Source organism: Schistocerca americana, chromosome 11, assembly GCF_021461395.2.
Source record: "Schistocerca americana isolate TAMUIC-IGC-003095 chromosome 11, iqSchAmer2.1, whole genome shotgun sequence".
NCBI lineage: Eukaryota > Metazoa > Arthropoda > Insecta > Orthoptera > Acrididae > Schistocerca > Schistocerca americana.
Genome location: NC_060129.1, coordinates 20,305,961 through 20,450,139, shown reverse-complemented (window position 1 = coordinate 20,450,139; position 144,179 = coordinate 20,305,961). Strand labels below are relative to the sequence as shown.

Sequence of the window (144,179 nt, the reverse complement as noted above, 5' to 3'; positions counted from 1 at the left end):
TAGAGTTCATTTTCAGCCATCTCAACTTCACGGTGTCGGCCCAGCTACCGACACAACATTTATTGGCGACGAGCAAAAGAGTTTGTATTAATTCGTTTACAACATTGGCGACGATTTAAAGTGTTCTGATTGCTTACATTTAATTGTGTCATGGCTTCGCCACATTCTCCAGATGTACTGTCCGAATTTTATCGCTTGCAGAATCAGCAGACGCAGGCGTTACTGGATGCCCTTGGACAGCTCGTCCAGGGTCAACGTACCATTCAAACCGATGCGGCCGCCGCCGCTTCTTCGCTACCGCTGCCACTAAACGCTGTTGCACCTCCCTTTCGACCATACGTGGCAGCCGATGAGACGTGGCAAGAGTGGTCTCGCCAGTTCAACTTTCACCTCGCTGCCTACAGAATTCAAGGTAATGAGCGGCAGCCGTTTTTGCTTTCTTGTGTCGGTGTGTCCACATACCGTGTGATCGTGAAATTGTTTCCCCGACGCGACGTAGCAACTCTGTCCTACGAGGAAATTTTGTCTGCATTAGATGCCTATTTCAAAGAAACAGTTAATGTGGTTGCAAAACGGTATACGTTCTTTCGTACAAAACGTACGGCCGGTCAAACTAATAGGGAGTGGGTAGCAACATTGCAAGGACTTACTCGGGACTGTGCCTTTGAATGTGACTGTGGTCTTTCTTATTCAGATACAATGGTGCGTGATGCAATTGCACAGAACGTTTCTGATGTTCGCATACGGGAGCAAATTTTGAAACTAGTTAATCCCTCCCTTCAACAAGTGATAGACATATTGGATAGACAGGACACACTTGACTGTGCTCAGGAATCTTTTGAAACTTCGCCAGCAGTGTGTAACATTACCCGGCCCGCTGAACGCGCTGCGCGGCCCGGTGAACTGCCATCGCACAAACAAACGCAGCTGCCGCCGCGCGCTAAGCCACGTGTGCCGCGCCAGCCCACAACTGTAGTGAAATCATGCCCGCGGTGTGCTACTAGACATTCGCGTGAACATTGCCCGTCACGCCAAGCTATTTGCTTTTTCTGCAATAAGAAAGGACATGTTCAAAGTGTTTGCCAGAAAAAGCTCAGATCAGACAATCACAATCATTCCAGGCCCTTTGCTTCGCGCCGGAATCGAACCAAGGACACTCAGGCTCGTGGACCTTCGCCTATGGACATTCATGTCGTTAATTCCACTTCGTCCAGTGACACTTTCTCTAACAGTAACTGTGTTCGTCCCACAAAAACTGTGCGTCGACGTCGCCGGACATCACGTCAATTAGCAAGTGATTCTGTACCAGTGTCTGTTCCAATTGCACAAAACAGTCGCTCTTGTCGTCAGCAGGACAATAAACTTTTTGTGGACTTAGACTTTGAAGGCAAAGTGATACCATTCCAGCTCGATACCGGAGCTGCAGTTTCATTGCTCAATCATGACACGTACAAACAACTGGGCAAACCTCCGTTGCGTTCTGCAAATGTTAAGCTAACTACATATTCCGGACAGAAAATTCCTGTGTTAGGACAGTGCAGCCTTCTTGCAACATACAAGGGACAAACAAAACTTGTGTCATTTTACGTTCTTCGTTCTTCTTCTGCAGTGAACTTGTTTGGACTCGATTTATTTCAGTTGTTTAACATGTCTATTGTAAATCAGGTCCTATCCGTGAATCAGACTGTGCCTACAGACAGTGTTTCTCGGCTGTGTGACGAATTTGCAGACATTTTTGCACCGGGCTTAGGTTGCGCTAAAAACTATGAAGCACATTTAGAACGGAAGGTAAACGCGCAACCGAAATTTTTCAGAGCGCGCCATGTTCCCCACGCATTGCGTCAGGAGGTCGCAAGAACATTGCACAATGTGGAATCACAAGGTGTGAGTGAATGTGCGCAATGCCTCTTCTCTTTCAGCTCCGCTTCATCGCGTACGCCGTACAGGTGTTCCGTTCGTCTGGACGACGGAATGCGAACGCGCCTTTCGCCAGTTGAAATCGGCGTTGCTTTCTAATGCTTGCCTTACGCCATTCGATCCCCAGAAACCCCTTTTGTTGATGGTAGATGCATCGGATTTCGGGATCGGTGCTGTGCTTGCGCACAAAGTTGGCTCCCATGATCGCCCTATTGCCTTTGCGTCCAAATTGCTCTCGTCTGCGCAAAGAAATTATTCACAGATAGAGAAAGAAGCTTTGGCTCTCGTGTTTGGTGTTACTAAGTTCCATGATTTCTTGTATGGTCGTCACTTTACCATCATCACAGACCACAAACCTTTGACATCGCTTTTTCATCCGACCAAGCCTGTACCTCCGCGTACAGCGCAGAAATTCATTCGCTGGTCTATTTTCCTCTCGCAGTACCGCTACGATATCTTGTATCGGTCCACTGCTAAGCACGGAAACGCCGATGCGTTGTCCCGTTTGCCTGTTGCTGAGGATAAAGCATTCGATTCTTCCGAACTTGCTTGCATGTTCATTGATTCGGAAACCGATGAAGTGGTCGAATCGTTTCCGATTGATTTTCGTCGTGTCGCTACAGCCACAGCTGCTGACCCTGTCCTTGCTACTGTTTTACGTTTTGTTGCTACGCAATGGCCTTTGTCAAAGTCTCGGATCCAGACTTATCCGTTGGTTCGCCGATTTTTTGCTCACAAGGAGAGACTTTTTGTTCGACGTGGTGTTTTGTTGTTGCGTTCTGATAAGGATCAGTCCAGAGTCGTGGTCCCACGTTCGTTACAGTCCTCTGTTTTACGGCTTCTTCACCAAGGACATTGGGGTATAGTGCGAACGAAACAACTTGCTCGTCAGCACTGTACTTGGTTCGGAATCGATGCTGCGATTACGAATATGTGTTCTTCGTGCCCGGCGTGTGCCGAACAACAGTCCGCACCGCCGCGGAAAGTCTTTGCGTGGCCAAAAGCCACTTCCCCTTGGCAACGCGTGCACATTGATTTTGCTGGTCCATTCTGGAATGCTCGATGGTTGGTTCTGGTCGACGCCTTCAGTAATTTTCCTTTTGTTGTCAGGATGTCTTCCACGACGTCCTCCGACACCATCCAAGCGTTGTCTGCTATCTTTTGCATTGAAGGTCTTCCGCAGACTATTGTTTCCGACAATGGCCCACAATTCATGTCCGCGGAATTTCAGTCATTCTGCCAGGCCAATGGTATTCAACATCTGACATCCGCGCCGTTTTCGCCTCAGTCCAACGGTGCCGCTGAACGATTGGTCCGGACTTTCAAGTCACAGATGTTGAAATTGAAAGAGTCGCATTCTCGGGAGGACGCATTGTTGCTCTTTTTGTCTTCGTATCGCTCTCAGCCCCGAGATGGTCGCTCGCCGGCTGAGTTGCTCCACGGTCGTCCTCATCGCACCTTGATGTCTTTGCTGCATCCGCCGCATCAGGTTCCTGTGCAGCGGCAGACTCCTGCTTTTGCTCCAGGCGACGTTGTATTTTATCGCAACTATCGAGGTTCACGGCGTTGGCTCGCAGGGCGCATTCTTCGCTGCCTCGGCCGCGCGATGTATTTGGTTTTGGGGGCCTCTGGTGAGGTGCGTCGGCATCTCAATCAGCTGCGCCTCTGTCGTCGCTCGGGTTCTGCCGCTCCCCGTCTGCTTTCAGCGACGGTGCCGTCCGGTCAGCGCCCTGGGGACCCATCTACTGGCTCGCCTCATCCCCAGGTGTTACCGACGATGCCTTCCATTTTGCCCCATGGCGACTCGCCGCCGCCGCCGCAGCAGCAGCAGCCGCCGCCGCCGCCGCCGCTTGTTCTCCCGCCGGCGCCGCCCGCATTCGACGCTTCGTTGCAGCCGCAAAGCGCCTCCCAGGGTCACGCGCCGCCGATCGCTTCCCGTGACCAGCTGTCCTCCGCCATGGAACTCCCGACCGCTCCGGACCACATGACGTCATCGCGCGTCGGCTACCCCGACGCAATGGAGGTTGATCCTTCGGTCACTCCTGTCTCTTTACGGGCGCATACACCGCATGTTGACGTGCACCCTGGACTAGTTTTTCAGGCGTTTCCTAGCTCCCCTCGGACCGCATGGCCGGGTGCGGGTGGCACAGCCTCGCCTGTTGTTAGGCTCCCCACCTCATCGCATACGTCAACATGTGGTCCTCCCCACGGCGGGCGGAAGCCTTATCTCACGACCGTTCGCCGATTTGCGGGGGAGGAATGTGGTGTCACCGCCAGACACCACACTTGCTAGGTGGTAGCTTAAATCGGCCGCGGTCCATGTAGTACATGTCGGACCCGCGTGTCGCCACTGTGATCGCAGACCTAGCGCCACCACCAAGGCAGGTCTCGTGATACGAGAGAGCACTCGCCCCAGTTGTACGAGAACCTAGCTACCGCCCAGTTGTACGAGAACCTAGCTACCGACCAGATGTACGAAGCCTTTCTCTCTCATTAGCCGAGAGACAGAATAGCCATCAGCTAAGTTAATGGCTACGAACTAGCACGGCGCCATTTTTATCAGTGCCTATAGCTTACGAGTATTCAAGAGAGATGTATTCCAAGGACTAATAAAAAGATAAGTAATAAGCATCTACATACTTTTCTTCTTATTCATTTATAAGTTCTCATGTTCCAGACTTCACGCCCGTCTGCGTCCACCTTGCGTGCCCTATCGGCTACAGCGTTAGTCTAGAGTTCATTTTCAGCCATCTCAACTTCACGGTGTCGGCCCAGCTACCGACACAACACTACCCACCAGATGTGAGGGACTTCCCACTTTGTTCTTTGGTGTCTGCACCTCTTCAGTGACCTGCTGCTTCCACTGAGGAAGGTCTCGTGCCAAAGTTCACCTTATCTGTCCTAGCTCAGATAACACGGTGTCTCCCGATTTTCATGGTTCCGCTAAAAGATCACAAGTAACTTCCCTTACGACTTCGTTCAGTTCTGTCTTTACCTTTTTTTCTATCAGATGGTGTTTGGTTTTTATCCACTCTGTGTTGTGGTCGCATAACGCTTCGGCGTGAGCCTTTACCTTAACTTTTACCTGCTCCTCTATGTCAAGTGATTCTACTTGTTTCGTCAAACCATCTATCTCCTCTCCCATATTAGTGACAACCAGTTTCACGGCGCTGACCTCCTTTGACGTGGCATCACAATTACCCTTTAATGCTACAGTTTCGCTATGGTATGCTTCTATCGTGGCATTAATTTCACCCTTGGCAGCTCCTAGTGCTGCATCAAATTTACTAAATCTCAGCCTCAACCTGTTTACGGATCTCAGATTTTACTGCTTCGATTTGCCCACTTATTTCCGACTTGACCTCGCCCAATTGCGTATTCAGATCAGTTTTCAAGTCGGTAGTTATTTTAGTTTTTACCACTTCAAATTTTTCATTTACCGCATCAAATTGTTTATTTAAATCGGTAAAATCTCGCATTAGTTCTTTTTTGTTTTCTTCCTCTCTGTCAGCTCTCTCTCTTGCTTTTCGTTCCCTTTCTAACCGCAATTGTTCCTTTTTCCTATCATTATTTGTCATCCAATTGTGGATCTGAAGGAGCATTGCATTCGTATCCACAGTTGGGTTGCTACCCGCTGGAATCGTTTGAATTGTTTGGTGTGTGTCAATCATGTCACCGGCGTTAGCCTCCGCCTCCACTCGCATGCTAATAGCACGTGAGCGCAGCGAATATTGAGTGCTGTTCATATCGTCACTGCCACCTGCTGTCGGGATTAATTTCTGTTTACCCTTCGCCATCTCGCGGTGTCTGTTTGTCAACAGTACTACGTCAGCTACACGTGGTCTGCAACGCGGTCCGTCTGTCCTTTGCTTGTGACGTCAGGTCACGTGCTGTCTGTCAAGTATGAGAGTTGCACTCGCCTAACAAACGCCTGTGCACTGAAGCGGACACGACAAGATGGAAGACGGGCACACTAAACAACTGAATTAGCACACAGCGATAGCATTTTACATGTAACACGACGCCATATTTACACATTGAAATCAAGACTCAGCAATGAGATTTAGACTCTACGTTGCAAATCCTACTAAATTTTGACTAAAAAAGAATTTTAAGCTGATTTTTTAATTGTGCAGATGGAAATAAAAGGAAGAATGGTAATGTGGCTGGAAAGACAACTGTACTACTGAAGTGTCTCAACTGCATATGAAAACTTTTTCGTAACTTACGTCTGATATCTTGAAAGTAGGCAACTGAATGTAAAGTTTCTCCGTTTCCCGCCTTTGGCTCGTCTTTCCTCTCTGAAATTTTCCTCCACAATTTTTTTAAGCACGTAGCGCGCACATGAGAAATAAATTTATTGTTAAATACATCCATCTATATTAGCAGGTGGTCGCTGCTCAGCGACGATGTAAGAAAGTTTTACACAAATTGTATGGCTTTTATGAACCTGTATTTTTAGATTATCGAATGCAAGTTTATTTAAGCTATCGAAACAGATACTAGTAATAAAAACTCACCCTGACTGACTAGACACACACAAACAGATATAAAGGGAACAGAATGAACAGACTGGCCTTGCTGTTCTGGTACTGCCAACGGCTGAAAGCAAGGGCAAACTACAGCCGTAATTTTTCCCGAGGGCATGCAGCTTTACTGTATGATTAAATGATGATGGCATCCTCTTGGTTAAAACATTCCGGAGGTAAAATAGTCCCCCATTCGGATCTCCGGGCGGGGACTACTCAAGAGGACGTCGTTATCAGGAGAAAGAAAACTGGTGTTCTACGGATCGGAGCGTGGAATGTCAGATCCCTTAATCGGGCAGGTAGGTTAGAAAATTTAAAGAGCGAAATGGATAGGTTAAAGTTAGATATAGTGGGAATTAGTGAACTTCGGTGGCAGGAGGAACAAGACTTCTGGTCAGGTGAATACAGGGTTATAAATACAAAATCAAATAGGGGTAATGCAGGAGTAGGTTTAATAATGAATAAAAAAATAAGAGTATAGGTAAGCTACTACAAACAGCATAGTGAACGCATTATTGTGGCCAAGATAGACACGAAGCCCACGCCTGCTACAGTAGTACAAATTTATATGCCAACTAGCTCTGCAGATGATGAAGAAATTGATGAAATGTATGATGAGATAAAAGAAATTATTCAGGTAGTGAAGGGAGACGAAAATTAAATAGTCATGGGTGACTGGAATTAGAGAGTAGGAAAACGGAGAGAAGGAAACATAGTAGGTGAATATGGATTGGGGGAGAGAAATGAAAGAGGAAGCCGCCTGGTAGAACTTTGCGCAGAGCATAACTTAATCATAGCTAACACTTGGTTCAAGAATCATGAAAGAAGGTTGCATACATGGAAGAACCCTGGAGATACTAAAAGGTATCAGATAGATTACATAACGGTAAGACGGAGATTTAGGAACCAGGTTTTAAATTGTAAGACATTTCCAGGGGCAGATGTGGACTCTGACCACAATCTATTCGTTATGAACTGTAGATTTAAACTGAAGAAACTGCAAAAAGGTGGGAATTTAAGGAGATGGGACCCGGATAAACTGAAAGAACCAGAGGTTGTACAGAGTTTCAGGGAGAGCATAAGGGAACAATTGACAGGAATGGGGGAAAGAAATTCAGTAGAAGAAGAATGGGTAGCTTTGAGGGATGAAATAGTGAAGGCAGCAGAGGATCAAATAGGTAAAAAGACGAAGGCTGGTAGAAACCCTTGGGTAACAGAAGAAATATTGAATTTAATTGATGAAAGGAGAAAATATAAAAATGCAGTAAATGAAGCAGGCAAAAAGGAATACAAACGTCTCAAAAATATCGACAGGAAGTGTAAAATGGCTAAGCAGGGATGGCTAGAGGACAAATGTAAGGATGTAGAGGCTTATCTCACTAGGGGTAAGATAGATACTGCCTACAGGATAATTAAAGAGACCTTTGGAGAAAGGAGAACCACTTGCATGAATATCAAGAGCTTTGATGAAAACCCAGTTCCAAGCAAAGAAGGGAAAGCAGAAAGTTGGACTGAGTATATAGAGGGTCTATACAAAGGTGATGTACTTGAGGACAATATTATGGAAATGGAAGAGGATGTAGATGAAGATGAAATGGGAGACATGATACTGCGTGAAGAGTTTGACAGAGCACTGAAAGGCCTGAGTCGAAACAAGGTCCCCGGAGTAGGCAACAATCCATTAGAACTACTGACAGCCTTGGGAGAGCCAGTCCTGACAAAACTCTACCATCTGGTGAGCAAGATGTATGAGACAGGTGAAATACCCTCAGACTTCAAGAAGAATATAATAATTCCAATCCCAAAGAAAGCAGGTGTTGACAGATGCGAAAATTACCGAACTATCAGTTTAATAAGTCACAGCTGCAAAATACTAACGCGAATTCCTTACTGACGAATGGAAAAACTGGTAGAAGCCGACCTCGAGCATGATCAGTTTGGATTCCGTAGAAATGTTGGAACACGTGAGGCAATACTGACACTACGACTTATCTTAGAAGAAAGATTAAGGAAAGACAAACCTACGTTTCTTGCATTTGTAGACTTAGAGAAAGCTTTTGACAATGTTGACTGGAATACTCTCTTTCAAATTCTGAAGGTGGCAGGGGTTAAATACAGGGAGCGAAAGGCTATTTACAATATGTACAGAAAGCAGATTGCAGTCATAAGAGTCGAAGGGTATGAAAGGGAAGCAGCGGTTGGGAAGGGAGTGAGACAGGGTTGTAGCCTATCCCCAATGTCATTCAATCTGTATATTGAGCAAGCAATAAAGGAAACAAAAGAAAAGTTCGGAGTAGGTATTAGAATCCACGGGGAAGAAATAAAAACTTTGAGATTCGCTGATGACATTGTAATTCTGTCAGAGACAGCAAAGGACTTGGAAGAGCAGTTGAACGGAATGGACAGTGTCTTGACAGGAGGGTATAAGATGGACATCAACAAAAACAAAACGAAGATAATGGAATGTAGTCGAATTAAGTCGGGCGATGCTGAGGGAATTAGATTAGGAAATGAGACACTTAAAGTAGTATAGGAGTTTTGCTATTTGGGGAGCAAAATAACTGATGATGGTCGAAGTAGAGAGGATATAAAATGTAGATTGGCAATGGGATGGAAAGCGTTTGTGGAGAAGAAAAATTTGTTGACATCGAGTATAGATTTAAATGTCAGGAAGTCGTCTCTGAAAGTATTTGTATGGAGTGTAGCCATGTATGGAAGTGAAACATGGACGATAAATAGTTTAGACAAGAAGAGAATAGAAGCTTTAGAAATGTGGTGCTACAGAAGAATACTGAAGATTAGATGGGTAGATCACGTAACATAATGAGGAGGTATTGAACAGAATTGGGGAGAAGAGGGGCTTGTGGCACAACTTGACTAGAACAAGGGATCGGTTGGTAGGACATGTTCTGAGTCATCAAGGGAATACCAATTTAGTATTGGAGGGCAGCGTGGAGGGTAAGAATCGTAGAGGGAGACCAAGAGATGAATAGAGTAAGCAGATTAAGAAGGATGTAGGTTGCAGTAGGTACTGGGAGATGAAGCAGCTTGCACAGGATAGAGTAGCATGGAGAGCTGCATCAAACAAGTCTCAGGACTGAAGACCACAACAACAACAACAACTATTCCGCGTAGCCTAATTAATTTGCTGCGTTTTTATATTTTCTTCTGTCAAATTGAACAGATCATGTTGTTTCCAAGGTTTTCTACTGCACCTTTTTGCGATTTACATCCTCTGCTGCATTCGTCACTTCTCCTATCAAAGATATCCGTTCGTCCTGTAATGGATTGCTTCCTCTGTTTCAGTCAGTCGTTGCCTTATGGTACCTTTAAGATTATCGACAAACTCTGCGTCTTAACTTATTGACGTTCCACGTCCTTTATCTGCTACCGTTTACTGCCACTTTAGTCGCAAACTGCAGTTCGTAAACAATAAATTATCATTACGGTTTAAAATCTGGTTTCGAACACTCTGTTCCAAATATGTATTATTCTTTCATGGTTCTTGAGCGAAGCGTTGGGGACGGTTACGTTATGTTCTGTGCAACATTCTATGAGGTGGCTTCGCCTTTCATCCCTTCCCCCGAGCCTACAGTTTCTTTTTATTTTCTCTTCCTATACCAGCTACCGTATTCCTGTCTCTCGTCACATTTTAAAACTTTGTCTCGCTTAACTATTTGAGTAATCTCTTTTATCGTCCATTCTTTCAATCTGTTCATCACCTGTGGTGTAGGTACGCACGGAAACTTGTATGACTGTAGTGTTAGCTTTAACGTCGTGTCTCTCCTGGTAGTGATAATGTGAATGGCAGTTTAGTGATGGAGCTGAGTGATGTGACACTACTTCACTGGTAGCTTCAATAGCTGACACTCGCAGAGTGGTTAAAATACATGATCTCAACATAGCAAATATTGAGGATCAACTGTCAGGCATTTTTACTTATAAATAAACGACTATCAGATAAACACGTAATGTACTATCACTATAGTAAACTGCGTTTAGGTATTGCAATTTCGAGTACTGACAGCTGTTATTAAAGTAACATTAAGTTTGTGTTGTGGGGTGACCGCTTTTCTAAATGAGACAGCGGACAATCAGGGACGGTGGTCATGGTGTCTGTTTCTGGTGGAATAAGAGGACACGAATAATCAAATGTGTGGAAGGGAACACAGTAGTGAGAATAAAAAAATTGCCATGTCTTGATCGAAGTTCGCCTTTCCCTCGTGTAGGTTGGCGGCACAGTTAACGAGAGGCGCCGGCCGCTTCGGTGGGTCCCGCCCCGTGGCTCAGCGCCGGCCGCTTCCAGGGAGCCGCGGAGAAGCTTGCCGCTGCCGCTGCCGCTGCCTCGAGCCGAGCTGTGGTGGCGACCAGCCTTTAAGCTGCCGACGTTTCGTTGCGCCTGCGGCAACAGTCAGTCGCTGAGGCAGTGAGAAAGCCCTGTCGACTGTAGGAGGCGGAGAATTCGCGGAGAAATAAATCCGGCTTATCTAGTTATAGTATTTACACTTGTATTTCAGACATAATTATTTACAGCACTGTTACAACGCAAAACGATAAAGATTTCTTTGTATCATAAAACGGCTCTACGTTTTCTGTCATCAGAGAGGCCGCACAGATCAGATTTGGCAACAATAGTTTCAACTTGGACAGTGGCTGCTCTACACAGCAGTTCGCCGAATCATTTAGGCCCCGAAGCAGTATTGCCAATTTAGCGACTTTGTCGCTAGAAATGGCGACTTTTGCCTTCGTCTTAGCGACCAAAAAAAAAAACTTTCCAGCGATAAAAATTACTTAGCGATTTATCTGGCGACTTTTGGAGTACTGACGACTTTTGAAGTAAAATTCAAAACTATTTTTGGCCAGTATTTTCATTAACAAAACTAAGATTTTAGCTACAGAATGGGTACTACACTGACTTTGTTCTAGATTTACTGAGTTAAATAAAGTTCTTAACAGATCATGTAGCATTGTTCAGCATTTAGTAAGCCTGAATGTGGGAATTGGCTACAGAGTAAGAAAACCTTGACTATAGAACAGTTCATTATTCATTACCCACTAGCCTGTTATAGTCGATAGCGTATCGATCTATAATTCTTCAACTTTTGAACTCTCTTTATTTTTCGAATTGACAAAAAACATACGTAATATTAAGTATAATAAGACATTTCTGTCCACCAACCTCTAATTTTTCGAAATGTTATCTCGCAGTCAAATTATTACTACATGCACAGTGGTAACGCAAGAACAATTTCGGTGGGGGTATCTCAGACATTATTACGTTTTAAACAATGAACAATATGACTGATATCGAGTTACCGAGTGAGTAGATTGTTTCATGACCTCTAGTTCTCCTGAGTTTTAATGTATTTTCAGTGATTACAAACTCGTGAAACTTATGTTGTGGTGCCTGACATAATGGATTTACCGCAGAAGAAGAAGCAGTACGCTCAAAAATATCGGGATGCGTGGGAAGCAGAACCTGAATTCAGTGGGTGGCTGAAACCAGTCGCTGGAGACTTATCCAAGGCGAGATGTCAAGTACGTGCAACAGAGTTTTGTGATAAATTGTGTGATATTAGAAAGCATTCGAAAACTATTACCTGTAAAAATTCTTCCGAAAACTACAGTTAGAACAGCAGGCAGAGCTGAAGGCGCCCTTTCTTTATTTATTGCCTAACATTGTTCTATTTTAGCTCTAGATCATTTAGGAATACTGTGCAAGAAGGTGTTTTCCGGTGATGACATGCAATTACATGGTACAAAGTGGACTAACATTATAACTGAAGTTTTGGCTCCATATTTTACACAGTCATTGGTTGAAGATATAGGTAACCAAAAATACAGCGTACTAATAGACGAATCCACAGCTGTATCAATATCTAAAATGCTAGGTATCGTTATACGGTACTATAGTGAAAACAACAACCAAACCATTAGATCAGTATTTATCAAACTCGCTGTAGTAGAAACTGCAGATGCAAGAAATCTGGCTGCTGTTCTTGTGACTTCTTTGAAAGATCTCAAACTTCCAGTCGCTAATATGGTAGGAATTGGCACAGATAATGCTTCTGCAATGGTTCGAATAAACAATGGGCTTTTCGAATAACTCAAGAGAGAATATGATTTGAAGGGTTTGATATTGATCCATTGCATTTGTCACTCTCTTCAGCTTACAGTTTCGCACGCCTCAGTGAATACCATACCTAGAAACATAGAGTTTCTTGTACGGGAAACCTACAATTGATTGTCCATTTCACCAAAAAGACAAGAGGAATATGTCTGTGCAACACGTTGGCTTTTAATTGAACCAGCAATACGAAGAATTCTGGAGCAGTGGGAAGAACTAAAGCTACATTTTTCATTTGCCATGGTTCAAGACAATTTTTACACTGCCAATATTTTGTTCAAGATGTATTGTGACAACTCAAATCATCTTTACATGATTTATCTTAAACATGCTTTAAAAGACGTACAAATAGCAATAAAAGCTTTTGAAGATGAAGACAATAAACCCCACTAAATTATTAGACACGCTTGTATTTCTTATGCAGTCACTCGGACAAACATAGTTTTTCCAACTGTTCATTTGTTGACAACACCAGTTCCAAGTGAATGTATGTGCACAAGTCCGAAGCTTGGCTTTAAACAGAAATTGTCTGAGTCAAGTTTGTCTGAAGAAAATGAAGTTTATTTGAAGAAGAGATGCATTCAGTTTAGTCTGAAACTCATAAAAGAAATTCAACAAAGACTGCCGAGTAACGTCACGATCCTGAAAAAAAAAATGTCTATGCTGAATGTTGAAGAAACACTAAAAGTCAATAAAAATAATGCTGTAGCGGATGTAGCCAAATAATTGCGTTTTAGTGGCGATTTCACAGACGGTATGCTGCAAGAATGGCATAATACCAACTTCGTGAGGTGGAATAACACTACTAGCACTGCTCGATTTTGGAGTGAGGTTTTGCAGTATAAAAATAACGCAAGGGAGAATCCTTTTTCTTTGATTTCACAGCTAGCAATGACTGTTCTATGCCTACCGCATTCAAATGCAGAAGTGGAAAGAATATTCAGTTCTATGAACATTATAAAAACTAAACGACGTAACAGATTATCGTTAAAGACAATGCTTTGATCATATTAAGAGACCAGCTGAAGAAACAAAATAAAGATCGTGCATCTTTTGACATGTCGTCAGACGTATTGGAAATGTAAATAAAATAGCTAACATATGTACATATCCCAGGCCACTGATGATGCCTTGCAGAAAATAAAGGCGAAACGCGTATGGCACTAAAATTGTGTTTTATTCAGTTGCTGTCAGACGGTCCATAAGTAAAAATTATTAATATACCGTATTATTGGAGCTTATTGGAACGAACAAAAATTACTCTTTTGGGACAAAACCAGTCGAACTGCAACATCATCTTTTGAGCGACGTTCAACCCTCTACATCAACTACAGTTCTGTCAGAGCATGAAACAGAAGAGTTATTCGATCTTCCGAGTGACGACGATGAATAGCTCACATACCGGTATGTATATATTTTGTAACCTAATTTTGGTTCTTGCTTTCTTCTCTTACAAATATAGTTGTATATTTCTAGTTCTATTTGACTGCAGTGACTGAAAACAACAATTTATATGTTGCGTCAATTATGATAACATGTTTTATTAAACGTTAGCGTATTTTATATGTACGTTGTTGCAAGCGATGCGTCACTTAATTAAGACAATATAGCAATTACGTATGAGACGTATATTAATATTTTATTAACCCCCCCACTGGCTTATTGCACCATTCACAGCACGAAATTTTCAGTACACCCCTAGTAAAATAACTTTTAGCGACTTTCTAGCTAATTTTGATATTGAATCTAGCGAGGCAACACTGCCCCGGAGTGTGGACACGGCGTCGCAGAGATGGACATATTTCCTGGCAGCACGACGACAGTGATACGGTCCAGGAAGAAAAAGGCGATGGCCATTTTCAAAATAATCTTGAACTGTTACTAAACTCGGCGAGAAGACGGACAGCTTCTGCTGCAAGAATGCCGTCGCGAGCAACTCCGTTCCCAGATGTAACAGAATTTTCTGCCCACGGCTGTTTTCGTGGCAATTTATAAACACCGCCTCATCATAATTTATGAGATACTGAGTAATTGCGTTTACAATGGTGTGATGCAGGCCTTTTTGCAGCTGTAGCTTAATGAAAGAACGCAACATTTGTTATCGTGTTTTCTGTGGATTAGGGGAGACAACACAATGCAGTTTCAGTCTATTCTCCTAAGCAATCAAAGAAAAAAACAGAAGATTTACCCCGCGTTGGTCAAATCACTTCATTGCCTCGCTAGTAATGGTGACCTCATTTCACAGCGTCTCTGGTTTGGAAACGGAGATTCAGCTGTGGCCAAAAGTTTGCTACCGTCACTAACTACTTACTCACTTCCCAAAAGAAGCAGGTTTCTAGCCCTTCACTACTATCGACCGTCTCTCAGACCGCTGCTAATTTTTGTGCCGAGATATTTCTCACACCCCTGCAAAGCCAAATGGACCCTTCCACGTACCTTCCTATTGGCTGTCAAGCTACACGTGCCAGCATTCTTGCATTGTTGCTGCTCTTTGTTTCGTAATTATTAGCCTTGAGAGGTCTCACAGACGTACCGTAGTGTTTGCGTGCCGCGTTTTTATTGTATGCTACTGTTTCTCCATGGCGGGGAAAGCAGCGCTTTCTGTGCAACGTGTGTTATGTGAGACAGATGTCTTCACTTGCAAGATGAGCCTCAGACACTGAAAGAAGAATTCGAAAATCGAAAAACGTGCACCTTTTGCCCTCCTCGTCTGAAGAGGAAAACAAGGTATCCATGGCAACAGCGCGGTGTTCCGATTTGTTTGGAGTGTTCCAGGAAGGTCTGCGTGAAGTGTTTGCAGGTGGAAATTGACTAAAGTATGATTCAGTGGCACATGAAAACAAGTATTTAGTTTTTACTTGTAATTTTAGAAGTAAAGTGGTGGCAAAGTTTCTCCATTCATAGACTTATGGACTGAAATATTCGCTCTGCATTGCAAAGTGAGTCGTAAACTGAAAAGTTGACTTGACACACAATTCATCGTTAAGTCATGTCGGATTTTTCCACCTAGTTATATTGCCAGTTTGTAATATAATCCCTCTGATGAAAATCTAACTGTGAGTAGAGAGCTAACTATTTGCTGTTATTTTCAAAACTCATAAAATAAAAATACACTCCAGATTTCGCTTTGTGTTAATTGTCGAAGTGTTTAAAATACCGCAGTGTTTTTAAAAAATCAAATTTCTACAAAAGCCACCTCTAAGAAGTGTAATGAATGACTGGAAGTCAAGAAACTATATATATTCAGCAAAATTCTGGTTTGATGTATAAAATAGAAAAATGCGGTCTGTGAGACCCCTCCATAGTAATTGTGTTCCTGTGAATGACCATAGTAGTTAAGGGCTAGTATGGACTTTTCAGACAAGTCTGAGAGTGGACATCAAACTTTGTACGAGCACCTACTACTGATAAATTTCTTCCCTGTCGTCATCAAGGCAACTTTCATACTGATTTGATACGTGGCTTGAACGTGTAAGAAATCACAGCACTACTTTGCAGAGGACGCAAACTACAACGAAAACTCTTTGACAACAAAGGTTCCACGATTCGATTGTCGATGCAGAAAACAAAGCGATGGAAATTTGTGTGTTTCGCAAATGTAAGCCCCCGTGTTCCTAACGGTCTTTATATGTTTTGAGAGTACATTAAAGCTGTAGCTGAACAAAAAGTACACCACTTGACTGCTACAGCTTAGTAACCGAAGAAATCTTTTGGAATACTAAACGTATCGTCTTAGTAAGAAGACGGTAAGTCCAAGCTGTGTCGATGGTAGGGGCTGCATTGCATGCGTGGCGCTGCAGAGTCGGTCGTAATAAACAGGGCGAGGGTCTCCATGTTGCGATGACACGGTCGTGTGTGTCGGATCGAGTCCTGACGCGACGGGTACGGAATATGCGTAAATTTACAAAAGGACGCGTCTACATCTTGATACCTGTTTCCAGGGCTGGGTTGACGGAGGAGAATTGTCGGCGCTGCTTAAGATGCAAGTGCTTGCCGACCACCACAAGCACACGAGAAACAAGAGTCTTTACAGTTAGCCAGTAACAGAGCAGTGAGGAATGTTTGTACACCTTCTTCCAAAAATGAGAATTTTCAGCCAAATCACTGCACAAGCTACGCAGCGGACCTGTTTCAAAATCCTTGGATGAGTTGTGGAAGCTGCCAGTTAAATGATCTCCAGTCAACAAGAAGAGGAATTCATAGAATGAGTGTAAGTCTGTCGTTGGTGGATGTACGAAAGTGTCGGGACAGTGTTTAAACGTTTGCTGTCGTTCCACGTGGCCAGACGTAACAAGGATACTTATCGCAAGAGCAGTGCGAGCTTCGGGGAGATTAGGTTATCTGAATTATTACTACGTGTGTGACACTAATACAACAGGGAGACCAGTTGTTGAAACCAGAGCTTGGTTCCAGCTACAGATACTGTAACTGTCTAATCCACTCGGTTTCGAACCTTAACACGGCAAGAGTAGAGGCCTGTGCCGTCTATGTGTGTATCGTCATGGTGTAAGGTAAGTTTCACATACGCCAAAGAGCAGTGGATGCAGCGGTCGAGCACCGTAAAATAAAGTTTTGGTGGGCTTTGTTCTCGCGATCGGCCGTAGCCAGCTACGCGACAGAATAATATGGCTGACTTTTTTTTGCTCATATCACCTTTTCAGTAAATTAGTTGTTGGCTGAATGCGGTCCTCCTCCTCAAGTGTGCAGTGTAGGAATGCCATCCGTAGGAGCCGAAGGACAACACCTGCACACACTGCCACGAAGTATAACAGTTTCTCACCCTGCGATGATACTCCGTGTCGATACAAAACACACGATGCAGTCAGCTTTTTTGTTACATTTTAACAATCGGTGGGTGGTGTCAGCACATCTGCTCATTCAATGTACGTGATTAAGATATCGCCTTGAGCCGAGAGGAATTTTTCTAGCCATTATACGTCTTCAAAGCCACGAAGTGTAAATGCATTCCACCCCTTACCACTACGCATATTACGCACAACGCGTGTCATCCAGGTGAACATAATTACACAGAATCTCGTGCGTTAACTGGCTCGGACAAGAACGTTTTGACCGTATGTTTTGACGTGTTTTCCGGAAGATTTTCTCCCACGGCCTCCCCCTTCTGAGGAATGCAGGGTGACGCCTGCTGGAGGCTTGTGTGGCAGAAGGCCGTGCAGGGACGTGCCGAGTGCAGAACAACTCTGTCCGGATGCACTAAAATGGCGCAACTGGACAGCGGCTGGGAGTGTGATCCACACGTGGGGGGGGGGGGGGGGGGGGGGGGGGGGACACGCGGCTGGCATCTCGCGGCCTTCTGCTGTGGGTGGATTATAAAAATTAAGCCGTCGCGTCAAGTGGGAATTCACTCTCATTGCGACGATCAATACTGGGGTGTAAATTTCATTCACCTCAGAAAACCGCCACGACTCGCGGGAGCTTCAAACTGCCAACGTTCCGCGGCGCTATACTCTGTTCGTCATAAGAATAAACCTCATGTAAACATTACGCCATGCATTCTTCCGCGTTTGCTCGAATCTCATTGGATTTCGTTTCACGTGGAGCGGAAGCCAAGCTGTGTCCAGTACAGTCAAGTGCGATCACAAGGACACGTTTTATGCTGTGTTGCACACACACACAGACTGAGCTATGACGCGGTACAACAGCTTCAGCGGCGCATTAAACTCGGACAGCAGTGGCCAGCTAGCGGTCCAGCCAACCTGCACAGCTGAGACCAGCTGCAGTTGAGACGCAGAAAGAGACGGGCAAAGAAACAATTTAACTTCAAATGCCACTTAATTTTTAAAACGAATGAAATAATATTCGGCAAAAGTCCGGCACTGCCGCTCGCTTCTTAGGCGGCGAGACGCAAAGCGTAAAATGCTCTCGTTCTTACCTTACATAGGATTCTGATTACAAACTAGTGTGATGAAGATTCCCAACTTATACGCAGGGTAATTTTTCTGAGCGAGCTGTGTGTGACGCAAAAGCGTACTACAGAGATTTCACCGTAATGTTGAATACTGAAGCTAACGAAGGTGTTGATTGCAGTCAGTCGTCAGGTAGACTCTTAGCTCTCTTCCTCACCCGTATCCGAGAATTTCACTACTCTGACGAGTCGATCAACAACAGAATCCACGAAGCCAACCAGGCGCCGCACTTCTCCTCTTCTTTTCTGCCGTCCTGGATCCCTCCAGCGTTCGGCACTGACATGTGAAAAAGCTGCGTTTGTTAGTTCCAGTACGTCTGGCAGATTAACAGTGTTTTGTTATTTCTCGGGACAGATCCCTTAACTTGGCTCCAGATCAGCTCTGTTGGGTTCATACTGTAATGGCACAGTGGAAAATGTTAAAAGGCACCATTTGTATGGTGTGCTCGATGCTGTGAAAGTGATTGTTTTCCATGTTCCTACGATACTTATCTACATCTGTGGTATAAAACAATCCGGATAGTCCAAATAAAGAGTATTTGGCGTTTCATTTTTGCCTTAAAAATTACATTGTTATCATTTATTAACATTTATTAACAATGCTTCATAGAACATCGATAATTAATAATTTGTATTTGAAATGAAAACAGGAATTTCGTGTGTAATAATGTAATTAGAAAGAATAAGGCGTGCATTATTCATAAAAAATGATTATGAATTTTACAATTACGAGATATAGCTATTTCAAATTGAACGAGAAAAAAAAGTGACTTGGAAGAGGCTTGAACCCGTGGACCATGATATACAGAGAATAATAATTACTAATCTGCTAGGTTACCGATATTTTTTATCTCATTTTGATTTTTGTATTCGTTCGTGGCGGACGTTCCACGGCTCTTGTTCAAGTTCATCGTTTGTCCACTGACTCAGTTAATTTTATTATAGACGGCAGATATGACGCTGACCGAACACGCTTTTTTTTTAATCTCACTTTGTTCGTTTTTGTTCGTTGTATCTGCTCGGGTCGTACGTCGCAAGACACCCGTTTAAGTTCGTCGTTGATCCATTGACTCAGTGTTTTTATTACAGGGGGCAGCTAACCCTTTGACCGAACACGCAGAGTTACCGTGCCGGCAACACACTGAGCTACCATGCCGACATAGACGTCGACAAGGAGTGTGACTTTGAAACTGAACTGTATGTGTCTAATAGAGTCCCTTGGAAAACTTGGAAGCCGATTGTTGCTGTAAATTTACGAAGATCATTGAGAACAGCCTATTTCTCGGCACTTTTTAACTGTGTCCCACACGCGTGTTTCACCACAGAACAGAAAGCAGCCTCGGCCTCTAACAGCGCGGCAACCAGGGCTCACCAGTACAGAGGCAGTGACTGTACACGGCTTGCGGAGTAAAACCTACGTAGCTAACACATTGATGGCCGGTTAATGCATTTGAATATCTTGAAAGTTTGATTTAACGTAACTTCGTAATAAGATACCTGATACATAAGTAGGAGCCACTTCCAAGAGCGTAACAACACCAGTGTATGCGTGCTACGGCTTCTGAACAGTCATCCCGTTTGTGTTTGTTTACATCAGGTTTATTCTTATGGTGGGGTACAGCAGCAACAAAGCTCTGTGGGCTGCAGGAGAAGGAGAATTAACTGAAAGGAGTTCAGCTTCTACAACTATGTGCAAATGTGGTCAACGTCTAAATGTCCTCAAAATTAGTACAGTGCAATTATGCGGGTATGACGCTGGTTTCGTGGTTTTGAGTGTCGCGTGCTGGCGTTCCTGTGACGTGGCAGAATATAGTCGGCCGACCGGGTTGGCAGCCATTCAGTGACATACAGGATGAGTCAGGAGCAAAGGTACCTGCTTTGAGGGGTCATAGTATTAGTGATACTGAATACTACTCCGAATGGTTTCCGAGGTAGAACACACTGTTATTTATTTTCTGTAGTACCATACATTGTCACTGTTCACAATGTGCCACAGTAGTGTGGAGCAAGCTGAGGCGAACAGTTTGGTACGGGACACGTGTGGACTATCAGTCGGGAAACGGCCTCAAATTCGTCTACAAAAACTACATAAACTACAGCGCATGCGCGTCGAGCGAGTTTTCCAACGTTCTGGCGCTCTCTTCGCACAAACCATTAGTTCTAGACAAAAAAATGAATAGGACCTCTTTTGTAGGAAATTCAATATAGTTTAATTTTCTACTGCGACACGTTTTCGCTGGAGGGTGCGGTTTTCGCGTTATTCAGGAAAAACGTACAAAAGTGTTATTAAACGTGTTCTATCACGGTAACCATTCGGAATAGGGCATACGTCCGTATGAAGTTTTTTGTTGAGAATCACTAATACTGTCACACCTCAAAACATGAACCTCTCCTCCTGACTCACCCTGTCTGTGTAGCGTACGTAAAAAATGAGTAATTTAAGCACCGCTGGTTGAGCGAGGTTTGCAATCCAGCTTCGTTATACAGGTTGCGGAGAAGCAATTTGACCAGAAGTGTGCGGCGAAAAGGCAGCGTGAAACATAGGAATTTGAGTACAACAACTAGGGCGTCGCAACTGCGTGTTTTCGGCGCTACGGGGACGTAATTCAAATCTCACACACGGACGTCTTTGCTCTAAATGATTGGTAATTTACAGAAAATGTGTGCGTAAACAGGCTGTTTGGACTAACCAACCGCCACGATGACAACAATATAAACTTACGGCATTACTTACACGTGTATCGTACTAAGCTGACGTAACATCCAGCACTTCTTTAGAGACGAGGAGAATCAAATGTCCACGTTTCATGTTTGAACATGTCTTTAAGGGGTCAAAATGAGTGAAAAACGAGCCAACACTTGATTGACATAGGTATGTGTAGCAAATGTTCAGTATGGCCACCGTTTTCATGTTGGTATAGCGCCGTAAATATTCAGCTGCCACCTCAACTCGCAATGCCGAAACCCCTTTGCTTGATGCTCTCTTTCTGCCCTCCACTTTTGGTCGAGTTCTTTTTCCTCGCCCTGTATCCACCAGACGTGACACGACAGACTAATTGTCGAATTCTCAGAGGTGTAATACACTTCGTCTATGGTAGAAAGTGTCAAAAACAGCAAAATGACAGAATGTGTTGGTAGAGATTTATTACGTTAAAGTTCAGTAGACGGAAGCTATGTAAAAGGAAATGCGATACATTTAGCCAAGCCGCCGTGAAGTAAGGTGTAAAATACGTTTGTTGGTTACAAAAAGTCCTCTAGTAAAGAAGTGAGTGCCGTGACAAGGGTGAAGGTCCCGCTACGATGCGGCGACGTCTGAGAGCCTACAGCATCGGTGTTAATGAGAGGAAAGACTGCGCACCTTTGGTCAACTGTCTAAGCAGTGAAAATGAAGCGAAACTTTAATTGGGTTGATCACATCGCTCTATAATCCAGAGTACAGGTGAAATAATTTTATAGCGTCTGCGATGTGGAAGTGATGTCTGAGAGACTGACGGCTAGGCTGATATTAGCTGCTCTTTGTATCTCGTCATATACCTACGACACAGCAACCTATGGAACCAAGTAACCCTCATTTCTTCTCTTGACCGGAACCAATCCATAGTCCACTTATTTACCACTAGCATCAACATGAGTCCCGAGCTCCATGATTTTGGCTCGCATGGTCTCTGCAATGCAACTGTGCTTGACGAAGTGAACTCGCCAGTCTTTATGTAACACTAAGAGGAGACACAGACAGCTAATGCAGAGCACGAATTCCTTACGGACGCCAGAGAAATCGTGAGTTGGGGGAGTGTGGGGAGGAGGCTGGCCGTAGAGGGACGTTCAAAAGTCTCGCGCACGAGGTTTGGGGCGTTCATAGCCGCTTTATTAAGCGACCAGGATTACGCTGGTTGCGGAAAGAGGTGCTGGAAACATATTTCACAGAAAAACTTTAGGGGTGGCGACCAAACTTCTCATCGAGTAAAGACACATTCCCAGCTGAGTGCAGAATTGCCACTGGCAGATCGGTTTGCAGAGACTGCCCCCTGTACTCCCACTACTTGACCTTCACAGAAACTGAGGACCAGATACGCTTCCCTACGTACGTATATCACTGTAATCGGAAATTCGAATACTAGAGATCAATTGTATCATAGCAAATGTCTGGCAGATGTCTCGCACATGTCTTTCACTCATACTGAGAAATGGTTTCGAAACAGTATGTAAACATACTTGTCGTGCCGAATTGTGGAACAACTTTGCGAAGTATAGCACACTTTATAAGATGAAATAAATATGGTTACTATCGTTTTTCGTGGTCATCGAACAAATTTCGGAATTGTTTTATTATATAGCAAGAATGTGAAACACATTACTGTAGAACTTCGAGATGGAAGACGCCACAGAAATATAATTAGCATGTTGTGAAAAGAGGACACGTGATCCGTTTATCGAGGAGAAAAAAAAGGCATAAAAATTCCAAGTTTCTCGTCTGATGCCCGGTGAGCTACACACGATCGGACAGATATCGGCCATTTACACGCTTTCAAAGTGGATGAATAACTATACTGGAAAAAATGAGACGTATTAAATGGGAAAAAATTCTTCTCTTCAAAGAAGCACGGATCTTTTTAGGGTACTTATATTCTAGTAAGAAGAATGTAAGGCCAGGCTTTCTCCATTACAGGGGTAGCATTTGTGGCAGTGCAGAGCCGTTCGCAATGAATGAGATGCGAGTGTCGACGTTACGACGTCATCATAGTGTAGCAGCAAGAGACGCCTGCCGTGATCTTTAGTTAATCAGGCACTGTCGCAAAGAAACTGCAGAAATACGAAGGTCTTGATAATACGAGATAAAATAACTTTTTCATTTCCATTGTCAGCAAGACAATTATAACAGCCTATTAATATGTGGACGGAATATGTAAAGGGCCGCAGAACCACTTGCAATGGTAGAAGCCGTAGTAAGGAAAACATGCCAAGCAGTCAGCTTGTAAGACACAAACAAGGCGACAAAAATTATACGTAAGCCGCAGAGTTGCTAACGGTTATATATACACCACTGAGGTTTTGTTACAGTGTGTTAATGCTAGAGCCAAACAAAAAGTGCGCCCTTGAAATTACTTAACTTCCTAAAATGACGAAACTATTCGAGTGCTAAATGTATTTTCTTAGTGAGCCCAGTAACAGACCAAGCTCTGTCGGTTCTAAAATATACGTAAACTTTCATAAGTAGCTTTCTCCGTAAGCAAATTCGTCTCCGATGCTGGTTTGACGGCTATTGTCTTAGCGTTAACAGTCTACAGTCATTTCCAAGACTTGTTTACATTTCAAGCATGGTGGAAGCAGTGTCGCAGACGTCGACACCCTCTTTGGCAGCGCGGCTGCAGTCAGCTGGTCCAGAAAGAGACGGCTGAGAGTTTCGCCCGGATCTTGATTCGTTATTCACGTTTAACGCGGCAAGAACGCCAAAAGCGTGCGTCACAAGAATGTCGCTGCGAAATATTCCTTTTACAGTTTAACGGAATTTTGCGGCACAGTGCTGTTTTCGCGGCGTTTTATAAATTGCACGTCTTATTAATTGTTCGTTTATGCATTGCTAAAGAACTGAAAACCCTTGAACTGAGGAAAAATGTAATTGCATTGGAGATCTGACTTAACATTTAACTTTGCAGAGAGAAAAATTATTGTCGCTTACATCAGTAAGTATCATTTTCTAGTGACGAATAAGGCAGGTAGTTTCTGCTGGAATGAACGACGACTTTTGCGATACGCTTTCCACGTCTGCATACGAGCTCTAGCCGCTGTTTCACAATAATAAATCATTATCTCGGCATGTGAACAAACTGCTGGTCGACGCTCAAATAACACGTTTGAATACTGACGTGATAATTAAGAAGCCAGGAGATGACAAGTTTTTATATCCCGTCCATGGCTACTGCGAAAATAATGAACTGTTTTTATAGGCCGACAGATTGCGCAATACAGCACACAACTCTTTGCTGTAGGAAGGTGGGAGTGTTATGCAAACATGACGCCACAAGTGGTTAGTGGAACTCAGTGTCGTTTGTCAGTAAAGTATACAATACGTAACCTCATTTGGGAAGAAAGATAACTTTCCCGAATTTGTCTGTGGAGCCATACCTCTAAATGTGACCTTATGCAGCCTAATCACAATTTTGTGTGCCCCACCGTCGTAATTTATCGTTTACAAGTTTACTTGCTTATTACCATGCTGTATGTAAAGTCTCAATACTGTTTGCATCTTTATCATCATTTTTTCCTATTTTCATTTACTTCATAAAACGGCCATTGTTCCCGAGGAAGTTAAACCGTCGACATTCCGGAGCGCCAGCAGCAACAGTCAGTCGCTTGAGGCAGCGACAAAGCTCTGTGGGCTGCAGGGCAAGGAGAATTCACGCAAAAATAAATTCGTCTTCTTCGTTGCTAGATCTGCTAGTTCAGTTAAATGTGCTGGAATTCAAAACAATGTCATTACGTTTGTAAGTCATTCAGTGATGTACCTGCAACTTATATAATTTGAGCAGTGCTGGTTGAGCGAGGTTTTGCCATCCAGCACCGTTACACATGCCAGACGTGACGGGACAAAGGTGCTGACCGCATTCTCGGGAGTTACATACTTAATCTTTGATAAAATGAATGTGCTTAAAACGGTAAAATGATGGAATGCCGTCGTATTGATTTTTACCTTAAAAACACAGTAGGAAATTCGGCATCGGCAACCGCAATTCGAGATCCGATTTGATACTGTTTACAGGACGAACCAGAAGCGGTCGTGACACATGGGTTTATGAAGAGTGTGTTTATTAGCCGTATGTAGGACTGTTAAAAGTAGGTTTCATATTTTCTTTGGAGCAGTTAAAGTGAATATTAACATATCGTTCGTTTCCCAGAACGGGATGACAGACAAAAAATATTTTTACACTTCACATTTCTTTTCTGTTCTATATTTATAATTTTATACGAAAAGCTATTAAAAGTCCTATCGCCATTATAATGTACTTCATGGTTGTGTGACACAATGGAGACGTATTACTCTGTTTATTCTTTTTAGCGTCTCATTGTTACAGAAATTCCAGAGCCAGTGCTGCGTGTGCAGACCACAGCCCCCTGTGAGAGGTTGGCTGCAGTTGGTACATGCCGCCCTCTCAGCAGTTGGCAGCACTGGCAGCGTGGCAGTCCCTGCGCCTTCTGTTATCTGCCGCATTTGTAGCGAGCTGTTTCCAGTGTGAAGACGTGCGTCCGCATTTTGTGCTGCAGCTTCCGAGTTGATATCTACTTCTCCGTTAATAAGGTAAAGGTGACCATTTCCATTCGTTCCCGCTATGTTGAATTATTTACGTTTGTTTTTGAAAGGCCGTGGTAGTTGTGCGGTTTCTGTGTTCTCCATCGAGGCTATTGCGTATAAAGCAAACTATGAAGGTTACTATGTTCTCAAAATGCTAGCGAATTACGTATTAAAAATCTTGGTATTTTTAAGCGCTATCGAAATTCCAGTTAAATCTGCTGTTACACTGACTATAGGCAAGAATGAAAAGCACAGTCACGGACTAGATATTTTTGTCGTTTTCGCGCCATTTTCTTGAATTGTTTTCACGAAATATTGCGTTGTACTCGTTACGTCTGATGTATAAAAGAACTACCCTGCTTGTAGGTGGGGAATAACGTAACGGAATGGAGCTTGTTTCTCCCTGTCTTGTATTTGCAAACAGCAAGTTGATATTTTTACTTTTGTGGAGTAATGTTTTCGGCGACAATTCCGCCTCTTGGGTAGTCAGTTAGATAAGGTTGTGCCCCATTTCGTCTCTATTGTATTTGTGTAATTGCAGAAATCAATGAATTCTTACGTTGACCTCAAAATGTTTGCCGTTATGGGTTTAGTACTGCATACACGTAGGCTTATAATCGTATATCTTCAGACTGACTGGCTTATTCTTACCAAACTGCAATCCTTTTTCTAACAATGTAAGTATTTGAATGAGGAAAACAATACCGTACATTAAGCGCCTAAACTGAAACATTTTTTTGCTAAAACCAGTCGTCCTCAATGTATTTTCTGAAAAGTCTTAATCATTGGTCAGAACGATATAGAAATACGTGGTGTGACGATTACAGATGTTACTGCAGTAAACTATTATCCATATTCGTGATGGAGCAGTGCACAGGCGAACTTCTGGTTCACAGTATGTCCGTTGGACTCACCAAACTGGCAGTTCGCTCGTGGACTGATCGACACAGAAGGTTGTGAAGTGTCTCTTCCGGAGTAGTATATTTATTTAATTCTATTTTTCTCATTAGTTCGGAGTCTTCAAATAGACGCGCGAGTGTAATTCTGTGGCCCAAGATGCAAAACTTGTTGAATGCATTATTAGCTTCGGCGTATTTGTACTTTAAGAGCATGGACTCAAATATTGAAATCATTCTGGACCCACGCAACATGTTCAGGCTGTGGTAGTCAAATCCTGGCTCTCGGCGTAAGCTGGAAAGTAAAATCTCAAAACTAGTATTGCTCTCGTCTGCAGCTGACTGCTGTGAAAAAATTTGTTAAATGTTAAAGCGGGCTATCTGAGCTTCCGCATTATTTCGCATTATAGGGCGACGCGTAATGGCGTCTAAGCAGAGGCCGCTAAAATTATGGAGCTGTAAACGTCTTAAGAAAAATTAATTCGATGCGAGGAACATGATGGCTCACTGTACATCGAAATAACGCACATTTAAACTTTAACGTACAGTATTAGCAACATCTAACTTACGTGGTACAGTATGTCTTCTACCTATTACAACAATAATCAAGGAGCGTTATTCTCCCGTATTAATTGCGTAGAAGTTTACATTTAAGAAGTTTACTCCTTGATACGAAGAGTAAATTTAATATTTACTATAAAATTTTACGCCGTCTTTGCGGTCGGTGATACACGAGGTTCGTGTACATTTACTTCGTCGCGAGATAAATTTATCGTCCAAAGTTTTTTAAATGTATTTACGACACAATTGTCGCTTGGTAGAAACTGAGGCTTCACATATATATTCTTGTTACATAAAACCACAGGAGTTGAGTAACACTTCATTAGGTTAAGTAAAGAATTAATCAACTGCTGCTGCGGTTTTAACTAGAATACATTCTTATATCTGTAGTTGCCTACAATGTAAAGCGTATTATTACGTAGAGCAAGCAGTGCAGTTTATATCACAGCAAGCGTATCTCTTGATACTAATACGCAAAGAGTAATTTCAACGTCTTTTGTTGAAGTAAACGAAAAAATAGGAATGCGAACAGTAGACAAACGTCCAGGTACAAGGAGTGATATAACCTCCTCACTACGTCCCTGAAACCCTGGTTACGCTGATAGGTCAGTAGCACGGGTGTTCTAGGTTAGGTTGGAATAAGACGGTATGGTTGGAGACGGGTAATCCATTGGATGTGAATGGGCAACGGATTGCTATGCAGCATCGCCTGATGTCCACATTTGCACTGTAATTAAGGCACTTTGCCATATACAGGGGGAGTCAGGAGGAAAGGTACATGCTTTCATGTGCGGTAGTATAAGTGATACTGAACAAAGAACTTTATGTGGACGTTTGCCATATTGCGAATGGTTTCCGAGCGGGTATGTTTGTTATTACTTCTGTACGTTCTTCTTAATAACACCTCGTATTCCAAGGAGAACGTGTCTTAGTACACGATTAAACTAAATTTAATTTGCTACAAAAAGGTCCTATTTATTTTTTGTCTATGACTAACAATTTGCGCGGAGACATCGCGAGAATATTGAAAACCTGGCGCGTGCGCTGTAGCTTTTTGTAGGCCAGTTTGAGGCAGTTTTCCCACCTGATAGACCGAAAGCGTCCTGTACCAAAAAACTCGTCCCAACTTCATCTGTGTAAATGTGGTACATTCTAAAAAGACAATAATACAGAACGTAAATAGAAATGTGCCTTAAGTGTTCTATCTCGGAAACCATTATGAATAGGCCATATATCTACATCAAGTTTTTTGTTCAGAATAACTAATGCCATCACCCGTCAAAACATGTACGTTTCCTCCTGACTCACCCTGTGTATCATACCTTCCAAATTAAAACCTAAAATGCAAGGTAACTTCAGCAAACGTTAGAACGATAAAAGAATTCTCCCATGAGTGCCCTGCCGATGTCAGATATTTACTTTGACCTGTGTCGTAATTTCACGGGACGTCCTGCGTGCACAGACAGACCACATTTATTTTCCTCCTACATTCTTGCTTGAAAGGCACAGTGTGCTGAAACTTTTAAGTACCTTAGACTGAAAGGGAAGCTTTACTTGGCAAAGCATGTGAATGTCTTGTAAGGGGACTAAATTAGGTTTTGTTGTTATAGGTATTTCACGCATACTGCGTTTTGGGAGTGACTTTCCGGCGTTCTGGTGATTGGTCAAACTAGATGGGTAGTGGTACTAACAGGTACCACATTTCTGAATTGCTAGTGTAGACACACCTTGTAGAGTACTGCTGGTACGTTTTGTTTCACGAAATTCGTGCATCAATAATCATGTGCACTTTAATGTGTTTTCTGTCCAAGCCGGAGAACAATATCTTTACTAGTCGTTCCTTACATGTTTCTGACCGTAGGATCTTCGACTGCAAATGTGTAGTGTTATATGGAGGCCAGAATTTAGATGAGAACGTTCACTGATCAGTATGTAGATGAATAGACGGTAATAAATTTGTCGTCGGGATGGAAATTTCATTGTTGCCCACATAACGCACACGAAGTTGTACGGAGAATTTCCCCGTCATTAACAAATAGTGTGACGTCAGTGCCTCTTCTCGTGGCAACAGTTGTCCTGTGCTGTGATTGGCCGAAAACAGCAGCCGGAACAGAAGCCAGATTATATTCAATTTTCGCGAGGTTTAGGTGGCTTCTTTCGGAGTAATTGCTTATTAAATTGTACTCTACGAAATTAAGTTCGTGGTACGTTTTAATGGACATAGATACTGGAAAACGAAAACCACCTTCGCTTCCATGCACTCCAGGCACGCGATACGAGCATAAGACAGGGTTTCCAGTACGTGGAGCTGGAACAACGGTTCTGCTTACGTGGTCCTGTGTTGTGAAGACAAAAAAAATAAATAAATAAATAAGTAAAGGAAACCGCGGAAGAGAAGACTTGATGTGGCGTCAAGGCTGTTTAATAGAACGACCCGTTCAGTGACTTACCATTTCTTTGGGCAGGGGGAGGGGGTTCATGGAAACCCATTTGCTGATTTCGTCTTTTTGCAAAACCGTTAAGAAAACATAAATACCGACCGTGTGGGAAGGTGTTAGGTACTCACCGCTGTTCTACAGAAACAACTCGTTAAATAATATGGACCCAGTTTTAAGGTTCGTCCTCTGTAAAATTGTCTCGTTGCTTTAATTTTTAAAAATTAAAAAGACCTTGGTCCTACTTTCTTTAGACCATTTACGAAAAGGAATACCTATTTACTGTAGATTATGGATAACAATCGGGTAGAGAAACCTTTTATTATTATTATTTTATAAACACCGTGCATCACATCATAATGGAAGAAGAAAAACGTATTTTGAAATGGACATTTATTTTGTTTTTATTTAGACTAAAAATTTGTAGGTAAAATTTGCAAATGTAGTTTTCCTTTCTACGGTTCGGGAAACAAATTTTTTCATGAAATAGATAAGATTAATTATTCCAGTCGTGTCTTGATGAATATGGAAGAGGAGTAAAGGGGTGACTGGATTGAGTCAGCGTTCATCTGAGGCAAGTTTTAAATCGTATCAAAGCGCCGAATGACCTCTGAGGATGGTGACGGGCAGAACCAGAATGATGAGGCAAATAACTTCCTGGAGGAGTTCTTTAACCCTAACTGGTTCAGCGGTAAGTTTTCTTTCAGTATAGGGTACGTTACATGGTTGTATACCAGTCGTAATGGTTCACATCATTTCGAGCTGTGCAGAAAACCTGTCCAGGTTGAAGTCTGTTGTATTTACTCAAAGCAATTCTTCCAAACGTCTTGTAGACGGAGGACGTATTTGGGAGAACGTAATAACCACCGCTTAAAGATGGGATAGTCTCTTTAAATCCTCTTGGTTGCCCTTCGATCATTTTTTCAGATGGAGATCAAGAATTTCGAACGAATCCTTTCTAAAATTTCGTTCCGAAGACAATTTTTTGGATACATGGTGTTTCTGTGTGTTGCAGTTCAGTCGGGTTCGAGTAGTAGATTCTCCCGCTTCTGGCTACAGGAATGTGGCTGTTGGCTGTGCAGGCAGTCGCAGCAATCAGCTAGATGCTACCGGGAAAAGGGGGCGCCAAATTCATACTCTTGAGCAAGAAAAACTTCACAAAACGCCTAGCATCCAGCTCTCGTTGGTCTCTAAGATTACTCATATGATTTTCAAACGCGTCCCTGTTGGTCTTGCAACATTTTTGAACACATTTTAAATGGGTTTATGAATGAGTCATAAGTTGATTTTTGAATGTGTGCGTAGTGTACGTGATGTGTCTGCCAGGAGAATCCTCGTCGCATCTAGAAATAAACTTTCCGCAGACAACAGGGGATGGGGCTATACGAGCTGAACGGAGTAAAGCGGAACGAATGAATGCCAATCGCTGTCTGATTATGTGGTTAATTGGGTTTGCGAAAGATCAGCGTTGTTACAATTACTAGCGAAATCCATAGATTCAGAGTACCAGAATGGAAATAAACGACTGATAGGAATAACAAATATTACGTATTATCTTCTAGGTGGATCCATGAAAATGAAATTTGGACAGAAATTTTTTGGCCAGATCGCTACAATAGTAAGGACCAGTAGTACAGTTCCCGGCTAGCAGCCGCCTAAGTTCTATTCTCGAAGTAACGCGGAAAACGTAAAACGCCTAACTGGAAAATAATCGCGGGATAAATAACCTGTGATTCTGGCAGGGTTAGTGGAGTTAATCGGCGAACAAATTTTGAGAATAGCAGGAATAGCTACAGAATTGGTGATGACAAGATTGTTTGTTAGAACGTGGAAGGAGAAGAAACGGGGACATCACACAATTTTAGAAGAATAAGACGAATCCAGATTTATATAAAAACTTTGTAATACTACTTTTCGATCTCGTGCTTGAGAATCCGGTGCGTATAAATAAAATGTGAAACTGTTTCCTAAAATGAAGCTTTTTGCTTGTAGTAGGCGTAATAGACGTGTGATAATGGTACTTCGTAAATTATATTCTTTCGTGTTTTAAAAAATGGCCATTTGTGCCAAAACATTAGAAAGGCCTATTTTGTTTTATCTAGCAGACAATGACAAAAATAGACGTAATCAGATCGAAAAGCCATACCAGTCTTGGGTATTATTTGTGTTTAAAGCTTTTTCAGTATAAGCTAACGACATTTCGATTTTTCATGTAGCAAAACGTTTGATGAACTTTGAGGCAAGAGATTCTTTCACAGAAAGGAAAGCACGCCATGTGAAGCTGGAGAAAGTTTAGAGAGAAAAAATGCTAGAAGAAATGTATACTTTCTTGCTTACCTCTTGTTTTTATTGGTTTTATGTATCCTATATTTAATTTTATGCCACACAAAACAGCAAGTTGTTAACTAATAGGGAATAAAGAGTGTAAATTTTCTGGAGAGTTCTTGTTCTCCCTATTTCAAATAATCCCATTCTCTGTTAATTGCGAGATTTTTTTTTTAAGAGAGGCAGGCTGTCAAACTGGGAGCAGAAGAGGCACCAGAGGACATTTCAGTTTCCACTGTCCTGAATATAGTTTGGTGGCATCCATTATAAAATATTCACGTTTCAATTCCACAGAGCGAAATACAGTGACGTGCGGTAGAAGAATGCTTTATGAAGAGGCGTGGCACTGCAATTTAGCACACTTCAGACCAAATAATGTCTTACGTTTCCTCGAACACATGGTCTATGTTTTTCATAAAGACGTGCGCTACAAGATGAACATACATTGACGACATGGACAAAACTAACAAACATCTAGAGATTTGTAAAATAGATATAATGCAGGAACACGAGAAGAAGCCTAGCAACCTTTTTTGTCTGCTTTCTGACGAAAACGCCCTCAGAATACATTTCGTAAAAGCAGTCACATCTTTCATGAAAGAATTTTAAATAAAACCATCATCATCTTTACTCAGAATGAAAAAGTCCTGTTAGGAAAAGGACTAAAATACATCAGGCCTAACCTTTTAGACAGAAATGTGAGAGAAAATATGCTTGTTGATTTAAACATCGGTCTCATTATGAGAAGATAGATAATGCTTCTCAAGCCAGAATTGCGTGTGATGTAACCCGCATGCTAGAGCAAAATACATCTACTTTGCCTAATGCTACGCATAACGTCAGAATTTTAGTAACTTCCATTAATAATAATCTTAAAACAGCAAATGCTTTAATAACTAAATTCGATAAAGGTTGTTGTCTAGTCATTGCTTATATTTCTGAGTATATTGCTAAAACTGAAAATTTCTTCAGTGGAAACAACATCGTAGCTGCATGATGATCCGACTCCTAAATTACAGAAAGAAGTGAGGTCAGCCATTAACAATGCAAAATTTCTTATAAAACCTTTCCAAAAGAAACTACTCATTAATATGAACCCTCAGACCACTAAACTTCGGTCCCACTTCAAAATTCATAAACCTAATCACCCAATACGTCCAATTTCCAATAGCATGAATAGCGCATATCACAATTTGGCCCGATTTCTGCACGAAACTTTGAAAAATCTTTCGCTTTCGAAAATAATTATTCTGTTCCAAACAGCTACGTTTTGGTTCTAAATATTAAAAACCTAGTATGCAGTTCACACACCAAGGTCTTTTCCTGAGATATTAAAAATCTTTATACCAATGTGCCAGTACATGAGACGCTCATCATTGTGGAAGAAAATTTACGTCAATTTAATAAAGATCTATCAGATGAACAGATTACCGATTTTATGAATCTCATTAATGCCGTTGTCAAGTACAACTACTTGGGATTCAACGGACAACTGTAGCAGCAGTCTGATGGGCTCGCTATGGGCAACCCTTTAGCCGGCATCCTTGCCCACATCTTTGTCAATTCCTTGGGAAAAAAGATGTTTAACCGTTTCTCAGCCGGTTCACTACGTATCATTTCTTACACAAGATACGTTGATGATATTCTAGTCATCTGTAACGGACCCGCCGATAGCACTGATCATATTTTTAAACTTTTTATCGACCTCCATGAAAAATATTCTTTCACTATTGAACTCGAAAACGAAAACCGCCAGTTACATTAGTTAGACTTGACGGTTGCAATAGAAGACAATATCACTTGCAATATTTTTCGGAAAGAAACGTATACTGACCAAATCGTGCCTGCTGGTTGCAAGCCGTGTTCACTCAGGTACGAGCAGCCCTTAGCGGCTCGCCATCTTATCGTATTTGCAACTTCTCATGACGTCGCCTTTCCTGCTTAGATTTTTTAGAATGTGAGTTCCAAGTACTGCATCTCTTTCCAGTCAGTGCACACTTTCGTTTATTAATGTTTTATATACCTATTATGTTTTAGAACAGTTAGTTTAATTCTGAAGACGACGCTCATAGTAGCGTCGAAACCTGGTCAATTTTGACTTAATATTTGTGACCTAGGGCTTATTTGTTGTAATATAATTCTGACACGGTCACTGAACCTTAGCAGCTATGTTCAAAGTTTTACAATGAACTTACTTTTGTCTGCTCGCAAAAGAAATTTTACTTTTATTAACCTTTTCCGCAGAGGCAGTCGATGTATTTGAAACGAAACGTTTAATTCCCAGTACTGCCTAGTTTCAACTGTTCGCTGCATTTCTGGTGCACGTTTTCACCCTCCTAGCACGTACGGCATTAAGTCATAATAATGAACCAAATGTGATACAGTACAGTACTGGTGCTCCCGAAAACCACACCGCAAAGCTTAATATCTGGTCGAGGTCTGCTTCATTGGGAATCTGCACACACGAATGTGCATTTCAAGCATGCACTTCAAATGTGCACATTTTAGTATGGTTCACGAAATTCCGATGCTCTAGGAGTATCCTCTGATGACTTGTTTCTTTGATGACATAATGTATGATCCTTCTGTGTTTTACACGTACGCACATAAAAGGGCTTCCTACATCATGGTAGCTGCGCAAGCGCGGTTTCTCCTGTTATCTGCGCTCTCTGGCAACTGCTGAAACGAACCTATTTCTAACAGGTCGCGGGAAAATATTGCGAATGATGGTTTGAAAAGCGTTACTTTCAGAGTAAATATCCTTTTACGTAAGTTCAACTAAGTGCGAGAATGTACCATGAATTTATTAAATCACAGAGCCTTTGACTCTCATTTAAAAACCAACCCTTCGATGACGAGCCATTTAGAAGAATTTCGAACCTTGAAGATCGGACATTTGTCATTATTAAAAATATTTCTGGCACATTTGTGTGATACATATAAATGTGTAACACGCGCAAAAAAGATCAATATATGTGAAAGCTTTGATTTTCTTGCAGCAACACTATGTATAGTAATTTAAACTGTTAACTTTCCCTGTTTGTGTGTTCGTGCTACTTGAGTGGTGTTGCTGTTGGCTGACTACATCACGTGACCTACGCTCTGAATATCTGCTGTCATCGGCCGGCGAGATCACGTGACATGAGCTTCATGACAGCCTGCTATATAGTAACATCTCTGAACATACGTCTCACTTTTCTGGTCCTGCCACAACGGTGGACTAGATCTTCCCGTGGAATAAATGGATGATCCGTGTGTACTGTCATGATGCCTGATTTCATGACCAGCTGCAATGGGTTATGGAGGGATTTGTATGCAATACTACACCTGGCTCAAACGCGTGCGTCCAAATACTAATTTTCTTCCAACTTACAGGAATTATTCCATTACAGTTCTCGATACTGTTACATGTATATAGTTTGCGTCTTTCTGCAAGAATTTCTTATATCGTTACATACTGGTTACCGACATCTTTACGTCTGCTTGCTTCGTTGTAGTGGTAGGGAATGCTTATTCACCAATCGTTATTAATTTTTTCTGCAACATTTCTTCGCTTTCTCCTGCTTGAATCCTTGGGCCTGACCTGTTTGCCGCTGATACGGATGGTCAAGAGTTCTGATTACCCCAACGTAGATCCAACGACGGTTTTCTCCCGTTTGGATTCAGATTTGGTGCCCCCTTCAACTCAAAAGTATTTCCGCTGCATCGGAAATAATGACACCTTTTTGTAAAAACTTTCGTGTACGTCGTAGCTCCACCCCCCCCCCCCCCCCTTCCCATAAAGGTCTGTCTGAGAAGTGGGAGAATATAGTTACAAAACCTGGATGAATTGGCTCTGAGCACTATGGGACTGAACATCTGAGGTCATCAATCCCTAGAACTTAGTACCACTTACACCTAACACATTCATGGCCGAGGCAGGATTCGAACCTGCGACCGTAGCAGCAGCGCGGTTCCGGACTCAAGCGCCTAGAACCGCTCGGTCGCAACGGCCGGCTCAGATTTCTTGACGCAGCTTATTTAATTCATTTTTTAAAATGTAATCCATTATGGAGTCGAGGTAGCAGTTCTCGTTATACTGGTTATCACTGTTAGTATTCAACCGCGATTCTTATATATATATTTTAACAACTCGTTTCAAGAGACAGTGCTCTCATCATCAGGTTGTAAAGTCTGTCATGAAATTAAACGGACTAAAAAGACAAAATACCATCACAAATAGTTGGCAAGTCCATAGAGTAAAGCAGAATTAAAAGTATATTGGACTGTGGGTCCTCGTCTTACGTTGAAGTTGTTGATCAAGTATGCTGTCGCACAGTGCCGGCTCGGGAGCTGTTGTGGACTGACGTGCGTAGGTGTCGTGGCGTGGTTACAGCCGTGTGCTTGACGGTAACGCTATGCTATTGGGCGCCTTATTTCCTTATTGCATTGGTCTGCCATCGTTAGCCTCTCGCAACTCCGTCAGCGACATGCTAAAAGTTTAAGGTCGCATACCTACCCTAAAATAATTCTAAAAACACGCTAAAAATCATTTCTTTAAAATTATCTTGTGCATTTACAATATTGCTTTGTTTCTTTTCATGGATAGCTATCTCGAATTCCTGTAGTAAATCAAGTTTCCTCCCTTTCTTTTCTACGTGCAATATTTCTACGTTATCTTCTATGCTATTAAGAGGATGGCCTGTTTCATATATATGGTTCGCAACAGCTGATTGTCATAATTTCCTAAACCGAACGCATCTTCATGTTCCTTATACCGGATCGCGAATGATCTTCCTGTCTGCCCTGGCTCTGTCCGTATATGAAATGAGTCTTCAAGCCAATTAGTTTGGGGGGGGGGGGGGATGGGAAGAAACCGTATCTCCCCCCTCCCCTTATTTGGAAGTGGGAGGGGAGTGACTGCCCCTCCTTGCCGCTACCCCCCCCCCCCACCCCCACCCCCACCCCGGGTGGTTGATACGTCGTTGCATGTGCTAACGGTGCAGTGGTAAATGTAAAAATGCAGCAGCATTTGTATGACATGCTCGATGCTGTGAAAATGGTTTCTCATGTTTCTAATACAGTTACCTGGTTCGTGTGAGACTACATCTGTGGCATGAACAATATTTGATTTTTTATTTTTGTCCTAAAAATCAACTTGTCTCCTTAATTTAAGCAGCCCTCACTAACGATCTTCCATAATATCGACGACTGAGAATATATATGTGAAATGAACACAGGAATTGTGCGTGGTGTGTGTAATTAGAGGCAAGGAGACGTGCATTATTCATGAAAATGATGGATTTTAGAGTTACCAGATGTAGGTATTTCAAATTGGATGAAGAAGAGGATGAGCAATACGGGACTAGAACGAGCGATCCATGAGCTGCAACAAACTAACCATCCGCTATGCATTCAATGTGTATTTGTATGTCAACTGCGTCAAATTTTTTCTCACGAAAAACATTAAGAGCGACCTATTTCTCGGCACTTTTTAGCCGTGTTCCACGCGCGTTTTTCACTGCAGAGCAGGAAGCAGCGTCAGCCATTTTCGTACTGCTTATTAAAGGTGTGACATCAGAGGACACCAGTACAGACACTGTGACTGTACACGATATCTGGAATAAAGTACATAGGCCCTTAAGAAAAATGTCAGTGGCTGGTAGTTCGTTAGAATATCTTAGTTTCGTTCAACATAACTTAGCAATAAGATAAGCAGTACGGAAGTAGGACCTACTTCAAAAAGCGTAAGAACACGTGTGCTACGTCTCTGGACCAAAACATCGCGTGTGTGTTTGCTTACATCAGGTCTGTTCTTACGATGAACAGAGCAGAGCAGTGGGGTCCCAACGCCAGCCGACCGCCAACGCTTCGACGCTATCGCCAGCGGACCGAACTCCAGCCGAGGCAAAACGCTTCGTCGGCTGCGATTTGCCGCCCGCACACGATAACCAAGTTCCGGCCAACGAAGCAGTTGCTGCCGTGCGTTGGCCTAGGCTGTAGTGACCACATCTTCACGCAGTATCATATCTCCCATTTCATCTTCATCTACATCCTCTTCCATTTCCATAATATTGTCCTCAAGTACATCGCCCTTGTATAGACCCTCTATATACTCCTTCCACCTTTCTGATTTCCCTTCTTTGCTTAGAACTGGGTTTCCATCAAAGCTCTTGATATTCATGCGCGTGGTTCTCCTTTCTCCAAAGATCTCATTAATTTTCCTGTAGGCAGTATCTATCTTACCCCTAGTGAGATAAACCTCTACATTCTTACATTTGTCCTCCAGCCATCCCTGCTTAGCCATATTGCACTTCTTGTCGATATCATTTTTGAGACGTTTGTATTCTTTTTGGCGTGCTTCACTTACTGCATTTTTGTATTTTCTCCCTTCATCAATTAAATTCAGTACCTCTTCTGTTACCCAAGGATTTCTACTAGCCGTCGTCTTTTTACCTACTTGATCCTCTGCTGCCTTCCCTATTTCATTCCTCAAAGCTACCCATTCTTTTTCTACTGCATTTCTTTCCCCCATTCCTGTCAATTGTTCCCTTATGGTCTCCCTGAAACTCTGTACGACCTCTGGTTGTTTCAGTTTTCCAGAAAGGGACACTAGGCAAAAAGAAAACCTTTGCGTAGATACTGAAATACGAAGGAAACTGGTATAGGCGTGCGTATTCAAATGCAGAGATACGTAAACAGGCAGAATACGGCGCTGTGGTCGCCAATGGCTAGATAAGACAAGTGTGGGGCGCAGTTGTTAGATGGGTTACTGCTGCTACAGTGGCAGGTTATCGAGATTTGAGTGAATCTGGACGTGATGTTACAATAGGCGTAGGAGCGATGGAACACAGCATCTCCGAGGAAGCGTTGAAGTGGGGTTCTTCGCGTACGACAATTTCACGATTGTACCGTGAGTATCAGGAATCCAGTAAGACATCGCTGCGGTCGGAAAAAAAGATGCTGTAGGAACGGGACCAATGGCGACTGAAGAGAATCATTCAACGTGACAAAAGTGCAACCCTACCGCAAATTGCTCCAGATTTCAATGATGGGCCAGCAACAAGTGTCAGCGTGCGAACCATTCGACGAAACGTCATCGAAATGAGCTTTTGGAGCCCAGGGAGCAACCCTGTACGCCTGTCCTGGCCCGTCAACACCGACACTAGACTGTGGATGACTGGAAACACGTTACCTAGTCGGACGTATACGGGTATGGAAACGACAGCAACCCGTGGATCCTGGCTGTCAGCAGGGGACTGTTCAAGCTGGTGGAGGCTCTGTAAAGGTGTGGGCCGGGTGCAGTTGGAGTGATAAGTCTGGATACGTACCTAAGCATCCTCTCTGACCACCTGCAGCCTTTCGTGTCCACTGTGCATTGCTACGGGAAATTCCAGCAGGACAATGTGACACCCGACACGTGCAGAGTTGCTACAGAGTACCTCCAGGAACTCAATTCTGACTTTAAACACTCTGCTAGCCACCAAACTGCCGAGAAATGAACACTACTGAGCATATCTGGGATGCCTTGCAACATGTTTTTCAGAGATATCCACCCCCTCGTACTGTCACGGATTTATGGACAGAGCTGCACGATTCACGGTGTCAGTTCCCTCGAGCACTACTTCAGACCTGAGTAGAGTCCATGCCACGTCGTGTTGCGGCACTTCTGCGTGCTCGCGGGGTCCTACACGATATTAGGCAGGCGTACAAATTTGTTTGGCCCTTCAGTGTAGGACTGCATCGCTTCGCTGAGATAAATATAAACTAGAATTCCCCTGCCAAATGACATTAGCCCTTGTGTGGAGTAGCGAACATTCTCAGTAACGGAGGCGGAGAGACAAACCTCTCTCCCACCAAGAGTTAAAACTCCCAAATAGCGGACGGCGTGGGAACGGCGGAGGTCGCGAGTCTGCCGGCAGTGCAGGCCTTCAGAAGGCGCGTTACGGCTTTGATGTCGCCGCCACTGCTGCGCCTCCTCCTCTCTGAGTGAGGAAGGCGTGTGTGGTGGCGGCCGGCTAGACCAGTGCTCCGTGTGGGGGAAGGCCGCCAGAAGAGCTCAGGGAGTCCGTGTACCGCTGGGCTGAGGTGCCGAGAAACCGGGCACGGCTAACGCTGAACGAAGAGGTAGGGATAATTCGTGCGGAAAGGGAGAGCTCGCTGTAGAGATATGGCTACGAGGTTTGTTGTAGGAAAACACAGATCAGTGACGTTCTGAGAAACAAAAACGGCGTTCCGAAATCGTGGACTGGAAACGATAACTTTACTAGTAAACGCGCCTTTCCCAACACACCGGGCTCAAAAGTTGACAATTTCACACCTCAATGGTTCTGCCGTGCTCGCAGCAATAACTTGCCACATGGTGGACCTCTGATGCGCGAGAAAGTACTCGGAATCTCCAAGAAGTTGCGGCTTAACGATTTCAAAGCCAGTAGGTTGACCGGACAATTTAAGGACTAGCCATTACATCTCTTGTGTAACGGTGTGTGGTGGATACAGCTCAGCGGACGAAAACATAGTGTTGGACTGGAAGTTTTGGGTAAGAGGAACTCGTGAGGTTTATGAAGCAGGAAACTTCTGTAACTGTAATGAGACTGGGCCTTTGAGCTCTTCCTAGTGAAACAATGGCCCTGAAAGTTGAAAACATTCACGAACCAAAAATCGAAAATCGACTAACTGCTGTATTGTGTGTCAATATCATAGATAAATTTGAAAAGCCTTCAGTTACTGGTGAGGCCGCTAAACTTGGTTGTTTTAAGGGTATTGAATTAAGTAATTTCATTGTGGAGTGGTTTGCTGGGAAACCATCTTGGATGACGAGAGCAACAATGGCAGATGGTTGCTGGCATTTGATAGTAGAATGGAAACACGGATTAGGAGGTGATTTTTATGGATATGCCACTTCCCGTTGCGATGCTGCACTAAAAAATGTGAAATTATTTTTGCCGCCAAATTCAGCTTCATGTTCCCAAACACTCGATCAGAAAATTACTCAAAATATCTAAGTGTTTTACTGGATGAAATTGTTGACGTAGTTCGTTTCGAATTGACAGTGTTCAATCTGGACATGAACTTGAAATATCTGTTAGTAGTTTTGTGGATTTCTTCAGCCTTAAAACCAGTAACACCCGCTAGTCACAACTGTTTCAAGAACGCAGGGATCATTTTTAATGACTGAGCTTCAGTGGCTAACTATGGTGTCGAAGAAAACAACCTCCAGGGACATGAGCGTGAAGTTCAGTTGAGGAATTTAGTGGATCTGAGGGATATACCAATATGTCGATGATGCCCTATTCACAGAAAGTACGTCATCTAGAGTAAGTGAACTCAAAAAGGGTGTCACGACAATGTCGAGAGTGGACAACAAAATGAAAGTGAAGATAACGTAATTCAACAGGACTTCACTCCACTTTCAAGTAAGCAGGCGGGAGAAGAGGTAAAATAAAACTGAAACACTATTTTTAATGAGAAGTGACGAAGAGAATTCAATTTAACGTTTTATGTTGAAACACACATGAAGACAAACAATGACACTCTGGCTCAGAAAAAAAGATGTGCTTATTTCAAATATTTCAAACAGAAGTTCCAGAATGCATGAAGGGAATGCTAATACTGTATTGTACTGTAATCCGTTCATCATACGAATAAACCCGATGTAAACATTGCACTGTGTATTCTTCCGCGTTTGCTGGGACCTAGTTGGATTCCCGTCTCACGTGGGACTGCAGCCAAGCTGTCTCGAGTACTGCCAACTACGATAATAAGGGCGCACGTTGTGCTGTGCTTTACGCGCACATCGGCTGGCCGGTAATACGGGACAACAGCCTTAGCGGCGCATTTAACTTGGACAGCGCTGGCCGGCCAGCTGGTACAGCTGCAGGTCACACGTAAAACGAGACGAGCAGAGGAGCAATACAGCTTCGTATGTCATTTGAATTTTAAGCAGAGTGAAACAATACACGGAAAATCTCCCACAATATGCTCCCTAGACGACGAGACGAAAACTGCACAACGTTATCGTTTTTAGCTAACGTAATATTGTAATGGAAAACAAGAATGGTGAAAGGTAATTTTCCTGCCTAAGCTGTGTGTAACGTAAGAGTATTGAAGTGTTTCACAGTATAGTTAAATATTGAAGCCACTGAAGATATTATGTAGGCAGTTGTCTGGTAATCTCTTAGCTCCTTCCTTATCCGAATCCGAGAATACATTTCAGTTCTGGTAGTGTCACCTGCTAAATTGATAACCAGCCTATCGACAACAGAATCCACGAAGCCAACCATGCGCAGCATTTTCTCCTCTTCTTTTATGACGAGCCGTCCTATATCCCGCCAGCGTTCGGCAGTGACGTGTGAAGAAGCTGCGTGCGTTATTTCCAGTAAGTCTGGCAACTTGACAGTCTTGTTACTTGTCGGGTCAAATCCCGCAGCTTGGCTCCAGATCGGTTCTGTAGGGTTCATTTTGTAATGGTACAGTAGCAAATGTAAAGATCCACCGTGTGTGTGAAGTGCTCGATGCTGTGAAAATGATTGTTTTTCATCTTTCTGCGATACTTATCTACTTCTGTGGCATAAAACGATGGACATAGCCCAAATAATGAGATTTGTTTTTTCATTTTTGCCTTAAAAATTTCCTTCATTTAAACAACTTTTATGAACAGTCTTTCATAAAACATCGATAATTAAAAATTTGTATTTGAAATGGAAACAGAAATTTCATGTCCAATATGTAATTAGAAACAAGACGTGCACTATTCATAAAAATGAGATTTATAATTACGAGATGGAGCTATTTCACCTTGAACAAGGAAAAAAAATTATACTGGGGAGTTTCTAACCACGCACGAATATCGGCAGTTGGTTCACATTTTTACAATCACGCTACCGACTGCAGTACTCGTTTATTGTGTGTGTGTGTGTGTGTGTGTGTGTGTGTGTGTGTGTGTGGTTATCAACTGCCTAATACAGAACGCTGGGAAAACTTCTAAGCCGATTTTCTCCGTGAATTTATGAAGAATATTAAGAATAGCATATTGCTCGGCGCTTTTAACTGTGCTTTACTCGTGCGTTTCACTACGGAACAGAAAGTAGCCTCAGCGATTTTCGTACTGCGCATTAGCAAGGCGATAATCAGAGCACAACGCAGCTGCACAGACTGTGACTGCACGACTTTCTAAATGAAAACTACGTAGCTAAGGCGTGATAAAGAAAAACGTTGATGGCTGTTGATACATTTGAATATCCCAAGTTCCGTTTAACGTAACTTAGTAACAAGATATCTAACACATAAGTAGGATCTACTTCCAAGAGCGTAACACCAGTGTAAGAGTGGTACGGCCTCTGACCAATCATAGCGTTTGTGTTTGTTTACATCAGGTTTATTCTTACGATGAGCGGATTGCAGTTGTACGGCTACCGCCCAGATCCGGACACCGTCTCAAGTATACTCAACGAATGTGACGAAAAGTGTAAGAAAAACTTAACGCCCAACTTGATTGCTACTTACGCTCGGCAAGAGTGTGAACAGAGCACTTATTTGCCGGAGCGGACACAAGAAAGAATGATAATATGGGGGACCGGAATATATACTTCCGTAAAATAGTTCTCTGAGCACTAAGTATTTAACAGCACGCGACTCGCCGCCTTGTTAATATAGGGTTGCGTGAGTCGCTTTTAGAATCCTTTAAAATTGATGTCCCCGTGGAGCGTTCATGCAGACAAAAACGTAAACGTAATCTCAGGGATGATATTTCGTGTCACCGCATTAAAATATCGCTGCAGGATACCTTTACCGTGGAGAAATTTAATTAAAGGAAACCTTTGAATTAAAGAAAGTATTTCAGTTTTTAAATGGAATAATCTTTGTTCTGGCGAGAAGCGGTCAATGTACTGAACGGAATGTTTAGTTTTTGCTTTAATACGAAGAAATTAATTTATGCGCTTTCTTGTCTTTACGTATTATGATGCGAGTATTTTAAAGCGTGTGTTGATGACGATGATGAAGTTAACAATGAAATTATTTCTATGCAAGATGTGTACCAAGAATGGTAGATTGTTTGGCCGTTCTTGTTCATCCAGCGTACTGAAAACCTTACAAATAATGTTTACTTCTGCACATGAAATAAAAATGCTCAGTCAGCATAAATTACCATATATTATTGGAAATTCACAACTCGCAATGCGAGGCGGCCGCATTAGCGTGCGTTTTCTTCTTGGTTTCGTGGGGCAGCGACTAAAAGAATTACATTGCTACATACATTCTATACAGTTATCTTATATGGTCTTTTGCTTCATTGTTATTTCTTTTCGTGACGAATTACTGATCTGACAGTTAAACACGTATTCTGAGTCTTACACTTTTAATTTTACATTGTTGTGTGTCCGACTTGTCGCACGATTTAATATTTTGTACTGCGTATCGGTACAAGGTTCCTCTGGTATGAATGGGTCAAACACACGTGGTTTGCGAGCAGTCCTACCACCACTGTAACACCACATGTCACTTCTCACACATTTGTTTTTATACGCGTGTCACTTTACGTCTCTTTGTTTTTTTTACACATATAAATGCACATAAAAGCTGACAAAATCTTCAGCCACACGTGTCACCTGCTTTTTTGTGTATGTAGTTTGTTTTGAACGTCACTAGTGCACCACTGCACAACATTTAGGATTACGCTTGTACTACCTCAATGTTTTATAAAATGCAAAGCTCATAGCTTGTCAACACCTCCCGTCACACACGCACTGCATTCATACAGTCGTCGTGTTCCGTTAGGGTTTTCTGTTGTATGTTTGTCCACCTGTCACTTACAGCGTTCAGATGTCCCGTGTTTACACGTTACTCGCTGCAGTTTGACACTACGTCCAACACTTTTATGCACGTGATATTTCAACAGCTTCGTACATTGCATGTAACTTCACATTAATGCTTCGATATTCCTACACGCTACGGACTTTGGCCACAAATTTACTTACTATTTACAGGTTGTCTTTTCCGTGTATCACAGTTGTTATTCCTTGCTGTGGCTGCGCTCACCGCTGTTTGCACCTACAGTTCGTGGATTTGTCGTTCGTTGAAAGGTTTTGGCCTTTTTACTGTCGCTAATTTAGCGTCCAGATTGTTCGATACTTAAAATGCACTTTCCGCACGCAGTTTGTATTTTGTACGTGTGAAGGGTCCATTATAAGCACCTTAACTTTCAAATTATGTAGCACTCACGGTACATACTTTACAATAAAAGTCTTTAGATTCCGGTAGGATTCATGTAGCCAGTGTCCCCTCATGCAGAAAGTTCAATCAATTGGTCACCGGGACCATTCACTTCAGTATATTTAACCATCATAGCTGCTCTCAACACTGTTTCATTATCTAGTGTTTACTTTGCTTTCTAACAGGGTCTGAGGACATTACTCCCAAGTATCTAAGGCGTGAAGGATTTATACCTTCCACCGTGATAGTTTAATATCAGTGCTTATGTTTGACAGTTCTGTCATTATGGTTATTCTAAAATTCTTTGATACTGGTCTATGATTTAGAGGCGCACATTTCCTTACAAGCACGCACAGTGTAAGATATTGAAAATGTAATTCACTGTTCTGTGTCAAAGGGAAGAACGTGTGCACGTGTTTCAGCTTCACGTGGGATGCACGACCGATGCTTTCAAAGTTCATCTTGAAAACACTTTTCAGTTAGGAGTAAACATTGCTTGTTCCTGCCCTCTTGCGAGCACCAAAGCTGGTATTAGTTATATGTGCACAAAATGTGCCGATGTTGTCACCTATATTTTTCTTTTTAAAAATATCCAGACTACACCCAACGAGTCTTGAAGACGGGTTATTTTGCACCGAACACCTTTTGGAGGAATGAAACAACTAGCTAGAATCGTCACCAGCTTCAACCTTTCGTCATTTGATTCATCGACCATGACAGACACACAATTAGCATGTTGAAATTCTCGCTGAACTTCATGCATTGCGTAAGGCGGTAAAACGTTCACTATAATTGACTCACATTTTGTCCTCGAACATGCGAATTTCTTCTCCAATAGGTCTCTGATGAGAAAAGTCGTGCAGTTCATTGAATGGAAAGGAGGATTGTATGGAACCCAAACAGCACTTGTTCCGCGTTAGTCTTCGTGTGTTTGTAGTTCATTCGTTCTTACAGAGGAAGTGACGTAGCTACAAGTCCTCTCAGAAACTGCCAACAGGTGCTTCATTTTCTTTGTGCTTCGTTGTATCGGTAAGTCCTGAGTCTCAATCTTCAGTGGAAAACACTGAACGACTGAGCGTAGATACCACCTTCGTACTCGCGGTTTGTCAGGTAAAGGAATCCTCTTTTCAAGAAAGAAACTTTATTTTCCCCATATTAACGGGCAGGAATTACTTTCACACACAGCGGACTGAGGCAAGCACGCCAGAGTGTGGAAACTGCCGCCTACTTGTCACTGTTGTGTGTAACAGTGCGAAGACATCGTGTCGGTTGCATCCACTGCAAAATCGCGAAACTCACGCGTAGGTGACTGGGAGTAAACACGATGACGGGAAATGTTCTGTTCTCACCTCATCCCGTGATCAAAATAAACCTTCATTCAATCTTTGCCTTCAAGACTGAAGAAAATGTTAAACTGTCTATGACACTATATTAAGGTAAAAATAAATAAAAACGAAAGTGAAGCATCAAAAATAAGATTACTTCTGATACGAAAAACCGGAATATTTGGCAAGCCGTTGAATATTCTGCGGCTATTTCCCTTCAGATAGAGGAGATGTAAATAGCTTTCGTCAAATATTTCTACTTTCCCTTCACTGTACAGAAAACCACTCTGGCCACACTAGCCGAAAATTTTTGAAAAAGAGACGAAACCTATCAGCCCCAGGATTTTTCAAAACCGGTTGCGTTTACATGGGACTGAAAATTGATTGCGCAGTTCAGAAAATCGGCAACTGGAGGCGGATTTCCAGAATAGATTTACATGACTACACAGAAGCGGTATTCGGAAATGTGATTACGGTATCCTGTGTTGGGAGTCCCGTGTAAACGGGGACGGGGTTCGTGCTGCCAGCTGTATACGGCAGTGCGAGACAAACCGGTGTGGGTGGAGGCAGGCGGTCCGGTCCGGTCCGGCAGTGCGGACACCGACGTAGACGCCTCGCCGGCTCTGCCGCAGCCGCTCCCTCGCCTGCCGGGGGCCGACCTGGCAACGCCGCAGTCGTGTCAAGTCAGCACCCCTCTCACGACACATTTCTTTCATAGTTCTCGATAGATGTGCCATACTTCTAGAGTTCTTTGTACAAAATTTGAATTTTCCTGGAGAATGTAACGAAGAAAACAATACTCGAAAAAAATTTTCGTACGGAAACATTGTCAGTTTCCGCAAAATGTAAATAAGTACAACAGTTCTGAACAGAACCCCAAGAGTTCTATCGAATATCCTAATAAGTTTTTTGTGCAGCTAATAGGCTACGAGATAATTGCGATTTAAGGAGGAAACCTCTTCACTTACTGTGAAGTTAGCACCCCTTTTACGAGAAATACACATTTTTTCATAGTTATGGATAGAGTTGCCATAGTTCTAGAGTTCTTTGTACGAATTTTCAATAGTCCTGCAGTATTTAGCGAAGAAAACAAGAATACTCGAAAAAAATTTCGTATCGAAAACATTCTTTTGTCAATTTTAGCAAAATATATATTCGTACAACAGTTCTGAACAGAACACAAAGACCTGTATCGAAAATCCTAATAACATCTTTTTGTGTCGATGATAGTTTATACGGTAACTGCTTTCATCTTTGACCCACTGTCTCCACAGAAAGAAAGAAATTCGTACAACAGTTTTGATGAACACTTCTGGATAACACCCCAAGACCTCTATCGATAATCATAACATTTTTTGTGGTTATAATAGTTTGAAGATAATTAATTGTGGGGCTCACTTACTCTACAAAAAATTGTCTATTCGCACGTTCTGATGACAGCTGTGGATAGCATTGTAAGAGTTCTACAGAGAATACTAGTAACATATTCTGTGCAGGTAATTGTTTACGTAGTAACGGCATTTATTAAGGTTCGCTTATGAGCTTTTCCCGTGAAGTTTGTACCCCATTTACGAGAAATATAAATTTTTTTTCATAGTTTTTGATATGTATGCAATAGTTTGAGTTCCCTGCTCAAAACACGAATAGTTCTGCAGAATTTCGGGAAGAAAACAATAACTCGGCACAATTTTGGTATAGTAAAAAATTAGTCAATGTAGAAAAAAATAAATTTGTGGAACAGTTCTGTTGGCAGTTCTGGATAGCACCGGAAGAGTTGTATTGTAAATGATAACATTTTTGTGGCGATAATAGTTTATGCGATACTTGTTTTAATCAGATACTCACTTTCTCTACGAAAACAAAATTCGTAGAATAGCGCCCATAGAGTTCTACTGAAAAATATACCATTTTTTGTGACGATGACATTATGAGATAATTAATATGGGACTCACTTTCGTCATGTGAGAGTAATAAATTCGTACAAAAGGTCAGATGGCATTTCTTAATAGGACCCTAAGAGTTCTACCGAAAACTGTAATAACATTTTTTGTGGGGATAACAGTTAATGAGATATCATTTACGAGAGACCCACTTGGTCTACATTATAATAAATTGGCACATCCCTTTTGCTGACAGTTTTGGATAGCACCGAAAGAGTTCTTTTAAAAACCGTCACAACATTTTTGTGGTGCCAATAGATTATGAAATAGTGTGTTCAGTCTCCAGTGGGTGTGCGCCGATGTGAAACTTGGTGGCAGATAAAAACTGTGTGCCGGACCGGGTTCCGAACCCCAGGCTGTGACGAAGCAATATCGTCACAAAATCCTTTCTTCCGGGAGTGGTACTTCCGCAATTTTCGTAGGATAACTTCTGCGAATTTTGGAACGCAGGATATTAGGTAGTGCTGGAAGTACAGCTATGAGGACGGATCGTAAATTCTCATTTTTATTTTGGAATTATGCGAGATATAAACAGTTTCCAGTGACTACAACTAATAAGGTCATCTGCGTAGGCGACAATTCCGTCTGACCTGTCATCCCCATCCAGAAGTTGTAGGAGGGGTTCGATTGTTATGTCCCAGAAGATGGGGCCGCAGATCGACCCTTGAGGAGAGCCTTCGGTAATTCTTTTAATTACTTTCCGGCTGTCCATCTGCCATTCGACTGCTCGGTCTTTACAGTAGCCTGCAGTGATAGCGGTACCTCCAGATGTCTTAGCTTCTGAAACAGTGCGGGCCACCAAAGATTGTCAAATGCCCCGGCAATGACAATCATTATTGCCATGGCGTATTTCTGTTTTGTGGTGTTAACTACGTGCAGGGCGTGGTTGATGGCATCATCTATTGATGTGCCAGATCTGAAGCCGAACTGGTGTTGGCTCATATCCCTGAGAGCTCTGTGTGTTTGCAGGCGCTTACACAGTATCTTCTCCTGAATCTCTGCTAGGGTGTTTATTAGGCATATTGGCCTGTAAGTCTTTGGATCTGAAGGATCCCTGTCCGCTGATTTCTTAATAGTGACTGCTTTGGAGGTTTTCCATACTGTAGGTACCCCGCCCAGCCGTAAGGCACCGTTCAGTAACGTTGTTAGGTAGGTGGTGATCTGCGGTGCTAGTTTTTCAGTGTTTCCGAGTGGATACCATCTGGTCCAGGTGATTTTTTTGTTTCTGAGCTCTGAGATTGCTAGCGCAACCTCTTGCACAAAAGGACGGGTGACAGTTGCAGCGTTGTATGGCGTGTGTAGGTTTTCTCTTAGTGTTGCATGGTATTGTGTGTGTCTATCGATAACGTCGCCAGGGAGCAGTTTATACAGCAGAAACTCCGCTGTATTCCTCCATCCCCTCCTCATCGTGCCGTCATCCTGCCTTAGCGTTCCCAGAACTAGTGGCGTTTTTATCTTCTCTGTCAGTATTTTGTATGGTTCCCCCATATATTTTGCTCTGTTTGTGTTGATACAAATAGCTCCCATTGTTGTCTACGCGTGTTGTGTAGTGTCTCTGTATATGTCTTGTGCAAGCCTATATGCTTCAAGTCTTATTCGTCTCTCAGTATCTGCTATCGCCCTTCGATATAATTTTCATTTGCGTCTTGCGTGAGTCTCGTGAGTTCTTTGGTACATGCTACTGGTGAGCAATTTGTGTTCTTTGCTGTCGGTATTGAAGTGTTTTGTGCATGTGTCTGGTGTGTGATTTGGTCATAGTGTTCTTAGTCTGAGTTAGTGTGTATGTTATGACATTATGATCCCTACTGGTTATGTTGTCGTGTGCAGTCCAGTTTGTTACGTATGCCATTGCTGCATTATTTGCCAGCGTGAAGTCGATATTACTGCTCGTACCATCGAACCCTGCATATGTTGGTATAGGTCCTCCCGTATTCATTACATGTAATTGTGTTTCTTGTATTAGATCAGTGATTATGCGTCCTCTGTCATCTGTTCAGAGTTCCAGAGGGTCGATCTGGAATTACGTCAGCACTTATCACTAATTTTTTGCCTCTGGCATACATTACTGGTTCTCTGATGTAATCTGCGTACGGCTTTGATGGCTGTATTGGGCGCACATGGACCAAGTGTTGATTGCATAACTGTGTTACCTTAACTATGTTATAAGTTCTATTTAGAATTACTATTGCAGCCTTACAGTCATTGCTGCATGTTATTCTGGTAGCATGTTTCTATTATAGGGTCCTTGTAAGCACGTGATGTCTGCCTGCTAGTCTCGTGCTATTTTAGGGATTTCCGCGCTGACTGTCGTACTGTTTTTTGTTTTATGTTGTAAGATATTCATTTTTTGTCTATGTTCACTCAACGCAACAACCAAAAGTGAGCGCAAAGCACTTTCAGTATCACGAAAATCTGTCATGTAAATATGGGCCAAAACTCGAAGGTAAAGTTGTTTGACTTGTGATTTGCCTCTTGAGAAGCATTTCCACCTCGAAATCATGACCATAAAATGGTTTAAATCTATTCTCGAACAACACGAGGGCAGAATTACTCTTTCATGCTAAACAATATGACTATAAAACCTTTTCAAATAATCTGTTAAGCCCGAGCAATTGGCTATTGCTTTAGAAATGGCAACCAACAAAGCCTTACCAAAATCAATTACCATGATTTTTGGTTTGGGAGTTCCAGATCTGACGATTTCCATAAAGAAAAATGACAAGAATGATGCATCATGTCTAGAGGATATCTGATAACTTGGGCAAGTGATTGATGATATTTGTATCTTTACTAGTGACGTTTACTTCGCGGATGCGTATGTACTCGTACAGGTATATGTACTTTGACTTAATTTCCACACAGTCAGCCCTGTTTGACAGATCCCCAAATCGTGAAATAACTCGAAATACAACGCCACCCGTAGCATCTACTGAATCGTATTCACTGCTATTGATTTGATGACAATATTTGTGCAACTGACTTTGATCTTTCAGCCAATATATACAGAAGAATGGTTCCAATGCGATTGCGTGAATTTCGTCCCGATGGGTTGTATGTTTTGGGATTTGCAGGTTTTCATCGGGCTTACCAGTTGTTATACCAAATCGTTTGTCCCTTTACTCTTCTTTAGCCTTCCTCAAGACATCGGCATTAAGTAAATTTGGAGGAATCATGTCTGGGAAAGACATGTTTTTCGCTTCATCATTTCGCCAAAGAGCTGCAGGCATCCTGTTAGCAACCAATTTAGTAGCTGCCTGTTGTCTTCTCGTGCCACGAAGTTGTCTTCTTTTCAGGTGATTTCTATCGTCTCAAAAGTTTGAAAGTCTGCAGTTGAGAATAATATCGTTGTCCTTTTTTGGCTTTTTCAGAGCAATCCCTTTGAACGTGGCTCCACATTCTGTACATCTTCCTTTGATCTTCAAGAAGTACTTTGAACTACCACACACACTTTCGCGTATTTGAAAGAAAAGGCACATGGAATTTTGTGATGTTCATAAATTTGATCAGCCATCAAATCGGTCCATTTCCCTATTTCCAGTCTTGAAAGCTTTCCAAGTTACCTCTTTGTTGTTTTTACGGTAGACCATTTTTTCTGCTGGCAGTAGTAGGTCAAATTGCTTTGTCATTCCCTTGTTGCACGAAGAACCAAAACATTCCACGACTCATCTTTGCTGTCGTCGTCTTTTTCTTCAACGAAACATTCCAGCCTGAAGGTGTTTCTAACAAAAGTAAGCAGATCATGACAATCTTCAATTGTTGTGTAAATATGCTTTGAAGACATTTTCGGACAGTTTTTGGAAGATAGGATGAGACGGAGTGAATTGAATGCCTGTATCATCGACTACTTTAAATTCCTCCATGCTGAGAAGACGTTTCAATTCTGGTAGATTGTACATTTTTAAGGGTATTTCGGTTCATAAATATCACTTACACAACAGGCAGCGACTGCACGAGAGGTCTGACTGAACGAGCGTAATGATTATTCGCATGAGTGTGAGTAGTTTAGTTACGTTTAGTCATTAGGGGCAGATCAAGGAGCGAAGTGCAGCTGTGGCGGGCGCCTTCACACCACGCGGCGCGCGTTACCCAGAAAGTGCAGCTGTTGTTGTCGTTAGCTTTGATGCTACCTCTATTGTAACTGCTACGCTGACGTCACTTGCCGAGTGTTTAAAAGACGCAGTTCTCGTGTTCATTGTTTCCAGATGTAGTGCCACGGCGTTTGCATAGCTGCTGTGCTTCGTTTGTTTTCTGGTCTTGAGAGGTCTCAGGGACGTGTCATAGTTTTTATTATCCTTCCATCGGGCGCAGCTGTTCATATTGATACATGTGGGAATTTTTTGTAAATTACTATTCAACAATTTGCAGTATTGGCGCCTTCTCGTTATAGCTTCCTTTCTGTGTATGCCTTTCACTGTCGTATGATTCAGCATGGACGCTAATGCTCTCCTGATGAGATATGAGCCGATTGCTCGTTTTTATCCACTGTGCCATTTCGTATTTCATTTCAGCAATTAATTTATATGTTTATCGACGTAGTAAGTAGTACAAAGCTGATCCAGAATGTAAAATGCACTTAAATTCTGTTTGAACTGTCTAATCGTCAGTGTCCGTTGTCTGAACGTCAAATATCAGATTAATACACTGCGCCTGGTTGCGTTATTTTATAGGAATTTTATTATTTTAAGTGGAACATACTAGATCATGTTGAAGAAATCCAAAGCATATTGTTCGACGAGGATAATATTATTCGAAATTTACCTGGACCAATAGACGCAGCCAAAGCAGCATTTGTGATGCTGTAATTGCCTCATAGATGTCGATATTTGTCTATTGTAGTTTTGTATTCCAATCAGCAATTGGAGAGCGTCAAAGCTTAATTTCAGCGTGAGAGGGGGGTAAAATCAATAGATGTTATTGAATTGAAAGCCTTCATCAGTCTCTTGTTTTTAATTTTTGTTAACAAAAATAGCAGATAAATCGTGGAAGATCTCTGTGGAGGTGATTGGGATGGCATTGAAAAATTTCACCTCACAAATGAACATAAAAACGTTTCAAATTTATTGTGGGGTGTCTTAGATTTTACAGTCGCGCTATTCGTGATGAAAGGAGACAATTTGAGAAGCTAACAGCAATTCGGGAAATATTTACTGTTTGTACGCAACTACCAAAAATCTTATACAGAGAAAATGTTACAGTAGACAAGAAGCTGGAAGGATTCTGTGGAAGGTGCAGTTTTCGTCAATATGTACCTATCAAAACAAACAAGTATGGATTTAAAATCTATGCTTTTGTGGATTCTTAAGTATTTTACCTGTACAATTTGGAAATATACGCCGTGTTGCAACCAGAAGGATTTACCAACTGAGCAATAAACATTTTGCTTTTGTGGATTCTTAAGTATTTTACCTGTACAATTTGGAAATATACGCCGTGTTGCAACCAGAAGGATTTACCAACTGAGCAATAAACATTTTGATGTTCTGTGACTGTGTAAACCTACATATGTCAGGTCGAAATGTGAAAGCGGACAACTGGTTTACTAGTATTGGAATGATGATAGAGCTATGAAGGTAGAATTTTTCTTTTGTTGGCACGATGAAGAAAATCAAGCGTGAGATTTCTCTAGAGTTTGCTACCAGTAAAAGGACTGTCCAGAGTTCCTGTTTTGGCTTCCACAAGACTGAACTCTGGTTTCCTCCGTACCTAAAAAGGGGAAGTGTGATCCTGGAATCACGTTTGCGTGAAGGTAATTCGATAGATGCTGACTCTGTAGATGAATGGAAGACATCCATTGTAAATTTTACAATAGCGTCAAGTGTGGTATTTTCACAGCGGATAAGCTGAATGCTTTGTACAACGCCACAAGAAATGTGCGTCGTTGGTTAATGGTTATATTTTTGTAATGATCAATACGGTTGGAATCTAATCACAAGTGATTTATTGTGGCAACAGTGATAATTGTATCAGAAGGAAAGGGTCCTGAATCAGCTGTGTTATACATTGTTGTTTTCTTCGCTATATTCTGCAGAACTATTCAAATTTTGTACAACGAACTCTAGAACTGTGGCACATCTAACAAGAAGCGAGAAAAAAAGTATATTTCTCGGAAAAGGGTCGCTAACTTCCCACGACTCAACGCGGCGTGCCCCGGCGGTTTGCGCCGGTCAGCCGCGGAGTGGGGGAGGAGCCAGGCGGCCAGTGTCGGCAGGTCGTCAGGGCGTCACTTCTGCGCGGGAGTGCAGGGGGAGGCGGGCAGCTGGCCCCGACTGCAGTTTCCGGAAGCTGCGGCTGTTCCCTTGTTTTGGTCGCTTTTGTGTCGTCCGTCGCGTTAACTCAGGAGAAAGCAACGTCAGAAAACTGCTCCTCTCTAATACAATGTCTTACGAATGAGGAATAGTGTGTTAAATTACTGATTCGAGTGTTTCATTGCTCGTTATTTATCGCCGTTCTGGTCATTTAAGCGCTGAAAACCTGAGAGGGAATAACGTCGAACGAGCGGAAAATAGCGCCACATTCAGTCGGACATTGTTTCGACGTGCGAGTGGAGATTCCTTCAGAATTCTCTCACGACACATATTTAAAATGAATACAACACGTTATTTATTATGTCACTGCGTGGAAATAACGTATCTTCATAGGACACAACTTTTCGAACGCCATCAACTGCAGCACTTTGGACTAAATGAGTTTTGGAGCGACAGGGCGTCTTCAGATTCCGTCAGCCGTAGTCATCTCCATTACGGAACCTCCAGCAGAAATGTTTCACGTAAACTGACCGAATTTAAACATCCAAAATGCTTTGGTAATCCACTGGTAAAGTAGTGTAACCTTAGGGTACGGTTTTCACGCAGTAAGAGAAGTATCAGTTGGAAGCTTAGCGTGTCTCGAGGAAACGGAAATGAAGGCGTTGAAAAACCAGGACATTATTCAGATGGCTCTAAGCACCATGGGACTTGACATCTGAGGTCATCACTCCCCTAGACCTAGGATTACTTAAACCTAACTAACCTAGGGATATCATACATCCATGCCCGAGGGAGGAGTAGAACCTGCTACCTTATCAGCAGCGCGGTTCCGGACTGAAGCGCCTACAACCGCTCGGCCACAGCGGCCGGCGGACATTATTCAGCCAGTATTTAAGAATGAGGCATCTTAGCGGTTTGCGGTGCTCAACTTGCTTTCAGAGACTCTGATAAGTCAACTTCGGCATCAGACGTGGAGTTTTATTTCTTCACAGTACCGACGCTATTCGCAACACAGTTTGCAGACAGTATGCACACGCACGATTGCAAGTACCGGCCAAGTTATATCATCGTAGGGCACACACGTCAGGGATATGACGCTCGAGAGACATGGCTTTGTTTAAAACGGAGTGCAAATTAACCAGACTGTACTCCAGTGCTTCATAGAAGTTGTTACAATCGTGCTTGCGCATTAGTCGTATCTTTTGTTGCGAAAGAATATTACCGGTTATGACGCTGTCACTTACCGACTTCTTCACTTGACGTTCAAATGACGCGATGAAAGCGCAGTGTAACTTTTTATGAGCAGCCTATAACGACGGTAGAATTGAGATTTGCGACTTGCAGTGCAGTAATTGTGAGAATCGAGGAAGGTTTGTCATCATCGCGGCTGTGACAAAGTACGCGGAACGTTGCCGCAGCGCGGTTAAAGTGAAACGTTAAAAGCGGGCTTCTTCAAGTGTGAGCTGATATAAAGTGAACACTGTACGTAAAATTCGAAGCTCAATTTCTGGCGCTGTTCACGTATTGCGTAAAGTGTAGAGACCTGTAATACAACACAGAAATAATACGTAATGCGACGGATTCCTTTACTGCAGTGCAAGATAGTCCATTTGAGGGAAGTATATACGCTGATCGAGTTTTATGTGAGATCTGGAAAACTGCCAGACTTTCGGTGGGAGAGCGACTGACCATCACGTTTCTCCAAGCCTTCAGTTTGTCGTGTATGCCGTTCGTTTGGCACGCACGATTCCAGTGGATGGTGGGTTGTGTTAGCCTGGTAACAGAATTAAACTCGTTTCTAATCTATTGATGATGTATTTCTTGTTGAATTGTGAGAGATCGAATTAATAGTATTGATGTGCGGAATACGAATTTGCAGTAAGTTCTCGATAAGTTTCCTGCCGTGAGGAATACGTCTGTCGCTTCCGTGTATTGCCTTTTAGTTAGATATAATGTATAGATTCTGTCAAATATGAGGCAATAATACTGAAACTTTCCGATGTACTTTATCTGCCTGCCGGCTGTCACTTTTTCTTTTCTTTACTTTTACGATTTAATATCGTGGCAGCCAACGACTTTAAATGCATCGTGAATGAGGCAGATGGCCACTCAAAATAGGTTTCTCATATAGCAAAACCTCAGCACGGTAGTTAAGTGGACATGGTAGAGACTTTTCAGTGTTCGCTCACATAAACGCCTACTGAACTAACGTCAGCTCTTCGAAAACAAAACGCATCTGTTACTGGAATACGATCGTGTAGTGCGTACAAACACGAGCAGGCCTGATGCAGGCGTATCTGTGCTTTCACTGGAAGAATACCTCTCGGCAAGTTGAGCAGTGGGCTTCGTCGCCTGCAGTCGCGACTTCGGCACAAGGACCGTGTGTGTGTGTGTGTGTGTGTGTGTGGGGGGGGGGGGGGGGGGGGGAGCTCTGCTGGAACTGGGCGGCGCCAGCTAACCGCCGCGAGTGTTCTGGACAAGCTGGAAGCCCGCTCGCTGCCTATAAACTCTGTTTCAAGTTCCAAGTAAAGGCGGTTCCGTTTGAAGGCGATAAAAACGAAAAATTGTTTCGCGTCTTTCGGAGTGGTACAGCCTATTCCGCAGTCCGTGTTCCAAAAATTTCGTAGACCTACTTGTGATCTGAATACATCCAGATCGTTTTGTGATCTGAGAGTAGACACTCGAAATATGTGAAGTAACCATTAATAGGGTGTATACGACCCGGGAGATCCGGGAAAAACCCGGAAATTTTTTCATCCGAGAGAAAACCGGGAAAAACCAGGGATATTTTCAGAATTCCGGGAATTTTTCATTGTTGCGGTTTTCAGTTAACTTTTTGTATTTTTGACTGGTGAGAACAGCTACTCCAACAAAGGATATTACTGTATCCCGCTACTTCAGAATACCACTTCAACAATAAAACATAAACGACAGAAGAAAACGAAAATAACTTGAATTGCAAAGGAAATGCGCCATCTACAACGACGACACACAGTGCTCATTCAAGCGTCTGCCAACTGAAAATGTGTCAAAGGCTTTAGGAAGACTATGCAGTGCTTCATAACAACAAATTGCCTCCAATGAGCGTGAAGTCGCAACTGTTTACATTCGATTTGTTTTAGCAGTTACGCGCGGGCTCATGCGCATGCGCAGTTCGAGTAGTAGATTCTCCCGCTTCTGGCTACAGGAATGTGGCTGTTGGCTGTGCAGGCAGTCGCAGCAATCAGCTAGATGCTACCGGGAAAAGGGGGCGCCAAATTCATACTCTTGAGCAAGAAAAACTTTTTCACAAGACGCCTAGCATCCAGCTCTCGTTGGTCTCTAGATTTTTCATATGATTTTGAAACGCGTCCCTGTTGGTCTTTGAACATTGTTTGAACACATTTTAAATTGATTTATGAATGACTCATAAGTTGGAATGTGTGCATGGTGTACGTGATGTGTCTGCCAGGAGAATCCTCGTCGCATCTAGAAATAAACTTTCCGCAGACAACAGGGGATGGGGCTATACGAGCTGAAGGGAGTAAAGTCGAACGGATGGATGCCAATCGCTGTCTGATTATATGGTTGATTGGGTTTGCGAATGATCAGCGTTGTCACAATTACTAGCGAAATCCATAGATTCAGTGTACCAGAATGGAAATAAACGACTGACAGGAATAACAGATGAGAAATATTACGTATTATCTTCTCAGTGTATCCGATAAAACGAAATGTTGACAGAAAATTTTGACCAGATCGCTATACCAGTAAGGACCGTTGTACAGTCCCCGGCTAGCAGCCGCCTAAGTTCTATTCTCGAAGTAACGCGGAAAACGTATTGTTAGGAACGTAATAAGGTCTAATGGGAAAATAATCGCTGGATAAATAAACCTGTGATTCTGGCAGGGTTAGTGAAGTTAATCGCCGAACAAAATTTGACAATGGCAGGAATAGCTACAGAATTGGTGATGACAAGATTGTTTGTTAGAACGAGGAAGGAGAAGAAACGGGGACATCACGCAAATTATGGAAGAATAAGACGAATCCAGATTTATATAAAAATTTCGTAATACTACTTTTCGATCTCATGCTTGAGAAGCTGGTGCGTATGAATGAAATGTGAAACTATTTCCTAATATAAAGCTTTTTGCTTGTACTAGGCATAATAGGCATATGATATTGTTACTTATTGGATTATATTCTGTCGTGTTATAAAAATGGCCATTTGTGCCAAAAGTGTCTCCAATATTTGGTGCGTTACAAAATTGCTACCATATTAGAAAGGCTTATTTTGTTTTATCCAGCAGACAGTGACAAACTAGATGTAATTTGGTATTGTTTGTATTAACAACTTTTTTAGTATTGGATAACGACTTTTCGATTTTTCATGTAGCAAAACGTTTGACGAACCTTGATGAGGTAATAGATTCTTTCGCAGAAAGGAAAGCACGCCATGTAAAGCTGTAGCAAGATTAGAGAGAACATTCTAGGAGCTAAGGTTTGAAGAAATGTGTAATTTCTTGCATATCTCTTGTCAGTATTGGCTTTATATATCCTATATTTAATTTTGTCACACAAAACAGCAAATTACAAGCTATAAGGCAATAAAGAGTTCAGATTTTCTGAAGAGTCCTTGTTTTCTCGATTACAAATAATCCCATCCGCCATTAATTGTGAGATTTTTTTAAGGAGGGGCAGGCTGTCAAACCGGCCGACTGGGAGCAGGAGAGGCACCAGAGGACATTTAAATTTCCACTCTTCTGAATATAGTTTAGACATACGGTAGAAAAAGGCTTTCTGAAGAGGCGTGGCACTGCACTTTGGCATACATTAAGACCAAATAATGTCCTCGAATACTTGTGTTTTATGTTTCAGACTTTTCAGAAAGATGTGCGCTACAAGATGAACATATTTTGAAAATTCGATTTTTTTAAAATATTGACCCGGTTCGCAAGTATCGTAGATCCGGGGCTGATGCGCAGAGCAGTCTGAGTTACAGTGGGTAGTCTCCACGTGACCCGTGTTTACATTCAGTGATTTTGCTGTTTCCCCTTCGTTTACTCTCACGTCAAATGAAAACAAAACGGATATCTGTGACCGGGAGCTGTCAAGTGAGTTAAAACACATTCACATAATTACGGGAGGCCGAAATATGTCATTAGTTTCAGATTTTATTTTATCTCCACCTTTCTGACAGTCAAGCATTAATGGCCTTCCGGAACAATGAAGTTATTTTTGTCTGTTTGCTAAAGAAATTAGGGTTTTGTTAACCTTTCCCGCAGAGGCAGTCAATGTATTTGAAACGAAGTTTTTAATTCCACAGTAGTGGCTCGTTTCATCTGTTCGCTGCATTTCAAGTGCACGTTTTCATTTTCTAGCACGGATGCCATTATGCCGTAATAAAGACCCAAACATGATATAATACAGTACTGGTGCTCCAAGAAAGTGTACACCCCGAAAACCACACTGAAAAGCTTAATATCAGGTCGAGGTCTATTTCATTGGGAATCTGGACTTACGAATTTGACCTTTAAGTATGCACTTTAAATGTGCATATTTTAATATTGTTCACGAAATTCCGATGCTCTTGCAGTATCCTCTGATGTCTTGTTTCTTTTATGACATAATGTATATGATCTTTCAATGTTTTACACGTACGCACATACAGGGGCTTCCTACGGCGTGATAGCTATCCAAGCGCGGTATCGCCTGTTATCTGCGCTCTCTGGCAACTGCTGAAACGAACCTATTTCTAACAGGTCGCGGGAAAATATTGCGAATGGTGGTTTGAAAAGCGTTACTTTCAAACTAAATATCCTTTTACGTAAGTTGAGCTATGTGTAAGAATGTACCATGAATTTATTAAATCACGGAGCGTTTGATTCTCATTTAAAAATCAACTCTTTGATGACGAGCCAGTCAGAAGAATTTTGAACCCTGAAGGTAAGACATTTATGTCATTAAAAATTTTACTGGCACATTTGTATGATATATCTTAAAGTGAAAGACGCGCAAAAAGATCAACAATATATGTGAAAGCTTAGCTTTTCTTGTAGCAACACTATCTATAGTAATTTAAACTGTTAGCTTTCCCTGTCTGTGTGTTCGTGCTACTTGAGTGATGTTGCTCTTGGCTGACTACATCACCTGTCCTATGTTGCTCTTGGTTGACATCACCTGTCCTGTGGTCTGAATATCCGCTGTCATCGGCTGGCGAGATCACGTGACATGAGCTGTGACTGGCTTGCAAAAGCGCATCGAAATCTCCATTTCAATGATTCGGAAAGTAACATGCGGCGTTTGGTGGAATTCCAATGTGTGCTGTCGTAATACGAAAATACGCAGCGTACATGTTGCTGCACATCAAAGATATTTCCAAATAGTGTCGTTTCCCATGAGTTTCGTTTTCTAAAGTGCCTGGAAATTGTATGCCCATGTTTAAAACTATAACCATTCAAACGATTGATAAGGGAAAATATACTGTCACCCAGGAGAAAGTGTATTTTTAACCGGGAAATCAAGGAATTTTTTTCCTTGTCCATGTATACGCACTGATTAAATTCGTTTAGAAGACAAAGTTTAGTGCGTAGCCTCGCCTTGAAATGAAACTTAATTTTTTAAAAAGGGATAAAAAGTAGCACGATGGTCGGGTTAGGAACTACAGAGCGGTCACACCCACACACCAGTGGGTGTTTAAAGGAAATAGGAAGCCCGGGATCACAGGTGGTGGACAAGCTTGTGATTGTTTCACAATTTTAGTTTCACTCAAAACAGACTTTGTTATAAACTTCCGTTCGGACATTCGCCCTCTTACTGATGCAATATAAAAAATTTCACTTTAACTGAATTGCATAAACACGAAATAGAATCATATTTTGCATCCGCAACCAAAACATGGATAGCAGGCACGGTGAATAATCAATCATAAAGAATCGTTCTTGTTTAACCGTATCTCAAAAGGCTAGTAACGCTATACACTTCCAACACAAAGTTACACAGCCACATAATACCACAAGTTCATCAAAAAAAGAAAGATCTTACAGATTAGTAAAACTGAACTTCCCACATAAAGGTCCACAGTGAACATGCTTATACTAAACATGCAAAGTAGGAGTAGGCAAAATGCAACAGGGAATAACAATATTAATGTGCTAATAGTAAACTGCAGGAGCGTCTACAGAAAGGTCCCAGAACTGCTGTCATTGAACGTTCACAACGCTCATGTAGTACTAGGAACAGAAAGTTGGCTGAAACAAGACGTAAGACTAAACTCACATTGGAATGTATACCGCAGAGACAGGCTGGACAGTGAAGGGGGAGGCGTGTTTATAGCGATAAGATGTGCAATTGTATCGAAGGAAATTGACGGAGATCCGAAATGTGAAATGATTTGGGTGAAGGTCACGGTTAAAGCAGGCTCAGACATGGTAATTGGATGTCTCTATAGGCCCCCTGGCTCAGCAGCTGTTGTGGCTGAGCACCTGAAGGATAATTTGGAAAAATATTTCGAGTAGGTTTCCCCACCATGTTATAGTTCTGGGTGGAGATTTTAATTTGCCGGATATAGACTGGGAGACTCAGACGTTCATAACGGGTGGCAGGGACAAAGAATCCAGTGAAATTTTTTTAAGTGCTTTATCTGAAAACTACCTTGAGCAGTTAAACAGCGAACAGACTCGTGGCGATAACGTATTAGACCTTCTGGTGACAAACAGACCCGAACTATTTGAAAATGTTAACGCAGAACAGGGAATCAGCGATCATACAGCGGTTACGGCATCGATGATTTCAGCCGTAAATAGGAATATTAAAAAGGGTAGGAAGATTTTTCTGTTTAGAAAAAGTGACAAAAAGCAGATTTCAGATTGGCTCAACACAAAAGTTTTGTCTCAAGTGCAGATAGTGTTGAGGATCAGTGGACAAAGTTCAAAACCATTGTACATAATGCGTTAGATGAGTATTTGCCAAGCAAGATTGTAAGAGATGGAAAAGAGCCACCGTGGTACAACAACCGAGTTAGAAAACTGCTGCGGAAGCAAAGGGAACTTCACAGCAAACATAAACATAGCCAAAGACTTGCAGACAAACAAAAATTACGCGAAGCGAAATGTAGTGTGAGGAGGGCTATGCGAGAGGCGTTCAATGAATTCGAAATTAAAGTTCTATGTACTGACTTGGCAGAAAATCCTAAGAAATTTTGGTCTTATGTCAAAGCGGTAGGTGGATCAAAACAAAATGTCCAGACACTCTGTGACCAAAATGGTACTGAAACAGAGGATGACAGACTAAAGGCCGAAATAGTAGATGTCTTTTTCCAAAGCTGTTTCACAGAGGAAGACTGCACTGTAGTTCCTTCTCTAGATTGTCACACAGATGACAAATTGGTAGATATGGAAATAGAGGACAGAGCGATAGAGAAACAATTAAAATCGCTCAAAAGAGGAAAGGCCGCTGGACCTGATGGGATACCAGTTCAATTTTACAGAGTACGCGAAGGAACTTGCCCCCCTTCTTGCAACGGTGTACCGTAGGTCTCTAGAAGAGCGTAGCGTTCCAAAGGATTGGAAAAGGGCACAGGTCATCCCTGTTTTCAAGAAGGGACGTCGAACAGATGTGCAGAACTATAGACCTATATCTCTAACGTCGATCAGTTGTAGAATTTTGGAACATGTATTGTGTTCGAGTATAATGACTTTTCTGGAGACTAGAACTCTACTCTGTAGGAATCAGCATGGGTTTCGAAAAAGACGGTCATGTGAAACCCAGCTCGCGCTATTCGTCCACGAGACTCAGAGGGCCATAGACACGGGTTCACAGGTAGATGCCGTGTTTCTTGACTTCCGCAAGGCGTTCGATACAGTTCCCCACAGTCGTTTAATGAACAAAGTAAGAGCATATGGACTATCAGACCAATTGTGTGATTGGATTGAGGAGTTCCTAGATAACAGAACGCAGCATGTCGTTCTCAATGGAGAGAAGTCTTCCGAAGTAAGAGTGATTTCAGGTGTGCCGCAGGGGAGTGTCATAGGACCGTTGCTATTCACAATATACATAAATGACCTTGTGGATGACATCGGAAGTTCACTGAGGCTTTTTGCAGATGATGCTGTGGTGTATCGAGAGGTTGTAACAATGGAAAATTGTACTGAAATGCAGGAGGATCTGCAGCGATTGACGCATGGTGCAGGGAATGGCAATTGAATCTCAATGTAGACAAGTGTAATGTGCTGCGAATACACAGAAAGATAGATCCTTTATCATTTAGCTACAAAATGGGTCAGCAACTGGAAGCAGTTAATACCATAAATTATCTGGGAGTACGCATTAGGAGTGATTTAAAATGGAATGATCATATAATGTTGATCGTCGGTAAAGCAGATGCCAGACTGAGATTCATTGGAAGAATCCTAAGGAAATGCAATCCGAAAACAAAGGAAGTAGGTTACAGTACGCTTGTTCGCCCACTGCTTGAATACTGCTCAGCAGTGTGGGATCCGTACCAGATAGGTTTGATAGAAGAGATAGAGAAGATCCAACGGAGAGCAGCGCGCTTCGTTACAGGATCATTTAGTAATCGCGAAAGCGTTACGGAGATGACAGATAAATTCCAGTGGAAGACTCTGCGGGAGAGACGCTCAGTAGCTCGGTACGGGCTTTTGTTAAAGTTTCGAGAACATACCTTCACCGAAGAGTCGAATAGTATATTGCTACCTCCTACGTATATCTCGCGAAGAGACCATGAGGATAAAATCAGAGAGATTAGAGCCCACACAGAAGCATACCGACAATCCTCCTTTCCACGAACGATACGAGACTGGAATAGAAGGGAGAGCCGATAGAGGTACTCAAGGTACCCTCCGCCGCACACCGTCAGGTGGCTTGCGGAGTATGGATGTAGATGTAGATGAAAGTGGGCCAACCAAGGTCGCAAAACTGGAACACAGGAACAATGAGTCGCACATACACAAATGATTAACACAAGTGTTGAATGAGAATGGCAAGTAATAACTTGTAAAATGACTTACAGAAACGCTAATATTGACAAAGTGGCCTCACATAACTTTAGAGAACATCGTTAAAGCCCACAGCAGTATTCGGAAGCAATACCGCTGCGGCAGGCAGGCAGTCAGAGCCTTCACTCCCCACGGCTTCTGCAAGGGCCCACTAGCAGGCGGTGTATGTCTATATACGAGGGTTATTCCAAAAGTAAGGTCCGATTCGCCGTAACTATTGAAATTTGGCGCCAATGACAAAACACGCATGCGCGCCGACTCCCGGCAAGCCTTGCGCGTCAAACGCCGCCATTCGCTTTGTTACTGTTGCTGAGTGTAGTTCACAGTGTCACTTTACAATGTTTAAGACAATTGATCAGCCCGCCGATTGTGAAGTAAGGGCAGTGATACGGTTTTTGTCTGCAAGAAACAATTCAGCGGCGGAAATCCATCGGCAGATTACTGAAGTGTTCGGTCCTAACATAATGAGCGACAGTAAAGTGCGCAAGTGGGTGCGAGCTTTTAATGAAGGACGGGATCATGTGCACGATGAACCACGGTGTGGCCGACCATCAGTGATTTCAGACGATTTGGTCAATGCGGTTGACAAAAAAATTCGTGAAGATCGCCGATTCACTATTACAGACGTAGACATGCATTTTCCGAATGTGAGTAGAACAACTTTGTACAGAATTGTGTCTGAACATTTGAAGTTTCACAAATTGTGTGCCCGTTGGGTTCCCAGGCTGCTTACTGAGCCCCAACGAATGAAAAGAATGGCTTTTGCTCTTGATTTTTTGGAGCGATATCATAAGGAAGGTGACAGTCTTTTAGACAATGTTGTCACAGGGGATGAGACATGGGTTTCTCACATCACTCCAGAGTCTAAACGTCAGTCAATGCAATGGCGTCACACGTCATCGCCAGTCAAGGTCAAGGCAAAGCAGACAATCTCAACACGTAAGGTTATGGCGACTGTGTTCTGGGATAGACGTGGAGTATTGTTAGTCGACTTTATGGAGAGAGGAACAACGATTAATAAAGCCGCCTACTGCGCTACCCTGAGTAAACTTCGACGTGCAATCCAGAATAAGCGACGTGGTCTTTTGTCGTCTGGAATCTTGTTGTTGCATGACAATGCCAGACCCCACACTGCAAATGAAACGCAAGCTCTGATCAAGAAATTTGGATGGGAACAGATGGACCATCCTCCTTACAGTCCGGACCTGGCGCCAAGTGATTTCCACCTGTTCCGTTACTTAAAGGAGTTTCTCGGCGGCAAGCGCTTCGACACAGATGATGAAGTGAAAGAAGCAGTTAAGGACTGGTTATCTCACAGGCGGCCGATTTCTATAACATGGGCATTCAAAAGCTTGTTGAACGATGTGACAAATGTTTAAATAAGTATGGAAGTTATGTAGAAAAATAGATAAAGATGTAAGGAATGTAAATAAAACAATTGTTTTGAAAAAACATTTTAGTTTTGATTTTTTTTTATAACCGGTCCTTACTTTTGGAATAACCCTCGTATATAGCCCGACCAGCCTCACAGTGAGCTGTCCTGACGAGAATCCAAAACCCCACCGACGCCACGAAACGAGCAGACCCAACAAATGGCCTGCAGCACAAATAGACTGCAACGAAAACAAGGTCAAATCACAGCCACACTCGAATATATAGTAAGCGTGCCCCCAAGTTCTTGTGGAGCAATACTCTAAAGGACCCGTCTCCGACTAAATTAGCTGGAAACTTAAGAGATCACTTCCAGTTGCCTTGAGGCACTTTCAGCATCAAATACACACACCAAATCCTGCCGTGACAAATAATTAAACCATTAACTGTACGGCTGTCGGGCGCCTACACAACGGCAACCAGTCCCCAAGCGGCCACTATGGCCTAAAACAATACTTGCATGAAAACCACTTAAAACACTCAATCCACAGACGACGAGAAGCGAAATGAGGAACATCAGCCTCCTTAAAACAGCCACTGTGGAACCAAGTTGAGAACCATCTCCGGCAGCTACCCATGCCACAATAAGTTTCAACAACCGCCATAGTTAAAGACAGAATAAGTTGGAGCTTGCAAGTTACGAGCTGGGAAGCTGTTCAGCGTGAGACGACGAATCCACAAAAAACTCGCACGTCGGGGCGCCCAGTGATCGCCACCGTACATCCGGCGCGACAAAAGACGAGCGCGGCGAGGCCCGTGCACCACGGTTAAGCCGTCGCCACACGGACCGTGCTGTCGAACGTGAACGTTGAGCGTGCCGAGTTCAACGCGCTGCTGAACGCTCAGGAACGATGCGACTTGTGCACACGGTACGTGGGCCCCCAACGTGGTATATGCGATCGCAACGCACTCCAGCGGCAGTCGAGGGATGTTTCTAGTTCGTAAATCACACTGTTTACTCAGCGGGCGCGCGTAAAATTCCCACGTTAGCTCTATTAAAACGCACGTTTCCTCCATCGTCCACGAAAAGGGAATTACCATGTCCAATCAATAAGGACACAGGCTTAGGAAAGTTGCATTACAAACAGTGCGGTACAAATTTGGGATCCTTCTCCGCATAACATAAACATTCCCACATTTTAGTACAACCCCAAGGTCAGTCTTACTTAATCACGGTTCCTACCCAGTAGCAAAAGCTTTGCAACATGTGAATTACGAAGTGGAAAAGAAAAAGGTGCAAAATATCTTTATACAAGTAGCGCAAGCTGTCTTGTAGATTAAGCCAATCGAACAGTCACCCCCTCAGAAAAAGGTGAACTTGTATTTACATAACATCAAATATTATAGTATATACTTAAATGAAACTAATTATAAAGTATCAGAACCTAATAAAAACGCGAATGTTAGGAAATAAAATTTAGAAATGTCAAGACGCGGCCCAACCAACAAACAATACTAGACAATGACGCTGCTCTTTGCGCTAGACCCACAACAGATCCATAGTAGGCAATGATAGTATGTTACCCCTTGCAGAAAACCTTATCGTAGATATGTTACTAATTAAAATTTAATTATAACAAATTTAACCAAGAATAATGCGTTCTGGGTGGATCTTGAGTGTGTCGCTGCCTTCAAATAGCCTACTCTCATAAGACGCAAGTTACAACAATTCTTTTGCCACGAATATATTTCTCATTATTTTATTGCAACGAACCACACAGTCAACAACGGGTTTTCCAGTGATTCTCGATTTGCTGGTGCTCAGAAACGGCATACATACATGTAAGCTTGAAATGAATGCCAATATGGCGCCTCACAACTCTGTAATGAATGGACACGGCGTGCGTGTGACGTAGGTGGCGTTGTGACATCTCATTGGTCAACGCTCAGAATATCTGACATGCCAGATACTGCTCTGCACGCTCGGAAAGACTCCAGAACGTGCTATTCCACGCTATGACGTCAGAAACTCGGCACGCCCAACGTTGGGATCCACGGTCCGTGTGCCGACGGCTTTAGGGACGCCGGCTGGCTTCCAACACGAGCTGGCTCGACCAGCGCCGACCGGAGACTCTTCCGTCACACGGGATATCGATATTGGCGATGGAAGGGCGCCACGGCCCACAAACAGTAGACGGGTAGGATTGACAGCAGCGAGAGGAGGCGTGAAGTGCGGCAGTCTCTGGGAAACGTTCTGCAGATGGCCTCAGACTGCAACGGACTCACCGTGTGTCGCCGTCGTTTCTGTTCCCCTCGCGCTGTAGTGTGATCGGGATCGCCACAAAATCGTCGTCCTTTGTCGCCCGGTTCATTTCTCATTTTTCTTGTCGATTGTGATTACGTGAATTGAATCGTGATTACGATGATGCTTCCCAAAGAATTGAAAAATACTTTATAGAAAACGTGCAATATTTTTTTATGAAATATACCAAACACCTTTGCAATTAATAAAAAATGATTTCGTCTTTCGAAAGGAAATGAAAGAACCAGCCGACTCCCTGCGTGAATACTATGGGTCCCATAATACGAAAACATAGGGCTAATAAATGTTAAATTTATTTTTTATGAAAAATTACGTAATTTCTTGTTTAACATAAATTCTGGATTGATTGTTTTATCACAAATACTCGGTGTTAACGATGAATAAAAACAAAATCTTTAAACTGTTTTCAGGGATCCGTTGGATAACGAAGTGAACAAAATCGTGTGAGAAACTCGGATGAATTCAACGAAATATCTACTTATTTACAAACTGACGATAAAGTGTCACCTCGGTAAAGCTAACAAAATTCACTTTTGAGTCTCGCGTGCAGTAAATTACGCGAAGCATGTTTTGCTGTAGGAATACACCTATAAACAGGATAATTCGCTTCATTCCGTAGAAAATACTAAATTTATTAAATAGTAATGTAAAGTATAGCAGCGTACATCCTTTTTCACAAGAAAGGTGTTTGTTCTTCCCTACTTTCAAACATGAGTCTGAACACTGAAGACGGCTAATTGACCGGAACTGCTATGTGCAGATTCGTCGAATTCGTGTCGGTTAATGACGACAAACCTATAATGAAATTCATAAATTGCGACTTAAAGGCGCGAATCACCAGCAGTGATTGTGCGTCGTGAGGAGAGTCGGCGACGCCCTGGAGGCCAGCGGTGTCCAGCCTGGAGTCCAGCAGAAGGAGGGAGGGAGGGACTCGTCCTGCGGGCCACCCTCTGTGTACGGGGGCGTCTCACGAGTCTGCTAAACTCCGACGAAAGAGCGCAACATTTTTTGTTGCGCTTTCGTAAGTGTGATTATTCCAAAGGTGGCGTGAAGAATTTCAACGGTGCACATCTTACAGTTCACAGAATTGGTCAGTGTACCGAATGCGACTGAAAATGGAGAGAAGGTTTCGTGCTGTTGTTAAACTTTTTCTTTCATTAGGAGGGTTGGGCTGCCGCACAAATCAAAACAGAATTGGATCGAGTTCCCGCGGAGAGTGCATCACTGAACACACGGTAATGCAGGGGCGCCGAATAAAAGTTGGACTGCCGAGACGGTATGCATTTCAAGAGAGAGTGTGTGTGTGTGTGCGTGTGTGTAATGTCCTACACGGGTAATGGGGTATTTGAGCGTTTTCGGGAATTTGTATTGAATGATGGTCATTTTACGCGCTTAACATGCTTCCTTTCCTCTTTAGTATCAGTATTGTTCTATAGAAATTGTATTAATTATAAACGATTACGTGCGCAGTGTCGTGTTATTAAAGAAAGCAAGAAAGCCAGCTGGGTTGCTTTCACAAGCTCGTTCAACAATTTTACTCCTTCTGTTGTCTGGGGTAGCCTGCGCCGGCTATCTGGCACTAAGGTCCACCCACCAGTTTCTGGCGTGACGGTCGCGAATGACGTCCTTGTGGCCCCTGAGGATGTCTCCGATGCCTTCGGCCGCTTTTTCACAGAGGTTTCGAGCTCCGCTCTTCACCACCCTGTCTTCCTCCCCCGAAAACAGGCAGAGGCGGCAAGGCCACCTAACTTCCACTCCTCGAATCGTGAAAGTTATAATGCCCCATTCACCATGCGGGAACTCGACAATGCACTTGCCCGGTCACGGTCCTCCGCTCCAGGGCCTGATTCTATTCAGATGCTGAAGAACCTTTCTCCTGCAGGTTTTCTTCTTCGTACTTACAATCGCATCTGGATTGAGGGACATGTTCCCGCATGCTGGCGCGAGTCTATTGTTGTCCCGATTCCTAAGCCGGGTAAGGACAAGCACTTGCCTTCCAGTTATCGACCCATAACACTTAGCAGCTGTGTCTGTGAGGTGATGGAGCGAATGGTTAACTCTCGTTTGGTTTGGCTGCTCGAATCTCGACGCCTACTTACCAATGTACAATGTGGATTTCGTAGGCGCCGCTCTGCTGTTGACCATCTGGTTACCTTGTTGACCTTCATTATGAATAACTTCTTGCGGAAGCGCCCGCGGCTGTGTTCTTTGATTTGGAGAAGGCTTACGACACCTGTTGGAGGGCGGGCATTCTCCGCACCATGCATACATGGGGCCTTCGCGGTCGCCTCCCTCTTTTTATTCGTTCCTTTTTAATGGATCGACAGTTCTGGGTACGTGTGGGTTCTGTCGTGTCCGACGCCTTTCGCCAGGAGAATGGGGTGCCACAGGGCTCAGTTTTGAGCGTCGCTCTCTTCGCCATAGCAATCAATCCAATAGTGGATTACCTCCCACCTGATATCAGGCTCCCTTTTCGTGGACGATTTTACCATCTATTGCAGCGCACAGTGGAGATGTTTCCTGGAGCGCTGTCTTGACCGTCTTTACTCCTGGAGTGTCGCCAATGGCTTCCGTTTTTCTGCCGAGAAGACGGTCTGTATTAACTTCCGCCGCTACAAAGTGTTTCTCCTACCGTCCTTACGACTTGGTAAGGACTTAGCTGGTCGCCACATGTTTCATATTTGGCTGCCCGTTGTATCCGTTCTCTAAATGTCATCCGTGTTCTCAGTAGAATGTCGTGGGGAGCGGATCGAACCGTCCTGCTTCGTCTGTATCGGTCGAAGGTCCGCTCAAAACTGGATTATGGGAGCTTCGTGTACTCCTCTGCACGGCCATCCATCCTACGCCGCCTCAACTCTATACAACACCGGCCCCCCAGGGGCTCAGCATTCATTTGCTGAGTACGGACTTGGCGACCCCGGGGTCCTGAGCTGGGGACTGGTCAGTGCCGCCAGTCTCCTGTCACCGTAACCCCCGGACATGCTTCAGCGACCACCGCATGGCGCGGCGGTGGAATGTTGTGTGCTGCGGGGAATGGTAATCTTGGCTTGACCGCCTGGATTGCGAGGAAGGTAAACCTCTATAAAAACCCCTCAATCTTATGGTGTGCTGCGCGCCTATAAGATGCATGGCTGTTGGGGTGGAACAGTCGCAAGCGGGCAACCTCTGGGGCACCTGCCGCGCCCCAGTTGTATAAGGCTTACCTAGGCACGCGGGGCTCTGTCTAGGTGGACTTCTAGTTCCCTAGCTGCTAGTGGGACCGAGATGGAACCCTCGGACTTTTATTCTTCTCCGGCCAGTGGAAAGGGTGGACCGCTGGTGGGTTCTAACACCCAATCCAACAAGGGGGCTCGTGTAGCCAGTCCTCCTGATTCAGGTAGTAGTAACAGAACGCATGCTGCTTCGCAGAATGTGTTTTTCATAATTAAAAGATGGGAGTTTTGAAAAAGTTTCTCCATTTTATATACAGAAGGGCTTAGAAGGTATTGCTGGCACATTAAAATCTGTAAAGCGCTTGCGAAATGGCACCTTGTTGGTTGAAACATCTAGCTTCCAGCAAGTCCAGAACCTTCAGAAGGCACAATTTCTTGGGGAGTTTGCGATAGAGACTGAATTTCACACCACCTTGAACTACAGCAAGGGTGTTGTGACTTGCAGAGATCTCGTTGACATTCCCCAAGACGAACTGAAGGCTGAATGGTCCCGGGAAGGAATTGTCGACGTGCAACACATTATGAAACGGGTGGATGGTGCTCTCATAAAGACTGACTCATTTATCCTTACATTTAACACCACCAAATTACCAGAGCATGTGAAGGCAGGTTTCCTACGTCTCAGTGTACGGCCTTATTACCCCAACCCCATGCGGTGTTTTAAATGCCAACACTTTGGACACACTACTCTCGGCTGTAGAGGGGAAGCCACTTGCGGGAATTGTGGTAAAGCCGCCCATGAGGGAGTTGGTTGCTCCTCTCCTCCCAAGTGTGTCAACTGCTCTGGGGCTCACCCTGTGTGGAGTAGGGTGTGCAGAGTTTTCCTTGAGGAACGGAAGACCCAGGAACTAAAAACTACAAAACGCATCCCGTATGGTGAGGCGAAGAAAATCTAAAAGTCCATGCAGCCGCCCACGTTCGCTGCTTCCTTTTCTTCCGTTCTCAAACAACCAGTCTTGAAAACTGATGCTGCTACACAAACGGAGGTTGCTACTGTCAGCACTAGCACCTGCGCTTGTCAATGTACGTGTGCTGTTGCCGTTCCTGTGAAGCCTGCTGCTCCCCCCCGGCCTTCTGACCAGGCCGTGGTAGCCGACATCATGGAACTTCCTGCCCCTTCCCGGGGCCAGTCTTGTGCACTGCCCAGCGCTGCTACACCCCCTACTGCTTCTGAGGTTTTGGCTCCAATGCCACCTCAGTCCAGAACATCGAAGCCAAAGACAAAGGTGAAGACTCGCCCACTAAAGGAGACTGCAGTTATACAGTCTCCTGATGTGGATGTCATTCTCTCTGACATCTCTATCGACTCCTCTTCTGAGGCGATGTAGGTTGATGTCAGAGTGGGGCAATCATCTCGCCCCAAAACTGAGCCTCCACCTGTTGCGGGCTCTGCTCCCCAACAGAAAGTGAGAATGAAGGTACTCCCACCCTTATAGATGGCTCCCATTATACAGTGGAACATGAATGGATTCCGGGCACATGTGGAGGAACTGAACCTCTTAGCACGGCAACGTCCCCTGTGCTTGTGTTTACAGGAAACGCATTTAAAACCATCTGATGCTCCTGTACTAAGGGGCTATACGTCATATCGCAAAGATGACCTGACTGGAGAAAGGGCCAAAGGCGGAGTCGCTGTGTTTGTCAATAATGACCACCACTCCTCTGCTCTCCCCCTGGATACTGACCTGCAAGCAGTTGCAGTTGAAATTCATTCATCTCGGAGGCTTACCGTTTGCTCCCTTTATTTACCCCCTCCAGATGCAATGACCTTAGACGCTCTCACAGATCTTATCGACCAACTCCCCCGCCCATTTCTCCTCCTGGGAGACTTCAATGCCCATCATGTCCTGTGGGGCTCCACTTCTCTTTGCGCTCGAGGTCGAATTTTGGAGAGCCTCCTAACATCTCAAGTGTTGTGCATCCTCGACACAGGTACTCCGACTCATTTCTCTAATGCTACTGGGTCATTCTCAGCCATTGACCTATCTTTCTGCTCTCCAACCCTCACCGACTCTGTTCACTGGGAGGTCATTGACGACCTTCATTCCAGCGATCACTTCCCTATCCGCATTAATTTCCTGGATAGTGTATCACTGGAGCAGCGGCCACCATTGTGGATGATTGGCAGGGCTAACTGGCCACTGTTCACTCGGTTGGCTGTCTTTGACCGCCACAATAACGTACAGGAATGGGTGGATCACATCACGCTTGTGGTCCATCATGCTGCTGACCTGTCCATACCACAGTCTTCTGGCACTCTTAAGCGGCGCCTTGTGCCTTGGTGGACAGAAGAGTGCCGTTCAGCCATCCGGGACAGGCGTGCGGCTCTTCGCCGATTTAAATGCCGCCCAACAGCGGTCAATCTTACCGCCTTTCGAATCACGAGAGCCAGGGCACGCCGTGTCATTACAGAGAGCAAGAAAAGGTCATGGCAGGAGTTCCTGGACTCATCAACCGTTCCACTTGTTCCACAAGAGTATGGGAAGCCAACCGGAGGATTTCCGGTAAACATAGCCGTTTACCAATAGCTGCTGTCCTGAACCAGGGATGCCTCCAAACGACACCCAAAGCCATTGCTCAGACGCTGGCAGAGCATTTTGCACAAAGTACTGCCACTGCAAATCAGGATCCAGCGTTTCGTCGCTACCGTGCGACTGTCGAAACAGCGATCTTCGACTTTCAGTCGAACAGTTCTGAGGCCTAAAATTGCCCTTTCTCCATGTGGGAACTTGAATCGCCACTTACTGAGACTTCTGACACTGCACCAGGTTACGACCGCATCCGGTACTCCATGCTTCGACATCTGCCAGCGGCGTCAAAGGAAATCCTCCTCGAATGTTTTAATCTCAAATGGCAGACTGGTGTTCCCCACCTCGTGGAGGGAGGCAATTCTCATCCCTCTCCTCAAACCAGGAAAGGACCGCACATGTCCCGGTAGTTATCGTAGTATCGCCTTGACAAGCTGTGTCGGAAAGACCCTGAAACGGATGGTTAACCGTCGTCTGGTCTGGCTGCTAGAGACCTGACAGCTCCTTAGCCGCTTTCAGTGTGGATTCCGAAAATTTCGGTCCACGGTCGACAACCTGACCCTCCTAGAGGCGGCTATTCAGCAGGCTTTTCTCCGTCAGCATCACTGTATCGGTATCTTCTTTGATATCAGTAAGGCATATGATACTACTTGGAGACACTGTATTCTTGCACAAATGCATCAATGGGGCTTTCGTGGCCGCCTCCCGATTTTCATCCGGTCTTTCCTGTCTCAGCAGTTTTTTCGGACCCGCGATGGTAACACCCTGTCTGATCGCTTTGAGCAAGAGAACGGTGCCCCCAGGGCAGTGTTTTAAGCGTTACCCTCTTTGCCATAGCCATCAACAGTATAACGTCTACAGTGAGTTCAGTACAGTGCTCCTTATTTGTGGACGACTTTGCTGTTTTCTGTTCCTCCTCCAGTGTTGCAACCGTGAGCCGTCAGTTGCAGCTAACAGTGCGGCGGTTAGAGGAGTGGGCTGCAAAGACGGGTTTTCGGTTTTCTGCCGAAAAGTGTGTTTGTGTTCATTTTAATCGTTCTCGTCATCTTTTTACTTTGCCTGCCTTGCATATGGGGGATACTGTCCTACATTTTAGAGACACAGTGCTGTTTCTTGGCCTAATTTTTGACTCCAGGTTGTCATGGCTGCCACACCTACGTGACTTGAAAGCCAGAACGCTGAAGGCACTGAACATCCTCAAGTGCCTCAGCCACAGGCCTTGGGGCGCGGACAGGGCGCGTCTCCTACAGTTTTATGGAGCTTTTGTGCGTTCACGGCTGGACTATGGGTGCACAGTATATGGGTCAGCGAGGCCATCTTATTTGCGGGGCCTTGACGCTGTCCACCATGCTGGGATCCGACTGGCCACGGGTGCTTATCGGACCAGTCCCGTACCCAGCCTCTGTGCTGAGTCTGGCGAACCGCCACTTACCATCCGGTGGCAGCTCCTGCTGGTGCGCCAGGCTTGTAAGTTTCTTGCAGCTCCCAGATCGCCTGCTCACCATCTTGTTGCCCATGCACCTCTGGACCGCCTTTTTTCCCTCCGTCCCCGGGCTACGTTGCCGTTTGGGATCCGTGTGCAACGTGTACTAGAGTCCTTCGGTGTGGAGTCTGTACAACCCCAAATCCAAGGTTTTAACCGCCTGCCACCCTGGTTACTGAAGAGGCCCGGAGTGATTTTAGATTTATTGCAGTACAAGAGAGATTGCACTCCTGCCACCGTTTTTAATGCAGCATTTTCTGCCATTTTATCTGAGCACCACGACTATGTAGCTGTTTTTACGGATGGGTCGAAACAAGGGGATTCTGTTGGTTGCTCAGTTGTTTTTCCATATCGTGTCCTCAAGGTCCGACTTCCTCAGACTTTTACTGTCTTTGATGCAGAATTGTTTGCGATCTTGCGGGCACTGGAGCACATGAGACATTCTTCCTCTCCAAAATTTCTTGTCTGTTCCGATTCACTCAGTGCCCTTCACTCATTGCAACGTTTGTATCTGGCAGACAAAATTGTCCAGACCATCCAGGATGCCCTCTTCCAACTACAGCGACTGGGGAAGGTTGTAGCTTTCTGCTGGGTTCCGGGGCATGTTGGCATTGCTGGGAATGAAAGGGCAGATCTAGTTGGCATTGCTGGGAATGAAAGGGCAGATCTAGCAGCCCAGGAGGCGTGTCTCGCCCCATAAGTATCTCAGTGTGCTATCCCCTTGCACGCACTCACCTCGCTGTTGAGCTCACGGGTCATGCGTCGGTGGGAGGATGAGTGGCTGGAAGTGACTGACAATAAGCTCCGTATAGTCAAGCCCACAACGCGTGTGTGCTGTACTTCCTTTCAGCCCCATCGACGGGACGAGGTTCTTCTCACTCAGCTTCGAATAGGCCACAGCCCTATGACGCACGGCTTCCTGCTCCGGTGAGAGGACCCTCCAATTTGTGGTACTTGCGGCGTCCAGGTCACTGTGCGCCACGTTTTATTGGATTGCGTTTTATTTTCTGACCAGCGGGTCGCGGCTGACTTGCCAGCGGACCTGCCATCTCTTTTAGGCAACACTCGGACGAATGTGGTTAAAGTTTTAAAGTTCTGTGCCCTGTCAAATGTTTTTACAAAGATTTTAGGGAGAGGATTTTAATTTGCTCACTGTGTGACAAGCTCGACCATATTTTATGTAAGTGGCCAGCCAATAACAATTTCCTGTGACATTCTTGTTGCCATGTTTCCCCTTTCCGTAGGTTTTACTTTCTTAGGTAGCATTTTCCTTCATTTCCTGCTTTGTTTGAGTGTGTGCTTTAGTTTTCTTAGGTCTGTCCACATTCGTTCCTTTTAATGTGTCAGGGCGCTGATGACCTCGATGTTGAGCGCCCATAAGCCCCAACACACCACCACCACCACCACCACCACCACCACCACCATATACAACACCAGGGTTTACGTCTTGCGATGGGAGCGTTCTATACTAGTCCCGTCGAGAGTCTTCATACTGAAGCCGGTAAATTGAATTGCCACTAACCTACCAGTGCGATATACTGCTTTATCGGTATGCCTGTCGGCTATTGTCAATGCCCGACCACCGGTCTTATCGTTTCTTTTTTGACGACTCTCTCGACCGTCAATACGTGTTGTATGTCTCTGCCCTGCTACCCCCTGGAGTTCGCTTTCGTCGCCTCCTTCAGCACCTTGATTTTTCACTCCCTGCAACCTTTAGAGTGGGCGAGAGCCAAACGCCACCTTGGCTCCAGGCTCAGGTTCGCGTTCACCTTGACCTCAGTTCGCTCCCAAAGGAGGTTACCCCCGCTTTGGTATACTGCTCCCGTTTTATCGAACTTCGTTCAAAGTTAATTAATATGATCTTCATTTATGCAGATAGCTCTAAGACCGATGACGGTGTCGGGTGTTCTTTTATTGTCGGGGCACGCAGTGTCAAATACCGGCTCCGTGGCCATTGTTCGGTCTTCACAGCTGAGCTATTTGCTCTCTACCTGGCTGTTCTTTACATCTGCCGCCACTGACATTCTGCTGATGTCATCTGCTCCGATTCCCTGAGCGCCATCCAGAGCCTCAGTGATCTGTATCCGGTTCACCCTTTTGTGCACCGGATCCAACGCTCTCTTCAGCAGCTGTTGGACGACGGTTCTCTTGTTACATTTATGTGGGTTCCTAGCAGTGTCGGTAACCCTGGGAACGAAGCTGCAGATGCCGTGGCCAAGGCTGCGGTCCTCCAGCCTCGAACAGCTTCTTGTTGTGTCCCTTCATGGGATTGTAGCAGGGTCATTTGTCAGCGCATTTTATCGCTGTGGCATGCCGATTGGGCTGCACTTACGCCCTTCTCGGCGGCAGGAGGTCGTTTTGGCCCAGTTACGAATTGGACACTGCCGGTTCAGCCATCGCCATCTGCTGATGGCTGTGCCGGCGGCGTTCTGCCCATGTGGGGAATTGCTGACGGTATGCCACATTTTAACGTCCTGTCCGAATTTTAATACACTGCCCGTTGATCTTGGCCTGCCGTGTACTCTGGATGCCATTTTAGCGGATGACCCAGGAGCAGCTGCTCGCGTTCTTCGTTTTATCCACTTGACAAACCTGTCTAAGGAGATGTGATTCTGCTGTTTTTTTAATCGTATGCCTGTCAATCTGTCTTTTATCGTGTTTTCCATTTTAGTTGCTGTTTTAACCTAGTGCCTCGCTGTGCATTCCTAATGTAGTCTGGGTGCTGATGACCATTGTAGTTGTGCGCCCTAAAACCACAAAAAAAAAAAATTAAAAAAATTAGCAGCTGCTGTACTGGTCTGCACGTGCGCCGTACGAGTGTGGAGGGTGTGTGGAGGGTGCCGTGTAAGGCCGGCTCGGTGGCGCCGTGTTTCAGGACCTTCCGCCATGTCGGCAGCTGCTGAGGTTCAGAGGACGGCGGCCGTGGACCTGGGCGCCCTGCTGGACGCGGGCGACGGCGCGGTCGTCACGCTGGTGGCGGGAGGGACGCGGCTGGCGGCGCACCGCGCGGTCCTGGCCGCCAGGAGCCCCGTGTTCCGAGCCATGTTCCAGCACGACACGCTGGAGGCCAGCTGCGGCGAGGTCAGAATCGCGGACGTGGGGGGCCCGGTGCTGAGGCAGCTACTGTCTTACATGTACACCCTGCAGGCCCCCCAGCTGACCGACACGGCCCGGGAGCTGTTGATGGCAGCCGACAAATACGGCCTGTCCGCGCTGAAGGCCGCCTGCGAACAGCAGGTGGCGGTGCAGCTGGAGGTGGAGACGGCGGCGGCTGCAGCTGTGCTGGCGGTGAGGCACTCGTGCCCCAGCCTAACTGCAGCCACCGTCCAGTTCATAAGGGCCCACGACTACAAAGCAATGGCGACGCGGGGCTGGGCAGACGCCGTGCTCGAGTACCCAAAAGACATCGTCGAAGTCAGTCGGCTGCTTGGTGAGCCACCAGCAGAAGCCAGGTGAGCCCGAGGCAAGACGTTATTCTGTCTTTAACAATAATGTGTGTGTGTGTGTGTGTGTGTGTGTGTGTGTGTGTGTGTGTGTGTGTGTCTCTCCTTACAGCTCACAATGCTGTCATTGGTCTGTCATGACTGGTTTATCAAAGCTCCATATTCAGCTCTTTTTGTTAGCAGTTATGTTAAGTAAACAAATCATTGAGGGGATAATTTCAATGGTTAAGGAATCTGTCTACATTTGATTAGTTCTCTTATAAAGCATGTGTAGAGCCCACTAATGTAGATTTTAGCATAAAGTCATTGAACGAAACTACTAAATTGTGATCTGCATCCGTATCTGCTTCTGTGTACACCTTACAGTCCAGTATCTGATTTCTGAATCTCTGCCTGAAGATGATGGTATGTAACTGAAATCTTCACATATCTCGCATCGTTTCCCAAGTGTACCACCACCTCTTGTGAGTCTCAAAGAGAGTATTTGCTATTGCTAGCTGAGGTTTATTGTACATCTCAACTAGTCTTTCTTCTCTCTCATTCCTAGTACCAGGTCTGTCTTCTCCTGTAACCCTTTCTTTTACTCTTTCCCCTACAACTGCTTTTTTGTCCCCCCCGACTATTAGATATTTATCTCCCTTTATGTACTGGATTAAGTGTTGAGTATCATCATATAGTTTTTCTACATCTTCATTGTCAACTTGTGATGTCGGCATGTATACCTGAATTCTCGTTGCTTGTGCTGGTGTTGGTTGAGAAGAACCCTGTCACCGACTTGTTCACAGTAGTTCGCTGTCTGCCCTAGCTTCCTACTCATAATGAATCCTACTCCTGTTCCGCCATTTTCTGCTGCTGTTGATATTACCCCATTCTCTTCTGGCCAGAAGTCCTTGCCTTCTTTCCATTTCACTTCAGTGACCACCACCGCATCCAGATCGAGCTTTAGCATTTCCCTTTTGTTATTGTCTGCCTTTCCTATTGCATTCAAACTCCTTACGTTCCACATCTTGACTCGTATAATGTCATCCTTTTGTTGGTCATTCAATCTTTTTCTCGTGGTCACGGCAGTCTCCCCAGGTATCCAAATAGGCACTAGTCAGGAATCTCTTGCCAAGATCATCATGATACTTTTGTCAGTTACCGGCCACATCCCCTGTTGATGCACTTCATGTGTCTAATGCAGTGGTTTCCATTGTCTTCTGCATCCTCATGCCTTTTATCATTGCTGATTCATCTGCCTTAAGTGGAAGCTTCCAAACCCAATGGCAAGAGTGTCCTGAACCTGTCTGCTGCTCCACCCACTTTTGACAAAGCTGTTGACTGGGGGTCTCAAGATTCTTTCATGAGTACTTGCATGGTGAGCACGGGGTGCCAAGCTAGTGCAGTCTTTCTTCTTTCCAGGGCTGCATTTCCTTGCCCTTACCCTCCTTTCCTCTCCTTGCTCCTTTGCCCCCTCCTCTCCCTCTCTTGGAGTCCTTGCTTATGTTGGCCCCGCTATCCTCCTGGTTATGTTGGTTTTGTAATTTGGCTTTGCTGCATAATCACCTCATCCTTTTGGCATTCCCTGGTCCCCCTCCGGGGATTGGCCTCCATTACTAAATTTCTATTGCATCATGTGAGCCATTTGGGTAAGAGCACCTTACCTAGTGTCCCCGACGTTTGCCCTCGTAGTTCATTCCACCTGTTCATTCACGTCGTTGTCTGATGATAGGGTGCATAGCCTGCTCGGTAGCCAGCCCGTGTGGTGGGGTCGCTAGTACCCTTTTGGTTGAGCCCCCTGAACACACAGGGATCACACTTCTGATATCTGTGCTGTGACCACCTCAGGTAAGGCTAGCAGTGGTAGCTTGTCATCCTGGTGCATTCGATCTCCCGGCAATGGCTGCTGTGCCAGACGGCCCTTGCTGTGGCTGGGTGGCGCACGTGAGGAGAGCCCCTGATTGGAGTGGGTGATATCAGGGCGGACACTGCATACGGATCCAGAACTCAGGCCATTCTTTTGCAGCTGTCTCTCCCCGTGGAACTGATACTTTTAGTGCTGCTTCTCCTGCCCCTTCGGCCTTCCCTCCCGCGGCTACACCCTTGCAGGTGGGTCAGGCCCATCGGCTAGGGGTGAAACCTTTTCCCCGCTATCTGGTTTGCACCAGGACTGACGGGGATACTTTCAGCAATGCCAAACACTTTATTTTTGTGGAACACATTGAAGATAAGTTTGGGGAAGTGGACTCCCTGAGCAAGGTGCGGTCGGGTTTGTTGCTGATCAAAACCGCTTCAGCTGCCCAGTCTGCAGCCCTTCGTGCCTGTAACCATCTTGGCACAATTCCTGTGTCCATTACCCCACCCCACCCCCCCACCAGTCTCTAAATATGGTACAAGGTGTGATTTTTCACAGGGACTTCATCCTTCAAACTGATGAGGAACTTCGGAACAATCTTGAACGACGGGGCGGGGTGTTCACTTTGTTCGGCATGCTCAGAAGGGTCCGAAGGACAATCGCATTGATACTGGTGCCTTTGTCCTGGCCTTTGAAGGGGATACCCTCCCTGAGAAAGTAAAGATTATTGGTTATTGATGTGGCATAAAGATTATTCTTTATTGATTTGGCATGAAGCCGTACATACCACCTCCTACGAGGTGTTTTAAGTACTTGTTTTGTTCGCAGGCCCCTCTCTGTGGTGACTGGATGTCCGCTCCATGAGGGGAGTTCATGTGTTCCGCATCCTGTGTGTACTGTCATGGCAATCATTTGCCACGTTCACCAGATTGCCCAGTATATAAGAAGGAAAAGAAGATATAGGAGTATAAGTTCGTTGATCGTTTAACCGACACTGAGGCTCGTAAGTAAGCATGTCTTCAACCAGTGTCCATGACGCTAGTTCTGCTTTAGTTCCATTTTCACCCCTTCCTCACCCTTCCTTACCCCAGTCCTGAATCCCTCTCCTCCCCCCCTCCCTTGTGGCTCCCACACCTCTGTGCACTGTTCCCCCCTCTCCAGCCAGAGAAGTGTCCCACGTCTTTGGTGTCTGCTGCTCAAGGGCGCCCCTCCTGGGATATCCCTTCCAGGCCAAAATTATGCTGCCGCGCAACCAATGCTGCCACGCGATGACTGCGAGAACCACGGTTTGTGGGGCCCCCAGGTTGCCCAATCTCTTTCTGTTCCCGATCTTGCTGCAGCTGGCTCCTTTATGCCACTCAGCTCTCCTCGATCTCAAACAGAAAAGAAGAAGAAACATAAGTCCCGGGACAAGGAGCCTCTGGTGTCTCCAGAGGTCCCATCCTTGGCTTCGCAACCCGATTCTGACTTGTTGTTCATGGATGTCACCTCCTCCTTGCCGGTGACAGTTGGTGACTGGCTTTAGCCTGTTCAACCCCCATTTGAATCATTGTTCTATGGTTATCCAATGGAATTGTAATGGGTATTACCATCACTTACCGGAGTTGAAATCTGTTATTTCGTCTTACTCTGGAGCTTGTTTGGTTCTACAGGAATATCATTTTATTGATGACCACTCACAAACCCTCTCTGGGTTCCGTGTTTTCTGTCGAAATTGGGTTGGCCCCGTGTGGGCCACTGGTGGCGTTTGTACGTTGGTCCGTACAGACGTTGCTAGCACGTGGATTCCTCTTCAAACTACATTGGAAGCGGTTGCTGTTAAAGTCCACCTGGACGGTTTGCAATCTTTATCCCCCCCCCCGACAGAACACCTACACCTGCTGGCATAACAGCCATTGTTCTGCAACTTGTTCCTCCCTTCCTCCTTCTCGGGGATTTTTATGCTCACCAGGCTCCCCTATTCATTTCAATGCCAGTCATGGTACCTTTTCTGCCATCGATCTTTCTCTTTCTTCTCCCTCCCTCTTCCCTTCATTACACTGGTAACCACACGACGACCTTTGTGATTGTGACCATTTCCCATTGATTCTTTCACTACCTTCCCACTCCCCGATGGGAAGGCTACCTCGTTGGTCTTTCCAACGTGCCGATTGGCGTCTATACACTGCACAGGTTGTGTTTTCTCCCTCTTTGTCAGGTTGTATTGATGACGTCCTACATGAAGAGTGATGCGATTGTTTGCGCTGCTAGTTTTGCTGTACCTCGCTCATCTGGACCATTTCACTGCCAGCAAGTCCCGTGGTGAAGTACGGCCATTGCCATTGCCATTCGTGATTGGTGTCGAGCTTTGCAACACCTTAAGAGGCACCCTTCCGTTGCCAACCTTATTACCTTCAAACGTCTTCGTGCTAAAGCTCGTTACTTAATCAAGCAGAGCAAACGAATGTGTTGGGAATGCTTTGTTTCTTCCCTCGCTCCTACTGTCCCTATGTCACGGGTATGGGCTACACTTCGCTCTCTCCAAGGTTGCCACTGGCAGTCCACCCTCACAGGTGGTCCCGGATGGTCTTAGTACGGACCCGCTGATTCTCGCGGAACATTTGGCGACCCATTTTGCAACAGCATCATCATCATCAACAACCTCCTAACCGGCATCTTTCCTGCACCAGAAACAGTGGTCCGAAGCTTCCACCTTAAATTTTACCCGTTGTCAGTCAGAATCTTACAATGAACCTTTTATGAATGGGAATCTCTTTTCACATTTTCTTGTTCTCATGATACAGCTCCTGGCTCACTCAATTCATAACCAACTGCTTCAACATCTCAGTGCTCTACAACGGCAACATCTTGTCCAGTTTTTAACCGTATTTGGCTCCAGGGTGACTTTCCTTCTCAGTGGAGGGATAGCATCATGGTTTTGTTTGTCGTAAGCTATCGTCCAATTATTCTGACAAATGTTGTTTGCAAGTTATTTGAACTGATTGTAGCCTGTCGGCTCAATTGGGTCCTCGAATCTCGGAATCTATTGTCACGTTACCAGTGTGGCTTCTGAGAGGGACGGTCTCTGATCGATCATTTACTTATTAAGCTTGGAATCCCCAGTTCGACAGTCTTTTTCCCAGCACCGCCATTTGGTTGCAGTATTTTTTGACCTTTGCAAGGCTTAAGAGACGGCTTGATGCCATTACGTCTTCCTTACACTTAATCAGTGGAGTCCACCCCCCGATTTTTATCCGCCAGTTCCTGTTCTACCGATCGTTCAGGGTTCGGGTTGGTACTGTTCTTAATTCTCCATGGACCCAGGAGACTGGCATCTCACAGGGTTCTGTATTGAGTGTACTTCTTTTCCTCATTGCTATCAATGGACTTGTGGCCTCTGTCAGTCCTTAGGTCGCCCTTGCTCTGTATGTCGATGATTTCTGCATTTGGGTTTGTTCCTCTTCAATGGCCTCTGCAGAGCAGCAGTTCCAGGGAGCTATACGGCATGCCTCTGCATGGACCCTCTCACACAGGTTTCAATTCTCTCCTTTAAAATTGCGGGTGGTACACTTCTGTCGCCGTAGTACGATCCACCCTGATCCAGAGCTCTATCTCGATGCACAACGATTACCTGTGGTCCCACAGTTTCGTTTCCCAGGTCATCTTTTTGACAACTAGCTCACTTGGCTGCCTCATATCAGACTTCTGAAGGATGTTTCCGTAAACTCAGTCCTTCACTTCCTTGCCCACAACTCTTGGGGTGCAGACAGCTCCATCCTTATCCGCCTTTATCGTGCTTTAGTGCTGTCTCGCTTGGACTATGTCGTCAAGTTGGGCTGTCTTGCTTGGACTATGTCGTCAAGTTGGGCTGTCTTGCTTGGACTATGTCGTCAAGTTTATGGTTTGGCTGCTCCTTCCACACTGCACCTGCAGGATCCGGTCACCATTGCAGTATCCGTGTGGCCACTATTGCCTTCCCTACTAGCCCTGTTGATAGTCTCATGGTTGGAGCTGGGATCCCCCCCCCCCCCCCCCCTTTCTGTTTGGTGGTCCCAGCTTCTGGTTTCTTATGCAATCGCTGTCTGTTCCTCTCCCACTCATCCTTCCTTTTCTATCCTGTTCCCAGCCCATGGATGTCACTCATCTGATTCCCGCCCTCGGGCGGGTTTACCGGTTGGGATCCCCCTTGCGTCTCTTCACCGTGATTTTCAGCTTCCTTCTGTGTCCTGTTTTCCATGCTCCCTTCCCACCACCCCCTCTTGGTTATTTCTTCTGCCCCAAATTCGGATGGATCTCCGCTGAGGTCCAAAAGAGTCCATTCCCCCCATGGTGTTCCGTTGGTTTTTCCGCCAAATTTTATGGGAGTTTCGGGATGTTGTTTTTTACACCGATGGCTCTAAATTTGTTGACTGTGTCGGATATGCTTTCATGTCCTCCGTTCGCACGGAAAATCATCTGCTGCCACCTACATGTGGGGTGTTTACTGTGAAATTGATGGCAATTTCCCAGGCCCTTACCTTTATTAAACAGTCCCAGCACAACCGCATTTTGTTATGTACGGTCTCAATGAGTGGCCTTGTGGCTGTTGACCAGAGTTTTTCCCGCCATCCCTTGGTCTCGGCCATCCATGACCATCTCTCTGATCTTCACTGTGCTGCTTGTTCCGTTGACTTCCTTAAGGTCCCTGGTGATGTGGGTATCCCAGGTAATGAGCTTGCTGATTGTTTGGCTGGGGGAGCAGTCACTCCCCCCCCCAGTTCTCTGTAACTCCTCCTGCAGTGGATATACGGTTGAACATCAAATCCAACTTCGCACAATCATGGGCCAACTCTTGGGTGGCTACCTCCGTGTCTAATAAACTTCGTGCGATTAAGGTGACACCTGGCCCGTGGCGTTCTTCCTTCCGCCTCTCTCAAAAGGACTCAACCACACTGTGTTCTCTCTGCATCGGCCATACCAGGCTGACCCACAGTTTTCTTTTGCGTAATGAGCCACCCTCACTTTGTGGTCGTGGAGCCCGTAACCCACATTTTGGTGCAATGCCCTCTTCTTTTGTACTAAGTACAGATTTCCCCGCGCTTTACCTTTAACCTTGGATGAGGATTTCTGGATAGTCGAATTGGTTCTCTGTTTCCACTGGGAAAGTGGTTTTTATTCTCAATTTTAAGGTTTTTAATCCCCCTTTGGTGTTGGGGCATGGCAGTGAGGGTTGGGGTATCTCCCACTGTAAGCTGTGTTTGGAATTCCCGTCTCACCTCCTTGGCCAAGATCCTCTTTTTTTTCCCCTTTTTACTCTGTTTCACTTTTTAGAATTTGTTAGTCTCCTTTTGCCATATGCACTTCTACATTCTAGTGGTTGGTCGCTTTCAAATAGCAGGTAGTCTTGCCCCTGCTGCTTCAGACGTGGGATACTTCCTGCCTCTAGCATAGCCATGGGGTCGCTCTCTTGCTGACAGCACTCATTTTATTTTTACTGTTGACGACACGACTGCTGTTTTACGTTTTTAGCCTTCTCCCTTTTATCGTTCTGACTGTCATGAGATGTCAAACTGTCTGAATGGACCACATTTGAAACAAGGGACTGATGACCTTGCTGTTTGGTCCCTTCAACCCCAATCAACCAGTAACCATCCAGTCAGATATCCAGTACAGAAGATGTGAGCGGAGACAGTAATTCAGTCAGCGCAGTACCGTGGTCACACACAATGCTGGGCCTGACAATCACAATCTCGTCTCTGTTCCAGGTACGGTGTGCTCTAGTTCTCACTGTACTTGATGCTGGTCAAATGTCTACCCTTCTGCCAGGGCTGCAATTCTCTCCGGCATTACCGGAGACCACTCCAGTGAATCACATCAGTTTCCTTGCACTAGGGTGCGGCAGATTATATTTCCTATCTGTCTATTTGAGTCTCCAGCATGTTCCACACTGTCAGTATTGGTGTGACGATTAGATCCAAGTATTATTTGTTACCCTCTGTCTCTCAGATTCATATGCTTCATATTAAGACTTTCTTTTCTTTTTGGAGTTTCTTGAATGTGTTACACTACTGGTAACTCAACAATTTATAAACATTGTTCGTGAAACAATATTGCCTAGCCTGTGTAATCCATTTTTTCTTCTAGCGGTAGCCTGTACTGGAATCTTCTGTCTGTTTTGTCCAGCTTAATTTAACATGAAAATTGATGTTTGAGGAAGAAGTACATCACCTCTGCTATCAAGAGACATTACATGCATATATGGTTCTGTCTGCTTTAGTCAGAAGCAAATTTTGAAACAACTCTTTTGTAAGTTTTACAGTATAGCTGTTGTAATTCCTGGCCATCATCTCCTTCATTCCCTCAGGCGTCAAAAAATACTGCATGTTAGTTATCCACTGTTGATCTAAGTGGCAGTTTATCAAACAACTCCTGTGTATCTGTGACAAGCTTCATGTGTTTTTCATTGTACGAGGGTTGTTCAATAAGCAATGCCTAAAAATTTTAAAAAATGCCATTAATATACATAGACAGATGTCCTTGTTGGTGCCTCCCATTTGATGTTTTTTGTGTGCCATTGCAGTTTCGAACCATTCTGGCAGATGGCAGAGCAGTAGTACAGCGTCAAAATGGCGTCTGCATATGAGATCCATTACAAGCAGCATGCTGTTATTGAGTTTTTGTGCGCAAGAAAAGAAACCGTGGTGAACATCCATAAACGTTTGCGTGCAGTGCGTGGCAATGCTGCAGTTGATAGCACAGTTGGGCAACGGGTGGTGAAAGTTGCGTGCTCAGGAAATGCAGAAACAAGCTCCACGATCAGCCACACTTGGGACGTCCTGCTGCAGCCGCTGCTCCAGACATGCTTATTTATTTAGCGTATGGCATTTAGACACAATTGTTATTACAATCAATATGCAAAATTGTAATAATTTGGCATTAGATATTCTTACAGTTATTACAATAGTTATACAGAATTATACAAAATAATACAAAATTACACATAATACACATGTTACAGTAGTTATACAAAGTTATAGTAGTTTGGAAGTAATTACAAACAAACATCTAATGAGTTAATATATGCAATTGATTCTCGAGTCGCCATCAGGAAATCTTCTGGAGTCCCATCATAGGCTGTCCTGGGGCAGTCTTCTATTATGTGCTGACATAGCGGCGATTCTGTCATGCCCCACTGGTAGAGGGAATAGGCGCATCTGCCATGTTTAGTTCTAATTCTGTTTAAAGTTGCCCAGGTTTTGCGTGATAAGTCAAAACCTGGAGGCTTCTGGGAGATACATGGAAGTTTGCTGATGTTCTTTAAGGACCATTCTTGGTGCCAGGCACTGGTTATGTTGAATTCTTCCTCTGTTGCAGACGTGGCTATTGCGGTTCTGATGGGTGACCTTCTGGAGCGTAGGCGGCTTTGGGTGGCATCTTCAAAATTCTCATGGATGGGTAGATTCCGATTGCTCATTATCTTTTTGTACTCTCTTATAAGAGCGTTTGTGTGGCGTAGGTTAGGGGGTAGTATGTGGCTTAGTACTGGGAGCCATTCCACGGGTGTAGTCTTTATTACACCAGCGATCATTCTCATTGTGTTATTGAGCTGTGCATCGATTCTATGGGTGTGGGGGCTGTTTAGCCATACCGGTGCACAATATTCGGCAGCTGAGAAGATGAGACTTAAAGCTGATGTCCGTAACGTAGTAGCTGCCGCTCCCCATGTCGTTCCACAGAGCTTCTGTATAATGTTATTCCTTGTTTTTGGTTTCTCTGCTGTTTTCATTAGGTGACCTTTGAAAGAGAGTGTTCTATCGAGGGTCACACACTCTCTTTCAAAGGTCACCTAATGAAAACAGCAGAGAAACTAAAAACAAGGGTGTAAAGCTAGCTCGCCTCCACGTGGTGCACCCCGGGTAACACTAAATGAGCTAGCACATAATGGCAGTCAGACAAACCGTGAAAGGTTCTCCTGACTATGCAAGTAGACACAAAAAATGTCCTCCTAAGGATATGCCAACAAGGAAACTTGGACCTACGGTCCGAATCTGCCATCTCAACATAGAGAGCATAAGCTATTCTAAGTGCCAATACTTATCCAGACATGCTGAATCGTGCAGATGCCATTATTCGTGCCGACTGGTGCATCAAAACTTGACAGTTGGCTCTATAGTTGTTGGTCAGCATTGGAAGTGCGTCTGCAATGGTCAGGGATCTCGGCTATTCAGATAGCGGTGCTCGCGATGGATTCGATTAACGCTCACTGCGGGCTACACGATTCAAAGAAGGGCCATTTCATCTGAACTATTAGAGCGTTTCGAGACCGACGGAGACGCCTTTCTCTAACGGATTGTTACGGGGGACGAAAGCTGGGAGCACCACTTTGTGGCAGAAACAAAAAGGCAGCCCATGCAGTGGCGTCGACCTTATTAGTGACAAAACAAGACATTAGAGACAAACCCCTCTGCCAGAAAAGTCACGGTGACAGTCTTCTGGGATTGTGATGGCGTCATTTCTGTGGATGTGATGGCAAGAGGGTCAACCATCAATTCAGGGCCATATGAGAAGACTCGAACACGAGAACCGTTACCGACGTGTTCAATCGGACAAGAATCCATCAGAAATCTTGCTCTAATATGATAATGCACGCCCACACACAAGTCCGAGAGCCCGGGAACGCATTGCCTAATCCACGCTACAGTCCGGACCTGGCACCCTCGGACTTCCATCTCTCTGGGCTGCTTAAAGATTTTCTACGGAGAACAGACTTTGAAGAGGACGAGTGTGTCAGTCTTTCAGTGGACACGAGCAAGACGTGTCGATGTATGTCACCAAATTCTGACTCTTAACAATAAATACATTATGGGGAAAAAAAGTGGGGCATTACTTAATGAACGACCCTCGTAAGTTCACAGAACTTGTCCGATTGTTTCCCCTATTTCCCCATCCCCCCCCGCCCCTCCCCTGTTAGTGATATTCAGCTTCCATACATTAGGTTCCAAATAACCTCACAAGCAAGTCACAGCAAGCTGACTTGAACTGCTTCCAAAACTCTGCCCGGCAGTCGTGCTGTCAGTGCAGCACAGTCGCTGTCCCCTATGTTCGGGCTGTGGTTTGCGCCCCACTCTGAACAGCCGCCCCCTGTTTGCAGCGCGGGCCGTGGCTCCAGCAGGCCCAGCCCTGCCACTCGGCCACTCGGCGACCCCGGACGCTCTCCTGCCGCGGCTGCCCGCCACACTCCGCCGCCACCAGACGACGCGACCGTCTCTCGCCTGCGGTGAGTGCTGCCGGTCTGAACACTCAGTGCCGCGTCAACCAAATGTTACACTAAAAACATCTAATTTAAGCATTTTTGAAATTTCCGATGAAGCTGAACTTACAGTTGTCAGGAAACACTATTTCTTCATTTAATAGGTGTGTTTAATGTAACTGCTGCTCTTGATGGTGTTTAAATATCTTAGAAATTAGTTCCGAAGGAAGTGGGCTAGGAGCCACTGTGTCAGTGCACTGTTATTCAATGAAACCTACATGTCACATGAGTGAGTATACAACTGTTTGGAAGTTCTCACAGGGAACCTCTTGAGAGCGAGATCACAAATTCAGTCTTCAGTGAGGCTCATTGGATAGTATTAATAGTTGTGATGGGGAAAAATATTAGCTGCTAATGTTTCACCATCTTCATGAGGAGGGCTACAGAAAGTGAGTGTCCAAGAGGTACAGATATAAACCTCCTATGAGACACACGTATTACACATAACAAAATAGACATCGTCGACGTTAGAGAAATGTTCAGGACAGATAATTAACTTGAACAACAAGCACCAAATGAAAAACAGCGTGTCCCGGTGGTCACAAAGGTTCACACCATCGAGATCGAAGGTGAACACTGTCGTAGACCTTAAACCGTGAAACTGGTCTTCCTTCGAGGTGCACGTTCAGATAATGCGATAATACGTTTTATAGGCACAGAACAAACAAAACATCTAGAGGCAAAATCTTCCAATGATACAAATTACAATATTGCACTCCTTTCAGGAGGGATAGTTTTCTCTGAGGGAGTATCATTTCTGTACGCAGACCAGGAACGATCAAAAGAAACTTGCTTTAACCAGTCATTGGTCAGAAGCAGTGCTCATACTGCGTTTGTAGTTCTCTTATGCCTATTTTCCTGCTCTCGTTTGCTTTGAGGTAACTACTACCTACTGCCCTTGCAAGATGGCGCACACGAGAAACAATCGTAGGGGGCAGAGCACCTCCAGCTTGTCGCAGCACAAGAAATAGATTTCCAACAAATTTACCGACTAGATTAACATTCGACATGGTTGTGTACTGCTGTGTTAAGGCATTGATATTACGAGAGTGAATTTTCACTCTGCAGAGGAGTGTGCAGAATTTGGAAGGTAGGAGACGAGGTAATGGCGGAAGTAAAGCTGTGAGGACAGGGTGTGAGTATTTGAAATTTCGTTACCTGATTTTTTTTCAGTTTTATAGCACTGTTTCAAACTATGCCAGTAGTATAGGCTTTGATATGGGACACCACATGTTTTTGACTTGAAAATATTTAGACATGTTTTTGACTTGAAAATATTTCGACATGTTTTCAGCTTGAAAATATTTAGACATGTTTTCAGCTTGAAAATATTTAGACATGTTTTCAGCTTGAAAATATTTAGACATGTTTTCAGCTTGAAAATATTTAGACATGTTTTCAGCTTGAAAATATTTAGACATGTTTTCAGCTTGAAAATATTTAGACATGTTTTCAGCTTGAAAATATTTAGACATGTTTTCAGCTTGAAAATATTTAGACATGTTTTCAGCTTGAAAATATTTAGACATGTTTTCAGCTTGAAAATATTTAGACATGTTTTCAGCTTGAAAATATGACTTGAAAATATTTAGACATGTTTTTGACTTGAAAATATTTCGACATGTTTTCTTCTGGAAAAATATTTCGACATGTTTTCTTCTGGAAAAATATTTCCACAAAGGTTTTTTCTGGAAAAATATTTCCACATATATTTTGTAAAAAATATTTTTGTCTTATAAAATTTCCACTTAAATATTCTGTTACATATTTCCAATTTCCTTTTTAAAAATTCGCCGTTCGGCTTGAGAAAACTATCGACAAGACTATTTTCATCATGTTCACATGTTTTCCACGTAAAAATATTTACATAGTTTCCGCATAAAAAATTTCCACATCTTCCCACTGCAAATTTTAAAACATTTTGTATAAAAGTGTGGTCCTCTCTTTAAACTCACATCTTTTTGCGCAAAAGATGGCAGCCACTTTTTAGCAGTCACTTTTAGCGAAATTGTGGCGATTGTAAGTAAGGGCAGCGGTATGGCACGAACCCGCATTTTTTAGACGAAAAGACGGCAGCCACCTTCCTGCAACGACTTTTCGCATCCCCTCTTTTGTGGCCACTTTCTTGATATTTCCAAGGAGCGTTCGAGTCGTCACTCGGCAGGCTCTTTTTCGTGGTCTCTGTTTAGCTACCACTTTCTTGCGAGCGCATTTTTGCAACGACTATCTGAAACAACACTCGAAAATTTTAACTGGTGTCCACCCTTTAAAATCAGACAGTTGTGATGTGCTTAAGTCACCTCAATTATTTACTGGTTGGTAGGTGTCTCTTCAGTTATCTCTATTTTATCATCCAGCAACAATCTGTACCAACAATCAGTATTATCAATGCATTCTGTAATCTCACAGAAAGCATAGCTGTATTCTATTTATACAAGCGGATTTTATTTCATTATTAATTGATAGCCCCCAGGGAAGTGTATCGATTATTCTGTAATCTCTTCTAAAGCCATAGGCTTATCGTAGTTACAGTTAAATTCCTTACCTATAGCTGTACTTACAAAGTTCTTTGTTTTCTTGTGTATGGTTATCATATTTTTGGTTATTATGACTTCGTCTTGTGAACCATGTTCCAGCTCGGCCATTGTTTCCATATTCAAAACCTTTAGCACTACGGTAGTTAAGAGTGAAGCCTTGTAATTTTGGTAGACTGTCTACCTCTGTACGTTTTGTATGCACAACTTTTTGGCCCTGTTCCTATCCATTCAATACCGTAATCATCTTTACCAAACTCGTCAGTCAATTCACAAAGTGTGCAACCTGTTTCTACAGTATTCGTACCATCGTCAAGATAAACAAGTGTCGGTGTCGTAGGACACAATTTTATCACCTAATCTATCGAGCATATCGTACGGCCTCATTCTAGTGTTGGAAGTGGTGAAAGTGGACACAAATAGGTTGGTACCATCTTAGACATAGTACTGATATATAACTTGGATTACACAGGTCTGCGACATAAAAATCGTTCCAAATTTATCAAGTGGTTTTCATAGTGTTTTCAACATCGATTTCAGGGAAATTGGTGAAAAAATTCCATCACGTACAGTTATTTCACAAACGTCTTCTCTAGTTTTAGCGTTTTTCAATATTTCAGCACTCTAGTGAGTTTGAATTTTGGTTTTTAGGGTCTCCATAAACTGTTACTTAGCCGTTTTTATACTAGATGTACGCAAAATAAAGAGTAATCAGGAGAAACCAGCAGTATTTTCAGGTCAGTGCCTGTCTGCCGTGCTGCCCCTTCCCCGCCATTACCGAGCAGCGAGCTTCTGCTGTTGTCCTTCAGTTCACAGTACCTCTTAACTCTGTGATGTTCACCTGTTGTTGTTGCTGGTGCTTTAAACTAGTGACTGTTTCCTTGTGCTGTGAAGTTGTCCTATGGACAATGGCTACCAGAGGATATATAAATTCGCCACATCGCTTGTGCTACATTTGTGGTGCAACAAAGGAACATTTCCGATTTTGTTGAAAAGGTATAGTTCGCCTATTTTTGTATAAAGTTAGGTGATCAAGATAAGCCTTGGACCCCACACAAAGTTTGTTCAGTGTGTGTTGAAGAACTGAGGCAGTGGTTTCAACGTAAAAAGCAGTCCGTACATTTTGGAATACCAATGGTTTTGAGGAGCCCAAATATCGTAGTGATGACTGCTATTTTTGTTCTTGCAGTGCAAGAAGACAGAGATTGCTAAGATTCTGGCACAACTGATCCCGTTCCATTCTCACAAACTGAACTGAACGATTTAGACCTAGGCCTTTCTAAAGAATCGGCAGAGGTTTTAGGATCTAGATATAAAGATAAATATATATTGGCTCCGGGTAGATCCTTTTCTTGGTATGGATCAGGGGAAAAGGAGTTTGTATCTTTCTTCCCTCAAGGAGGTGACATGGTGTTTTGCAGTGATGTTCCCCCCTGGACTTATGGCACGTTTCAAAATAGAATATGCTCCTGATGAGTGGAGACTTTTTATTGATTCTTCAAAACAAAAAAGCCTTAAAGCAGTACTGCCACACAACAGCAATAAGTACGCTTCTATACCAGTTGGACACTCAGTTTACTTAAAACAGTGTTACGCAGGCCTTGAACTGGCTTCAAGCAAACACTGCTATTCAGACCACAAACGGACATAACGTGTGGATTTAAAAGTGATTTCAATGCCGTTTGGTCAACAAAGGGCTCTACAAAGTTCCCTTGCTTTTTCTGTGAATGGGAGAGATAGAAAGCAACACTACATGAAAAAAGGTTGGCCCTTCAGAAAAACCTTACAAGAAAGGGTTAAGAATGCTGATAGGAAAAGCCTTGTGGATCCCAAAAAGGTGTTACTTCCACCACTTCACATTAAGTTGGGACTGATGAAACAATTTAAGGCATTGCCAAAAGAAGGGGAATGCTTCAGATAGCTTTGTGGAGAGTTTCCTGGTTCATCAGAGGCAAAGCTAAAGGAAGGAATCTCTGTCCGACCAGACATTAGGAAACTAATGACAATCCCAAGTTTGTGGACAAAATGGAAACATAAGAAAAGACAGCATGGACATCTTTTAAATTAGGTGTTACAGGTTTCCTATGAAACATGAGAGATCCAAACTAAAAGACAATAGTCGCAGACATTACTTTAAGAAGCGGGCTGTAACGTGAGCTTTAAAGTTCATTTTCTCCACTCGTGTCTTGACTACTTCCCTGCAAACCTTGGTGATGTAAGTGAAGAGCAGGGCGAAAGATTCCATCAAGACATCCAAGAAATGGAAAGAATATATCAAGGAAGATTGAATGTCAACATGATAGCGGACTACTACTGGGTGATAAGTGGTGATCCTCAACGAGCCCACAGCTGGAGAAGCAATAAGAGGAGCTTTGACAGAAAGCGAAAGCGTTATTATAATAACTTGTGAGATTAAAGAATAGTGGAAGTGTGCGGGAAATGTAGTTTAGAACTTATTTATAAATAAAATAAAATTTTATTGTTACTATACTTAAAAATACTCCTTTTTCTGGGAAAACTTGACGTTACAGAAAAAAATTGGATTGCATTTTTGAAATTGGCGTTGAAAAGTACATCTGTCAGTTATCAAATTTCAAGCAACTTCCAAAAAATATTTTTTTTCAGACCTGTGTTATTTCTTCGTTGATCGGTATAATGTTAGTTGTCTCTCTTTTATTTTGTGTAAGAGCTCGTACCATTGCTCAATGTTGTCTATAAATTCTGTTTGTGACAAGTTCTGTCTCTGGCCGAATTTTCCCCAGAGGGAATTCCATATTTTGGCCACAGCCCGCTTGCCAGCATTCGGTTCAGTATTGTTAAAGCCGTACGTGATGTCTTGCTTTCCCTCGATAATTCGACTGTATTCTTCTTTAGACTTCTGATTACCTTCCCAAGGATTAGTTTGACCTTTATAAAGGTTTTAACATAGTTTGTGAACAGTCAACTACTTTCCCATTCAAAGTGCCACACCTTGTAAATTTCCTGTATTGTGTAGCCTTCTCGATGGCTTTGTTGAGCTCTATAGTTGTCAAAGTTCGTACGAAAGCTCGCTCATCGTCACTATGGTTGCAACTACTATCAGGCTTTTCTTCTACACTTTTTGAATGTAGAGCAAACGAAAGCTTTTCCTGCTCAACTGGAAGCACAGAGTGGTACAAGCCGTGAAGCACAAGCACTTTGCATTCAACAAAACGAAATCATTCGTCGTCATATTTTCTTGGCCTCAGTATCTGTACGGGATGACCAACATATAATCGTCGTAAAACATCACTGTTGGATATAGCCTGCCCATGTCTATATATCGCAGCTTCTTGCCTGAAACCCTGAATTTAGCAGCGTTTGTTCTTGCACTGAAAAAGACATCTCTAGGATTCAGGGGTTCTATGACATTTACGTTCTCTTTTGAAGTATTCCACTTACAGCTCCATATTTCGACACAGTTACAACCGGTGTACCCTAACTCTTATGTGAGTTCTAAGAGATACATGGTTTCATTGTTGACCGTTGTCGATAGTATCGGGCGAATAACACACTAGACAGCCGTGCCAGAAGCAATTGTGATACTGGTAAACTGTTTTTGTGTTTGCGTACTAGCTGTCAACATTTCCGCCACATTTTGTAACTTCTCCACAGTTCAATGCATTTTGTACATTAGGAAACAATTTAACCACACAATTTACTCTTCGCTGAACATTTCCTTCTTTTGATGTTTGACTACAGCAATTGGGTTCAATATATTCTGACCTGTAAATAGCCATACAAACACTAGAAATTATTATATACTGGAAAGGATCAATGTTTCTAATATCCAGGAAATATCTACTAAATTCAAGGCAGCTGCGGCGCAATATGTCGTCAGAATGGAAATACTCTGAAAATTCCTTCTGGAAGTCAAACCCGTAATTTTCACCCACTTCCTGAGCGTGCCATTCTAAGAATGCTTTTCTAGCCTTACATATCACAATGTCAACACCATAGTACTTGTTTGCTGGAAGTCGCCCTACGTAATTTTGATTTGCTTATTGAAGAAGTGTGGAAAGTAACCTTTTTTCAGCTCTTTCAGACTGAATGTCTTGGAAAACCTCGCGAGATTTCCTAGGATACCATATTTACTGGGATCTAACCGGTACTTTTGGTTTTTGTAATTCAGAAAACCGCCTGCGGCCTAGAATCGAGTGCAAAGTAAGCGGAAGTTCTGAAAAATATTGGTAGGTGCCGCCACAACTAACTTCTGCCGTCAAATATATGTAGCGCTACACAGGCATGCCTTGCAGGCACAAAGATAAATACTGGCGCCAAAACCTCTGCGTTCGTAAATAAATTAAAAGAAAAGGTAGAAGAATGTAAACATTACGCCATGTATTCGTTTGTGTTTGCTGCTGTCTCACTGAAATTCTGTCTGCCTAATAAACCACGAAGCTAGAGTGAGACAACAGCAAATGCGGAAGAATATACATATCATGTCATGTTTATATTCGTATTTTTCTTATGCTGAATAGTGATAGTCAGAAATGAATCTCAGCAACTGACTAGATTTTTAAATCTAAGATGACGTTGATTTTTGTGCAGAATGCAATGCACTAAAGAGGCGTCTGCAAAGATTTTCAAACGGAGAAAATTTTTCGCTAAACTCCAGTTCACAACATCTTCTCTCATACGCTGTCTATTATTTCATTCTTGTTGGTCATTACCAAACAAAGCAGCAGTGTAAGTAACAACAAATAGCAGTCTCTTTTCATTGTTTCCCGTGTGAGACAATTTCTCTTTTTCTTTTTTACTGTAAGCCACGGAAGCACGCACAAAAGCAAGCCATGCCGCAAGCGGGGACAGGTTGTAAACACTCATTGTCAGTATGCGACAAACAGTGCATGACACAGTACAATAATGCATTTTCAGCTTAGAGTGACTTAAACTCCTATAACAAAGAGAACAGCACTAAACAGATCAAAGCAAAATAAGCAATCTGTTCAAATCAGACGAAGCACATGAAAAAGGAAGGGTACCTGTATAATGCCTGACACGCAGCAATGAATGTTCAGACAACATTATTGCGTGGAGATAGCAGCGATTGCTTGTACATGATTACTTACTGATATTATAACTTTACAGTGGAGATTGCCCTGAAGATGACCCCCATGTCAGGTTGAAACCGGTTGGCGACAAAATAATGTGACTGTGAGTGTCGCTTTGATTGACGTAGCAATGGCTACTTGATAAAGCTTAACTGTTAAGCCTATGACTCGGACCACACTACTGTAGCTGTATCGTCATCTGTTCGGCTTCAATTGTGTCTCACGTTAGGGTAGTCAAAAACTTTTCTCTCCCCTTGAATTTAGAACCCCAAATTTCAGGTGCAGCTTAGATTCGGAAATTTTTTTTTTCATTGATTTAGTCTCATTCTTCGAGTGCGGCTTAGATTAGATTCAAGTGAATACGGTAAGGTTTATGCTGTCAGTTATTCTGAGCCTTAGGGAAGGTATTTTTAGCACTATAATCTTCGGTCCTTGGTAAATGATTTTGATCTTCATTCAGTTATTTACACAATACTGTAAAATAAAGTACGTATCATAAGTCTTTGTATTGTGTGCTATACACGTATAGCCCCTGTTACTCTGTGACAGCAACCATTCGCAAAACTCATTGTTTCTAAATTCGTACGTGTTTCCTTTGACGTCGCGCACAGCCAAGTATGGCGTGTGTATGCCTGTATCTTGTTCTGCTTTGAAATTGGAAAAGTAGTTCCTTTCTTTGTAAGTGCATTTTTAAATTTTTTAGTGCCACTCCCATTGCAAGTATATTTATTATCGCAGTAACCACCACGTCTTTTTCTCCTTTGCATGTAGCTGTAGCATTTGTTTTCACTTACCTTCACACACTCATCAGCGCAATTTTGGCAATCAGAGAAGCCAGGGTTGTCTGCCGAGGCTGCTGCTGCGTTATTTTTTACACTTTTCGCACTTGAAAATCTTTTCACACAAATCTTTTCACACGCTCACTTGTGATTACCCATGCATTTTTTACCAAAACAGTACTGTAGTCTCGATAGTCAGAGTTCCCAATAATCCGAGCCCCTTTAATAAAAAAGAAAAAAATAGAGGTTGCAATGATCTACTTTCTTTTTTTCACAGACATGATAAATAATGAAAGGGAGAGTACAGCTCAGCACAAAGCAGACAACAATGCAGTCAACACCGACGGTTAGCTCGCTGCCCTGTTGCACGAACATCTGTCGTCAGTATGGCACGAAATATCCCGACTGCTGCCGGCAGCTACCGATCAAAACAGGGGAGTTCATACGCTGCTGTAGTTCCCACCACCTGTACTGTACAGTGTTGTGTGTCGTTTTGTTTGTTGACTGTGTGTTCCGTTGTACGCCTTACAAAGATGAGTGCTGTAACAAAACAGAGGAAATTTGTGCCTTTGCATCTAAAATTAAAAACATTAAGGAGAAACAATAAAAAAACTTGCTCTCGAATATGGTGTAGGTGAAGTTAACGGTTGCTGACTGGCGAAGAAAGCGACTTGAATTGGAACAGTTTTCTTCACAGAAATGCTCCCACGAATCTCTCAGTCGAAGAAGTATAAAGTAGTCAGACTTCCAAAAAAAATAAGGCATTGTTTATGTTGTTTACCCAACAGAGACAGAAGGGTCCTCTGATTTCTCGTGCAACCTTGCAAGAAAAAGCTTCGTTTTTCAGAAACCAGCTGCAGGAAGCAGATGACAATTTCGCCGCTAATGTGGGCTGGCTCGACAAGTGGAAGAAGAGGTATGGAGTGCGTCAACTAGACGTATGTGGAGGAAAAACTCTCTGGTGATGCTCAGGCCGTTTAAAAATTTATTGTAGAGTTTAAAAAAATCATAACTGATGAAACTGGGCTAAATTTTAAAATTTTACCACTGAGAACTTGTGAAAAAAATTGCTCCTGGGCACAAAAATAGCAAAGAGCGGCTCACAGTTATGGCAGCTTCAAATGCAACTGGAAACCACAAACTAAAACTAGTTGTGATTGGGAAGTTTGCCAAGGCAAGAGCATTCAAAAATGTTTACATCTGAACTCTTCCGGTTGTCTATACACACCAGAATAATGCCTGGATGAATCAGGAAATCTTCAAGAACTGGTTTTTTAACTTATTTTTACCTGACTGCAAGAATTTTTTAAAAGAAAGGGGACTGCCATGCAAAGCAATTTTGCTCACGGACAATGCGTCCTCATATCCGAGTGCAGGAGAACTACAGTGCGACGATAACTGCACCTTGTTTTTCCCACTGAACGTCACCTGTCTCATTCAGCCCACGGATCAGGGCGTTCTGGAATGTCTAAAAAAAGAAAAAAGTATCGACGGCGATTGCTACAGTCAATGCTGCATTCCGAAGACAACGAAAGCATTGTAGGAGCTTTGAAGAAAGTGACTTTGAAGGATGTCGTGTACTGGATTAGCGAATCTTGGAGCGAAATAGTCACACAATTTAAAAGTGGTAGAGGAAAATTCTACAGGAAAGTGTGCCAGACACAGAAACTGAAGATTCAGCAGATGAGGACGATCAGCCACTGTGTAATTTAATCAGTGGATTGCCAGGGTGTGAGGAGGCGGAAGAGGTGGCAGGAGGCGAGTGGTTAAATCCGGACCAGCAGTTGGAAGTGACAGACTCTTCTGTAATTGACACGGCTGACATTCGACGGCAGTGCGAGGGTGACGAGGCAGCGGCTGCACCGGTGACGAGTCACACGGATGGCCGCGCTGGCCTCGAGGCCGCCATGTGCTCCGTGGAACAGCAGCCTGAGCCGTCACCGGTGGCGTCACACTGCCAGGAGGAAACGTCGCACACACTTCACTATTACTTGGCTAAATAAATAATTCTGCCAATGAAAATGCATGTGTAAATACCTTTATTTTAATAAAGTTCATATTTTGACCTGTATTACTTACAATATCATTTCTTTTTCCCATTTAAATTTCGGTCGTCCAAGTTTTTGACAGTTCGAGGTGGTTCCGGTCCCATTTACCTTGAACTATCGAGACTCTACTGTGTGTCTTGCACTTTCTGCATTAAATCCTTGGCTGTTTACCTTTATGCTTTGGTCTTAAACACAAGGTGCACATTTTTCCTGTATCTTTTTTGCAGAAGTATTTGTCCTTGTGATTGCAGGATTCGTCACACATCTTGCAATAGAAATTCTGCCGAAAAGAAACTCTTCATATTGTTGAAGCCATTGTGGTGGTCATTATTTAAGTACAAATAGTGTTGTTCCCTTTTCGCCGCCAGAGGAATGCATAACTGTGTTAAAATGAACAGCGGAAACAACTTTAATCTGAACATTCAAAAAAAGCTGCTGCATTGTCGATATCATCCAGACTGAAACCTTCTTCACAGTTCTTTGAGTCTCGCTCACAACTCGTTTGCTAATCCTTCCTGCGGAGCTCTCCCTTTCCTAGTGTAGAGAGCGTCATTATCTGTCAGTTCATCGCACAAGTATGTTTCTAGTGATCATTGCTCGAGGACTGCACAGGCTATCGTTGTTGTTTATTTTGTTTATACTTCTCTTGCCAATTATATCTTTCGTAATATTTACTATTTTTGTTTCACTTTGAACCTCTACCTCCACCTATTTCGTAGACCTCAAAGTAAAATTTGGTGGTGTTTGTGTTTATATTTTCATTGGATCATTGGACGTTACTATTCTTTCAATCTGATCAAGTAGGTGTGAATCGTTGAATTTAAATTCCTTTTCGATGAAATTGATTGATTAAAATAGTTTTCAGCAACTATTTTCATTTCGTCTCATTGCTTGAAATCGGACAATTTTCTTACTGCATTTGTATAGCCTTTCTAACAGCTTTCATTAGTTACTCGGGATTACCTTTCTTAGAGTCTTTGATTGTAACGATATTAGCTGTCTGCCAAACTTTATTTCCTTAACAATACTGTACGATCACAGGATTGGGTCTCGAGCGGTAGCTTCTTTACTTTCACTGAAGTGAACAGTTCTTTTTTGAACAGAAATATTTGGCCTAGTTTTCCTGTTTTCGTGGAGCCGCACCGTTATTTTTCTTCGAAAACCTCTGTAGAGAATTGAATGTGCCGAATTGCTTCCAAACGTTCCTTTTCTGAGTTCACCAAGTCCAGTAGGCCTTTCTTTGTATGTACTACAGAGTAACCTTTGACCCTACTTTTCCTTGCTATTTTTTTCAGTTCACGAGAAGTTTTCAGAGAAAAGTCTCTGTAGTTAAACAAACCACTATCATTTGCTGCTGAGGAAACTCATTCTATAGCTTCAACAAGTGCTGCTTTCTTCATTTTGTACAAACCTTTGATTGTGAAGTCTTATGCAAGGGCTCTTAATTCCTTAAGTTTTATTTTCTTTAACTTTCAAGTTTTTTTCTTCATTTGGCTCATCTAAGGACCACGCACCAGTTTCAGTGCCTCCTTCTTTGTTGTTCTTTCTTTTTCCTTTAGTATTCTTTCATCTTTTAACACTACATATGCTTTTTCTATCCTGGGACCATTTTGACATGTCTTTTTCTCCCTCTTGCCTTGGAATCCTTCAATTTTTTACGCTTCCCTCTTGAAAATCTCTTTCTGTTTCATCTTTCTCACTCATGTTGTTTCTTGCCATATCTTTCCTAACTTCCTGAGTCCAGGCTATTGTTGACTTCTTGTCCCAAAGATATCTAAAAATCTGTTTGGTTAACCTCTTGCTGTTCATTTTGTGTAAGTGTCCAAAAAATAGCAATTGCCTCTTTTGTAGTGTTCCATTTTTCAATGCTACAATAAACTTCTTCATTGCTTCTTGATTTCCATACCTCTGTATTTTTTGGTGGCCCAAATATTTTTCGAATTTCTTTCTAGGACTTCAGTTTTGTATAACTCGTAGTTCAGTACTAAACATTAATTTCCATAAAGAAACTCTGGTTTTTCTACTGTGTTGTAGTGCTGTCTCTTCAAATTTTTAGACAGGCATCTTTTGTTGCAGATATTCCTTGTTATTTCACAAGTGCAAATATTTAAATTTATTTACCATCTTTATCTGGCCAATATCTGTTGCTATGGATTCCAGAGCATTTTTTATATTTGTCATAAATTTTATTTGTCTAAGATATTCAACCTGCTTTGTTGGCTATTTCTTCTAAGAGACTGATTTGTATTCCAGCATTTGTTAGATTTTCAGAAAGAATGGCAAAATCATTTGCAAATGCTAAACAGTGAATTTCAATACCTTTGTTTTTAGTTCCCAGTCTGACTGGTGATAGCTTCTGCTCTTTCAGTTTTTGTTTCCACTCTCTTACTAGTTTTATTCTTTTCTCTAGTGCACAGTTAAGAGGAGTGGGGACAAGCCATTACCTTTCCTTCCACCTGTTTTTATGCCGAATGCCTTCGATATAGCACCCCGAAAATGTACTTTTGATGTGGTGTTTGCAAACGTTTCAACGAATAAGGTTTGCTAATTTAGGTTTGATGCCAGATTCTCTGTTCATTTATCAAGTGTTTCGCTATAAACCGAGTGAAATGCATTTTTAAAATACATAAATATTACAACTATATATTTGGACTTTGTAAATCTATGACGAATTATGGACTGTAGGTTGAAAATCTGTTCTCAGCAAAATCTGCAGTTTCTAAAACCAGTCATACTCTACCAAATGGTTACCAAGTGTTGCTCCTTCCATGTTTAATAGTATTGTTGAAAATTTTGTTACACGTTATATATTTTTTTAATCCGTGTTTCTGCTAATTCAGTTTTCGTGACACTGTTTGTGCGCACGAACCGCTGCAAAGCATTCCCTGTTGTAATCTGTGACACACTAAGAGAAGCAGGATGTGGCGGCGTTGTCAGCAGCTGCTCTCTTCCGTCAACAGATGTCGCCGAGGTTTGCGCCGTGTAAATTACTGCAGTACGTGTTCTGCTTTACTCGTTACGGAAATGCATTGCGAGTGTAAGATTCTTTTACCACATTGATACAACAATGTGCCGAAATACGAGGACTATGAAACGCTGAAAGGCACACTTAAAAGATATATAAAGGTTACAAGAATGTCAATGGCTGTGACGTTGACGATATCGAATTCTGTTAAATTCTTACGGTTTATCGACGATAAAAATCACAGTAAACGTGAGACTTTAAAATTTATCCTTAAATATATTTGCAAAGTACGATTAAAAGCTTGTTAAACAAGCGAAGAAAACAGGACGTTTGAACAGCTGAGAAGTTAGTTCAACGAGTGGAAGACGAAGCCGATATTAGAATACGAGGAGTATAAGAAAGGCGTCCAGCCTGTGACGGATAAACTGAATGCTTTAGAGAAAAGAAGTTACTGGTGCTATAGCGAAAAATCGAGAGGTTGAAAGAGCTAGTTCCTTAGGAAGGGAATTATGACAATGTGTGTCCTATTCCGCCTACAACTGAGGAATAACCTTTTGAAAGTTTATTTGTGGATGATGATCCGATGACGCGAAAGACACGTAGGAGGCTTGAGCCCTCGTTGTAGCAAATTGAGGAAGAAGACCGGGAGGACATGAAGGCTGTTAGAAACTAAACAACACATTATGTTGGGCTGAAAGTATCAAAATGCTTGGGTGGTGTCGTCGTACAGTATTTGGCTTAAGATTTGACAGTCGAAAGCACTACATGGGCGGTTCCGAACTAACGTTTAACAATGACACTATTTCTGTCAAAGGTAGCAGTTTTCAGTGCCAGCAATGAATTCATGAAACTGCTAACCCGAAAAAAAACGTAGCATTCGAAGACTACACGCCTGATGACCGTGAAGCATATACAACTATGCTGAAGGAAACCAATGCAATATTTCACCACTATGATGCAAATACGAATAAACCCAAGTCAAACTGCAGTGAAAAGTACATCATCATTATTCCGATGTAGCAGTCGTTTGCCTTGTGTAGTAATTCTACATCAGTGGCCAGTCACCAGTCAATAGCAAAAGAACCTGTTGAGTATATAGAATTCATTCTAGAAACATCCCCCAAGCTGTGGCTAAGCCATGTCTCCGCAATATCGTTCTGCAAGGTTCGCAGGAGAGCTTCTGTGAAGTTTGGAAGGTAGGAGACGAGGTACTGGCGGAATTAAAGCTGTGGGGGTGGGTCGTGAGTCGTGCTTGGGTAGCTCAGTCGGTAGAGCACTTGCCCGCGAAAGGCATAGGTCCCGAGTTCGAGTCTCGGTCCGGCACACAATTTTAATCTGCCAGCAACTTTCTGTTGAGTATGTTTGGATGAATGAGTTCAGATCTAATCGACTAGGTGATGGTGGTTCACGGTGAAGAGAACGCAGCTGGTAGGTCGCTGGGGTTTGCAGAAATGAAAGAACAGGGAAGCGGGCATGAAGTGTTCCGGACAAACCCGATGTGTGACTAAAGCGGACGATGGACCCATCAGGCCCCTTTCATTGTGCCACCTGCGTGCAGGTACCGTTTTTAGCGAAGTGTTTTTTCGGTATGCCTGATGAGTTCTACAATGGCGAGGAAGAGTATAGTGTCGCTTAACACGGAAAAAGTGTATTTTGACCCGGGAGAAAGTCTATTTTTAACCGAGAAGCCGAGGAAAAATGCGTCAACTTTTTTCCCCTTGTGCATGTATACACGCTGTATAGCTTGTTGATGTACAGAACATGTAATAATAAGTCGATAGTTCCACAACTCTAGAACCAGCAGTATATTTACAATGTGCAGCTATTTTTATACGCAGGAGTGTCGCGATATTTTGTCCACCGACACACATTTTTTTCAAGATGTCGAGAGTCGGTATCAACATTTTAGTAAATATCGATCTATTGGATGCCACATTATTAAAAATATTCTGGTGTAGCGCCGACTACCTTCCCGCAGCCGAAGTGTGTCAATTGCGGCCGTGCGGCCATCAGAGAAGACGGCGGCAGCCCTTGCAGGCGAGCCAGCCGAGTACAGGGGGCAGCCCGGCCGACGCTCGGCCCTCCCTGCAGCTCGCGTGCGCCACGCCGCAGCCGCCTGCGTCTGCAGACACGGCTTCCGTCGGCACAGCCTAACATTGGACCTGGTCTCTGCTCGAAGGCACGCGGTTGCTTCCTGACGGTGAAACACCTGGTCTCAGGTCGAAATTACAAACTACTCGCAATTGTACGTAGACGGAATACACTTTATTTAAATACTTTGAGCACATACTGAAATGTGTCGGACAGTCGCTGACAGGCGGTAGGGGGCGTCCCTTGTGAGGGTCGCCTGCCCTGGACGCCCTCTGCCCTGGACGCGGTACAGTGTGTCCGTCAAGTCGTGCGCCCTCTCCGCTCCGCAGTGCTGTCCCGGCGACCCAGTCTGGCCACACAGCCTGGCGCCGCTCACTCCCACCTCAGCGACTGCCCTGTCCAGAAAAACACGACATTACGGAGTAAATTGCATAAACACGGGAACAGGAATCAAATGTCAGCGTTCCCGTATCTCTTAGAAGTATGAAAGCCAATATCTCTTCGTGTGAATGCGTGTCCGTCTACAACTTCATCCACAATTGGCGCATACATTCCGTCCGATACGGTTTTTAAACAACACATACTGCAGCTGTACTGGACAATTTAAGCCTTTCCTTCGATGTGGTCTGGCCTGTGTTGCGATCTACGTTTTGTTAACAGACGAGGAAGTTGTATTTCTGTACTTGGATATCTGATTAGTTACCTATGTTTTCTTCCCGAGTGTCGGGAGGGATTGCTCCACAGACAAGTAACCGTTAGAGGTGTGTTTCTCTGAAGCTCAAAGATCGGTTACCAGCAGGATGCTGAGGTCACAGGAGGTGACTCCTCGGAGTGAATTAGGAGAAAAAGTTAAAACAGCTGGTAATGAGATGCAGTGCACAAATTTTTTAACGGGAAGCGGCTGCAGATTTCGATAGTGGGATACTGGTATGTGTCTGTCATACGCTGGTTGATCTGTATCGTAGAGGGAAGATTTCTACATTTGTAACTCATGGCTAGGCAGAAGTGTATTGAGGGCTGCTGGAAGTTTCGCGTCTGTGATGGTTTCTTTCATTCGGTGTGTGTGTGTGTGTGTGTGTGTGTGTGTGTGTGTGTGTGTGTGTGTGTGTGTTTGTGTGTGTGTAGTAGAGTGAGAGAGTGTCGATGTTTTGTGCAGGAGCCTCTCTCAACAGGAGAGAGGGAGGAGGCTGATAGAGGCGGCCGAGCAGGGCGCGGTGGAGCAGCTGCGCGAGTTACTGGCGGCGGGGGCGGACGTGCGGGCGAGGGGGGAGTACAGCTGGACCGCCCTGCACCTGACAGCACGCGGGGGTCACGTGGCGGCGGCCAGCTGCCTCGTCGGCGCCGGCGCGGAGGTCGACGCCAGGACCAGCTGGGGGCAGCGGACGCCCCTGCACTGGGCTGCAGAGGGGGGCCACGCAGGGGCGGCGGCTGAGCTCCTCCTGGCGGGGGCGGACAGGGGGGCCCGGGATGTGCATGGCAGGACCCCCCTGGACCTCGCCAGGCGTGGGGGAAATCGGGAGCTGGTGGATATGCTGACACAACGCTGACATACGGCATTCAGGAAGCACAATCAGTTACACCATATGCGTTGGTCTTTCAAATAAAGAACACAAAAATCAATCCTTTGTTCATTTATTTGTACATACCATTTTGTGCTGCGTATGACAACTCTGGTAACACCGGGACAACGACGAGAGATACCTGTAAACTAACGTGACGAGCCCTTCAGTCTGTAAAATACTTCACAATCAATTTTTGCAAAAGCTGAGTAACAACTGATAAACACTGCACTATTACTAAGCACCACCTGTCTCTCTCAAGATAACGTCAGCACTCAATCTCTTTGAAGACACGAATGGCGCAATATTGTTGGTTGCCTACCGCATCACGCAGCTGCACTAACGTTCGTTGTTCGGACCAGACCACTGCATTACCCCATTACTGGAAACTATATGCTGCTAGCGTGCGTGGCGCTATGTTACACCAGCATAAACTGCACCACACTCAGATTACTGGCACACAAGTCGTTCAGTCAGAATGTGTCTTCAGTTGCGATCTCACGCCGAGTTCACTTATGTATCTGCAGTACGCAAATACTTGCCGTCTTTAATTGCAGCCTCACATTGGTAGCAAGAGTTACACTACATACCAGGCAACACTGCACACGGAATGAGTCACACATCAGGCACATTCGTAGAGTTGACACTATGACGAAAACTAAAATAAATAAAATTCTCTAGTTTGGCCCACTAATCGAGCAAGTGCTTCCAGCTGTTGGTGAGATTCTAATGAGCGACTTGCTGTTACGCTAATTCTAATGTGGATGTGACTGCCGATGTAAATTACACACTTTCCCATATTGTCGACATCTGTACATGAGCGTGTCGTTATTTCCTAACTTTCGTCACCTGAGTCTACGACGTTTAATAAAAATGACGGAACGAGCAGCGGGGATTTCAAAAACGAAACGCACTACGACAACTAACTTTTAAAACACGGTTCCTCTCACAGCAGTGCTGCACTGAAGCGAATACCTGGTGGTTACAGAGATGGAAGAGATACATGTCCAGTGTGCACAGAAGACGTTCTTATAAAGTGTCAAGCGATGTGAAAGACTCATAAAATGTTGACGTCGAAAGTGAACTGGCTGGATTCAGCGTGTGAGGTTGCTTTCCCTATCGACAGCAACTTATTTTTCCAGATTTCAGGTTTCAATGTGACGCTGCAGCTAAGGGAACAGTGCAGAATACAGCAGCAGTGGCGGCGGCGAGCGGGAAGGCGTTCCCCGCGCATGCGCCGGCAGCGGATTCGCCGCGCGGCGTGACGGTGAGTAGCTGGGGTGAGGGCTCGCGAGCCAGCCGTGGGGCCGCGACAGAGACTCGCGCCCGCCAGCCTCCAGTACTCGGCTGCGAGACGGACCTGCAACTTCCCCTCAGTCAGCATCGGCCGCCAGGGCCCACCTGTGGCGCAGCAGGCGGTCACGTGTGTAACCGCTACACGGCGAAACAAACAACTTAGACCCACACATTCACACCAGGCTACAAACGGAAACATAAAACACACTAAATTTTCTGAATATCGCCGTTCGAAAGAGAAACGCCACACATGGCTTCACAATAGTCGGGAAACCGACAGCCACGAAGCATCGCCGTTCACAAACCGCCGAATCACCCGGTGCCGCACAAGCTTCAGATTCGGACTCCACAGACTGAACAGAACATCCGTAAGCAAACACCATTACAGACAGGAGATAGACACAATAAAAAATACCAGAGGAAATTAATGGCAAGTCCCATATGATCGAGAAATTAAACTAACAAATTAGTAGAGACAAAAGGAACACACGCGCGCGCGCGCGCACACACACACACACACACACACACACACACACACACACACGTCCCGATTTTTGTAACTTCATGTGGTGAACCGTTTCACCTATTTAAATGCTAACTGTTTTACTGCATTTTTTAATAAATGTGCTGTGATGGCGTCTTGTAATTTACTTCAAATGTGTTAATTACTCTCACCACCAAATTACACACACAGATCGCCTGCTTGCATCTAAATAGCTATCCGTTCTGCTGCAAGAACTGCCCAAGTGGCCATATCAGCGAGAGACGTACGGAGAACAGTCAGGAGGGATTGCGGTGCGTCGGCACATTAACATCGTACAGGAAATAGTTAACTGTAGCAGTCTCCGGTGGGAAGTTACGGGGTGTTTATTGCTTTCTTCGGAGTCGTGGCTACATTCAGAAACATGTACGGAGATTTGGTACCAAATGGGGGTCTTGCGGGTAAAAAAACGTTTCGAAGAAAAGTACGGAGTAAATATTTGTACAAAGAACGAATGTTGAAAAATTACAGGGTGTATACGACCCAGGACAACCGGGAATCTGGGAAGAACCCGGGAATTTTTTCATTGTTTTAGTTTTCAGATAAATTTTTGTAATTTTGGCTGGTAGGAACTGATTCTCTGGCAAAGAATGCTACTTTATCCCGCTACTGGAGAGTAATACTGCAGCAGTGAAACATAAACGGGAGGGAAAAAAATAAATCTGCAGTTCCAAAGGAAATGCGCCATTTACAACAAGAAACCGCAGCTAAAAATATGTCAAAGGCCTTGGGGCGAAGACGACGTGATACTTCGTAACAATAAACTCCTTTCTGTGAGCGTGACGTCACAGCTGCTTACGTCAGGTTCATCTGGGCAGTCGCCAGCGGGCTGATGCGCATGCGCAGTTGACTCGGCTGCGAGCACTACCTTCCCCCGCCCCCCGCTGCTCGGACTGCTCCGGCCGTTAGCTGTACTGCGCACCCTGGCTGCCGCATTCGCGCATGCGCAGAGTTATCTGAGTTGTTGAGAAAGGGGGAGGGGGGAATTCTGTCCACGTGACCCGTGTTTGCGTTCAGTGATATAATTCGCTGCTTCCTCTTCATATACAGCTCCCACGTCAAATGAACACACAACGTATTTCTGTGGCCGGGAGCTATCAAGCGAATTAAAATACATTCACATATTTATTGAAGGCAAAAATTATATTATTAGTTTCAGTTTTCTGGATTTTATTTCAAAGCTTTTGGCAGTCAAGCATTAATTGCTTTGCAGAACTATGAAGTTATTGTTGTCAGTTTGCTACACAAATCTGGCGTTACTATTCTCGCTGAGGAAGTCAATTTATTTGAAACGAAGTGTTTCATTCCACAGCTGTTCGTTGAATGTAAAGTGCACGTTTTCATGTTCTGCCATGTATGGCATTATGTCATAATGAAGAGAAAAAAAAACATGAGATGCTACAGTACTGCTACTGAAAGAAAACTTACGTCCCAAAAACCACACCGAAAAGCTAAATGTCAGGTGGGACCTACTTAATTGTGAATCTGGACAGTGTGCACTTCAGACCGAAGTATTCACGTTAGTATAGTTTACGAAATTCCGATGCGCTCGGAGTATCCTCTGACGTCCTGTTTCTTTTATGGCGTAATGTAACACCTCTTTGTACTTTATACACACAAACATGCGGCGTTCTTACGTCACTGCAGCTGCGCACGCGCAGTAATGCCTCTGGCGACTGCTAAGCCGAAGATATTTGTGACGGTCTCGGGATAGTTTTGCGAATGGTGGTTTGAAAAGTGTTACTTTCAAAGTAAAATGTGTGAGAAAGTGGGATGAATGTCTTAAAAAACCAGAGCGTTCGACTCTCGTTTAAAACTGAACACTTTCAGGACCAACCACGTAGAAGAATTTCGACCCAGAAGACCAGACATTTACGTCATTATTTTAAATTTACTGGCAAATTAGTGCGACGTACCTCAAAGTACAACACACGCAATAAACATCGATATTGTATGTGAAAGCTTGGCTTTTCTTGTTGCTACACTTCATATTTTAATGTAAACGCCTAACTTTTCCTATTTGTGTGTTCGCGCTACGCAGGTGATTGCTATTGGCTTAATACAGCGCGTGTCCTATGCTCTGAATGTCTGCTGTCATCGGCTGGCCAAGTCACGTGCCATGACGTCGCAATCTCGATTTCAAAGCTCCGGAAACTAGGGTGCCGTGTTTGGTGCAATTCAAATTTATAGTTTCGTAATACGAAAGTATGCAGCGTAGGCCTATATGTTGCTGCAAATGAAAGGCCGTTCAAAAACTTCTCTCCCCGTTCCATTTTTTCCAGGAAGTTCCACGCCAGTGTATAAACCGTAAACCATTCAAAGGATTGATAAGTTTTACAGTTCCGAGGGAAAGTTTACTGGAAACCTACCGTCACTTAGCACGGAAAAAGTGTATTTTCACCCGGGGAAAAGCATATTTTTACACCCTGAATTACCAGTAAAAGAATCAACCAAAAAAGAGGTGAGAATCCTGGAGGCCAAAGAAAATGCGTGACCTTTAAGAAGCAGCAAATACACTTTCCCACAACGTAAGTAAGACGTCGGGTAAGAATTATTCTCTGTATCAGGAACCTGACTTCGGTGCGCTCTGCCCCTAAAATCTCGGGTAAATTACTCTAAAAGCTGACTGATATTGTCGTGTTGATTCCACTAGCGATGGGAACTACAGGAATTGCCGAGAATAAGTACCATTCATTTCGTTTACCACTATTATTCATGTGCAACAGGTGTATTTACCGGTTTCCGCTACTTGCAGAAGACTCCAAAGCTTGGAAGGCTTCGCCGTAAAACACGTAACGTGGTAATTGATGTACTCGAAGTCCCCGGTCTGCGACTCGTATTTGTTGCATTAGAGGGTGCTGTGGCGTGGCTGGAGGATGCGATATCTTTCATTTCGATAACTCTGCTCAGATGCATGCAGACGAACCCGTTAAATACTTCGGAGCATACTGCGAATATCGTAAAGAATAAACATAGGTGACTGGACGATTAGTCGGAAAACAGACTGCGCGCTGCTAAACAGAAAGGTGGCAGCTGAAGGGCGTGTTGCGCGATGCCACGGAAGTAGCAGCAGGCAGGAGGCAACATTCTTTCTGAGAGTGTGGCTCATGTCCAGTGTGAGAGGGGCCGTGCAGATCCTGATCTACATCTACATGATTACTCTGCAATTCACACTTAGGTGCCTGGCGGAGGGTTGATCGAACCACCTTTAAGCTACTCCCCTACCGTTCCGCTCTCGAACAGTCGCGGGAGAAACAAACACTTACATCTCCCCGTGCGAGCTCTGACTTGTCTTGTTTCATTATGAAGATCATTTCTACCTGTGTAGGTGGGCGGCAAAAAAATATTATCGTACTCTGAGGAGAAAGCTGGCGATTGAAATTGCATGGGAAGGTCCTGCCGTAGCAAGAAACGGCTTCGCTTTGACGGCTGCCATGTTAATTCCTGTATCGTATCCGTAGCGCTGTCTCGCCCATTTCGCCGTAATACAAGACGACCTGCCCTTCTTTGAACTTTTTCGATCTCTTCCGTGAATCCTGTCTGAGGCGGGTCCCACACTGCGCAGCAGTACTCGAGAAGGGGGCGTACAAGTGTCTCTTTAGTGTACCTGTCACGTCCTCTACTTCTTCTGTCAGTAAATCGTAGTCTCTAGCTTGCTATCTGCACAACATTATCCATGTCATCGTTGCAGTTTAAGGTATAAACAACTTAAACTCTAAGTATTTAGCTGAATTTATATCCCTCAGATTTTTGTGATTTATCGTCTTAGTGGTTTCTTTGTCGTGCTCATGTGGACGACTTCACACTTTCCATGATTTGTAGTCAATTGCCACTCCTTGCACCATTCTGATACCTTGTCCAAGTCATTTTGCAATTCGTTTTGGTCATCTGATGACATTGCATGACGGTAAGTGGCTGCACCAGCTAGACACTGTCTAAGAGCACTGCTCAGATTGTCTCGTAAGTGGTGTACGGAGACCAGCAACAGCAGAGGGCCTCTTAACTCTTACTTTGGAGAACGCCAGGCGTTACTTCTGTTTTACTCGATGACTTTCCGTCAGTTACTGAGAACTGTGACTTTTCCAACGTGAAATCACGAATCCAGTCACACAACTCCACAGGTGCGCAATTTAACCAGAAGGGACGGTGCCAAAAGCGATATGGAAACCTAAAAAGTACGTAATCAAATTGACGTCCCTTGTCAATAGCAGTCATTAGTTCGTGGTAATAAAGAGCTAGTTGTGTTTCACAAGAGCTTTATTTTCTAAATACCTGCTGGCTGTTTCTAAATAAATCGTATTCTTCGAGGTGGTTCATAGTGTTCGAGTGCAGTATATGTTCCAAAACACTACTGCAAACCGAGGTTAGTGATGTGGGTCTGTTATTCAGTGGATTACTCTTATCCCGTTCCTTGGCTATTGGTGTGACTTGCGCAACTTTCCATTCTGCTGGGTACGGAGCTTTCTGCCAGCGAGCGGTTGTATATGGTTGCTAAGTGTGGAGCTATTGTATCAGCATACTGTGAGAGTAACAGACTGGTATACAATCTGGACCGCAAGCTTTGCCTTCCTTGTGGTTTAAGCTGTTTTGCTGCACCAAGAATTTCTGCTTCTGAATTACTCACATTGGCAGTTGTCCTCGATTCGAGTTCTGGAATGTTTACTTCGTCCTCTCCTGTGAAAGAAATTCGGAAAACGGTTTGGTAACTCTGCCTTCGTGGCGCTGTCATCAAAAAGATCACCATTGCTATCGCGCAGTGAAGGTATCGATTGCGTCTTCACGGTGTATGCGATCCGGGACAACTGGGAAATCCGCGAGAAACCCGGGAATTTTTTCATCCGGAAGAAAACTAGCAAAAACATGGAATATTTAAAATGCCGCGAACTTTTCATTGTTTTAGTCTGCAGTCAAACTTCCGTAAGTTTGACTGGTAAGAAATGATAAACGCCAAAATGTGTCAAAGGCTTCAGGACGAAGACTGTGGAGTACCTCATAACAATAAACTGCTGCCGAGGAGTGTGACGTCACACCTGTTTGCATCAAGTTCAAAAAATGGCTGTGAGCACTATGGGACTTGACATCTGAGGTCATCAGTCCCGTAGAACTTTGAAGTACTTAAACCTAACTAACCTAAGGACATCACATACATACATGGCCGAGGCAGGATTCGAAATTGCGACCGTAGCAGCAGCGCGGTTCCGGACTGGAGCGCCTAGAACCGCTCGGCCACAACGGCCGGCTAAATATCACACCGACGCATCCTTTTAAGCGCAAAACAGCTTAGGCTCTGAAAAGGTAAACAGTTTCACGCGTCCCTTGTCTTCCTAGTACTTTCTGTTCACGAAATGTCCTATACTAAGTGCGTGGTTTGAAGGAACCTGTTTTAAAAAAATCAAATGCCTCACCAATGCAACTTTTTCACACCTCATTCGCCTTGCTACCGTCTTCTCCAAATGCCTTAAATTTGCTACTTGGTAGTCAGATACCGCATCAGTGTGGCTTTTTATGCACAAAACAGATAGGTGTGAGGCGGTGAACTTTTAACGTTTCGTTACACCAGTTTCCGCTGTCGGTTTGGTTGCGTGCTAGAGTGCATTCCAACCTCCTTGTTCACTTACGTAGCTCGCGATACCTGTTGCGGAAATTTTTCATTTTCCCCTCAGATCAGAAAATAAGTTTTGTTTGAGGAGCCCGCCTTCTGTGTTGTGCGGTTCTGATGCGTTCTTCTCGTCGTCATTCCGCTACACGGGACCAGCCGTAGTGCTTCTGGAATCTCGACACGCCGGCTTAGACCGCTGTGTAGTTTACCTCCCATCTTCTGCGATCCTGCTGACATATTCTTGTGTAGCCGCGCGGCAGGGAGATTGTAAACGTTGTAATAACCATCTCCAGACTGTATCGAGCAGCAACTGGTCATTTTCAGAGTTCTTCTTCACCATCGCGAAATTAGTGGGGGGAGTGTCGCGGATACGATACCGCAGATGGGGTGGCAGAGATTAAAATAGTGGCGCTTTTCCGTGCGACGAGATGTTATACGAAATTTCGGTCACCGGCTTTCTGATCGCAATACGAAAATGTTTTGCTGCCGTGCAACACGTAGGGAAGAATCTTTTCAAAGCCTTACTGAGTATTTCTGCAGTTTTTTTGCGACGTTGTACCAGTAAGTACGGGTAGCGGAAGTGCTCTCTCCACGACAGACTTTGGTGACGTCACAACACGGACAGCCGCGAAGAATTTATCGCGAGCGATTTCGCAGCGTGGCGTATACCCTAGTGAGCTTGTCCTCGTGTTCTTCTCTCCTATATAATACATTTAGTACCCTGAAAGATTCACCCTTTTATGACGAAACAAAGAGTTTTGGATTCTATTGTGTCTACCTTTTGTTATAATATAGTTGCGCTACACCTTGAAGACACACAATTGACGGACATCTGTCAGACCGTTTGTTACGCTCCGGGTTAGAAGCGCCAAACGAGTACCTGTTTCCCGCTCTATTCCTGCCTCTACAAGCCGGTCACGTGACCTGTGCTGGCTGCAGGTCACCACTGCTGTAACGTCTTCCGTCTCCAAATTCTGCTGCAGTGTGCTCCGTGTTCAGGGCGTATACACAAACTATGACTTACAACGGAACAGTCCAGTAAGACATGTCGAAATCTACTCTGAAATTTTTTACAGAGGAAGAAAACATCGAAAGAAATGGATTGCCAAACTTTTAGCTGCTAAGGAGCACTGCAAGTATTTTGTAAAAAAATGTTGAAGTTACGGTGCACCCTTTTTTGCCGCGCCGAGAGCGGCTTACGACAGTGGTTTGTACAGCCCTGCCCGGCTAGCGCGGGACACGCAGACAGTAGTTCTGAGCACCTGAAGCCTGGCTTACGTTGTGTCTAGGAATCCTACATACTCGGTTCGCTAGACATAAACAGTCAAACAACTCGTACGAATCAGTTTCATTGCGAAAGACAATTACGATTACTCAACTTTGATACGTGTCGCAGGCAACGGGCGGGATACAGAATAGTCAGTCTGCATTGTAAGAGACGAACAAGTCTGTGCTATGCAGGGGCAGCCGCCGCCGAAGCCGCGGTCCGCCTCCAGTCGGGGGCGGCGCCGACGCCGCCTCCACGCGGGGGCCGCTGGTGGCGCGTTGTCGTCCTGGAGGGAGGCCGTTCTCTCGTGTGCGGCTGGAACCGTCTGTACGGAGGAGAACTGCCTGTGAACGCTGTCTTACTGGTTTCTACTCTCTGGAGCTAATACTCGGCACACACGATACAGCTCCGTACCGCTACAGCCACAACGCGAAACTTTGGTGTTCAGTGAGGATTATTTTGCGTGTCAAGCGCACTCTTCTTGACGGAGCATCCAAAATGGCGCAGGGAAGCGAGAATTTAAGTGTCTCAAGTTCTACGGAAGCGTGACATGCGCGGAGATCGTGCACTTTGCACTGGAATTGCATCTCCATCTCTCGTTACCACTGGTCCAAAGTTTTCCTCGTATGTCGGCTGCCGCCTTTCCCTGGCCTCTCACTACCACTGAGGGGAAATTACAAGCAGGACGCCAGTTACCGACTTCGAGTATCATCTGAAGAGCGGGCGACACAGCTAGCGTTTCCACTAGGTTTGTAACGTCTAATGGTCCTTTTTTTCTCTAAAAGATCTATGATGTAGTGGCAAAGCGTCCGCTTCGTGATCCAGAGAGAGCGGGATCAAATCCCGTTCAGACCACAACTGCTTTCAATGTGATTTCTAACCGAGCATGCACTTCCTGAGACGTTGGAGTGGCCACGAAAGACACGTGGCTGGGACTCCACGTTAAACTGCAGGTGTCCACTTTGGGATCGGGTGACAGGGGAGGGCCAGGGAGGCGCCAGCAGCTGCAGTGCGGCCGCCAGAGAGACCTGCAAGAGGCCTGCCGGGCGGGTTCTCTGCCGCTCGCGCTCGTCAGCCCGTCTGCCGCTGTGGAAACCTGCCTTGAACTGTGCAGACAACTGTCTGAATAACTTCATACCGGCTGTTGCACTCTTGCACGTGTATCAGTGGCTAGCAGAGACAGCAAAATCATGGCAGTGTCTGATGTGGCAGACAACTTCCATCAATGGGGACTTGTAACTTGTTGAACTGAAATGTCTTGCAGTACCACATTTTATAACATTTCCTGTAGGCCATTCCTTGCAATGATGATCGAATGTTGTACATTTGACTATCAGTGAAACAGTTGTTTGTTTATTCTCTGTAGTCGTCACAAATATGCAAAGTGTCACTTGAATGTCAGAAACAAACCGGACAAAGGAAATGTTGATGCAGCGACAACTATTTTTATTTAGACAGAACTGGGATGGAGTCACAAGTGGTCCCGGCCATTGTTCTGCATATTGCGCTTCATTCCAGGCGTGACTGATCTAATTCGTAAAGTGTGGCCAAGAGAACTGGCGATGGAGAAATGGCGGTAGCTTAAGAATACTCTTCCGCTGATAAACCAGAAACGAGAGAGAGGTATCGGAAATGATGTTGTCTGGTAATTTCCTGATAAAATGCTTTCCACTGTCCAAAACATCCTTTATCGAGAGGTCGAATCGCACTAGTGATTCCAGGCGGAATCCACATTACGTCCACAAATTTTTCGTCGCCCTCCACAAAAACAGAGGCGTCGATATGTCCAGAACATGAATCCAGCAAAAGCAATGAATTGGTTTCTGCAGCTGGTAGGAATACTTCTCGAACGAAATGGTGGAAATTATTCTTTCCCATTGTCACAGATTTTGATACATTGATCACAAAATCTTTGCACTTAGACAGTCCATTTTCTATTTTTGGTCCCTACTTTGTGTTGCGGTTCTCGCAGACAGATGTACAGCTGCAGAAACAGTAAACCGCCCGCACTTACCGCCGACATTACCGTACAAGAATGTGTCACTGCATTCACTGAGTGGGCAGCCGACTCCGCCTCTTTTCCACCCCGACACGATAAAGAGCGGGCCGCACGCAGTTCTCTCACCAAACCCGACTGATCGGCGCTGTAAACACCAGTTGCGGCGACGGCGGCAGGTTTCGCCCCTGAGTCAGCCGCGAATTCCCGTGCAGCACTGCCCGCCACCGGCAGCTGCTCCACAGGGTCACGTGACGTAAACCCGGTGGCTCTGCGGCCTCCTGCTCTGTGCGACTCCTGGAAGCCGCGCAGACGGCCGGCCAGAGGCCCAGAGCCGGCAGTGGCCGCGCCGGCTGCAGCCCCGCACACCTCCGCCGCTGACGGCGCACAGCCTCTCCATCCAGCCAGTCCTCCATCTTCCCCCGACAGTTTTTCCATTCAGGTGGTTTCGGGTCTCCGTTTGGCGCGTATTCCTTACTTCCTGTAATTCATTCTTCCACTTCTACAGTTCACGCTCCGATTGTATGAAACGGAAACGCCTTCGCACACTGCGTAACTTCGAGCGTTTTCCCGTCCTTCGTCTGACCGATACTTCGCTGCCTTCTCTTTGTCGCTGAAAGCTGTTGCAGTACGTGTGTTGTATCCAGACTTGGGAGGTATTCTCCTTCACAACTGTTACTGGCACGGCTGACGTCGTCCCAACCACAGTTCACGGAATCGTCACCGTTATTTCGTATTTCTTCTCACGTATCCACAGTTTCAAACGAAATGTCGACATCATTCGAATGAATGTCAAGGAAATCAACTAACAAATGACAAATATGTACGTCCTCAGGAGAAGTAGGTCATTTCGGCTGGAAGCCACGTTGTCCATATTTCATCGTTGCTAAATTGAGAACGTTAATTCGAATCCACATTATTGTGAAACAAGAACAAAAAAAAATCTTCTGTTAGTAGGCGTGCCTTCCCGAATGGTACTGGTCTAGCGCGACAGCCATCTGGCGGTAGAACGGCTGAAACTACGAAATTTAGCGGACACATTACCCGCAGTGCGTACTGCTTGTTGTTTGGTTGCTGCTAGGTGTCCAGCGGCTAAATTCAGATTTTCGTGTTGGGAAGTTTTCGCGTTGGGGATCTTACACATTTTATTTTTCAGTAAGCAGGTTTCATAAATGCAGTAGACTCTTTCATACTAGCCGTTTGAGAAAGGATTTTTCTATTGATAGCTTCGTATTCTAGAAACGAAATGCAGCAAAGAGGCGTTAAGCGTCTTAAATGAGTTATACAGCGAGGAAGGCCATTTATGACCCACTCTATCATATTAAGCTACATCGTAAGTCGTTTCTTTCCGAGTAATATGCATATAACGTTATACGGCGATTCACGATTTGTATCGTAATTTCCTAGTTTACGAAAGTTCCGGTTTGATTTGATAGCGTCTCTTGCTCTATTTCAGCATGCGAGAAAAGAGGAACTCGCAGTGAAAGGGAGAAAGTCGTTGCATTTTGGCACAGTGCGACAGACGAGGACTGCAAAACTCTGAGTAGATCATATATATAGAGGGAACCAGAAAAAGTATCCACTGTTTAAAAGTCCATAACTTGCAAACTAATTGACGGAGTTTTCTCATTTTTGGTGAAAGAGTAGCGTAAAGTCCATCTTAAAGATATCACTGTAGGTGTTCGAAATGGTCACCATTAACATCCACACACAAACGATGCCGCCGAACTGAAGCACCAACTACCGACTGCAACGTGTTCAGTTGGATACTTGCACATGAATGTACGATGGATTCTCCAAGTTCATCCAATGTGCGAGGCTTTTGTCGATAAACGACGCCCTTTAGTGTTCCCCACAGGTAAAAGTCCAGAGGAGTTAGGTCTGGGGAACGTGGTGGATACTCCACAGCACCTCTACGGCCTATCCATCTTCCTGGTAGATTTTCGACGACATACGCCCTAACACGATTTTGGTAATGGGCTGGGGCACCATCTTGTTGAAAGTAAACTCTTCTGTCTCCATACAAGTCTCGGATGGCAGGTAAAATGGACGTCTGAAGCTTCTGAAGGCACACCTCGCCGTCAAAGAAGAATGGCCCTATCGACCTCTGGTCAGACAACCCACACCACACATTTACTCCTGGCAAATTCACGGCTTTGTCTACAGGGACGTCTCATATTTTCGGCGGCCCAGTAGATGCAATTGTGTCGATTTACTGTGCCATTGAGTTTGAACTGTGCCTCATCAGACCACACAATCATCTCTGCAAACTCTTCATCCTTGCACACGATGTTAGTAAACCACTCACAGTACTCCATTCTACGATCTGGGTCGTCCTCTTTCATTCCGTGTAGCTTCCACTCTGCTGTCTTCAAAATTCGCCAAACACTCGAGCGAGTCACTGCAGCTTCACGGGCACACTGCCTCAGAGACTTCTGTGGTGGGCGAGTGAACTGTTGTAACACGCGGCGGGAGTTAGCCGGACTTGTTACTGTTACAGGTCGTCCAGGTCGTTGTCTGTGTACATCTGTAACGCAGCCCTCAGCTTCACATTTGTCTCGAATGCGTCGAATCGTTAAACGTGTCGGTGGGTCTGTTTGCTACTCATTTCGCCATTGCTGTCGGACCTCATTAATGTTTTGGTACTTGAAATACCTCTTCAAAACTGACTTCCTTTCATCGAATGTAAGCCTTGCGCCAGCCATGTTTACTCGAGTAACTAGGAGCAGCTAAGAACAAAACACTGACTATCTGTCGACTGCCATCTGACAAAACAAAACGACGCAATACAACGCTTGTGTGGCGATTGCCGGAACTACAATCTATTACACTACCAAAGATGAGACAACTCTGTCAATTAGTTTGCCGATTATGGACTTTTAAACAGTGGATACAGTTTTGGACCCCTCTGTGTATATATACATTCCAAACTTGGAAAATTAACACAAGTACAGCTTTACGTTGTGCTGCAAATTGCAGAGCATACATAGACAACAAGTTTTGAAATGGTGGGCTGTGGTATTATGTGGTTAATAGCCAGACTTTTGAAAGATTCCCCGGTCAGCAGGAAACGTAGTGTTACATCCAGCCTGCATCGTAACAGTGCATTTACCGGTATTTTATTGATGATGTAGGCTGGTATAACCACCAAATGTATAAATATATGATTTTATTCTTAGTTTCAAGAATGTGAGATAGCCTCCCTTATGATTGTGTCACACTTGTTAATTCCATCTTCTATCACAGACAGACGAGGATAATGGAATGTAGTCGAATTAAGTCGGATGATGCTGAGGGAATTAGATTAGGAAATGAGACACTTAAAGTAGTAAAGGAGTTTTGCTATTTGGGGAGCAAAATAACTGATGATGGTCGAAGTAGAGAGGATATAAAATGTAGACTGGCAATGGCAAGGAAAGCGTTTCTGAAGAAGAGAACTTTGTTAACATCGAGTATAGATGTAAGTGTCAGGAAGTCATTTCTGAAAGTATTTGTATGGAGTGTAGCCATGTATGGAAGTGAAACATGGACGATAAATAGTTTGGACAAGAAGAGAATAGAACCTTTCGAAATGTGGTGCTACAGAAGAATGCTGAAGATTAGATGGGTAGATCATATAACTAATGAGAAAGTATTGAAAAGGATTGGGGAGAAGAGAAGTTTGTGGCACAACTTGACCAGAAGACGGGATCGGTTGGTAGGACATGTTCTGAGGCATCAAGGGACCACTAGTTTAGTATTGGAGGGCAGCGTGGAGGGTAAAAATCGTAGAGGGAGACCAAGAGATGAATACACTAAGCAGATTGAGAGGGATGTAGGTCGCAGTAGGTACTGGGAGATGAAGAATCTTGCACAGGATAGAGTAGCATGGAGAGCCCGATCAAACCAGTCTCAGGACTGAAGACCACAACAACAACAACATCATAGACAGCAGCTTCTCGAAACAGGCCATGTCCATCCTCACGAAGGTCCGAAATTCATGCGTATACTTCGAGCCTCAGTTCTTTCGTAAGTAGGGAATTTAATCCCATGCATTTGTCGCTTCTTTTCAACCAGGATCGAACTCACCAACAACATCTGGCTTTCTGTTTCCGTCGCCGTTCTGCCCCAGTCCGAATATTTACTGTCACTGCCAGGGCAAAAGCTGCAAAAACAAGTGGGTCCTGCATGTGCAGAATGCTGTATGAACACATATAGCTGTGTAACCAAGTGTCGTAATGTAAAACTAAGTGTTGAGTCTGTAATTCAGAACAGTAGTAACCTACATAAGAAATTAACAACTACTTGATAAATAATGATACACAGTTTCTTATGAAAGAGGAACCTTGAGTGACACGAATAATTCGAACAGATGACGTTCCAATACGTCACACGGTCCCCCTCGTGTTTCACGCGGAAGAACGAACGACTCGACAACAGATCACAGTCGTGTTTGCAATTCGCGCGTTACCACTGTCTACTGCGCATGCGCGCCAGGTATGTCCCGCGTGGATGGCGTAACAGCTCTACGTGAACCAGCCTGTAGTTACGGATATGCACCGTTGGGTCGCTGGTGCATAGGTCTACGGTTTAGGGGCATAAGTGTTCAAAAATGGCTCAAATGGCTCTGAGCACTATGGGACATAACTTCTGAGGTCATCAGTCCCCTAGAACTTAGAACTACTTAAAGCTATCTAACCTAAGGACATCACATACATACATGGCCGAGGCAGGATTCGAATCTGTGACCGTAGCGATCGCGCGGCGGCAGACTGAAGCGCCTACAACCGCTCGGCCACCACGGCCGGCGGCATAAGTGTAATATTTGCGTTTCGTCACAGGTTCGTTTAGCGAACACCAAAGCGCCTCCTTCTGCTGGAAAAGTTATGGCTATGGTATTTCTCGATTCCAAAGGACTCTTGCTTGTGGACATCATGCCAAGTGGAACCACCATAAATTTTGGTGTATATGTGATGACACTGAAGAAACTTCAAGCTCGATTGGGTCGTGTTTGACCACATCGGCAAAAGCGGCATGTTTTGCTGTTGCACGAGAATGCACGGCCACGTCAGACAAAAAACCGTGGAAGCGATCACAAAACTGGGAGGGACAACACTGAAACACCTGCCTTACAGTCCTGACCTGGCTCCATGTGACTATCATCTCTTTGGGAAACTGGAAGGCTCTCTTCGTGGAACAAGGTTTGAAGATGATGACTCCCTCGTGCACACTGCCAAACAGTGGCTCCAACAGGTGGGTCCAGAATTTAACTGTGCGGGTATACAGGTGCTGGTTCCAAGCTGGTGCAAGGCAGTTGAGAGGGATGGAAATTATGTGGAGAAAAGAAAATGTTCTTCCTAAAGGATGTATCTACACAGTGTACAACTTTCAAACATGTAGAATAAAAGATGGATATTAAAAAAATGGTGTGCATTTCTTTTGGAGTGACCCCCGCATAGCAGCTTTGAGTAAAGTTTCCTGTATCAGCATCATAAGTTAACTTTTGTCACTGGCCTCACTATATTATCTCAGTATGTCTGACCTAGAGTAGTGTGCAAAGTATGCACTGTGGCCACATGCTTAAGCAATAACTACGAGTTACAAACAGTACAGTTATGTTTGTGTATTAAAAATGCTCTTGTCAGTGATATTAGTGATTCATGTTTTCCTTTCGAATATTTCAGTTGCTACTTCTTGCAAAACATCTTGTTCCCTGCAAATAACATACTCAAAATTGAACAAAATGAGAGATGTGAGAAATTGTTTTTCTGTCTGCGATTCTCTCTCAGTGCTGGCTACTGGATCACACGTGTCACTGAGCAGTGAGAGGCCATGAGTGTGAGAGGCCCACCTGTTATTAAGTGCACCCCTATAGAGCCTGTTACAGTGGTTTAGCCAAGTATACAACATCAGCACATCTCGTAATCAGAAAGCCTTGTCTTCTCAAGGCAAGGTAAGGCAAAGCAAAGCATACACTATCAAAGGGAGAGCCACCTGAGAAACGACACACGTCATATACCAGCTGTTAAGTAAACAATGTCTTCTACATCGGCAAGACTACCACCAAATTATCAATTATGATGAATGGGCGTAGGTGTATACTGGCAACTCACAATATCCTGTTGCAGAGCATGCTCTACAACATGACATTCGTGATCTGGGGACCTGCTTCACCACACGCACCATCTGAATTCTTCCTCCAGACACCAGTTTCTCAGACCTCCGCAGATGTCCTTGGTTCTCATCACCTGCCTGGCCTTAATTTATGTTAATTTCTTCAGTCTCAGCATTTGTTCACTGTAACTACTCTTTGCTTCACTCCATTTTGGTTTTCTACATCTTTCGTTGTCTGACCTGTCAATTTTTCACTGCCCTATCCATCTCTGTTATGTACAATGCACTTGGCTTTTTAGTCTTATTAACTCCTGGATGATGATTAAGCAGTAATCTGTCTGCATATTACCCTGTCTTCCATCTTTAAGCTCTCCGGTTTTCGAATCTTGTCCGTTGCAGTTCCCAACAATAAGTTTTTCCTTTTCATCCTGTCCAATGTATCTCCCCTCACCTTGGGTACTGGGTGACTTTTCTGAACTATACCCCTTTTATAAACCTCTCCAGTACTTTTCCTTCACCCTTCTTCCTTCCCCTTCAACCCTTCTGCCTGAAGAAGGAGCCACTGGCTCCAAAGGCTTGTAAAAGTAAATCCTTTGTGTGTGTGTGTTCCCCTGCTACTGCTTGGTGAGTCAATTTTTTATCTATCTGTTTATACTATAATTGTATTTCTGCATTTGTCATCCTGATAAGACTTTCAAACCAACATTTTTCTTTGAAAACCCTAGATTCAAACAAGAACAAAGAACTGTTTAAGTTTGTAGGACTTTGGTTCCACCTTGCCAACTTACAGAATTGAACATTATTTTTGTTGGTTGAGGTGTATCAATCCTGAAAGAATTTTTAACCTTATATTTTGATATCAGTATAACATGTGTTAATCAAGAAAGCCACAAGTTTTATTATCACAGCCAAGTGCACTTCCAAACAAAAAGGGGACACATGAAAATAATTTCTGTGTATCATTTGGACAGTGAAGCACTTAAATTAAGTATAATTGGCTCTAATGTATTACTCAACAAAGCAAACCATGGACCTGGGCATAGCTGGAACTGGAACACTTACCCTGTGATGACAGTGTCATTAAATTTGTTGGTAAGAGGAAGTCACAACTGACAAAATGTGAATAAAACAAAGTAAAGAAAACAAAATTGAGCAAATATGTTTCTAGGTACCAATGTTTTATGATTAATTGTGCTTCCATTCTGTGCACCATATTTCATTGATAGACCCAGCTGTCTTTCAGGTGCTCAGAGTTTTGCTGTTGTGTGCTCACTGCTTGGACCAGACTGAAGTATTGTTTAGTCTCTCACTTACTTGTAGCTGAGTTACATTCCTGAACTGTACTATACCATTTGATGGATATGTCGTTTTTTTTTTTTTTTTTTTTTTTTTAAGAGCTATCATTGATCCTGTCAACTGCAAATTCAGAATTTCTAACTCTGGAAAATGTTATGGGCACTGATTGCCATATACCAAGCATTATTTAAATTGATCCCCCTGTCTAGTGTAACAGGTTCCCTGATGTCTTTATTTCAATATATAAACTATGCTGTTCCGGTGACTGTTCCCACCACCATACTAGTTTCATATTTCGTTTCACAATTATATTGGAGGCTCTGCTTGGTGACAGCTGCTTTGCTCTGTTTTAGTCAGATATATGACTGGTGTTCCTTGCACCTTTCTTTACCTGTTCAGGCAGTCTGCCACAGCTAACAGATGCAACATTCACATGGAATATAATATGCATCCAGATTTTGGAGACCTAGGTCATCAATATTACAAAGGATAGCTTCTACCTTACGAGGAGAACGTAGCAAGTGCCACACCCTGATTTCCCAGAAACTTCATTCAGTTTAAGAGTGGTCAAAATAAGCGAACACTTTACTTACCTGTGTAGACACTCTACTGTTTTGAGTAAATGACAGTCAAAGTTTCAGGAACTTTGTGTACGTTTTAGTGCATAAGTAATACATGAAGTGGTGGCAGAGTGGCTAGCATCACAGCTTCACATTTTGTGCCCTGTGTTTGAAACCCCACTAACTTGTATTTTTGTTTTTTATTTGTCTACCCTGACCCACATAAGTTTACTACACAAATATATTCCACTGCATACTGAAACAGCATTGGCCATGTTTGCTGCTGAATAAATTTGAGGAAGAAGAATAAATCAATAAGAAAATTGTTTGAAACTTTTCAGTGAAAATCATGTTGTGTATCTTTACCAAAAATGATTAACAAGTGGATGTTTCTAGAAAAGTGATGATCCATTACACATGGTTTGCAAGTCAATTTATTGCCCATGTGTGAAATCTTCAATCTTAATTCTGTTTTGTAAGTGAAATTCATATGGAGAAATGTCACTGGCAAACCTGCATTCTTGCAATGCTCATGGTATTCAAAATGTGTTTCAAATTTTTCTGTGGTCAGCATCATTCAAGGGAGTGCTCCAAGTCTTTCTGAAGACTAGACACAAGAATAAAACATCTCATTCTTATATTATGAGACTAAAAGGATTGTAACACCTTCAAATACTGTGCAAACATTTAACTGGTTGTTACTGACAGTTATGATAAGTCTTAGTTTGCTACACAGTCATGGTGGCACATCAAGTAGTCCCTTGTTCATTATATCTGAGGAATAAAATTCTGCTAAGGGGTTTACCAATTAAAAGTTAATCGAGGCTTGTGCTACCCCCACAGCAACTAGTTGGGGCCTTATGATTCATTGAACACCCAAGGGCCACTGAGTACCATGTTATAAATTGTGACTATACACATTTTTATCCCTTCAATTATATCACCATCAGCGACAAAATGAAGAAATTGCTTGAGATAAAATGTATGCAGCTTTTGCTTTAGAATCTTAATCTGAAATATTCAGTGGGAACTGCAGATCATTGCAAAGTAGGTCCCTGCCACCCACACACAAAAGGGGGCAGATCGAGTGGGGTATTGTTGGATGTTCACTCTTAAACAAACTGGAATTGTAACTTTTTTGATCTAATGTATAGTTTGAGATATTTCAATGTCATCACTTAAAATGAACACCCTGTATAATAAATGTGTGACGCAAATCCAGTTGAACTTTACAATTAATGTAACTCTTTTACTACTCAAATGGTTATCAGATTTGGGAATACCTCATGGAAAAAGAAGAAGTAAAGAAAAAAAATCTGTTTTTGATCACAGGGTGGAAAACAGGCTGCAATACTTGCTACTGTGTTACTATTTTGGCTGAGATTAGTGTGCTTTACGACACATAAATTACATCTACAACTGTTTTTTACTCAGCTACTTTCAGGTATCTACACATAAGCCAACATTCTTTCCCTTATTTTGCTCTTCTTACACCAAGAAAAGTTTCTGGGAAATATAATTAGGACACTTGCACTTCCTCAATCTCTGTCTCTTCTTTCTCAAGCATTCTTGCCTTTGACTGTATTGCCTGTTCAATAGTTCAGTCTTGTTGGATTTCAGGTGGCCAGTACACAAAACAGCCAAACTCCCAGAAACCTGAAGATAGTTATGCCATCAAAGTATTGTGCACAAAAATCAAAGCAACATCTCTGCCAAATATTAGGTTGTACACTATTAACTCCATTGAGTAAATGAGATTACAGTTTCTATGCAGTTAGAAACAATACAAATCAATAACTCTACAGTTTTTCATAAATACTTACAGGCTAGTGAGAATACAATAAAATTGTTTATATGGGATTTGATCTTTGAATATGCCAGGTAAATGAGTTGTGCAAACAAGATGACAGCTTCAAGAATAACATCCACCAAAATTTATGTGAAAGTAACCATATTTAAGGGATCCATGATGTGGGAAACTGACCAACTTAATTTACTCATCATTTTTAGTTACACTCCAGATTATGTGAATGTATATTCTTTGACCTCTGCTTTGCAAGATGGCCAGCCTGGTGCTAAGTGAGTGTATGCAACGGCTGAGCATCATTACAGCACTGTTTTCATTTTACTCTTTGTGATTGGAAATAGGGTAGCACCCATTTCACAAGAATTTCTGCAAGTATGACATCACACTCAGCATTGACAACAGCAGGAGCTATGATCTACTCTGTAACTAGGAACAATACAAATTGTATTGTTGCCACGTATTGGAGAACTAGTGTAACTGCCAATGAATATAGACACAACCATCCCCCCCCCCCCCCAAATGTCAATAGCAAATGTTATAAAATCTGTCTATAGATACTTAGCTAACAAAAACATGCTTGATAATAGTAAGTGAGGGAGAACTCATTCCCAGTGAAAGTTTCAATAGTTGTCTGTGGGAATGCATGCCTGTAATAGTAGGATAAATCTTGCAATTCACAACCATATTACCCAAAATCTGAATAATTTCCATGTGAATTATGCATCCCTTTTTAGGGGTTCATAATGGAAATTTTTATACTTAGGCACACGTCACATGCTGCTAATAGAAATTGTAAGAGTAAGGTGAGACAATCTTACCGGTTTTATAGCATTTGTGATGCCAGTTTAATTTTTCCTTTTCAGATTTTGTCAACAACACATGCACATTATTTACAGGAAATTTCTTGTTTTAATCAATTCAATGCACTGGCACAATGCCATTTGAATACCTTTTTGTACTTGCGCTTAAGTAGTTATAAAACACTAAAATTTTTATCTAGCATTACACTAACACCATCACTACATGCTCCACTTGTCATTCAAACACCTTGAAGAAAAACCATACTTAGAAATTTCGAAAGTTCGAGGTCTATTGTTTCTGCATATACTTTCTGAAGTTCAGTGAACTACATACATCATCACATACTGGAATTCTTTGATATTGTGAACGGAGCTTCCTTCTCAGTTTCTGCAATGCAATTATTGTGTAGTAATCTGTTGAGCCAACAATGCTTTGCCCATGTGGAGGCTGTTTTCATTTTGCAAATCTACAAGGTTTTGGAAGACCAAATATGGTTAAGCTGTAGCTACAAAATATACTGTGTGAAACATATCTTGTACTTTTAAAAAATTTCTTTCCCTTGTTCTGCTACAAGGTCCTTTACAACATTCTTTTTTCTTTGTCTGTATGCAATTAAATAAACTTTGGAATTCCTATGTTTATGTATCTTAATCAGTGGTGTTAACTGAGCTTGTTTACTTCCACAGATTGGACCAACCCAAATACACTACTCTTTAGACATGGACACTCTCTATGATTTACTCATTCTTACATTCTGCACTTCTTTCCACAATGAGCCACCCATCTTGTCTCCCTTACACACCCACTCATATTTTGTCACAAATTATGTGTGTACTGTCGTTGAAACGAGTGAGATACGTAGATATTTTGAGACTCCAAATATGAAGGAATTACTTCATATGATTAGCCTGTATCTTCAACACCACCTGTTCCAGTGGTACTGTTTGTATATGGTGCAGGTGTACTGTTACCAGTTACACACCCTTAGAACTGTGCAGTCAGTTTTCTGCAGCTGAGACTCTGGAACTCACTGAAATAATTTGCTATACTGTTTCAAACTGAAAAAATGACACCTTTCAATTATGAGAACATTTTATACACTTATCACTTTAAAATGTAATAAATCAGGAGTGGAAACAGGGAATTTACACACAGAATCACAGAAGAAATGGAACTGTTTGCTTCTGTAACTACCTCTTTGCTGACAAGAAAATTGAAACAATACCCATCCCATCCTTCCATGTTGTGACTAATGATTAAAGCTGTTAATCAGACTGTAAATACACAAATGGAAGACACAGTGACTCAAAATAAATAGCTCTACTACTTACTGCAATAAATCATAGTAGATGATTAACATCTGACATTAAATGTTCCATAATTAAGGATGTACTATCAGTGTATGGAAGCAGGAAATGTTTTTATTTTACCAATGCCTTCTTATAGCTTAAATTTCAGATAAGAGTGAAGTTAGATTACAGCATTAAAGAATGCAACACCAGTGCCAGAAAGCACTAAGAAGTGAGTTGTCACGGATTTTCATCGATCATGTTACATACTGGCTCTTGTGCAGTATTCATTCCATTCACTTGCTTGAACACTGTTCCATAAATCCCATCATAAAACAGAGCCTTATATTTTCCCTCTCTTCTTTCATATTAAGATGTTCTGATTTTAATCTAAAATGTGGTCGGGATTGTTGGCGAAAAAAGTAAAGGATATTTATTACAATGTTGGCATCACATATATTCTGCACAGTCACAAATACAGTTTACATTTATGCTAATGGTAATCAAGGTTGCTATGGAGGCAGAAGTATTAGTAAAAATGGACAGAGGTTTGCTTGTAATGGTTTAATTACATTAGCAAAACTTGCCACTCGCTAGAAGATATCAGAAGTAGCCCGAAACTTTTACTGTTATTACCAATTAAATTAGTTGTTGTGAAGAGAGGCAACCTATGTAGAGTAAAGATTTGTACTCATGAAAAATAAGTTTATTCATAGCAAGATGGCATTTGATGTTAAGCATTTCCGTGACAGAAATGAATTCAATTGTGATCTCACAGACATTGTGAAATAAACCAAAGTCTTGTTCCTTACTGCAGTTAAATATGTCCATGCAAGCCCATAAAAATTCTGATAAAATGAACTTTGCAAATATTAATGCTTGAAAATTATAAATATGCAAAGTATTTATAATGTTAATTTGAGGGTGAAGCCAATATTTAATATCTAATTAAATATTTTGTAGTGGCTGATTGTGCACCATTACAACAAAAGCCAGATGGCCAACCTTCTACAGACTACACTTTAAATTATTTTTCACTTAAACGTTTCCCCAGAGAGGAAGAGATTTTGAGTAGGAACAGGAGAAATTCACTTTTAACCATATATTACAAAAGAAAATACGTATGTCAAATACTTAGCATGTCAGAATACCAAAGCGATTTAATTCTTAAACATCACAGACAAAAGTAGTAGTCAGTCTTTGAAACAGCTGCTTTTTTTAATTTTAATGAGATTTGATAATAAAATACATTTTGTTTACATTTTTAACACAAATATCACTGAGTTGCAGGTTTTATAGTTACTTGTTTATTAGCTATGGTTTTCATCACAGAAATACAGGTTTGTGCTTTCTTTACACTGGACATTTAGACATGTGGTATATGTTTAGCTTCATTTTTATAGGGCTTTCCAGGAGAAGTCACACCCTTCAGCAAGTGTGCAAAGTGTAGTAGTCACTAACAGGCAAAAGCCACCATTCCAAGCAGTTTTTTTTATAAATACACTAAACACAAACTGATTAGTCTAAGGATAACTTTAAAAATTAACAGTGGACTTCAAAAAACAACTCATACAGATTCAGATTCAGCAAATATTTGAGCAAATATTTGAAACACTACACAGGACACTATCATCTGTGTACCTACTGGAAAACTCAAAACTACTCTGTGTTAAACATTACAGCTAAGGGGAATTTACATCCTTAAGTTTGTGTTCTGGAAAAATATACAAAAAGAGTCTAGTAAGATAATATCTGAAAATTCATGGGTACTGCAGAATGTTTCTGCTTCATGTTGTAATATTCCTAACTTTTCACATTTTGTAGTTCTTGTTGTCAGTCTTGAAAAGATGTTTGTTCACCATCCAGTGGTGTATCACAAGTTCACTTTCATTCATCAGTGCTCTAATCCTAAGATTGGATTGTGTAGAGTACTTTCCAGATAAAATACCACAGGTCAACACTTCACATAATATGAGAGGCTTAACACAGCTTTTAAAGTGTTAACGCAGGCATTATAAGGCGTAGTGAATACCAGCTTCACACTCTCTGAAAACTACATGTTTACAATTTTATTCTGGGGTACTGACGAGTTACATAAAGAAACAGATTGTGCGTAAGTTCATTGCTAGGCCCCAACTCTGATAGATTTGTACGTCAACAACTGTGTGATGACTTATGCTTTGTGCATGATCCCTATTTATAGGTGAAAGAATTACAAAAACTATACATACACAAAATACTCATCTATTACATTTTAGCTGTTAATTAGAAGATAGCAAACTTAGAGGGTCCAAAGGTGTTGTTGTTGTTGTGGTCTTCAGTCCTGAGACTGGTTTGATGCAGCTCTCCATGCTACTCTATCCTGTGCAAGCTTCTTCATCTCCCAGTACCTACTGCAACCTACATCCTTCTGAATCTGCTTAGTGTATTCATCTCTTGGTCTCCCCCTACGATTTTTACCCTCCACGCTGCCCTCCAGTACTAAATTGGTGATCCCTTGATGCCTCAGAACATGTCCTGCCAACCGATCCCTTCTTCTGGTCAAGTTGTGCCACAAACTCCTCTTCTCCTCAATCCTATTCAGTACCTCCTCATTAGTTATGTGATCTACCCATCTAATCTTCAGCATTCTTCTGTAGCACCACATTTCGAAAGCTTCTATTCTCTTCTTGTCCAAACTATTTACCGTCCATGTTTCACTTCCATACATGGCTACACTCCATACAAATACTTTCAGAAATGACTTCCTGACACTGAAATCTATACTCGATGTTAACAAATTTCTCTTCTTGAGAACTGCCAGATGAAAGCATAACATCTCTACACCAGAGGCTTCAATGAAAAAACCATTACAAACTCAAACAAACTCAGGAAGTTTAACCCCTGAACATAAAACCCTGAGTTCTGGGTTTTATTGTCTGACAGAAATGTAAAATCCTGAGTACACTCAGTCAACTCAAGAACAGAGCTTTAAAACATTAAACCCTGCATTTGTCTGTTTCAAGACTGGTAGTCAGGTTCTACATTTGTAGCGTGTTTCAGTTGAGGTGGTTGCCAATAGATACCTTTACTGTGTGCAGTTTTGGATACTCAAAACACACACTTTCAGACTCTCCTGTATTGTTTAAACAATGCTTTCAAAAAAGGATGGCAACAGTGAACCTGTGTTTTACACAGAAACATTAAATTATTGATAAAATTATTTAATTGGACACATAAAAAATCTTCTCATCAACCAGCGGCAAGCTTTCAGAGCCAGTGGGTCCTTCTTCAGGCAGAAGGGTTGAAGGGGAAGGAAGAAGGGAGAAGGAAAAGGACTGGAGGGGTCTAGGAAAGGGGTAGATTTTAGGAAAGTCACCGAGAACTGTGGGTTGGGGAGACTTGCCATGCGGAATGAGAAGGAAAGACTGATTGTTGGGGAATGCATTGGATCTGAAAACCTCAGAGCTTACAGGTGGAAGACAGGGTAATATGCAAGCAGAGATTACTACTAAATCATTGTGCATGAGTTAGTAAGAGTGAGAAGCTTAGTGCATTGTGTGTAACAGAGGTGGGAGGGATCAGTGAAAAAAGATGGGAAAGACAGTAAATGATGTAGAACAGAGTGAAGCAAAGAGTAGTTTCAGTGAAGAAAAGCTGAGATGGAAGAAATTAATGTCAATTAAGGTCAGGTGGGTGGCAAGAGCCAGGGACATGTTGTAGTGCTACTTCCCACCTGCGAAATTCTGAGAAACTGATGTCTGAAGAGGGTGTTGTGAGTTGTCGGTATATACCCTCTGCCTATGCCCATTTATCCTAATTGATTATTTGGTGGTAGTCATACCAATGTAGAAGACTGAACAGTGTTTACATAATAGCTGGATGGGGCTTTCCTGGGGATCCATAAGTCTTGAGACTCCTGGTTTGGTTTGAATACTTGATGACATATTTACCATATGGACTCATGGTGATGCTGAACTGCTTAAATTCCTGGAGTCTCATAATACCTTCTCCCAGTTAAATTTCACATAGTCTTATTCCAAATCATGTGCCACTTTCATTGATGTTGATCTCGTCCTCACCGAAGGCCAGCTACACACTTCTGTCCACATTAAACCTACCAGCAAACAACAGTACTTACATTTTGACAGCTGCCATCCATTCCATGTTGAACATTCCCTCCCATACAGCCTTGGCATCCGAGGCAAATGTATTTGTTCAGATGCAGACACTTTACACACCACCATTTTCACCTCAGCCTTCACTGCACATAATTACAGCACCAGTCTAGTTGAAAAGCCAATTTCTCAGGCCATTACATTCAATCCCGGTACTGCTGATCCCTCCACAAAACAGCTTCAGAGCACACTATTGGTGACTCCTGGTCTGGAATGTGTTAATCAGCTACTTTGACAGGACCATGACTTCCTAAAATCGTGTCCTGAAATGAGATCCATTCTGTCAGACATTTTTCCCACTGCATCTATAATAGCTTTCCATCGCTCTCTCCATCTCCGCAATATTCTTGTGAGACCCTATGCTCCTTCTGCACCCATGTCCCTACCCTATGGCTCCTACCCCTGTCATGATCCCCTACGCACCCTCCTGCCACCACCTGTAACAGCCCTGTAACTGGCAAAACATGTACTATCAAACGGAAAGCCACCTGCAAAACATCTGACATATACCAGCTAATACGTAAACACTGTTCATCCTTCTACATTGGCATGACTCCCACCAAATTATCAATCAGGATGAATGGGCACAGGCAGAGAGTATATACTGGCAACTTGCAATATCATGTTGCAGACCACGCTCTACAACATGACATTCACGACATCGGTGCCTGTTTCTCCACTTGTCTGGATTCTTCTCTCAGACACCAGTTTCTCAGAACTCCACAGGTGTCAACTAGCTCTACAACATGTCCTTGGTTCTCACCACCAACATGACTTTAATTTACGTTAATTTCTCAGCTTTTCTTTGCTGTAACTACTCTCTGCTTCAGTCCGTTTTATTTTTCTACATCTTTCATTATCTTTCCCATCTATTTTTCATCGCCCACTCCCACCCCCTTTACATACAATGCACTTAGCTTCTCACTCTTATTAACTTGTACACAATGTTTTAATAGTAATCTCTGTCTTGTGTATTACCCTTTCTTCCGCCTTTAAGCACTAATTTTTCAACCTTGTCCGATGCAGTCCTCAACAATCAATCTTGCCTTCTCATTCCGTACTTTAAGTCTCCTCTGACTTGCAGTTCTGGATGACTTTCCCAAAATCTACCCCTTTTCCTAGACCTCTCCAGTCCTTTTCCTTCACCCTTCTTCCTTCCCTTCAACTCTTCTGCCTGAAGAGGGAACCACTGTCTCCGAAAGCTTGCCAACCACAACTGTCTAATGTGTGTGTTCTGCCACCGCTTGGTGAGTACATTGTTTATCTATCCACTTTAATGAGCTTGACACTGAATTTAGTGGCCAAGAAAGTGAAGAATATTGTTGTTTCATTGGTTACTGAAAGCAATGATAGTTTGTCAGTTGAGTTACAGGTGCTCACCAGTGTTTCAAGATAAATACATTCACTGTGCTCCAGTCAGCTCCACCAATTATGTACACAAGAAATTTTTGTGGAATACATGGTTGGACTTCATAGCTACACACATCCAAAAATAACTTCAGGTTTCAGGATATATTAGTCAAAGTCCAGTGCATGAATATATGAGGTCTGTTCAAAAAAATTTTGCAAATTACTCCACAAAATTTTTCTACACTTGTCTTTTACTTATTGTGTATGGTCTACTATGAAATACTCTTCCACAATTGGTAGACTGCTTCCAACACCATTTCCACTTCTGGAAGCAGTCTTGGCACACCACTTGCTAGACTGTGCAAAGTACTGTCTACAAATTTTTAACTCATCTATCACTGCAAAATCTTCATCCTTTTGACAGAGTTTTCAACTTTAGAAACAAAAGAAGTCCATGGCTTCCACGTCTGGGGAGTATGGAGGATGAGGCAGCACACTGATTTTGTGTTGTGGAATAGTCACGCACCAACAGGGATGAATGTGTGGTTGCATTATTGTGACGCAAGAGCCATGAATTCTCTCTCCACATTTGAGGCCATTTCCTTCTCACATTTTCTCACAGATGTCGCAACATATCTTGATAGTACAATTAATTGACAGTTTGTCCCTGAACTAATCCTTCAAAGGAAACTATCAGCATGGCTTTGACATCTGACCTGGCCTGACGAGCTTTTGTTGGTCTCTGAGAACCTTTCCCAACTCAATGTGAAAGTTGAACCTCAGTCTCAGCGTCATAACCATAGATCCACATCTCATCATGAGTTATGATTCTCTTAATGAACAGCTCTCTCTCTCTCTCATTTGTGTGACCCAAAAGCTCTTCACAGATTGCAAGGAGAAGCTCTTTCTTTCGTCATGAACCATGGGATGAACTTGGTGGCTACATGACGCATTCCAAGAAACTGTGTCAGGATTTCATGACATGCTCCAACTGATATGTTACATTCTTCTGCAGTCTCTCAGACAGTCAGTCTTTGATTGGCAGACACAGTTTCATTGACATTCCTGATATGAGCATCGTCTGTGGACATCAGAGGGAGTCCTGAATGAGGATCATCTTTAACTTCTGTCCGGCCATTTTCAAACCGTGTGAACCATTTGTAACACAGAGTACAGCTTAAGTACTCATCACCATAGGCTTCCTGCATCACCTGACGTCTCTATAAAAGTTTTCTTGAGTTTCACGCAAAATTTAATACACACGAGTTGCTCCTCTAACTGCCTTTTTGAAATTCGCTAACTGTGGAATGCAACATTCTACTCAACAAAGCATTATGGCATTGAACAACAACTCACAGACATACAACAATGCAAGTTCTGGCAGTTACACATTAAAAGCAAGTGTGTGCATGGATGTCAACTGCATTTTACTCCAACACACCACTGCTGCAAAATTAGGAGAGTTTAGAAATTTTTTGCACAGACCTTGTACTCTAGAGTTTATTGTTTGTAATATTCAAAATTTTATAACTTATTTTGAACTTTAAAAGCTGTCTTTATATGTCAGTCATGATTTTCATTAATGGAAAGTATTCTTTGGAACAATTTGAAAAAAAAAAAAAAAAAAATGTTAAGGGGTTATTTGTCTGTGTATCCAAGCAACAGTCTTAATGACATCAGGCCACTACTTATGATCATAGAATCCTGTCAGTGTGTGTTATGGATCTTATAGTGAGAAATAGTTGGTATTTGTTTTACTCAGCACTAAGGCACACCAAATGTCTAAATTTAATCCTCTACTTCTGTTAAGGTAGTTCTGTGCTTTTGAATTTGTGTGGTCTGTACATCCTAGCTTAGTAATGATTGGATTAAACCACAGTAGCTGAGATATGAATTTGGGGCTTCTTTGTCCCAGTGCATGACCTATATTTGCTTATTTATCTGTTGTCTGATCAATCCTTGACCAAGAGTTACCAAGTTTTTCACGGCAGTTGCTTTCAAATGCATGTACCTACATGCCCTGCAATCACTGCCATCCAAGTTGATGGATTCTATTGACTGCAGCTTGACATCTACCCAGTACAAACACTTGCTGCCAGTGTTTACAGTTATTTCGTTGGGCCAGCGCACGCCAACTGTCGCAATCTTCGGTTTGTTGCCCCAGTCACAACAGAACATTGACCTGCAGAACAAATGATCATTGGCTTGCATGTCATGTCAGATTAACAATTCTGAAAATAAAATTTAAACAGAGGAGGGTATAATTAGAAAACACAAAAATAAAATATCTTGTTCTGATAGAGACGCCATGGCTTACATCATCATACAGTTAGCAAACTTCTAATCATCTCCTAGTGGAAACCAAGAAGCTCAGCACAGTTCAAAACATAAAGCATTACAGTATATCCTACACTTAATACCATATACATTGAATCAATTCAGTATCACTATAGCCTATTCAAGTGAGATTACTGTAGTCAACTGTCCTAAAAGCAAAAATTCCCACAAGATGATTAAAACTACACTAAATATTAAAAGCATGTTGTGCTGTTACAGCTACAAATATTTAATTCATCACTATCACAGGGTGTCTCTCCAGTCTTAAGTACATCACGCTGGAACACCTCAAATGTAGGACAGATAACTGACCTATGAACTAATGCTTTGGAAAAGAAAATTTAAAGCATTGAAAATGAGCATATGCAACTAGATTCTAAGCCAGTCACAGGTTGTACTCTCCATTGAATGTAGGATTTAAAATTGACAGCATTTTGGATTATGTTAAAATTCCATTGACAGCATTTTAGACTATGAATGACAATATTTCATTCATCATGATTTGTGTAATGTGTCCATGACAATTAACAAAATCATCATCTTTTGAAGAAGCTTTAAGCTTGTGACTTTCAAAGCTTAGTTACTAAATGGTTCACTTAACGTTTAACTGATCAGAAGCATGAAGAGAGATACTGTGGAAGTCTGACTTGTTTGGGAGTGGGAAATAAAAGGACAGGCTGGTCCCAGCAAGAAGTTTTGTGGAACAGTGTAGTGCACCGTCACCTCTCCTATTCTTTGTGATTTTTGACAACAGTGACCAAGGTGGCAGAAGAAACTGGAGAAGACAAGACATAAGGAATACTGTTTAGGCAAAAGCAATACTGTTTGTATTGGTTATGATCTGGGTAAACAGGATATTCATGAACATCTGCATGCTTGGGAATAAGCAGTAGGGGATGAAATTTATTGTAAACAAATGTGAGATTCTGCTTCCAAGTAGAAAGATAGACCAAATAGCAGAATAAGGATAGGAGGAACAATTGAAAGTGGAGAGTGTGAAGTACTTGAGAAGTGTGGCAGAGGAAAATGGAAGAAGTGAGCCTTCAGTGAATGTGGCAGACAGGCTGAGGAATTCTTGCTAAGTGTTAAAAACTTAAAGGATGCCCCACAAAACCAAAGAAGTGATGTACGGAAGTCACTACCATCTGAAACATGGGTAATGAAGGAAATATGTGAGCAGATTACAGGTGTGTGAAATGAAGTTTCTCAGAAGCAGGACGGCAGTAAGAAGAAGAGATGATATGGAATGGAAATGTGAGAAATATAGTAAAAAGGAATGCTTACAGAGCAGGATAGAAACAACAAGGCTACAATGGCACCAAGGCTATGATGGTATGGGCACTTAAATTGAATGGAAAACAAGAGGGTTCCAAGAAGAGACATGAAATGGAGATGTGAAAGAAACAACAAAGAGGAAAGGCAAGGGGACATATGGCTGAAAAATGTGAAGCAGTGCTGAAAATGAGAGACAAGGACTGGACCAGAGTGGACGCAGACAGTGAGGAAACAGGACTATATGGTGAGGCTTATGTTCCAAACAGACCCAGCCTGGGGCTGGAAAATGTTCAAGCTAAGCAAAATGTGGTAGACAGCTCACACAGCTCTGGTGAATATTCTAATGGCATTTAATAGGAACCACTCTTTCTTCTCAAGCAAATCACCTATCTCATACCAAAAAGATAAATTAGGCTCACTTATGATTCTTATGTGATCAGCATAGCATACAACAGAGCTGCAATAGCACAACAAGAGTGCTGCAGCAGCAGTACAAGTAATTAGTTAAGGTCTTCATCCTTAATAAATGGAGTTTTACTTAGAAAGACTGTGCAAGGCAAGAATATCAACAATTCAGCACAGGAAGGGAACTCAACATTTAAGACCTCACTATTCCCAAATGTCCACATTTCTGAATGTGCATTTTCCACAATTAGCAGGAAGTCACAACCAGATCTTTCCAAATGCTCCTTAAATTCAGAATCAGAAATTTAATGTACTTTGTCTACGTCCATTCTATGTTAAATGGACTAATTTTCTGTGACAATTCCAGACAAACTACTCCTTGCACAGAAAGACAACATCCTGTGTATCCTTACTTCAAGAAGACAACTGTCTAAAAGCATGAGGCTGTTATGTCTTATGTTTTTACCAAGTTTGTTGGAGAGAATTGTGCGACATTTGACAATAATTTTCATAAAACAGTATAAGACTAGGAGCAAAAAACCACCACTAGCCACACTCCTGGACAAAGGGGAGCAAAGTACAATGCCATAATCGATTGCGAATTAAATAATGATGTTGAAGTATTTGCACAGGCCTTACAGAAACTGATACTACACCTCGATAAGTGGCCTAAACATAGGATTTTAATTTTGGTGACACAAATATTGATATAAGGCAGAACACACCTAAACAACTTAATCTTCTGAATATGCTAAGATCACATGACTTGCACTGCATTAATGGAAACCCAAGAAGACAGTCTGCCTGCCTTGAGTATGTAATCACAAATGTTGAGACAAATCGGTATGAACTAGGGCTATTCAATAGTCATTATTTATCAGACCATAAAGGTATTTGGTTAAAATTGATAACAAAAGAGCCAGAATCTGTCTCCAATAAAATTAAATACATTAGGCTTTTGAGTGAAGAGAACATTGATAACTACAGAACACAAATAAAGATGACAAATTGGAATTACATTCTGCTAGAAAGTAATCATATCGAAAAGGCATTTACATTATTCATTAGTGCATTGTCAGATACATTTAAAACTTGCTGCCCTAAAGTAATGAGAAAAAAATAAGGGAACTATGAGGAAACATGGTCTCACATCAGTGCATAACTGGTTCACACCTGACCTACAAAGGCTCAGAACTCTGTTAATGATTTCCTATGACAAATCAAAAAATAGTGAAGCCAAAAAAGCAAACTACATAAGTTTGAGGAACAAATACAAGGCAGAAAATAGGTTAAGCAATTGCAAGGCAAATGATGATTATATTAGTAAGTCCCAAAATAAATGCAAAGCAGCCTGGACTGTTATCAAGACCTATCTGGGTAGAAATAAAGATGCTAACAAAAGTAATTCATGTTATGCTTGTATCACACCAGATGAACATATCCATAAATGTGACAACAACCATATCTCAAATAATAGAAATTCATTTCTACAAAATTTTGAGGGTATGGTTCCTGTGTTTAAATGGAAAGAAGTAAAAGTTACAGGTATTAAGACTGCAATAGCAAAATTAAGTTACTCAAAATCAGAAGACATTTATGGTCTCTCCAATTTTGTAATAAAAAAAATAGCAGATGTAATAGCACATCCACTCTGTTCTCTTATGAACCGGATGTTTGTCAGTGGCTGTTTCCCTTCATCCTTAAAAATGGCAGTCGTTACTCCACTGCACAAGAAAGGTGACAAGTCTTGTCCTAATAATTACTGTCCAATCTCCCTTGTACCCATCATATCAAAAGTAGTGGAATATTGCATACAGCTCCAAATCAGTCAACATCTGTTTGTGGATAATATTCTTAGTGACTCTCAGTATGGCTTCAGGTCTATGGCAAAAGCAGTTGAAGATGTTGTTTCATATATATTGACATCATTCGAATCAGAATTATCAGTTAATGCCACTTTTGTGGACCTCAGCAAGGCATTTGACTCTATCAGTCACAGGATACTATTAGAAAACTGCACTGCTATATTATTAGAGGCTCAGAACTATCTCTGATCAGATCCTATATGAGCAACAGAAAACAAATTGTGCATTTTAACAATATGATGTCAAATGTCTTGGATATCATGCAGGGTGTACCACAAGCCTCTGTATTTGGTCCTTTACTTTTCATAATATATGTAAATGACTTGCCCAGAACCATGTTATGTAAATCCACACTCTATGCAAATGATAAAACTTTTGTTAGAGCAGGGAAAGATTTAGGAAAATTAAATGAGGAAAGTGAAGCTCATCTCAGAGCAGCCATCAAGTGGTTCCAGCTCAATGAGTTGCATATAAATCATGATAAAACTGTAAATATTCTCTTTAGCTTGTGTGTTAAGAGTGATAAGATTGATTGTGTCTCAACTAAACTACTTGGGATCCATCTTGACTCAAAATTAACGTGGAAGTGTCATACCGATTATATTTGTACTAAGTTAGCACATGTGACATATTTGTTAGGTATACTAAGGTCATGTGTTAGTGATAAGTTATTACTCAATGCATACTATGCCTTTTTCCACACCCATTTAACATACGCCACTATGTTGTGGGGAAACTCAGCTGGAGCAAAACAAGTTTTCATTTGGCAAAAGAAGGCAGTCAGATGCATCCATGGATTCAGAAATAATGAGTCTTGTAGACCATATTTCAAAAATCTAAAAATACTAACAGTTGCAGCCCTCTTTATACTAAGTTGTCTGATACACACAAAAGAAAACCAACACAGTCACAAACTACGACAATCTATCCATCACCATGACACATGTTTAAACAGCAAATTGACATCCCAGTTGCTAGACTAAAGAAAACTCAAGATAGTTACAGGTACATGGGAGTAAAACTATTTAACATGTTGCCAATAGAGGCACATAATGCATCACTGAATGAGTTTAAAAGTGTCACAAAGAAATGGCTGAGAGAAAAAGCTTTTTATTGAATAGAAGAGTTTATAATGTGCACTAAAGATGATCTTAAGTACTGGTACTAATAGAGTTTCACTTAGATTAAACTTATACATGTAAATATAATGCAAATACCTTGTGCAGCATCAAGAACAAATTTTTGTACCTTATTAGACAATAATGATCTACAATATATTAGACCATTTCTGTTACTTATGTAAACTGTATATGTACACAAATGATGACATCAATTGCATTTTTAATGCCTAAAGATGGATAATAAAATAAATAAATGTCTGCTTGTGTTTGTGTATGTGCAGATGGATGTGTGTGTGTGTGTGTGTGTGTGTGTGTGCGAGTGTGTGCCTGTCCTTTTTTCCCCCTAGGGTGGGTCTTTCCGCTCCCGGGATTGGGGTGACTCCTTGCCCTCTCCCTTGGAGCCCACATCCTTTCGTCTTTCCCTCTTTCTTGGTGGGGCAGCCGTTGGTTGCGAGGGCTGGAATTTTGTGTGTATGTTTGTGTTTGTTTGTGTGTCTATCGACCTGCCGGCGCTTTCGTTCGGTGAGTCGCATCATCTTTGTTTTTGGATATATAAAATAAATAAATGTGCTGGAAGATAAAGATGTTGACAAGGAATTTCAAAATTCTGGAAAATTGACTATATTTGAACTACAAAAATTAGGACTAAAGTTATTTGGTTTGATGCTGTTTTACTGTAGCAGTTTTGAAAGTACTGAAAATTGTTCACAGTCCAAACAATATTGGCAGGTGGTGAAAATATCTTATGTATCAATAGTTTATTTCAAATTCACTTATAACAGGAACTAAATACATGTAAGAAAGATGGAACATTTATCTGTTCAGCAAATGGTAAATGTGTGCTTTCAGAAAATGTGTGAGAGTACACAATTTTGTTCAACTAAATTTGGGACCTTTTCACCATAAGCATTAGAAGTGCCAAGCTTTCTGTATCCTTATCTGTAAATGGAGATATGCACCAATAATTAAATGTTTAAGATTATACTTTATTTATATTTTATATATAGGATATTCTCTATTGCTAGCCGGAGTGGCCGAGTGGTTCTAGGTGCTTCAGCCTGGAATTGCGCGACTGCTACGGTTGCAGGTTTGAATCCTGCCTCGGGCATGGATGTGTGTGATGTCCTTAGGTTAGTTAGGTTTAAGTAGTTCTAAGTTCTAGGGGACTGATCACCTCAGAAGTTAAGTCCTATAGTGCTCAGAGCCATTTGAATGATTTTTTTATTCTCTATTAGTGCAAAAATTTGTATTGTAGAGGTACTTCAGCACCAAGCAGTCATTTTAGTTCATCAGGAGACATCTTTATGCCACAGGAAATTTTGCAAAGCTAACACCACACAGACCACCCCAAGGGGACCTTTTAATAGCCAACTATATGAGTTGCCAATGAAAATGAGAAACGTCAAGAACTTATGTAGTTTTGGCATTTTGAATGCTCTTATGCATTCTTTCACCACCATCTAAGATTTCATTTTCTTATAATAATCCTCTTGGCAGGAAAAAATTTGAATGCGGAGGAAGGTTCACATGTGATGTCTAAGTTAAACTGTAGTATCTTGTGGGTCTTATTTAATAGACAGTATAATTATTCCACCTTCATATATAGCTGCTGTATTGCACAGAAGAACTTAATGTGGTCTTTGTATCTAGCTAATACTTAAACATTAAAGTTTCATTGGCTTTCTTTAACCCACTTTTACAAAGGCAATCCTAAGTGAAATTTACATTTTTTATTCTTTGTGGACTGCATACCAAGACTTAAAGTTCCACTGCATTTTCCATTCCCCAAGAACAAAATTAAGTCTTTACCATCTGCAGAGAAACCAACACAATTGTCAGTTGCTTCAGATTGATCATCTGATGTTTCAACACTTCAGTGTTCCTATATATTCAAGACTTTTTGCTTGTCTCATA

The 144,179-nt window shown here is 43.1% G+C and overlaps 1 protein-coding gene across 1 annotated transcript; it reads left to right on the top strand.

Moving 5' to 3' along the window:
- The first annotated feature begins 25,701 nt into the window (after positions 1-25,701).
- On the top strand, positions 25,702-107,198 carry LOC124553953 (protein maternal effect lethal 26-like). Its single transcript, XM_047127967.1, has 4 exons — positions 25,702-25,793; positions 78,493-79,069; positions 90,004-90,129; positions 106,808-107,198. Exons 2-4 carry the CDS (start codon positions 78,504-78,506, stop codon positions 107,196-107,198), a joined length of 1,083 nt encoding a protein of 360 aa, XP_046983923.1. The 5' UTR covers positions 25,702-25,793; positions 78,493-78,503.
- Positions 107,199-144,179: the final 36,981 nt, after the last annotated feature.

Excerpts from the sequence above, each read along its gene's own strand:
- LOC124553953 (XM_047127967.1), top strand. The coding sequence starts at position 78,504 with ATGTCGGCAGCTGCTGAGGTTCAGAGGACGGCGGCCGTGGACCTGGGC. Across the intron at positions 79,070-90,003 it reads GAGCCACCAGCAGAAGCCAG|CGCGGGCCGTGGCTCCAGCA; the intron begins GTGAGCCCGAGG and ends CCCTGTTTGCAG. Across the intron at positions 90,130-106,807 it reads GCGACCGTCTCTCGCCTGCG|GAGCCTCTCTCAACAGGAGA; the intron begins GTGAGTGCTGCC and ends TGTTTTGTGCAG.